Below are 121338 nucleotides of genomic sequence, written 5' to 3'. Positions count from 1 at the left end.
GGAAGAGGAGGGGGCAGAACCAGGGAGAAGATAGGTACCCACTCTGTGTGGGCAGGGCCGGGATCCCAGACCGGCAGCAGTCTGACTGGGGCCTGCGGCTGGGACCCCGGCTGGCAGGAGCCAGCGGACGGAACCTCAGACCGGCAGCGGGCTGAGTGACAGTGGGCTGAGCCGCTCAGGGGTCCCGGCCGCAGGCCCCACTCAGCCCGCTGCCAGTCTGGGGTTCTGGCTGCCAGCCCCTTGCCAGCCGGGGTCCCGGCCACAGGCCCCGCTCAGCCCGCTGCCGGTCTGGGGTTCTGGCTGCCGGCCCCTTGCCAGCCGGGGTCCCGGCCGCAGGCCCCGCTCAGCCCGCTGCCGGTCTGGGGTTCTGGCTGCCGGCCCCTTGCCAGCCGGGGTCCCGGCCGCAGGCCCCGCTCAGCCCGCTGCCGGTCTGGGGTTCTGGCTGCCGGCCCCTTGCCAGCCGGGGTCCCGGCCGCAGGCCCCGCTCAGCCCGCTGCTGGCCTAGGTGAACGGAACCCCAGGCTGGCAACACGCTGAGCGGGTCTGAGGCATAAGATCAGCATTTTAAATTTAATTTTAAATGAAGCTTCTTAAACATTTTGAAAACCTTGTTTACATACGACAATAGTTTAGGTATATAATATATAGGCTTATAGAGAGAGACCTTCTAAAAAACGTTAACACGTATGACTGGCACACGAAACCTTAAATTAAAGCGAAAAAAGGAAGGCTCGGCCCACCGACCCCTGCCACAACCGCTGAAATTAAGCCGCCTCTGGCGTGAGAGGAAGAGAAGTAACTCGCTGCCCAACAAGGGAAATGGTGACTGAGGGTGCTGTGGAGAACTCCAGTCTTTTAAGGACCTTTGGCACTTCTTGCAAGTCCACAAAGAGCCTCATTTCTGGCTTATCTGAAGGATCCACAGCCGAGAAAGTACAGAGCCTTCAGCCTATTTACCTTGGCGGCCGGGAGGACAAAAGAGAGCCTGTGCCTTGCCTGCCAGATGCGGCAGCACAGGCTCACAACGAGCCGGCTTCCAAGCCAGCAGGATCCAGCCCCAGTGACGGCGGAGCACAGCTCATGACCCCAAACAGCAGCCAGGGCAGACCTACGGCAGGCAGGGAGCAACTTCTTCCCATGCCTAAGAGGAGAAAGGGGGCTCCGTGCGGGAAGCCGCCCCGGCCCCGTGCGAGCGGACGCGGGCTCAAGTCGCCTCCTGACACCATTCAGCCCCCTCTGTGCACGGCTGGGTCCCCCCCCGACCATGGCTGCTGCCTGGGTGTGGTCGCTGGCCAGCCCTGGCTGGAGGGGTTCTCCAGAGGTCAAGGCCGGCCTCCTGCGCTGAGGCGGGACCAAGCCAAGCGGGCCCAGCCCTGGCCGGCGTTTGCCCAAGCGGGTCTTCAAAACCGCCGGGGATGGGGGATGCCACCGCCGAGGGCGGAGCTTCGCGGCTTGGCTTCCCCGCCCGGCGGCGCGCCTCGCTGCGGGCCAGCCCGAGGGGCCGCGGGTTCGGGGCCGGGGCCGGGCCCGGGTCAGGCGCGGCCGAGCCCGCACAGTTCGGCCCGGTCGCCGCGCGAGCCGCGGGGTGGCGGTTCGGAGCCGAGTCCCCGCCATGGAGCACCCCAGCGGGCCGGTCGGCCTGGAGGCGGCGGAGCCCCGAGCCGAGCGGCGGCCCTCGGGGACCCGCAGAGTGGGCGGTGGGTGCGTGGGGGAGGGGGCGGCGGGGCCCAGGGCAAGGAGCCACCGGGCCCAGCATCCCGCGGAGCTCAGGTCCCCCCGAACAGCCCAGGCCCCCCCGTGCACCCTAAGCTAGCCCAACCCCCCACCAATCCAGCCCCCCCCGAACAGCCCAACCCCCCCACCAACCCAGCCCACCCCCCGTCCACCCCACGCTAGCCCAACCCCCCATGCACCCCAAGGTAGCCCAATCCCCCCCAGTCCTCCTCCATACACCTCAAGGTAGCCCAGCTCCCCTCCCACCCTGGCATTGAGCTAGCCCAGCCCTGGCCCCCAAACTAGCCCAATCCCTCCCAGCCCCCCTCCATACACCCCAAGCTAGCCCAGCCCTGGCCCCAGGCACCCCAAACTAGCCCAGCCCAGCTCCTGTTCACCCATCTAAACCAGCCCATCCTTGATGGCTACCATGTCCCTTCACAACCTGTGGGGTCTGTCCCTGCACCTCCCATCATTGCGAGCCCAGCTCAGCCCAACCCTGCCCGGCTCAGTCTAGAAAGAGCAACCTACCCATCCCCTGCTCAGCTCATCCAGCACCCTTCAGACCCAGCCTCACCCATGGCTCCCTCTCCCCCGTGCTCCTGGCCATTCCAGGCCTTGCACAGTCCAGCCTAGTCCACCTGTTATTGATTATTGTGTTTGTACAGCAACAACAACATGGTAGGCATTCTCCAGCTAGGTCCCTGACTAAGTTTAGAGGGACAGGGATGACTTAAAAACAAAGAAGAGGGGATGGGATGCAGCCAAAGCAGTGTCCACCCCCTTCCCATTCCTGCAAGTGCTTCACCTGCCATCCCATTCTTTGAACAGTCCCTGCACTCAAAGGGAGGGAAACTCCCCAAGCATGCACATTCCTCTGAATTGAAAGCCCCTTCTTTCACTGCATATAAGAATTTCAAAACATATTTAGGAAACCTCAGGGTTAAAAGGGGTTTCACTTTACAAATGCTAAAAGGCCTGAGGATTTTCTCTGCATAGTTGGAATCTGGTTTTAATTTTATTTTTTCTTTGAATATGTATGCCCCTCCTCTACTTCCCTGCATTTTTATTTCACATGGTTAGGTATTGTGAAACCTCGTCTGACCTATAGCAGAGAGCTAGAAATGAAAACTACCCTTCAGGAACTGCTAATCTACATCATTTTCCTTACAGATCTATGTATATGTAAGTCCAACAATGAGCTAAATGAATTGTAATGCATGGTTTTCAAATATTTTTTGGCTTACAAAGCAAGAGCTACACCTCTTTCAATGTATAACATTGGGCTAGGAAGGCTGAGAGTTACCATCACTCAAGGCTGGTCTACACTATCGCTTAAGTTGATGTAACTTACATTGCTCAAGGGTGTGAAAACGACATCCCCCTGAGCGAGGCAGGTTAGGTCGACTTAAAGCGCCGTCCACACTGCACTGTGTTGGCAGGAGACGCTTTCCCACTGACATAGCTTCCGCCTATCACCGAGGTGAAGTAATTATGTCTATGAGATAGCGTTCTCCTGTTGGCAAAGTACGTCTTCACCAGACGCACTACAGTGGCCCAGCTGCGCCGATGTAGCATGGTAGTGTAGACATGCCCTCAATCTCCTACCCCTTTGACTTTCAGCCAGTGGTGTGGTTTCATTTGCAAGTGCCCCGACAAAACTTTTCTTCCAGAACAACAGTTAATGAAGATGGTACCCCATTGTAAAACTGAAGTAACGCTTAACTGAAGTACCACCAGAATCTGGACTATAACAGTAAAATGAATTGAGATGAAAGGCACTATGAAATTGGAAAATATTATACACCCCTCTGGTGCTTAACAAACTTATTTCCTTTGACTTAAATACATTCTAAACAATGAGCTTTGGCACCTTGTAATGCATGCAGGGCCCCAGTATAGTTACTGTGACAAGGTAAACAGGTACCCCAGGTGGCTTATCTGCTTAAAGTATATTAAATGAAAGTGTATAATTTTCATTTGCTTTAAACAGACCAAAAGTACCTCCATTTGTAGGTTGTTTCCAGGCTACTACTTTTCCAGTTTGATGTAAGCAGCACTCTCGGGCTATCACTGTGCTGCTGGCAGTTGTCTTCATCCTCAGGCCTCATTTTACAATCAAGCCCTTTCTTTCTTTCTTGCTAGTGACATTTGGTATGGTGAACACAGACATGTATTACCTGAACAAAGTTATGTCAAATCTCTTTCTGGAAACCTCTGGGTCTGAGACAGATAGAAGTTCCTTCAAGACCATAGGCAGCATGGTTGATTTCTGGAAGGTAAGGTTCTAATTTTAATTTTTTTGTTGGGAGCTGACTAGGAGGGCAAGCTTTTAGTGTTATTGTGCAGTTTCCAAGGTGTTAGCAACAGTGGAACATTTTGTATACAAGGCTTATCCAGACCAGAAGAGGCCTCGTGGTACAGAAACCAATGGAGTGTCTCACCAGCTGGAGAAGGGTTGAACAACTCTAAGTTTGTAAAAGTTCTGAGTACAAATATAAGCATTTCTGATAGACTAACCTAACTAACTATAGGAGGGGATGTTCATAATTGTTCTTTACTACTCTCGGTTTTAGGACTGGGATAATCAGAGGAAAATAGAAAAGGGATTACTTTGATTTTACAGTTGTCTCGATTTTCAATTGCAAAGAAAGTGGCAAAGAGTCCTGTGGCACCCGACGAAGTGGGTATTCACCCACGAAAGCTTATGCTCCAATACGTCTGTTAGTCTGTAAGGTGCCACAGGACTCTTTGCTGCTTTTACAGATCCAGACTAACACGGCTACCCCTCTGATAATTGCAAAGAAGTGACTTTCCTAGGGTGGGTTAGCACAGGACAGGTCCTACCAGCTCAGCCAAGAGGAACATTCCCCTTGATTATCTGGTTTGCCACTGGGATTCCACTTAGGGTAATAAAAAATAAATAAATTCCTGAAGCAGCGAGTCTTAGAACTCGAGTCAACTGTCTTGGGCTTTCACCATGGGGCTAAAATTAGCAGTGTAGATGTTCCCTCTCAGGCTGGAGCGCAGACTCTGAAACCTGGTGAGGAGGCAGAGTCTGAGAGCCAAAGCTCTCCGGTCTGAGTGGGAACTTCTACACGGCTACTTTTAGCCCCATAGCACAAGTCCACGTCAGTTGACCCAGGCTCAACTGCTATGGATTTTTCTTCAGTGTAGACATATGCTATGGCTATGGATACGTCTACACTGCAGTAGCACACCTGTGGCTGGCCCATATCAGCTGACTTAGGCTCACAGGGCTTGGGCTGCAAAATTGCAGTGTAGATGTTCGGGCTGGGGCTGGAGTCCAGGCTCTGTGCCCCAACGTCTACACTGCAATTACATAACCCACTGCCTGAGCCCTGCAAGCCCGAGTCAGCTGACACGAGCGAGCCATGGGTGTTTTATTGCAGTGTAGACATAACCTTTCAGTCTAAGCTTTCATATAAAGCTGGGTGCAAGATGCTCACACAGATTTTTACCACTAGATGGGGGACTCAGCTCAGTTTGCTATAGCGTCCAGGCAACATTAGAAGACACAAAGATTGTAATTCTAGGACTATTTTTTTTCCTAGTTAAGATTTAAAAGCAGTGGAATCTGATAACATCAGTATGGGGGACCCATGCCCCCCCTTTGATCACTAGTTGGATCCGTACAATTCTGAGCTCCCCCAACACATGTATTAATGCAAAGTCTCCGTCTTTCAAAAGACAGAGCAAATTGTCATATGCATTCTGGTGCCAAGCTGCATCAATCATATTTTATTGGTTCTAATTAGCACTCACCTAAGCTGTAACATTCTTTATCAGCAGCTAAGTAGCACTTAGAAAGGGGGGGGGAATTCTTTCCTGCTTTCAAAAACAAAGTCTGATCCATTTGATCAAAGCTCAATTGATTAATATAGGCCAGGAGCAAACTCTTAAGTACATATCAAAACTGGTCTTTGGAAAGTCAGATTTGATCCCAAATAACCAAATGGTCATTACAGCACTACATGTAAATGTCACAGTTCAGGGCAACTACACCCATATTCTCTCCATGGTCCAGCAAGGGCACCCACTCTAGGCTCCCAGCCATCATCTCTCTTGGGCGGAAACCTGCATCTTTCTCCCTCCTGACTGAGTTTTTTTTTTTTTTTTTCCAGGCAGCACAGTTCCCTGCCTATACTGTGATATTCCCAGCAAGACAGTGTGCCCAATCATGCCAGTATCTGCACTTTGCTTTCTCTTCGAAGGCCATGAACAACATGATTGCCAGAAGCTGGGAATGGGCGACAGGGGATGGATCACTTGATTACCTGTTCTGTTCATTCCCTCTGGGGCATTGGCCACTGTTGGAACACAGGATACTGGGCTAGATGGGCCCTTGGTCTGACCCAGTATGGCTGTTATGTTCTTACAACCTATCACACTCCACTGTTCTTAGCTTTTGGAGAACAACTAGGTTTTCTGCCTTAACTTGTAATTTCTAGCCTTTTATCTGAGAGCTCTATAAGGAAGATTGGTATCTTAAAAAACTTACACTGAAAGTGGCCTTTCCAGCTTCTCTTAATTATCTAATCTCATTGTGTTCTGTAGTTTGCAGAAGGACCCCTGCTTGATGGTCTGTACTGGGACACATGGTACAACAACAACACATTGACTAGCCACAGAAACAGCAGTCATGTTTACTATGAGAACTTACTTTTAGGAGTAGCCCAGATTCGTCAGCTAAAAGTCCGCAACAACACGTGCGCCATCTATCCCTATTTCCGAACATTTCTGAAAGAGTGTTATCATGAATACCGCTATGTAGCTGAAGATAAATCTGATTTTGGTCTAAAGAATGGGTCTGTGTAAGTACTGTAGTCTTCCACTTTGGATTTTCTTACTATTTACTTTGGATATAGGTTTAGAAGACATGTAGGGTTTTTAAAATCCCATGACTTTCAATGAGAGTTGGACACTTAATTCCCTTAGATGTTTTTCAGAATTCTATCCATAAAACCTAAAAAATGCTCAGTGCAATTTCTGTTGTCGTTGCTTTACTGCACAGATTATCTCAGTGATCTAACCTTGTTATTTCTAAATTGATACAATTACACACACACACAAAATGGGACAAATTCTTCACTGATTTACGTTGGTGCAGCCCCACTGATTTGGCACCATAGATGCACAGTTAAAAAAAAAAAGATTAGGGACTATGGACCAAATTCAGCACTTGCATAAGATGTATGCAACTCCATTAATTTGATTGGAAAAGCATCAAATTATGGGAGGCCACTTCTGGTCTGATACTAATGCCATGCAGACAGAGGTAAAGCCGGCTTTTCAGACCTCCAGAAGAATTCTTCAGCCATTACTACACATTTTATTTTGGACCATTTAAATCCATTTAAAGAGAATGTAAACTGGATTACTATAATAGCAATAATCTGTGTGTGAACATGAGATGTTCCATTTGGATATAGAAGGTGTAAGCTATTATTTCATCTGCTTTATCATGGGAGAAATTCAAGCTCTAAGTGCATCTGTCTTTGAAGAATGTGTTGACAACCCAAATTAGATATATGTAAATCTTCCAAGGCCAAGTCTCTATTCCATTTTTCCTAGTGAGGAAAGGATCATTTAGGAGCCTGGATTACAGTCCAAAATACAGTAGTGGTTGAGTGAAGCATAGGAACTGGAAAATAATTGGATACATTAGAAACTTCTTCCAATCCAATTTCCCATGAGCTGAGCTCCTTTATTTCCTTGTCTCCAACAGATGGACGTATTCCTCTGCCTCCTCATTAGCCCCCTGGCACTGGGGAGCTATTGGCCTTTACAGCGGCGGAGGATTTATGTTCACCTTACCTAAATCAAAGAGTGAGAGCATAAGGAAGCTTGCGTTTCTCAGACGTAATGGCTGGCTCACTAGAGGAACAAGAGTCGTATTTATTGACTTCTCAGTGTATAATGCTAACATAAACCTCTTCTGTGTAGTCAGGTCAGTGCTTACATTTACTCCATATGAAATCCCATTTACTAAGGCATTATACTTCTTTAAGAGTGAAATAAAAGGCGGTTTACCTCCAGCACACCCTGTTCTGTGTTTCTCACCCAGCAGTTGGGACGACAGCTAATTCTTAAAACAAGAGCAAACGCTTGTACCCAGTCCTGCAGAGGGTGATGCCTAGCTGCATAGCCGATTATTCCCATGGGGCAGGACTTGACTGAGTAACCTTTTGCACCATCAGAACACTGGGTATTAGTCTTGTCATCAGCTACTGAAGGAAAAAACACAGAATCCTGAACTTAGGAGTTGGCAGAGTGTCTGATCTGCTCAGACACCATTTAATTAAGATCAGTGCAAACAGATGGAATATTTTAACTGACAGCACCTATTTGGATTGCGTGCCACATGCTTTTCTTGTTTTGTCTTCAGCCTATTCCATTATACTCCCTTTCTGGATGACTGAGAATTATCTTTTGAGGAAGAGTTAATGGAAATGGGAGTTGTTAAGCTTGCTATTTTTACACAAGCATTTTCCCTCATTGGATCATGTTTTAATTTTAAGGACAAAGACTTAAAGTGATGCTGTCTGATCACTGAAACCAGCAACAAATACAATCCTGTCTAAATCACTTCACAGGTTGGTAGTGGAATTCCCAGCCACTGGTGGTGCTCTTCCTTCTTCGCAGTTTTACTCAGTAAAGCTTCTCAGATACGTCACTTACTACGATTATTTCCTTGCCTCTTGTGAAGTCATCTTTTGCCTCTTCATCTTTGCTTTCATCATCCAAGAAATTTTAAAAGTTAAAAAACTGAAAACAGAATATTTTAAAAGTGCCTGGAACTGGCTGGACATGCTGCTGGTGTCGGTGAGTACTACCCAGTCCTGGCTTCTACCTGCAGGTTTGAGATCTCCATCGGAAGCTACGAGTTTGGAACAAATGGCCATTGTGAGATGTGACAGAGATGGCCAAGAGAGAAAACAGCCCCGATTCAGTTCTTGGTTACAATGGGTCTATCCAGTTTAATATAGTGACAAGGCCATGTTATCCAATGGGTAGGGCACTTGAACGAGGGTTCAGGAGAGCTGGGTTCTCTACCCAGCTCTGCCATGGATGTGCCATGTAACTCCGGGCAAGTCACTTCCCTTCCTTGTGCCTCTCTTCCCTCTCAAGCTGTGTTGTCTTGTCTATTTCAACTGCAAGCTCTTCAGGACAGGGAGTGTCCCCAATTGTTTGTACAGCACCTGGGGCCTCTTGACGCTACCACAATGTAAATCAGTGATGCTCAGTCTGAGGCTCGCGAGCCGCAAGTGGCTCTTTTCAGCACATGATATTAAAACACTGTGATTTAATTATTAACCAATCAGGATGCTTTTACTATATTATTAACCAATTGTAGTTGATAAAACAACAATACTTGGTCAGTCATTTTGCTGTGAGAATTTATATTTTATATATATTCATTCATTATATTATAATAAAAATAGTAAACGAAACAATGAATTCACACTACTGTGACTCTTCTGGGTAATGTTGATTGCTAATTTGGCTCCTGAACCACTGAGATCTGAGTATCACTGATGTAAATAATTAAAAATAAATCTGACAATACAGTTTCATAATTAATTTATGACCAAACTAAACTAGATGTGGTCCGTGGGCTTCTGAAGCCTGATCCAGACGTCAGTGGGAGTTTTTCCATTAAGTTCAGTGGACTTTGAATAAAGCCCCTGGCAAGCTGCCAATGCAGCCCTCAGGCAGGAAAATTTGGACATCCTTAACATACAACCAGAATGTTAGTTTGTTGTGGGGCTAAATCCTGAATCTGTGCTCAGGGCCGTACTGGCCCACGGTGTGGGTTTTCCCCACCCATACAACAGGAAACACAAGTCTCCATTGACAGAGTTTCCCTTAAAGAGTTTTGTTGAAGAGGTGGTTATGGGGTGTCACACCCCCACCTGACTGGTAGGGAATTCTGATCTCCCTCAATCCTCCACACTGCTTCCTGGTCCAACCCCAGCCCGCATAGGAGCCTGGTTCTGATAGGAATCTGTCTCATATGGCTCCCTCGCTCCAGATCCCCTATCAGAAGATGGTCCCTAGCAGATAATTCAAGGGGGAAGTAATTTAGTACTGCCTACTTACTCATGCCTTATACGGTTGGTGGGGGACAGTGCTCGGAATCATGCCTGTCTGACTGTCCAGAGCCTGGTCCTGTTGGGACATCCAGGGAGGGGTTTTACAAGGTCAAGAAGGGCAGTGGTTAGGAGGAGATGGCACAGAGGTGACACTTCCCCCCTTCAGTGGACTCCTTCCCTGAACATGCCAGCTTGACATCACACTTCCAACACATTCCTGTACTCATGTTTCCACTCAGTGTTCCTGATTAGTCTTGCCAAGCTATAGAGAGTTTTAGGCTAATGATCATGCAGCTGGGCACGATTAGAGCATTGAAGATGAGAGGGGATATCTGGACCATAGTCTGACTAGCCTCTGCTTTTATTCAGCTGTCTATCTTTGCCATTGCCTTCAATATGTATCGTACTGTAGAGGTGTCCTTGCTGATGGAAAGCCTGCTCTCTAATGCCTATGTGTATCCAGACTTTTATTTCCTTGCATACTGGCAAACCCGTTACAACAACATGATTGCTATCAATGTCTTCTTTGCATGGATAAAGGTACCAGTTCTCCATTTTCCTACGTTGTACACCAGAATCATAGTACAGTACTGCTAAGTGTATTGTAAATCTTTGCTCTTACATCTTCAAGGCTGAACTGCAAAGGTAGAGCTAAAAGTGACAATTCTGTTTATAAGATTCCAGAAGAAAAACAGGGTATCTGGCTGTTTAAGGAACCATCCCCAAGAGCCAGTCACATGCCCAATCCTTACACAACCGTCGTCCTTCTAAAGACAAGTTTCACATTTTGGATCCCATGGCTAAAAGCCCTGTCTCCTGTACAGAATCATTGGCCTGCTAGACTAAGTGGGGAATAATTGTGCGCAAACAGTGTTTTAAAACTCATTTATTCCCTAGACCTAGTTTTAACAAGCTCTGACCTGGCCTATACTGATGGCACAGCCGTGATAGCTGAAACTGTATTTAAAAGCTATTTAAAAATAAAGTTCATTTTGTAGTGCACATAAGGTCTACTACTAGGCACAGTGCTTTAAAAGAAAGATATGGACAAACTGGAGAAAGTCCAGAGGAAAGCAAGAAAAATGATAAAAAGGTTTAGAAAACCTGACCTATGAGGAAAGGTTTAAAAAATTGGGCATGTTTATCTTGAGGAAAAAAAGACTGAGGGGGGACCTGTTAACACTCTTCAGATTAAGGGCTGTTACAAAGAGGATGGTGATCAATTGTTCTCCACCTCCACTGAAGGTAGGACAAGAATTAATCAGCTTAATCTGCCGCAGGGGAGATTGAGGTTAGATATTAGGAAAAACTTTTGAACTATAAGGATAGTTAAGCTCCGAAATAGGTTCCTGTCAAGGTTCCTTCCTCACTCTGAATTCTAGGGTACAGATGTGGGGACCTGCATGAAAGACCCCCTAAGCTTATTCTTACCAGCTTAGGTTAAAAAACTTCCCCAAGGTACAAACTTTGCCTTGTCCTTGAACAGTATGCTGCCACCACCAAGCATTTTAAACAAAGAACAGGGAAAGAGCCCACTTGGAGATGTCTTCCCCCAAAATATCCCCCCAAGCTCTACACCCCCTTTCCTGGGGAAGGCTTGATAATAATCCTCACCAATTGGTACAGGTGAACACAGACCCAAACCCTTGGATCTTAACAATGAAAAATCAATCAGGTTCTTAAAAGAAGAATTTTAATTAAAGAAAAGGTAAAAGAATCACCTCTGTAAAATCAGGATGCTAAATACCTTACAGGGTAATCAGATTCAAAACACAGAGAATCCCTCTAGGTAAAACCTTAAATTACAAAAAGACACAAAAACAGGAATATACATTCCCTCCAGCACAGCTTATTTTACCAGCCATTAACAAAAGAAAATCTAACGCATTTTCTAGCTAGATTACTTACTAACTTAACAGGAGTTGGAAGGCTTGCATTTCTGATCTGTTCCCAGTAAAAGCATCACCCAGACAGACAGAACCCTTTGTTTCCCCACCTCCAGATTTGAAAGTAGCTTGTCCCCTCATTGGTCATTTTGGGTCAGGTGCCAGTGAAGTTATCTTAGCTTCTTAACCTTTGCCTCTGGCTGGGAGGGATTTTATAGCACTGTATACAGGAAGGTGGTTACCCTTCCCTTGAGATTTATGACAGTTCCCAAGGGAGCATGGCAGGGACATAGCATGGGAATACCCATCACTGGAAGGTTTTAAGAAGAACAGGTTGGACAGATACCTGGCAGGGATCGTCTAGGTTTACTTGGTCCTGCCTCGGTGCGAGGTGGCGGGAGGGGGGAAAGAGGGAGGAAAGGGGAGAATGGACTAGATGACCCCCTGAAGTCCTTTCCAGCCCTGCATTTCTAGGATTCTATTATTCTAAAAGTGTCTGGGCCAGATTCTGTGAAGGCCCTGAGTTTGGCTTCCATTTGTACATTCAAAAATTACTCCTGTACTTTTCACTGATCTGTATCTCTGGCTCAGACATTTGTAAAGTGCCCAGCACTGTAGTAAATAGGTGGCTACGAATCAGAAGAGTGCAAGCATAAGGGGAAGCATCGGGAGAATAGAAACTGCTTTCTTTAAAGTCAGGCCCCAAGCATTTAAATAAGCTACAGCAGACTCTCTAATTCATGTGCCATTAATGTAAAGAGGGGAAGTTTGTGGCTCTTGGTGCCATTCAGTCTGCCTGGCTGCTGACCATCACACAAGAATACAAATCTGCTTTTGAATACATGACTTGTCATCTTAGACTCTCAAACATTTGGGGGAGAAACCTCCTTATCAGCACCCGCACACACACACTCATACATGGATCGACCCTATTCTGGAGGCCTAGAATCATGGCTGTTAGCTGCTGCAAGCCAGGCTGTCTTGCCAGGAGTCACCATGTGCCACAGACTTGATTACAAGCCTCAGCATCCAGTAGGAGCGCAGTCCCCCTCAGTGAGCTTTACTGAGCAAATGTATTTGGCCACCAGCCCACAGAGCAATCCTTTCCCCACAAACACTTCAGCTCTAACTGAAGATTCATGCTATCAATATTGATTGGACACCAGACTTAGCCCGTAAGTAACTGTAAACAGGCAACACTCCAGTATCGTATTAAAGAATGTACAATATGTTTTGGTCACCTCCCAGTAATAACTTGATCTGTTCTCTTCCAGATATTTAAGTACATAAGCTTTAACAAGACGATGACTCAGCTGTCCTCCACTTTATCCCGCTGTGCCAAAGACATCATTGGATTTGCCATCATGTTTTTCATCATATTCTTTGCATATGCACAGTTAGGCTACCTGGTCTTCGGGTCACAAGTTGATGAGTTTTCCACTTTTCAGAACTGCATGTATGCAGCTTTCAAACCTTTGCAGTGCAGATACCCCATTTACTGGGCATGCAAACAGCCTCCCCTCAGCAGAACTTAATACAGGCCCCCTGCCACTTATGCTACTGCAGTAATTGTACTCTCTTCAGGTAATACGAGCGCTGCAAAGCTCAGAGCCCGGCAGCCCATCCACAACCCCTTCTGGATTTTCTCTAGAAAGGCATTCTCAACCATCTTGCTGCTGCTGCAGCAGACCAGATCAGATTCCAGTTGGCACCTGGGATCGGGTTTACTGCCTCCAGTACCCAATATGCTTCCAAATCAATGGTATATGCAGAGTCTTGGCTGAAAACAGCCCTCATTCCTGACAGCAAGAATAATTTGTGCATGGGCATGTGGATAGGACTGTTGCCTGATCTGCAGCCCCAAACGTACTCAGAATCTCGCAGAACACATTCCCTGACCTCTAAGCCATGCTCCATTCTGCCCTGTGGGTAAAAATCAGAGAGAACCTGCTGAGTAATCACTCTGATTTTACAGGTGCCAGAATCTTGGCAATGAGTTTCCATCCTGCACTGCCTGTATCGGCCATAATTTTTATTGCATGGGCATACGCACAGAGCTAGCCAGTGTTTGGCTTGTCCCTTTCTAAACATTTATCTTCCAGAAGTTCTTTAAATCAGTAATCATAAACTTCCTACCTTACAAAATAACCCCTTTAAGACTTTAAAAGAAGGTCACACAGTCACAATATTTCTGTTATTTTTTCTCCAAGTTTTACGCAGTTTCGCATAGTGCTGGGTGATTTTAACTTTGCAAGCATAGAGCAAGCCAACCGAATTCTCGGCCCCATTTACTTCATCACATTCGTGTTCTTTGTGTTCTTTGTATTGCTGGTAAGTGGTGTTTTAGTTATGAATAATAATAATACATTTACATTAAACACAAGTCACACTCAACCCACAAACTTCACTATGTGAAAGGAGAGCACACCAGACTTGGCCATGTCACTCTTATGGAGGGTTGTCATGTGACAGTGACTGCTAGGGCCTGCTGTGTCTATGCAAGCCTCTATGTTTGCTTCAGAGTTAGCCCAGGTTCTTACCGTCATGTTGCCTTTAACCCTCCTCCCATCTCACCTGAGTTTAATGGTGGTTTCAACCCAGGCTAGCTAGCCCAACTGGAGACATGGGTTAAAACTCTGGATCCCGGCTTTCATTCGGGCTGCTAATCCACCCACTTTGCAGTGAGTGGACACAGATTAAAACACTTGAGTGCTGATAGTCTTCCAGTGCCTTCGCACAATTGCCCGTGTTCCCAGAAGGAAAGACAAGATCTCCCACAATTCACGGGGAAAGAATCAGAGTGGCTCAGTTTACTGCAGCACAAAGAACGGTAGAACATGCCATCAAAAGTCTATCAACACACAGAGGAGTGCAGCACCAGTGAGGACACAGTAACTCTGGTGTAGCTTTGCAGCACAGCTGCTCACACCATGGGCTAGGTTAGCCCAGGGCTCAGTGAAGACAGACCCTTGCTGAGCTAGAGCTGTCCTCCATCAAAGAACATCACAGCACTGAATACAGGGATAGAGGTAGGAAGAGGCAGTCTGTAGTTCCATCTAGGGTGTCACACCCTTGGTATGATTCTCCTTTCCTTGATCCTCTAGATGCACCTTTGATTGTGTCTGTTACTTACACCAGTGTAAACGTCAGCAGAATTTGGCCCTTTTTTCTAACCAGTAATCCTTAATACAAGGACACCGGTGCCCAAATGGGCATAGTTGCTACCCCTAGTTTTCTAGAACTCTGCTGCAGCAGCATCTGAGGCTGACTTTAGTGTATGTCCCTGCCATGCTCAGCACAGAAACGCTCCTGAGCACGTCAGGGAAAAAGAGAAGCGGAGTCAGAATAGGGAAAGAAGGGTGCTAGATAAGAACCTGAATAGATCTGAGTAGACTCAGAGAAGCAGAAATAGAATTTACAAGAGAAAATCTCCAAATGCTTCCTTTCTATGCAGAACATGTTCTTGGCTATTATTAATGACACATATTCAGAAGTGAAAGCTGACTTTGCAGTGATACCAAGTAAAGAATTTGAGATCAGTGACCTCATTAGACAGGTAAGTACATACCTCTAAAATGCTCTCGTTTAAAGGGTCACACTCGCAATAGAAATATTTTTTCCAAGAAAAAAAAAAATATCCACAGAACTGGTTAAATGCCTGTTCTGAAATCAGTTAGTCTGTAACTATTTAAGTATACTTTGAATTTGTTTCTGCAGTTTTAACAAATAGATGAAAGCTTACAGGGTATATCTCTGAGACCTCTAATGAGGGCCCTCCTGGAAAACTTGGGAAGACCAAACAAGCAGAAATTAAAATCTTTAACCCCCACCCTCCAGCTTTCAGGCTATTTTTATACAGCATAGAGGAGCAAAAAAGGGGCATAAACTGCTTTCAGCTTAAACTTTTCAGGTCACCTTTAGGCCTGAAATTAAGACCTCTTCTTCCCCTCCCAAAAAGGATGCATGTCAAGGAGAATATGCTGAACATTAAACAGTTGTATAGGGATGATCCAGTCGAACAGACGACCCCAGGAATGGAATACAGCCATCCTGAGATCACTCCTTTATCAGAAAAATCACTATCCATTGGGATAAGGTTTGGGGTCTGCGACTGAGAATTTGGTCAATTGGATGTGCATGAAGGCCCCTATTCTTCAGGGATCCATTTTCATGGAGCTCACTGCAGGACCAGGGCTTCCAGCCGTGTTTGCTTGAGGTATCTGCATATATGTGCAGAATTAATTACTAGGCTCTTGCAACCATTCCATTTTCCTCTGGGGTTTTGTTGGCTTGAATCACTAATTTCCCTAGAGCCGGATTCCAAAAGGGAGCTGGGTGCTCAGCTTTGCTGAGGAATTGGCCCACAACATGTAAGAACATTTTATACTAGGTTGTTCAGGCCCCACCAAGATGGCTTTATAAATCAAAGTGGTCTAGGTTCATAATTAGAGGGAAAAAAAGAGAAAACTTCTTAAGATTAAATTGAACATAGCAGAAGAAACAAGAGGCTAACTGGATTCACTTGTATATTGTCTTAGTGGATCCCACGAGGCCTTTGACTATAAAAGGGTAAATTTTCAGAGCTGAATGCAACACTCATAGGATTCATTTCTAAATTGCCGATGCCTCACGCTGAATTCAAGCATTACAAGCTTTTTGTGTCATGGCTTGTGGGGAAGCATTTCTCTCTGTAGAAGACCCGATTAGACTTTAACTCACTTGGTGCATTTTCCCCTTTCTTTAAATTGTGCTCAGAGTTACAATAAAGCCCTTGTGAAACTCCGGCTGAAGAAATCAAAGATGGAGGATTTGTATCCAGCAGGTGGAAGCTTGCAAAGCATGAAAACGTAGGAATCCAGCCCTGGCATTTTTTTCTTTAACTTTCAGTAAATTACTTTTAATCCATCTACTTAATTTTCAAATACACTCTAATATCTGGAGAATGGTGCAGGAGGTAGAGTGGGTGAACTCTGTGACCCAGATCCTCAAAGGTATTTAGGAGTCTAATTCCCATTGATTTCAGGGGCACCATGTGCTCATTTTCACTCTTCGTTTCCTGGGTACGACTCGCAATGATAGCAGCAGGAGGGCAGAATGAAGCTCTAAAGGTGTTTCGCACTGTAATTTGGTGATCATAGAAGTCAGAGATGGGAAGATCCTGCCTGTGCTAAGGGGGATGGACAAGATAAGATTGCTTACTGGAGTATATTTTCATATGATCTCAGCCCTTATCCCTAAATCAGCCTTAATAGTCTTATTTAAAATAAAAAAAAAAATGCCTAGCTCTGTTATAGTGCTTTTCATTCAGTTCTCTCAAAGAACTTCAGAAAAATGATACCATTTTACCAGTGGGGAAACGTAGATTAAACATTAGATTGAATGAGTTAATAAATGAGACTATTAAAAGCTTTGGTTAAATGGCAGTGGTTGCCATTTAAGTAGTAAATATTTTCATCTGTGAAGAACAGAAAAATATTGTGACTTATTTGCACCGTGATATGGGGAGAAGAATGTTCCCTTTTTAATAGCAACCTCTGCATAAATACTTACTGCAGCAACTATTGCTAACTCACTGTGCCGCCCACACCTTTCAGAAGAGCCCACTGTAGTCTTTGGCTGCTAGGACACGCAGGGCCAGCTTTAGAATGGTTTCTTTGCACGCACAAAGGGGAATGCATCTCAGACATGCATTCATGTTGCGTCTGTGATGATATGCGGGCCCTTGGTATGAACGGGACTCTGCATGGTCCTTCAGTCATTACAAAATAAACTACTGATTTTCATCCTGAAGGATCTTAATGCTCTAACATCCTCATTGCCAGGAGTGAAGGTAAGAGGTCCCAGACTGGTTCTGGGGCATTTTCTTTTTTCTTGCACAATAAAAATGGTGAAAGGAGCATCTACTCTCTCTCCTGAATGAAAGCTCATTTCTGGCCTGAGAATGGACAGCTAATATCCATCTCCTTGGGGAGCGGTTAAATATTGTCCCTTTCTTGGGAGTTTCTCATTAAAAGGCCTTCTTAGCACACTAGATGGATTGGAGCCATATTATTTATGTGGACCCATAGCCAACCAAGTACTGAACACTCCCCACCCACCCATGCCTTGATCCCCAAGTCTTGCAGGAAGCCTGAGGGCTTCAGCCCTGAGCAACAGGGCTAAGGTTACAGGCCCCGCAACCTGGGGCTGAAACCCTTGGACTTTGGCCCCGCAGCCTGGGGCAGTGGGGCTTGAGAGGGCTCGGGTGTCAGTCCTTCCTCCTGGGATTGTGTACTAATTTTTGTTGTCAGAAGGGCGGGGGGTCACAGTGCAATGAAGTTTGAGAACCCCTAAGCTAGGTGGTTTTAGCTCTTGCATCTTCTCTGTCAGTAAAGTCCTCCTATTGGTACTATGACTGCCAAATTTCCTCCATTCAATGGCCCGTTCACTGTTATGAGGACTTACAAAGGTCCATCAGTGTGTCTTGTTCATTACTCTCACAAGACAAATAGTCCAAGCCATCAATCCATCTCACAGACCCATCCTTTTTATTGCTAGAGAGATTTCCCCCCATACCCTTCTGAGCCTCAAAGACGTACTCTGACATGATTTTCCTTTTTTAGTATGATGGATAGCAAGGGGCATTCTGCCTCCAAAACAGACAATGCTCTGAAGCTTTCCAGAAGATCTAGTGTGGACGAGAAGGTAGACTTTGTTTCTCTTTTTTTCTTACCAAAAGGCATTGACGTTATTTTAGATTTTACTCGCAATGGTCACTAAGTGGAGAACATGAGGAGGGTTTCAGTTTTATGTTGATGTAACACGCTAACATTTTACATAATGGAAGTAGCATTCAAACTTGAACGCGGTGAAATGAGTTTTCTAGTTGTATTCTCTAGCCCTCAGTGAAAGGTCATCCACAGTGCCACTCTGTTCAGGGGAGGCCAGGCATCAGAAGAGCAGAGCTGCTGCCAGCTTGAATTAAGTGCCTTTGCAGAGACCGTAGGCTGTGGGAACAGGTTCTCAGCTAATGAGTGGATCATTTAACCAAATGTTGAAGCAATACAAGAAATAGAAAGCAAAATGCTATATAAGGGGCCTGACTGGATCAGAGCCCCCATCTGCTTCCAAGCATCAGAGAGAGCAAGTACTTCCACAGGTTTTATTTTGTGCTACAGAAGGAAGCGAAGAATTCCCAGGGGGCTTGTAAAGTCCCTACTGAGGCAATAGAGGGTCACTGCTTCATTGCAACCTTGTTGCCTCCCCTTGAACTATTTAAGAGTCCATAAAAATGGAGCTTTGACAGCTGCATAGTGGAAACTGCCTTGCCCCTGAAAATTCTTTTATTTTCTCTACTCATTTTGTAACATTCCCTCTCCAGGTAAAGCCATTTTGGGGCCTCTCCTAACTCTGAATGAATATTTATATTTATACCCTCCCCTCCCGCAGTTTTGGAAGGATCTGATGCAGAATTCCCTTTAAAATGAAGAGACGAGACCGCCAAAAAGCCAGAGAGCAATTTTCCCCCTACAGCTGCATGCTTCCTAAAGTACATTTTGTGAGCATGTGTTACCTACAGTGTGTGCGTGGGAGACAGCTAGCTCTTTATACAATGGGGCTTTTCTTCTGGAAAACATACCCTTTCCTCTGTTGAGCAGGGTTATCTAAAGTCACCACAGCTACAGCAGTGGAAGGAGAAGCTTAACCAGAAGTATCGCTCTGCTGAGAATAAGGAATTGGCCGTGGCTCCTCAGGACCAAGTCTCTCCTCAGGAATTTCAGCAGTATGTCTTTGTCATAGTTGGACAGAGTAGCACGGGCTACTGTGTCTGTTCTAAGTGGGAGGAGGAGGTAGAAGTGCTGGCCCCTTGCAGAGGAGACTGGCAGGCTGCGGGGAGAAATCAGCTTGGCTCATCTCCCACCTCACTACACTTTCCTTTTTAATATTCATTCAGCTGAGGTGCAGCAGCCTATTCTCAATGGTCACCTGTGCCACTTTTTAACTGGGGTTTTGTACCAAGTCACCTGAGGGACAAGCAATCAGGTCAGCACCCGTTAGAAAGAGAGATTGTGCAAATGCACACAGGCCTCCTGAGAGAGAGAGAGCAGAAGGGGCAAGTGGGAAGATGAGCAACTTCTAAATCCTGCCCTTCTTAAAATCTGTGAGGATCAACTGACGTGTATTGTAACCAACATGACCAGGATGGGGATAGAACCCACCACCTTCACTTACACAAGCAGAGGTTTCTAATCACCGAAGTTCCAGTACTATTCCATGAGCAATAGTACGTGGCTGTGCCAGCGGCTAGACACCCAGCTTTGCACAGGGGTTTGTCTACACGGGAAAGTTAATCTAGGAGAAGGTAAGGGGTAAATTTAAAAACGCTATAACTATTCCAGTATAGCTCCCGGGGAAGGAATGATTCCAGAATAGCTTATTCTGAAGTAGTTACTCCAGTCAGTTTCCTCAAGTCTCTTCCACCAACAGAAGTTGGTGCAAAAAAAAGTCATTAACTCACCCACCTGGTCTCTCTACAGCCCTAAGTTTGACATTCCATCCAGCAAAGGGCAGGGCAGTAGTCTCACTCACCGTCGATTACACCCACACGGCTTAGCTACACGAGAAGGTTTTGCTTCTTTAAGCATACCGGCATTGTTAAAGCAGGAAACTGTAAGCAGTTATGCTGGTGCGTTTAAAGGTGCTTATACTGGGCATGGCTTATTCAGGCTCAGGAATCGAAATCAGCTATACCCGATATAAGACACCTTTATACTGCTAGGACTGCATCCAGAGGCTGGGTTGTACCAGTAAATCAGTTAAAACACACACACCCTATGCTGGAATCTGAAAATCATGCTCCAATAAATAAGGACAGTAGTGCGATGGCTGAAGAATTCCCCTCACCATGGACCAGGTCCAAGGCCAGCTGACGTTAACAAAAAGAATCCCACTGGTATCAGTGGGTGGGGATCTGGCTCACCATTCCTCATTGCCCATGTTTTACGTTTAGTTGTGGAAAACAGCAAGTGAGAGAGAGAGGAACAATTTGGGGAACACTAAATTATTGGGAGTAAATAGATGTTTTATATCTACTGTACCGAGAATACGGGGCATAGGGGGTGAGGTATACCTCAGCGCAGAGACTGGGCAACACCCTCCCCTCGTTGGCCCCAACACACCAGGCTCAGCAGGGAAGCGGCACAGAAGCTTGCTGTCCTGCCAGGCCCCATCAAGTGTTGTGGGAAGCGGCCACAGGGACCAATATGCAGAGGTAAAGAAAGGGGTCGTGGTGGCATCCTCCCTCCCCCCATTCGCTTGGAAGTGTCACAGTCGCTGCCTGGAGAGGTAAGCTGAGATTGTAAGCTCTTTGGGGCAGGGAATGTCTTTCCAGTCTGCATTTATACAGCACCTGGGACAGGTCACTTACTAGGATCATCTGAGTATCTTTCACTTAATCAGTTCCCTGCCACTGCAGCGCTGTAAGACTGTGGTCTAATTATTGTCTATGGCGGGCTTGGTGTGGAGGTGGCTGCATGGCCTGTGATATACAGGAAGTCCCGTCTGGCCTTGAACGCTCCTGGCCCATGGCTGGGATTACCACAATACAAATAACGAGGATGACTTTTACAAACAGAGTTCTGAAGACCAGACAGTGCCCCCTGGGTACAATTTATCGGTGCATTTTTATTCTGTGCTAGACTTTTCAGATATGCGACGGAACTGGAGAAGCGACTAAACGAGGTTAACACGAAGCTGAGCAGAGTTCTGAAAAGCATGCCTGACCTGAAAGGCTCTCCAGACAAGAAACCGAGATAGTGAGGTATTAGGGATGGGCCTATTTGTAACCCCAGATGGGCTTATTTCTTTGCTGACTGAATTTCTGAGTCATCCACAGGAGTCTCTCTCTCTTAAGCTCCTGCGTTTCTAGACAGGAGGAACAGGGACCATTTCTCTTAACATTTTTCTTAAGCTGAAACAGAGAAATTCAGTATTAACCCCCCTACTTCCCTGGAATTGTGAACCAATGTATTCACCAGGACTGAGTGAAATTCACGCTCCCCTAACCCCCAGTCCCACTCCCACACAAACACACCAAAAGCCAGAGTTAGTCAGGCTCTGTGCAGGAATCTCTGATCCCCAAGCTGTAGGCAGGGCATGGAGCTGTAGGAGAACCCAGCTATGGCTGTTCTAGCCAACAGGCTGGATCAGGGTGGCTGCCTTTTCATATCCCCTAAAAGACATTTTGAGTCAAAGGATCCATGTAGTTGCAGATCCTACAGTCCCACTCTGGTCTGCATTCTACCACCTCCCCCCTTATATGGGGGCTGGAGACAGCCTTCATGGGGCCGTGGCTGCAGAGACTTCCCCGGTAGAGCTCCACCACTCATAGAGCACTGGTCCGGGACTCAGGGAACCTAGATTCTATTCCTGGCTCTTCCATAAGCCTGCTGGGTAAACTTGGGCAAGTTGCTGCAGTTCTGTGCCTCAGTTTCCCCCATCTTTGAAATAGAGATAATGATACTGACCTCCTTTGTAAAGCACTTTGACATTTACCGCTGATAAGAACTAGATAAAAGCATTACAGACTTTTCTGTGTTACGGCAGATCCTGCCCACTGAAAAGGATGGAAACACTTGTTTCTTAACAGGCCTTCCTTTGGCTCCCACCTCTCACAAATTAGCTTTGTCTCACCTTGTCCAACAAAATCTGATTCACCTATAAAACATCCAGTCCTTCTTCAGTTGAGCCAGTAGGGGGAGCTTTCCTCTTTGCTTGCCAAATCAAAGCAGCCAGCATCGATTTTAAACAGAGCAGCCTGTCTTGGAAGGTGGATTAGGGATTTTTTTTTTTTTTGTGGGTCCCCCCCCATGTATTTGATGCTCATGGGACGTGCTGGATTGATAGTCCTGGGGACCAGAGGTCTCTGTCCGTCCATTAAACACACACCACACAGGTAGAAGCAGCACAAGCTTCCCCACTCCACTCTAGCCCAAACCTAATCTGGAGGGACCAACGCCAGGGCTCAGAAGATGCTTCCCTGCCTGCCTTGTCTCCCCCCACCCGCAACAGCTCATTCAGCTCTTTGCCATCAATGGTACCCATCAGGGTAGACGGACACCACCAATGCATTCCCCCATTGGATGGCTCACGTGCAAGCTTTTAAAAAGAAGCCAGAGGTGGTTCACTTAAAACTAGCTGGTAATTGTGATGTTTGTTTGTTCCTGGTTACAGCTGCAGAGAGACAAATTGCACAAAACAAATCATAGATTCCAAAGCTTTCCAAGCATGCTGGCAACTGGCTCTTCCCAGCTAGCTCTGAAAGGACACAGACGCTAGGGAAGATGGAAGGCCATTCAACTACAGTGCCAAGTTCCCAAATGTCATGAAAAATAAATAAATAAATAAAATCACCTGATTTTTATCTGTATGCCTGCTAAATGACTGGCTTATTCGGCACACAGGATTCTGGCTGGCAGTAAAGCTTTCTATTGTTATCTAGTATCTAAATTTAACATGTTCTGACCGCCGCAGTTTATAATTCAGAGAAAGGCTAAAACGCTATACAGGGTGGAAAGGATTCGATTCCAAGGGCGATGGCACTGGATAATCAAGGCAAGGTACACCTTACAGATTGTTCAGCTATCATGTCCTCTCTGACACACAGTCGCTGCACCAAGAGAGTTTATAGACAATCTCCATTGTCGTTGGTCTGTGCGGCACCTAGCGCAATGGGGCCCGGATCCTTTCCTGGGGCTCCTAAGGCCTCACTCACCCCAATATTACAATCCCTGTCGCTTAGACATGCTCAGTGGTTCAGGGAAGTGAGGCAGTTAGAGGCAAAGCACATTTTAGAAACATTTCTCAATTTTATCTAGTGTGGAAATCCTCTTTACAACAAGGCTGCTGCTTCCGTTCAGCCTGGCATTTAACGAAGGTTTCAGGCACAGCCACAGCTGGTGAAATAGGGACTAAAGGGAATGGACCATCCATCTTTGTTCAGATTAACCGAGTTTTTAAATGAGCTCCAAGACCCACATTTCAGATGGGAGCCTAGGAAAGAAACCAACAAGGAAACTTAAGTGAATGTCGGTTCACATTTCTCCTTTGCTGCCATGGTGGTTAATGGAAAAGGGAGCCCATCAACAATGGGGCCAGCCAGGAAGAACAGAGGCTAGTTCCCAGCAAGGGAGGGGTGAGGATAGGCAGGACCCATAGGAAGCAGGATTGCCACTCCCTTACTTGCTTCCAGTCCTGCATGCAGAAAATCAACCAGGCACAGGTGTAACCTTCTCCATCCCTGGCACAGCCTGCACAACAGCTAGTCTCGAAGGCTGCGTGCAGTGTTGTTAGGGCCCTGACCATCCCAGAATATTAGAGAGACAAGGTAGGGGAGGTAATATCCTCCCACCTCACAGGGTCCTACAGCCTGGGCTCCAGCCCGAGCCTGAATCTCTGCACCACAACTAACCAGCTCGAGTCAGCTGGCACTGGACAGCTGTGTGCTTTTAACTCCAGTGTACACATCCTCCTGTTTCCTAAGGGTTCCCATGTATTTGTCTCCTGAATGCAGGAAATCCTCATGGCCAATGTTCCCTTTACAGCCTGAAGAGAGACTGACAGAGCCTAGTTTCCAAGCAGGAATTTGGTGACTGACTCTGGCCAGACAGCAAACACCCCAGCACCGAGCCAGGCTCAATGAGAGCATGATCCATTCCCACTCCACTCCCCAGTGTATTCCAGCTCTAGGCTCCTAGCCAGCTGAGGGTGCCAGTCGCCCCAAGGCCTGGTGCATGAGTGAGAGAGACAAGCATCCGCAGTTAGTAGAGAGAGAACACACCAGCTTCAACTTCAGTTCGTACCTAAGCTAGATTTGAGCTCAGGCCTCCAGAAGTGAAAAAATTAAGAACACAAAATTCAGTAAGTCCTGGGAGTGCCAGCAGACAACTGCGACTCAGTACTGGATATTATCTAATCAGAAAGCCTGGTGAATATAGATTCAGGAAAACTAAAGACCTACTAGCTAATTTAATTTGTTCCCCAACATTGCAGACTTGTTGCCTCGCGGTGTTTAGTAGCGCTTTGTCCAGTATAATAATATCTGACCCAAGCAACATCGTTATGAGGCTTAATGAAGCCCTGCCCCTAACACTTTACCACCATGCCATGGGATTCCATGCCCATTATGTAACCTTTAGAGTTTTAGATCTTTTTTCACTGTCTCTGCAAACTTTCAGGGGTGCAGTGTCACCCACTCAAGTTAAAAAAAAAATATGAGTTAGACCCCACTTCCCTCCCTGCCCAAAGTCATAAGATTCAAAATAAAATAAAAACCAAAACCTAAACTTATTATTTACCTTCTGGTTTTTGAGCCTTTAGGAAGCACGAGGATCATATTTCAAGGTTTCCCCTGGCAACCCGGGGGGGGAGCTAGAAACTGCCTTCTCTTTTTAAGTAGAGGAGTTTCTCATGTATTCCTGTCTCCTCCAAAAAAGTCAAAAGTTAATTTGCACCCAGATGCTACAGTGATTGATAAGCACCTGAATTAGGAAACTAATTCTCTTTCAGCTCTGGCTGATGGATGGCCTGGTAATGGCTAAATAGCGAAGTGCTATATAGCAGTATGTAATTATTAGAATTATTAGAGAAGAATGAACTTTGCTCTCCTGTAGAGATGCGTCCTGTATCCAGGAGAGAGGCTTACCAGGTGGCCTTATGAACAGATACTGTAAGTGCACATAAATCTGCCTTTTACTTCAGTTTTCTGCTGTAAAATGCAGCACTAACCATTTAGAGGAGTTTTAGGTCTAAGCAAGAAGAGGCTGCTCATTAATCACATCTACCAAAATGCACCACTGGTTTGCTGGTTCCTACCTGAATATTTATAACCCAAGTGGTGTTCTTGCTAAAGACAGCATGGTACCAGCTATGGAGACTGCTCACACATTGAAGCACCAGTCACATTTCCCTGCCCCACCCCTCCCAGGGCAGGAAAGTTTGTGAAAACGACAATCACTCACTAGCTAGAGCGGATTTTAACCATTATTTCTTTATAGTTTTGCTGACCTAATCTTCCTAATGCCCCACTGTGTATACAAATACTGATGAAAATAAGGAATGGCCTTTCTCTGAGGCCACGCATCCCCTTCCATCCCTATCTCAACCAAGCAAAGTCTTCAGCAGCGCTCCAGCCCAGTCAGCTGCCTGGCATTAGTGAGAATCCCACCATGAGTGACCAGAAGGAGTAAATTCCAGTCACGCTCATCAGGCATTTCTGTTCACTCTCCCAATGCGTCCTGTTAATGACCCAATTCCCGTTACGAAGAGTCAACTCGACAAGGAATGCTATTCCTCCTAACGGGATCACTCACTCTCTCTCACACACACACACCCCGAACAAACATTTACTGCCTGTCTGGCCATCCCACAATTTTCTAATCTGCAAGTGAGGGAGGACCATATATACCCCTTGGCAGCAAGATTTTCCTTTTGAGAAGCAAGCAAGGCTAAGAACCACCATTAGCAATTTGCGGTGCTCAGCTGGAACGGAAGGCCAGTAGCTGTTTGCCTCATATAAATCACTGCAGCATGGCAGCTCAAAGCTATCAATAGCGAGGACACCTTCCTGGTCATTGGGAAGGACACCTTCCTGGGTCATCAGGCTGAGCTGAGACTTCTCCTCCTTCTGGGGCAGAGGTAACAATCCTCCATAACAGTCCTTCCCCTTTGCCGATTGCCCGGGCTACTTCCTGGTCATTGGGAAGTGTCATTAGGGTTAACAAGCTTTGGCACAGTGCACCTGCCCAGTGCACTTGCCCCAGAAAGATCTGCAGTGGTGGGGGCGTGTAGGAGCTGAAACCAGCACTGGGATTAGTAGCTAAATACCTGAAGTACCAAACAGCTGAATGCCAGGAAGCATCATCTGAACCTTTGGTTTGGTTCTTGCCCCACTCCCCAAACAGCAAAAACACTGGAAATGGCCCAGACTCCTCTCCCCAGATTTGTCTTTATTACTAACTTAAACACTGCCAAAAACCTGAGGCCAGCTATTGTCCCAAGCTGGACTGATCAGGATGAGAGGGGTTGTTATCCTTCACTGGCAAGGGCCAGAAGAAGATCAGCTCATATCAGTAACACCATCACCAGCCCAGTTTAAGAGGAAACCTAACACTCCAAACCCTTTCTGTTACTACCATCCACTGAGGTTTGCCCCTTAATAGGCTTCTAGGGACAGGGCCTGGCTGTTCTTTGCATCTTGCCCTGGGCTTAAATAATAAACAACAGGGCTTGTACTATTTCAGCACCGAGATACTGGTGTAGAACTCCCTCAGCTGTGTCTGGAAAAGGGCATAGGAGAAGCAGCTATGCATTTTAGTACCATATTACAGAATTAGGAAGGCATCTGCAATAGGGCCACTTACTTCATCCTAGTGTCAGGGTCGAGCCATGCCTCAGTTTCCTCTCGGTTTGGGTATTCCAGTGAGTTGATGATTCGGCCTCAGGCTGAGCTGAGACTTCTCCTCCTTCTGGGGCAGAGGTAACAATCTTTCATAACAGTCCTTCCCCTTTGCTGATTCCCCGGGCTACTTCCTATAACAGCCATCTCCTAAGTTGTAGGCCTTCTCTCCCACAGTCCTCTGGTCTACAGATCTCTCCAAGCCTTTGGCCACAGCTGCTTTCACAGGGCTCTCCCTTGGGCCCCATGCTGAGAGACTTCCAGGCATTCCCTCCACTGTGATTCTCCAAGTGGTCTGAGTAACATACGGATCTTTTTATAACTGGGCCCCCTTCTCCCAGCAGCCCCTGCTGCTAGTCTTCAGTCACCTGACCTTTATAAGGCTAGAACTTGCAACAGGCTATTTATTGTATTGGCCCAGGTCTGCCTTACTGTGACAGTCTCCTAGCACTTCCCCACCACCACCAAAGCATGAAGTGGTAGATTTATAGCTGGGGATTTCCCTAGTCCTGGATACTTGCCACTATCCTTGGCTATTTTTGTTTTTTCCCTTCTTGACTTATTTTGCTTTAATAGAACATTGTTACTCTCCACCTCAGGTGGTCTCTCCTCGCTACATCCCCCAGATAGTCTCTCACTGCAAGCTGCTTGGTTAGGGTGACCAGATGGCCCGATTTTATAGGGACAGTCCTGATTTTTGGGTCTTTTTCTTATATAGGCTCCTATTACCCCTCCCCTCCCCATTTTTCACATTTGCTGTTTGGTCACTCTGTGTTTGCTGCCAGTGGCCATATCTAAGAGAACCTGGCAGTATTGGGCCCTTTGAACCAGTCAAGCCGCTCCAAGTTTATGAGCCACTGAGTGAATTTTGCAAAGCCCTTCTTTAGGCATCAGACCTACATTACTGCCTCATATTCAAACTACTGCCCCAAACACCAGGTGTTCAATCATGAGGCAAACATCCTAGGTTTTTTTTAAAGCTCATGATTTTTAAGCCAACCACATTTTTTAGATTTTTCCCTCCACTTTTAGGGGAAGTTGCACAGCATGTGTGTGATCATCACAGGGTCAGTCTGCATGCAAAATACGCAGCCTCCCTGTTCATTGATCAGCTGAGAGACTGTTACCCTCTCTTACCCCCTGGGCTGGGGGAACTACCATTTACTTGCTCTCTCACTTTCCATTGGCAGGCAGAATAGGCACCTGCTTCGCTCATTCTTCCTGCATGTTTTTTCAGTCTTTTGACCCACATTTGGCCTGTTTCCTCCCTTTCCTTCCCACTCTCCCTCTCCGCCCCATTCCTCTCCATGCCCCTTCCAGCTCTCCCCACCCATTCCCCCAATACACTCAATCCCCAGCATTCCCCTTCAGTCTCCCTCCCACCTGGTCCCGATCATGTTTCCCCTCCCTATTGCCCCCCACAGCTCCATCCCTACCACCTCCACGTTCCCCTGGTCCTTGCCTGGCTCTCACATGGAAATTAAGGAGTCATCATCTGTCCTGAATTGAGCCCTATTGGAAACAATAGGAGATGGTATCAGTCTTGGCTGGACAAAGTATCATTTTCATTGACTGAAGCCAGAGGCCTGCCCTACCATGGACAGGAATAGGAGATAGCAAGTATTTTTGCAAAGGGTAGCCCCTTAGGGTACATCTATACTGCAACAGGAGACCTGTGACAGTCACAACTGGCCCAGGTTCTCATGGCTGGGGCTACAGGGCTAAAAATTGCCATGTACACATATGGGCTCATCCCAGAGCTTCAGCTCTGACACCCAGTGGGAGGGGTGGGTCTCAGCCCAGACTCCAGCCTGAGCATCTACCTGGCAATTTTTAGTTCTGGAGCCCGAGCCCTGCAAGCCCAAGTCAATTGACCCAGGCTCAGGGTCTTGGTGCTGCTGGTTTTTTATTGCAGTGTAGTTATACCCTCAGTTACACTGTTGCCTTTGATGGGTTTTACACCTGTGAATGTAGGCAGAACATGGCCATCATCACTGTTGTAACTAATAGCTGCCCTTCAGATCTACTCCATCTTTCCTGCTGTCATTTTCAGAATATCACAAGTATCCAAGAATCATTTCAAATACATGAAAACAGTCAATGTAAAACTGTTTTGTTTAATATATTGCGCATAATCAAGATCTTTCTAAATACTATGCATTTTGTACTTCAAAGGAAATCTGCTATAGATTATGGATACTATTAAAGCTTTGGATTTTCTTAATATAAAAGTATTTCAGTTTTGACAGAACACTTTCAGAAAGGTGTCCACATTAATCTGCAAATATTTTATGAAGTTAAATTAATTCAGCATGTTACTAAAACATTTTCAAAACAAAATTAAAAACACAACTAAGTCTTCTGGAAGTCAAGACTATCTCAAATATTAATTTGGCAGCATGGTGCTAGTTTTTTTTTATGCTGTTTACCAAAAATGGCAAAACAATGTTTTTATCCTTCAGACCGTTTAATTGGTTTCTCATGTATTAAAGTATTGTACTTTAAGTGTAATCAAGGAAGGTTTACTGTGTGAACAGTCTAGTAGATTTTAAGTTGTTTGACCGTGTATTTCAGAAGTTTCATAGTTGTTTTAATTAGTGTCAACAGGACTCCAGAAGCTAAAGGTGGGAACCAAGATAGTAGGTGACCTATTTCCTTAAACCTCAAGATACACGAACAGATTTGTATCATTACAGAAAGAGGAGCAAGTGTGATTCTGGAAGACCATGATCAAATGGTACAAGTCCTCAGAGACAAAATCCAGGTTTGATTAATAACCCCATGCAACAAGTATAACAGAATGGCTTGTTCACAAGACCAGAATACAGTCAAAGATCATCTTAGGTGTGATCGTACACAAACAGATGCTATTAGAAACCATCTCTGTAGAAAAAAATCCCTATGGTGCTTACACAAATGTACGCAATGGCTGTATTTGATGGCCAGGATGAACGCAGGAGTGAGTAAAGTTGGGAGTGCACGTTTTATAAGTGAATACTAGTTCTGACCTCACTGGCAGGTGGTGAATTGTTTGACAGAACTATTTTTTTTATCAAAAGTCTAGTCTAAGATTAAGGATCAAGCTAAGGATTGAATGAGAATACAGGGTGAACCAAAAGGAATGTTAAAGGATCCCGCATTCTTTGTAGGACCTTGTATTGAAGAAAATATCATGAAAAGAAACTACTGCAATGGAATATGACAATACAGGTTAAGGTACTTTTATTATAAAAGTTTATACAATGAATGCCAGACATAGCAATGCAATTATATCTGGTTTATTTATATATATTTATACATATATCTATATATTGATATATAGATATATTAGTTTTTACTTGTACCAAAGTAAAACTATGTTATATCACAAAATGCCTAATTCTACCATTTATTTATTGCTCAACAAGGATGGCACAAAACACACTTGTAGCATAACTGTTGCCATGCTTATCTACTATACTGAATAAACAGCCAAACACTGCATAACACACACAAAGCAGCTGTTAATTCTGAATTGGAACCAGTCTGATCATTCACTCACTTATAAAAATATTGGAATCATATAGATTTAAGCATTATAAAGGAGGAATATATTATTTAAAACATTTAAATAGTGCATATTGACATTTTGCATGTGGTATATATAAAACACAAACATTCTTGTACAACACCATACAGTACACATTAGTTTCGATGTTTGGATACACCCGCGTCTGCAGACTGAAGAAAAATAACTGAAGTGCACATTGCACAATGGAGATGAATAAAATTGATAAATGGTCTCAAGATTAGTTTAACCTCACAATTCTCTAGGGTCCACTAAAAATCAGCTTGCTGTATAAAAAGGCAAACCCACCACTGCGCAACTACTTTAGTTCTTTCTTCCAAATTCCAAAGTTACGTGCCAATAATCACGGTTTAAAAAAAAAAAAAAAAAGGTATTTTATACCACGCAGATGACCTGCTGCACTAGAAATCCCATTCTGAACATACTCCATATGTTTACATGACAGAACTACTAATCTAGGAGGTTACATGCTAGTCAGTTCTTAGTAACTTTGTGAAAAAAAATTCATTTTTGGTCTTTTTTTTTAAGCAGTGTGAATAATATCTGTGTTGGCATTAGCCAGTCATAAAAACATGCAGTGAGAGGAGGTGCATGCAAAACATAGCCACAAACAGCTGATGCACACTGAAAAATCCATAAAGCACCAGTTAAAATTAACAGTTTTTGCCGAATCAAAAACCATTGTTGATGGCTGTTGTATTGTGTAGCATAAGCAAGCTAAATAATCATTCAACACAGTGGATGTGATAATCAAAACATTGTTTTAGTATCAGTTCTGAAGCTGAATCATGCAAGGCCCATGTACTATTTGCTTACATCACAAGGGTTAAACCACTTATTTTTGTTCCCCAGCTGCATAACACATTGTGATATACAGCAGTAATTTTTCCCCACTAAGACGGACACTGTCCATTCTCAGGTGCATTTTAACTACAGTGATTTTAGCCCTTCATAAATTTGTTTCAGATACAGCAAAATTATGTAATTGACCTAAGCCAGCTCTTATCTGCTGGAGCTGTAAATGTCTGAGCACCACCAGATTTCCCATAAACTGAAATGTTTATTTTGTTTCTCAAATTTTCTGCAGGGTGAGATGCAGTATCCAATTCAGACAAAACACTATGTGACCACTATTTGATAAACAATAACTGATAAAATGAACAACAGTAACATAAGTCCTGTAGGCAGCATGTGATATAACTGTTCAGTTTTTCCAAGTTTTAAAAGTACACTAAGCAAGGTCACTTTCTGGTTTGTCCATTGTCATCCTTATCGATGAGGAAATGTGACCTCTAAGTAGCAAAATCCATTGATCATAATACATATTACCATGTGACAGATGTAATTTAGAATACCAGAAATCAAACAAAGTGTTCCACAGCAGTTCTTTGAAAGGAATTTCTGTTCACTTTTGGTATTCCAGGAAAAGAGTTGTGTGTGGAATTTTTTGTCATGTTTTCCATAATAAAAGGCAACAGGAGTAGTTGAGTGTAGCATTAAGATATAGATATATACCTTAATTTCTTCAGTAATGCAAACAGCTGGTAATAACAAAAAGTTGATAACAAAAAACTGACTCTCCAAAGTTCTTGAATGCTTAAAGGACAAAATTCTATAGTCTTTCTGAAACAAGATGCATCTGTAATATAAAACGTTGAAGGAAACTATGTGTTTGCTAAAGTTGGACAGGGCAGTCTCTTAATTTAGAACATTTTATTTGCTCTCTAGACAGGACCTACTTACCCTTCAAACATTTTATAGTGGCACCATAATAAAGTGCACAATCTGGGTTCTTTCAACAGTGCATGACAAAATGAACACAAGCACCTGATAAGTACTATGGTAGTATGAGGAAACATGATGTTATTCAGTGTTTTTAAGGAACAATCTATATTGATTTCGAAAAATCTTGTTTGCTGATAAGGACTTCTAAAAGCCTGAGCTTGGCCTTAATTTTCTTGTACTCCCTGTACTCATCAAGCATTGGAGCCCGATCTTCTTTCTGTACGTTCCTATAAAGAGAAGAAAATATTTAAATTCCAAGAAAATCCTGTACATCTCAGAAAGTCAAACATCACACACAGAAGTAGTATGAGTTAGCTATATGATTCTGGGTGACCTTTTTGGCATGCAGCCTGTTGACAACAGATATACTGCAACTGCCCCAGGGCTAAGGAGTTAAAGTTAGCAGAATAACTGACTAAAAATACCTGGGAGAGAGAAAAATCTGAAGAGATTAATTCAGCACAATCACCGGCAGTATATTTACAAAATGTCTCCAGCTTTTCTGGAAAATTTTTCCATAGGTGAATTTTTTTTTAATCATATGGGAATAAATAACTTCATGGATTGCTACAAATTATAATCCAATTCTGAGGTAAGAAAAAATAATAAATAGATCTAAAACTATAATTAAATATTTAGAGTTATTTGCCATTCACTATAGACCTGATCATTCACTCACTGAAGTCAATGTCAGTTTTGCCACTGACGTCAATGAGCACACAATGAAGCCCTATTAATGGAAATTTGTATCTACAGCTGCCAGTGAGTTTATAACTGGCCAAATGGTAAATATAAATCTTAGTTAAGCAAGATAAATTATGTTCTATTTATATGTGGGTGTCGATTAACTATTACCTTGAAAAAACAGCTACTGCATTTAATATATGCACAGTAGCAGGTTATGCCAAATTTGCAACAATAGACACCTAAGCAGGAGGACTGAAGGACTAAGGAATATATATCAAAAAAAGGTACAAAAATATGCCCCCCTTCTTGTTTATGAAGCAATTACTCTCTGTTTAGAATGGTCTACTGGAACACTAGAAAAGTAGATGTTTCTTAGTAGAAAAGTTTCACTGGATGAAAACAGAGGGATTACCCTGTTTTTATAAAATGAGATAAATTGTTCTTTTGATTTCCAGTCACACTTTACGGGGGGAGGGGGAGGGAAGACTGAAGAGTGCATCACCTTCACTATTAAAATGCACAGAAGAATCTGGATTATTTTATTACCTAGTCCTACATTAAAATGAGTGTCCCTCATGAGACTATGCATAATGAAAGAGCACATACACATGGATTGTTGATGCAAAACAGATTAGACTCCATTTGCTAGGTTTCTTGGTTTAATATGGAACGAGCGGTAAAACATTTTGATGATGAATACTGTACTGAAATGCACGAAGGTTGGTCATATTTAAGTGGACATTAAGATGACACTCGGCTACAAAAATTAGTGCCTCAGTTTCCCAAAGAGAGTTAACTTTTAATATGTCTGATAAATAAAAAGCAATAGTCAATGAAAAATGAAGCACCAGCCTGATATTCATTCTTCTGTTAAACTAACCTCCCATTCTGTTGATAAAACCCCTCTTCAAATTCTCGTAAAGTTTTGCGTAACTTCTTTTTTTCAGCTCTGGCTTTCCAAAGTTGCTCTAATAATTCAGGCCTAAAAATTAAGAAAGAAAGAAAAAGATGTTGGCCAAGTAATAAGAAGGAAACCCTCATCTGCCCTCTTAAAAACAAAATGAGGAATCTAGGTGTATTGATATTACATTGATTTTGCTCAGAAGTAGTTTGGTATCCAGGATATGTTTGATGGGGGCGGGGGGGGGGGGACGGGACATCAACATAGACATAGGCTAATCATTCATAAAAGAGGTACAATTCTTCAGTCATCAACCCAAAATCATTTGACACAACTTACTAAGAGAATTAAACACTTAGCTGAACAGTAGAAGGTCCGAACTGGACGTTCAGATGACTTCCTTTTCATTTGAATCACTTAAAACACACATTTGTTGAGAGATACAGAAAGACAACTGCTTATATTAAGAAACTCCACATTTGGTGTTATAGTCTTAAGTACATTCAGTGTAACTCTCACAATAGTACAGTACTAATTACTTCCTATTCATACGCACATAGAAGCTGCTCGGATACTTGATAGTCGGAGGTCCCGAGTCAGCTTTTCTTGACCTTCTTCAAGATCAGACTCCGAATTTTCAGCTGGGCTTGAAATAGACTGTGTTTGGACAGCAGTTTTTAAGATATCATTAAATTCTGATGACAAACCATCACCATCCTCCTCTTCTTCCTGCATGGTGAAAAAGTAGAAGTTTACAACACTTTCTCTTGAATATGCAAGGAGGAACTGAAATATTTGATAAGTGTTTTACTTACCTTAATTTCTTCAAAGAAGTGGGCAGTTTCCCCTTCTATAATGGGCTGTAGCATCTGACTCCGCCTCTTAGTTGATGGTGACCCCTGCAATATTCCACATTTGCTTTTTGTTATATACAAATGGATGTTGCGTATTCTAAGCTCTTACATAAAGAAATGTCAGTAATACAATCTGCATAAAGTTCAAACATTTGCCTTCTGAATTTCCATTCACACTTTTACTCTTGATACACATACAAAATCCAAAGTCCATTAGGAAAACACTCTCTATATTGGGCTGGATCCTCAGCCTTTGGAAAGATTACTTTGTACCATCTAAGTGGCACAAAGGAACCTTACGCCAGCCCTAAAAAGGAGGCCGATGAAGATTCACCCAGTATGGACGACCCCTGAGCTTGCTCAAAAGTTAGCACAGCCAGCCTTTCACCAGCCGTGTCTGGCACCCTGGTGCAGACAGCACACTGAGGCCAGGTACAGTACTGCAGGAAGAGGCAGGAGTGCAATATGGCTGTCCCCAAGGGTGGGGCATGTGTAAAGGTGGCTTAGAGCTACCTTTGCCATCCCACACACTCAACAGCCTTGATCACAAGGACTGTGCCCTATAGTTTTTAAAAGGGAAACTCCAGCATGGCACACTTTTATTCATGATAAGTTTTGCAAATTAACTATTTGAAAACATTTGTCAGGTGATAGTCTGGTTAACACATGAAGAAATATTTGCTTTACTTACAAGGATGGGAGTAATGCTTGCTCTAGTCAACATTTGTTTCACAAGTCTGTATCTATCATAGAGAGGTTTAACAATATGCCTTTCTTCTCTAGTAACCTAAAGAAAGAGAAAGAAACATGTAAGAGAGTAGCATACTTCACACAAACAGCCATCAGCTCAGACATCCTGCTCAGTTAGGCTTTGTAATATAGTGTGGTTTATTTTTAACCTAACAGCATAACACTTAAGAGAAACACACACCAAAAAGAAACACAGCTTTCAGGAATGATTTAAAGAAAAACTGATGGGAAGAATTCCCAATAGACAAGGCAGCTCAAGTAGAAAAGTAGCTTCTAACTGCAAAGAGCCATGGGAAAGAGAAAAAGGGACCAAGATTGGAGCAGTGGCAGGCTGAGGATGAATTCTGACAATTCTCTAAAAATGGTAAGCAAAGTAAGAGAAAGATGCTATTGTGTTAGACCATTTGGTTTTACTACAGATTCTCAGTCACTACTCTGACAGCATAAAGCAGCCAGAAAACTGGTATAAATGACTAGCTAAGGATTCCCTCCATAGGGGGAAATCCCTGAGTGATGTAGGGCCAGCATAGCTAAACTTCTACACCATCCGCTTCCTGGCCTATAGCATAAGGGATCTGACCAGAGTACCACAGCACACTGGTAATCCACAGCTGGGATACAGGCCCCTTGAGGTGGAAGATAATAGCAATTTGAAATGGGCTTGGGAACATCCAGTGGTTGGACAACTAGTGATATCAATCAGGGACACATATAGGGAGGCAGGTTAAAGGCAACTGGATTGGCAGAAAATCCATCAAGGACACATTTAGAATAATTAACTATGAATAAGTGGAGAGAAAAATACTGCTGCTGAAATCATCTAGCAAGAAAATGCAATAAATATAGAATTTTAGATCTAAGTCTTTCCAAGGTTATAAATAGAGTATACAAGCCCTCTTGTATCATATCCTCAAGTACAGACATACAAAACTAGTACATTTTACAGTTTTCTTGTTGCATTTCATTTTGGACATTTACTGTATCTTAAAGAACTTGCGAGTGGTTTAGAGGATCTTTGTATCACTGTTTCATCAGCTCCAACTACACCTCTTCCAAAATGCCAACACCAAAACAAACAGAGAATGATGCAAGAATATTGCTTCCAACTTGTATCAGTTTGGTTTTCAGCACATCACAATTTTGATACTTTATCATGAACAATGATGGAACTGCTAACTTCATATATAACTGGACATCTGAAGTAACAACTACGAGCAACAGAACTGTTTCCAGTATAGTAGTTCCATTTCACAGCTGAACAGTAGGTCATGAGTTTTGTTGTCCTTAAAGTCTTCCAAATCTTCATATTATATTTACGCAAAGCACTGTGCCACATGTTAAAAGCAGTATGCAGGCTGAGAGTTATATTGCAAAGACAAGTCACAGCTTGTGTTCTAGCTTCTATATTGGGAATTAGATAAAAAAATATTCTATATACTTATAGTCAGCAAGACAACAATACATTAAATGCGTGTGCCTTTAGAATTTTCTATTTTTGTGAAAAAATTAAAAATATTTGGCCATGCAAATTTAAGCGAGAAATTCAGTGATCTGAATCACAATGAACTGATTTGAATCCTGGCAAAAAGGCTTGAATCCCCAAAACACTGGAATGTGTTTGCAGAAGATTTCTCTCTTCTTTGTAAGTCAATGGGCAGAATTCTGCAGCTTCAGAACTATACATACATTCCATTCCATAGCCTGCCTTCAACATTAACATTTTGCTTTAGAAAAAAAGCCCTACGTAATGAGTGAATGTGATCATGTTAGTTTTAAAACTATGTATAACTCCACGAGAAGCAATGGTAACAAGGAAATTGAGGAGCACAATTGATAGATTACATTATTTCTTGTTACAATAACTGTGTTAACAGTCGGGGTCCTCACTGCATACCAGTTATTGCTGCCTAAGTGTATTTTAGAGTAGTTTTGAGGAAGTTAAGAAAAGATTACCGGCCGTCCATGTTGACTTTCATAGTACAGAAGACTTTTTTGGAGAGATGTTTTCTCTTCTGCCAAATGGTCTTTTGTCATTTTCTGTTAGACAAGAATAATTCACATCTATGTCAAACAAACAAGTACCTCTTTTCAATAGCTTCTCTACATTAGGCAACTTGGCAAATGATAGGCATCTTAGCAAATCAGAAAATCTAGTTATATTCCATATATTCTGTCCTTATCTAAAGAAACAGAAATAACATACACTTGAATATTTTGGCAAAACAAACTAATGTGCTGCAATGATGCATTTTTGGAAGCCTAATATATTAGTGGCTTAAAAGAGGACATTCCTGAGAAGAATTACAACCATCTCCTTTCCCCCGCTAGTACAAACAAGAATATAGTTAGAAGAGAGAAGTTCTGAATAAAAACATGGCTTTACTCAGAGACATCCTCAAAATTAAATGATATCTGAAATAAATCTAATGGTCTTGCCAGACAGATAAGCTCACCTACTGATAAAATTACATCTCAGATGACTGATGTTTTATTGCTCTTTTAGACAGTATTTTAAGCTGTTGTTTCTAAGCAATGTGAATTTAGACTTACTTTTATGTCTTCTGGCAAGCATCTTTCAACTCGTTTCTCCTTCAGTCTTTTCAAAATGAGTTCAAGCGTAGCCTCCTTCGTAGGCTTCTTCTCTTTCTGCATAACCCGGGGTTCATCTTCATTTTCTTCATCTTCATGGTCAAGAGAAGAGCCAAAGCTTTTTGGAAGAGTGTTACTTCGTGGACGTGTTTGAGGTATGAATTCTCCATCTGAGCATTTGTGCTTTTCATCTGGGATTAAGAAAATTGCCCCATCCCAAAGAAGAAAGATTTCAAAAACTATTTAGAACTAAACAGACAGATGACAAAAGAAATGATAGGATGACATAATAAATGTTATTTATACAAACTACTTTCAATTAACCCTTCCTGATGTCTCAGAGACAAGTGTAAACTACTCCTGATTTTGGAGAACAAATCAGGAGGATCCAGAAGTTAAATGATTTCTACTACCCCCAGGGTTGTTCTTGAATGTGTAAATTATTTCAGTTTTAGTGTGAGACAATTTATCTTGGTCTGAAAACAAAACTTGTGCAACATTACATACCTTTTATTTGTTTTCTCAGTTTGGTAAGCTCTGTCATCCACTTTAAAACCTTTGGATTGGCTGCAATATCACTATAGGAGGGCTGGAAAAAAAATACACAAGCTACATTTGCACAGGGGCAAAGAGAACCACAACACGTTTGTTCTCTAAAGCTTGTTGAGTGAAATCTTTACAAACATTTTACATTTTTACACTAGCTAGAGCATTCTAATTAAGCTGTTCTTGTTCCTCTCCTTCTCCACACCCACATTGTCTCATCTGACAGCTCCAACTAACCTGCATGCAGGTCAGTGCCGGTCCTCCTTCAGTCTCAGCACTGGCAGCATGCTGCCTACTACAGATGTTTTCCAGTCTGAGACAGGAAAAGAGTGGCACGGCTACAGGTAACATCAGGAGAATAGAGTGGAGAAGATGGGTGAGTTCCAGTAGGAGAAAGCCCCTGCAGGGACTCACTGAAGGATACGGTCCCAAATTAACTTCTTTCCATCTGCCAGAAGCCCACCCTCCCATCATAGCACGCCCTATTCATAGCCCCTACATAAAAGCTGGGCATATATTGCCAGAATGTCACCTTTATTCACGTTGGAGTTGTACCTTACTCCACAAGCAGACGTTAATTTTAATGGAACTGCTTGTGGAATAAGGTAACTTTCAACATAAGTAAGGGTGACAGACTTTGGCCTTGAAAAATTAAAAAAAAGAGGGAGGGGGGTTTGATATATTTTTTTAAACATTGTTAGGATGCTAATTTGCAGACTAACAACTTACTTTACTATTTTTGTCCTTTTCAAATTGTTCCTCAAATTGTCTTATCTTTTTCTGCAACTTCTTGACCAGCTGATATGGTGTCCTGTCTTCCCTTCTGTCATCTTTTGAACTAAAGGATGCTCTTCGTGTTCTGAATTAATAGTGAAAAAAACAGTCAAAAGTTTTGTACCTTTTAAAGACTGTAGCACAGCAGTTCCCAAACTGTGGGTTGCGACCCCAAGTGGGGTCACTCCAACACCAGATGGGGGTCACAGTAATCTTGAGCATGCAGAGGACGCCATTTTACAAAATGGTGTCCTCCACACAGCATGACTTCACATGCACCATACATGTGCAGTCATATCGCATGGAAGATGCTATTTTGCAAAACAAAATGGTGCCCTCCATGTAGCATTACCTCACACACCATATCTGATGTCACTCTGTGTAGAGAATGCCATTTTATAAACCAAAATGGTGTCCTCTATGCGGTGTGACCTTGTACATACAGTGCATGCAAGGTCACGCTGCATGGAGACACCATTTTTAACTAGTGTCTTCAATGCTGTCTGGAGTCACACACTCAACACAGTGGAGTTTCACAGTCACACGTGAAAATGGGGTCATACAGGGAAAATGTTTCGAAACTGCTGCTGTAACCAGTGCAAGCAACTGTATATTTACATGCATTTCACAGGTCACATGGAATTCTGCAAAAGGTACGGATCTGTTTTTATGACTAAGCAGAATGAAGAGGAAAACGTTCCTACCTATAAACTTCTTTTCTCTGACATTACATTGCCACTAATTGTCACTGTAAGGTTGTACTCTGCTCAGATGAAAACATGAGCAGTTGGAAAAGTTACCGGTCAAGTGTGGAGTCACATCTCTTGCCACAAGATGATTTCATCCAAAAAGCTGTGAACTATGACATCTAAAAACTATTATGCTATTACAAAACCCACTTCTACAAGGAAAACCATAATCCTTCCTTTAAACACAAATGTAAGGATCAGGCTGGTGCAAATGGTACCTCCAAATAAACAGGCAAGACATTTCATTTATTCACAGAGAACATGTCCATCAATCCTCACTACAGAAATAAATTAATAGTAAAACCACAAACAGGGAAATAAAAGAATATAAAAAAATATTCTTATTCTTAGTGAGTTCTTCAAGAGATTTTCCCTTGACCAACGAGTTGCTTCAATGCACACTTACTACTCGCAGGTTGGTGTCTGCTACAAGTGTTATTATTTTAGATTGCCGGAGTGCCCAAAATGTACTGAATTCTTTATAAATACAGAGGAAGATATCCCTGCATCAAAGAGCATTTGTTCTAAAAACAGTTCCTTTGATGGATTTTGTAGCAGAGGCCCCTGCCATACTGTTCCTGGCTCGTCCATAACATCAGTGATTCAGAGACTGACTGAAACTCAGATTAGAAAATACAGGTTAATTTTTTGTATGACCAACTGTACAGGAGAAACAGCATTAATCAGAACAATTCAGGTATGTGCACGTGTTTAAAAGAACAACCCTCGTCTTACAATACCCGGAGATAGGGATTCTCTTATCTTGATGCCCTGGATAGTGATAAGACATTGAGATAAGAAAATCCCTAGCCCCCAAGTACTGTAACACTAGGGTTGTTCTTTTAAACATGCACACCTCTGAACTGTTCTTAATTAATGCAAAAATAACGATTCTGTAGTACGGTGACCCACTCTTCCAAAGCACAGATGATCACTCTTCTAATGCCTAACTGAACTCCGAGGTGAGAGATGATCTGACTGGGTTAAAAAGCTGTTCTTTCTTCAGATTATCAACAAACCCATTCATCTCAAAACCTAGATTATTCTTTGGAGTTATTTATTCTCTGAAGTTTTCCTTGACCAAGATGCTAGTTAAGAAGGGAAAACAAAGATTCCCCTGTTAGACTCAGTGATAGCACGAATACAAATATCCTTTTGGTGAAAAACACAGAGCTGCTGAAAATAAGCTATTAATTAAAATACTAGTAATGATTTTACCAATTAAAACATCTTTTAAGTTTCACATGGCTATCAAGATACGCATCCACCAAATATATAAACCCTACAATCCCTAGGGTTTATTAATGATATATTTGAAGATGGAGTCCTCATGCTGCATTTGGATTTCCTTGTGCATTTGTTCAGCTTCTTGGGATCCAATACGGCTGAAACTCTTCCACACTTCAAGACCAAGAATCAGTAGTTACAGAATTTCCATGAATGCACCTGTCTGTAGTATACAGAACAGGGTATCATTTCATAGCTAGCAATATTTGGGATACCTGGTGCCTCAAAGATTTCACATGCTTGATTAGTGTTACGAAGGGTATATATTCTTATTCTGTATAGATCTGATATGCACTTTTCTGAGACCGTACTCATCAATTTGCACCATAGTATAGGTCTTTCCCAAACTTTTAATTTTCTCTTGACTTTGGTGAGGAAATGGGAAGAGACAAAACTTTTCATGTCAAAACATTTAAAGCTGAACGAAGAGTTAGAGTCCCATCTGGTCTTTTCTGTTCTCAGTTTCTCAAGTCCTGGGACAACTATTTTCAACACACATTCAATCACTTTTTAAAAACTACTTTTCAGAGTAATAATATTGGACAGAAAAGGACACTGAATGATTGGCTCTCTTTGAGGGTCATGCTCCCCTAAGCAGATTACCACCATATAGAGAATTCGCAACTCCTTGAGTTGAAACTCAATCATTCTTCACAGCAGAAAATACTAGAGGTTCAGACCCCTACAGCTGAAGATCTTAGGGATCCAGTGGAAGTAAGGACACCCATACAGAACCCAGGTGCCTTCACATTGCTGGCAGCCTCCCATCTCCCCAGTATCTGCTTGACAGCATGATTCCTTCAGAAACTGTAGTGTTAAGTGCTCCCCCTAACCACTGCTACCTTCCAACAGTTCTTGGGAGCAAGGGCTTTTCCACAGCGCAGATGCAGAACCTAAGCTGTTATTGCAGGCTTGGGCTGAACAAGCTTGTACCATTTTGCTCTTCATTGGGTGTGAGGGGTATGCCACATAAAGCAGCTGTCATACAGCTCTGTCTGCTTCCAGACTGTGAACCTAGACTTCAGAGAATGCCTCTGCTTCCATAGGGTTTTGGTCAAGTAAGGTTCCATGCACTAAAGCTGGCCCTCCTACCTTCCACACTTCCTTGCCCAGGTCATGTGCAGGTTTTGATTCTCCTGGGCTCCAAAAAGCATAGGAGAGCAAGAGGTCCTTTGGCTTTCAATGGACAAAACAAAATTCTAACTCAAGCACCTTTGCCTGCAATTTCTTCAACAATTTTATTTAATAAATTCCCTCTTGAAAGTTTTGCTAATGCAAAAAAAATTCTTCGCACACATAATGCAGGGTTCAAAAGAGTACCTAGGGAGTACCTTACACAAAAGAAGCTGCCAAGACTAACATCTCTCTTCAGAAAGGTCTTTTCAGATTGTTCCACCAAGCTACCATACCAAGGCCCTTGAAAAATAAAGGAGGGTATAAAAGTCTGTATTGCTGATGCTTCAGTACTTCAAGGACTCTTCAGTCTTCATGCACATCTCATCTTCAAGGCTGAAGGTCTTTGCTGATTGCATCCTTCTCCAAGGTTACAATAGTAGCATTCATTTTAGAAAACTGTAGACCATGCAACTTCAAACATTAATTATCTATTCAGATGCTAGCCCTCTGAAGCTCTCCAGTCTCAAAGATGAGGCTAATAGAAAGTAGTATTTTTTCTAGACCCTGAAAAAAAACACTCTGGTGATTTCTTTAGTGAACTCAGGACATTTCTTTGCCTGCTTCCAGAGACAGGTAAAATACATCTCTGTTCCCTTGAACACAGAGTTAAAAGATGCACTGCAACCTAGAAGATTTGGAAAAAAGTGTTATTCTTCACCCAAGATCCCAAACTAAGGAAATAGCATCTTCTTGTCAGATTCTAATAAGACTTTTCACTGTAGTCAGAAATCTTAAACTAAAATAAGCTTCACAAATATAGCAATTTTAAACTGCCTTTGCTGTCCATCATGGAGAGAGCTTGTGACAAGAACAGGAAGGTGCAGGTCCAAGAGTCTTGACTGAAAACTTTTTTCTAAACTGCTCTTCCATTTCAGCAGAGCTGGAAGCAACTTTATAGTGATGATTGGTCAGCCAAACTATTAGGGGCCTCTTTCCACTTACAACAGCATCTCTCACAACTACAAATTACATCTTTCAAAACCTCTTGTACTACAAGGCACATTAGAGCTAAACTATGCAGCAACAGCCAGCACAGAGGAAACCCTCACTCACTACAATGCCACAAACCTCTCTACCCTCCAGAGAGTAGCCTAGGGCTGCTCTCCCCACAACTAGCCTCCTATAAGTCTCATCCAAACTGAACTCCCGTTCTTCCCCAAGTGACACAAAGTAGCAGCTGGGAAGGAGGTGGAAAATCTCGAAGTCAGATCGGTCTGTGGGGAAGTCCAAAGGAGATACAGTTGGGGAGCTGTTAACATTAAAACCAAGCTGAGGAACGACACAAGGCAGGCACATCCCCTGCTGTGGGGATCTTACAGTGCACAGAAGCATCAGCCTGCCCTGCCCCTACTCTAGAGGAGCTCCAAAGCGTGCAAGAGGAAGCCACTCTTTAGCAAGCTCACCAGTTGGAGGACAAGCCTGTTCTACAGAGCTCCATACTCTCAGTCTTTGCAAGAACTCTGCAGGACAAGCACTTCTTCAAAAAGCAGTACCCCAGCACCTGCTGCCTTCTTCAGTTTGATCCCTTTAAAACAAAGCTCCCTGACCAACTAGTTTTGGCATAAGGAGACACTTATATAGCAGTTTTACAAAAGGGAAAATTATGTGATCATTTGAATGGCCACATAACCACATAGTACACTTGGACCTTCAACTAGTCAACTAAGTCTTGAAAAACTTGAGGATCTACAACAGAAAGCTGAGATACAACAACAATTATTTTCATGCTAACCGTTTTTTTCCAAATTGCACTAATATACACACCTAACAAAAGAAAGTGCTTTTGATGAGGAGTCTAATGTTTCTGGATCATGCAAGAAACGCTGGCTTTGTCCAAAATCCAAACTACGATGCGACAACACTGGGTGACAGTCCTCCTCCAAAGGATGACTATTCATTCTTCCAGCTTGTGGGGAAAGCTGAGCTTCTCCAGATTCACTGTCCTCCTGCCAAGATTTAAAGGCAGGAAATGGCTCTACAAAATACAAACAAGAACACAAAAATGGCACTAGTCTATTAAAAGAGTAATAAAACAACAGTGTCAAAAGGAAAAATAAATGAGTATCCAATGCTTAATCTTGTATACTATAAACAATGTGTCACACACAAAGTGAATAAATATAGTGAAATACATTAGAAAGCTACAAATTCTGTCAGGTATTTCAAAATATATCTAATGGGTATGCATTTGTTTTGCAAAATCAACAGCACATTCGTGCATTATTTCTAGACTTAAGCAACTTGGAGACTATGGGAAGTATGCATTTTCGGTAAGAGTTGCAGAAAAATTACAGAGCAGATGGATTTCCAGAGTACTTGACCAATTTATTTATATAGTTATCCTCTTGACATTTGAATAGTGCTAGGTAAAATGGACACTATCAATTAGTTTAGGAGCAATATTTACTTACTTAAATCCATCTCTACAACGATGAGGGTGGGGGGGGGGTAAATTAATATTTATGTAGGCGCTACACAACTCCAGTCTTCTCCATGTGTTGATCTGCAGTCACAGTTCAACACTACTCCTGAACCTATGCTGTGCTGGCAAAATTGTTTTTGTTGTGAACAAACAAGGAGGTAAACAAAAAGGAGTTACAAATGCCAAGCTCCATCAGAAACAAGGAAACTATTTGTTGGAAGAGACTGCTTTTAAGCAGGGGATTACAAAACAATAGAGAATCTTTAAAAGGTTTAAAAAGTTAAAACCTTAACAAGTCAGTTGATAGTGTCCTTTAAAATTCTGAAATATGTTTTATTGCCCAGCAGTTTGCTTATATTTCTAAAAAATATTTCATTTCTCTTTTCAAAAGGTAACAGAATCTGTATTTTCCAGTGAAAGTCTGGAATTTGAAAACTGAGTTCAAAGTGTGCAGAATGACAATAAACCCACAATGTAACATTTAAAAATAACCCTTGTACCTGCTTCCCATTGAAAAAGAAATTCATAATTGTTTGAACAATTGACTTGTAAACATGAGTGTAAGATACAAAAAGGGAAGCTTTTTCACTTGAAGATCAGAATTGTCCCAAAATATGGGGAGAGCAGGTGAAGGGCTAGTTAGAAAGCAAACCATAAACCATCAAAAAGGCAGATAACTGAACATATGGTGAACCATACTTACCCTCCCCTTCTCTCTGCAGATGCATTGTTTTGAAATCAATGAGGGGGAAAGTGATAGGGCATGACGCTAATAAAATGAAAAAGAATGGCAAAAATACTAAAGTGAACACACAGCACAGTCAGAACAAACCATACATAACATGTAAAGCAGGAAGATACAGTACCACAGGAAAGCATTCCCACTGCTCAATTACTCATTTTGGGCTAGGTCCTGAGAGCACTTAACTCCCAGTAACTTCAATGGCAGTTAAGGGTTCTCAGCACTTGCCAGATGAGGCTGTTAATCGAAAGTCTTTACGAAGTTTTAACAAAAGAAAATCATTTTTGACTGCAATTCAAATAAAAACCCACATTGCATCTCCACATTTTAACAAACACACATGTTCAAAATACAGCTTTTGTTCACAAGTAAGTAATGAAGATCAGTAATCCTTATACATGCAGGACAAATGTGGAAAGCTTCTTCTTCCACCTATCACCCTCCAGTGATAAGATTAAATGATTTATGTCCCCGAGTTTGCTTTTTTCACTATTAGAAGAGCAAGCTTTTAATGCCATTTAAACGAGGCAAGAATCTGACTGGTCACAAACCTTTTAAGATTCTGCCAACAAGATATTATAATGAAAATGAATCCCAATCTTGCAAACAGTTGCACTAATGAAGACTTCTGCATTCACAGGGCCTGCACTCATTGGCTTAAAACAGGATGCCAAAAAGGTCTGCACCAGCATGAGCGCTTGGAAGATTGGGGTCCTAACAATAATTCTAAACAGGACCAGAGAACTAGACATTCCTACCATCTTAAAATAATTTACACAAAACGGATCATAAAATTAGCTTAAAAACTGGATATATGAAATTAAGGTATACTCTGTATGTAGAGAATTCATGAAAACAAAGAAAAATGAAAGCCACATAGGTTTTATAAGAATATATAATGAGAACAGATTAACACTGACGTAGTGTACAACATAATATAAATAAGCTATTGCGAATGAAAATGTGAATTACTTTCTTTAACTATGCACAGGCCAAAATGTTCAAACTTGGATGCCTAACTTTGAGCAAAGATTGAAAACTTGGCCTCAGGGTCCTCAGCATCCTGCGCATAGTTACTCCTGTATCAAATGGTATGCCCTCCAAACTTAAAATTTTACTAGCACCCAAGAGCATAAACTGGCAACTAATCTAAACACATAAATAGAAGAAACAGTTTCTTTTGGCTCAAAGCTAACTATTTTGCAAGGTATGGGAGGGAATGTGTGGATTCATGCAGGAAATTATTGTGGAGACCAATTACACGCAAATAATATGCATAGGTAAAATGAGCATTATCAAATAGATGACAAACTATAGTAGCAATTTTCTCAAATGATTATCACTGTTTGATATTCTGAGTATAACTTTATACACTAACTGAGATGTGCTATATCTGCTTGATGAGTCACTAATTTATGTACACTTTAGGAATATTTCATTAAGGTTTAAGTCTGGTCACAGGGCAACAAGGGAAGGAACTGTTTCCCTCTTGCAAGTTTGCAATCTATCAAAGATTGCTTGTGATTTATAAACCATTCAAACTTTGTTCTCAAAAACATGTCATCAGAACAGCTTGATGAAAATACAGCTTTACTCCCAACTGTTTGTATTAGACCTTGTACTAATCTGTAAAAAGTGCTGTCTACTCTTTGGTTTTTAAAATAAAAAGTAGAAGTACATGGACTCTGATTATACTATTATTGATGGCAGTGAACAATATTTTCCCGGTGTCTCAATTCCATTTAGCCTAGGTGTAGGTGGTTTGATGAAAATTCAGATGTATCAACATCAGAGGAGGAAAACAGATCAAATCCCAAGTTAAGAAATATTTCAAGAAGTGATGCATGAAAAAGTTACGGTTTGGGGTTTTTGCATCGAATCGAGAGAAGAAATTATATTTATTCATACATTTTAAAACACTTTTGTTAACCCCTACAAAACCCGAACTTCTGAAAACTTGGAAGAAAAGTTTTTAAAAAAATGTTTAATACCTTTCTTCAACTGAAAGCTGAAAAGCTCTCAATACACAATTTTAGGTCTTCCAATGGAACAGGGAAGACAAGACCTGACATTCCTGATATTTCTAAGATAAAAAAAACAAGTAGATTTTTAAAAAACTTTCAGGTCTAATCAAACGTAAATTGTGTGGCTAGTGTTTAATACCTTAGTTTTGCAATTCAATAAAATGTAGAAAGATTTATTCTTGCCTTAAATCACTATTAAGGGCAGATGCGCTTTAAGTTAAAAAAAAATGTCATTCACAAGAAACTACTTTGCTTATATCATTTATAACAGAAGATTAAAGCAAACATTTTCAAAGGAGCCCCAGGGACTTATGTGCCAGGGTTTTGGCACGTAAAATCCCTTAGGATTCTTAGAATATCTCTAGTCTAAACTCGGTGGTTTGCTGCTTGGTTTTTTTTGTTTGTTTGTTTCTTTAAACTCCTGCGCAATTATTTTTTTCTTTTCGATTTCTAAAGGTCCTTTTCTTAACTGGGCTGCAGACTGGCAATGACCCCTGGGTTCAGCAGTTTAAAGTCCTGTGCATGGTGGTAGTCATACCCAAGTGTAAATAGGCATTCTTCAGATAAAACTGAAGAACACACAAGCATGAGCGGTCAGATAGCTAGCCTCTGAATAATGAAAACGTCTTACTTATAGGGCTGTCAATTAAATCGCAGTTAACTCAAGCGATTAATGCAAAACAAACTAACTAGATTTGTTAGCTTTCCTCTGGAATGGCGGTTGAAGCATTAAGGGGCATACGAATGTTTAGCATATCTGGCATGTAAATACCTTGCAAAGACATTTACAGCAATGCCATGTGAATGCCTGTTCTCATTTTCAGGTGACATTGTAAATAAGAAGTGGGCAACATTATTTCCCATAAATGTAAACAAACATATTTGTCTCAGGGATTGGCTGAACAAGAAGTAGGACTGAGTGGACTTGTAGGCTTTAAAGTTTTACATGGTTTTATTTTTGAGTGCAGTTTTATATAAAAAATTCCACATTTGTAAGTTGAACTTTCATGATAGAGTAATTGCTCTACAGAACTTGTATGAGGTGAATTGAAAAATACTACTTTTGTTTATATTTTTCCAGTGCAAATATTTCTAATAAAAAATATAAAGTGAGCTCTATACACTGTTGCTGTGTTGCTGTATGCTGTGTTGTAATTGAAATCAACATATCTGAAAATGTAGAAAAACATCCAAAAACATTTATAATAAATGTAAATTGGTATATTATTGTTTAACATTAATTGCCATTACCGTATATACTCGATCATAAGCCGGTTCGTTTACAAGCCGACGCCCCCCCCCCCCAAGATGGATAAGTAAAAATGGTAAAAACTGTATGACCCTTTCATATTTCAGGGGTTGGCAGACTTCGGCTCCCGGCCCGTCAGGGTAAGCCGCTGGTGGGTCGGGACATTTTGTTTACCTGGAGTGTTCGCAGGCACAGAGTCCCTCAGCTCCCAGTGGCCGTGGCTTGCCATTTCCAGCCAATGGGAGCCGCGGGAAGTGGTGCCACTTCCTGCAGCTCCCATTGGCTGGGAACGGCAAACCACGGCCACAGGGAAATGCAGGGCTCCATGCCTGAAGACGCTCCAGGTAAACAAAACGACAATGTATTAGATATTCAATTCAATGATTTCTCTAGAGTTTAAAATCATCAAATTTTGGTGTAGACCCGTTTATAAGCCGACTCCTGCACTTTGATGAGTCACTTTTTTACCAAAAATATTTGGTTTATGAATGAGTACATACGGTAATTTTTTTTAATCTTGTGATTAATCATGATTAATTTTTTCAATCATTTGGCAGCCCTACTTATTTATTTTCATGATTTTGAATACACTGCAAGATCAGAGTAAAAATTACCTTCCCATTTGTCACCATCAGATACATTCTTCAGATCTAGATGTGGTACTTGGATACATATTGCTTCCTCAAGAACATTAACACTTCCATCTCCTGATATTTCTGATTCAGTGTTTGCATTCAGGTCACAAATCTTGCTACTAGAATCCTGTATTTAAATAAATAGTACATTTTATTTTCATCATCTGGTAACTGGGCACCAGGAACTAGCAATTGCCAATTCTAGCGCTGCCATTAATTTTTTTCTGTGGCTTAATGTCTCTCTGCTTCCCTACCTGAAAAATTAGCATATTGTCATAAACCTTCGAACTTCGTAGAAGAGTAACTAAAATTTGTACAGCACTCTGTATAGTTCTTTATATTTTCAAACATTTTTTAAAAAAAAAAAGTTAGCCAACCAATGATTTCATTTTTCATGAAAGAATATTTTACTGCTAGAAGACTATGCATAGCCATCCGATACGGTTTTCCGCTACCACACACACGAAATTATCAAAATCCTAACCCAAGTTTGTCGACACAGTGGAAAAGCTGTTGAAAACTTTAGTTTACAAAAATAAGGAAAAAGCGAACGAAAGAAGCAATTTCTTACCAGAACCAATTGTGAAGACATTTTATCATTATCATCAACTGATTCACAATCTTGCCTAAAAATAAGAGAGAGACTGGTTATTGTTTTAAATAAAGATTATTAGCTGATAGTAACAGTTGGTGATATTCTGCTCTTCACAAATAATGACAACACTACCCTAGAGAGAGAGAGAAGGGGACATCTAGGAAACTGGCAAATCGTTAGACATCTTTGTGTGCGGGACTTTACACCCATCATATAAAGACCGTCTGTTACTCTCTTGTTTGCAATAATTGCTAGAACTGTAATTGGATTTCTGAAGAGAATATTTTGCTGCACTGGTGAAAACAATTGGGTAGCAAATATTACTGAACTTAGTATTTTAATTCTTCATTCTGCTCTTCCCCAGCCCAGCACTTAAGATTTGAGCAGTAACAATCAAGACAAGTTCATTTTGAAAAACTTAAAAATATATGTCAGTTGCATTCCCGGCTGCACCAAGGCTGCTTCTGACACCTTCCCCATCTCTCCTTCCCAGAACACGTAGCTGTGCGAATACCCAGTCAACCAATCACGTTTTGCCTTGAATCTCTCTTTTTGAATGAAAAAACAAGTTCTCTGAACTTTGGATGCCAACACTACAGAAAGTTTGTGTGCCTCACCTTTCATATTTTTAAGTGACAAGTTCATAAATGCTTCTTTTTGCCTCTGTGTGTTATTGCATTGTGACCAATTACCATAAACAAATAATTCACATTTTAAAAAACAATCCACAACTTCCAACTGATATTAGTGAAACTGAAATGCATACCTTTCACTGTTGTTTTCTTCATCAACTTCTGCATCTTCATTACATGGCTTCAACAATATGCCAACAGTCTGTGGGTAAAAGATTAAGTTTAGACATTTTTTGGACAGATATTTTGTAAAGTGAAAAATCTTCCTGTAGTTACTCCCGGCAAAAAACAAGCCAGAGCTTTTTATGGATCATATAAGTCAGGTCCAATTGAATGATTTCTTCATATTCAAATGAAACCAGTAAACCTTTTACACAAATAAAGAGAGAACACGCAGTGCACAGTACTAGAAGTACAGCAGTAGCTTTCCATTTTCAGCACATCCATAAGGTTTTTTCGTTCATCTATGTTTGTTTAGGATGTGGGCAGCATTATTCACTGGAATGTGCCAATCGTAGGCCAAATTTTGGGTCTGAACATTGTTACGACAGCAACATTACCTAAGTCTAAGATGATTATGTTGGATGAAGGCTTCTGTTCAGTATGTGTAAAATGAAACACGTCTGATGGACTTTCTAAAAAGGGACTATTAATCCCAGTTACTAAATAAAGCTACAACAGGGCTGTAAAGTGGTGAAGAAATCCTGGCAGTTACTGTGACACTAACTCAGAAAAGAATGTTAGATGGATACACGTCACCATTTTGTTTGTTAAATCCTAATGCAGGTAAGACTGATTGTTCCAGCTTGGAGTTCTCTGATTTTTAAAGAGTAGATGCTACTGTAACCAGGTAAAACAAAAACAAATGTCCACAGAAGGTACCCTTTTAAAAAGCAAGTGGCTCATTTGGGATGGTTATTCAAAACAGTATGAAATATAAGAAAGACCCTAAATTACCTTAGTGTCTGAAGCGCAAAGTTAATAAGCAGCTCTCAAATCAAATGAAAACTGTTTAAACAGAATGTTACTCAATACAGCTAAGTAAATACAAATTCATGTACAGCAACCAATTTTGCAAAATAGACAGCCTTCTATCAGATAGGGCCACTGAACAGGCCCTTGTGCAGGAAGGGAGGTTCGAGATGCTTGTCCCTGTGGGTGCTCCACTTCAGGTGTCCGTGCGCCCCTGCGCTCATAATCAGAGATTTATGATAGCAGTGCCCAGTTGGGTCGCACATGCACAGTTCCAGTCTCAGGCCGCTTCAGGCGGTTAACTGGCGCTGCGTGACCAACCCCTGCTCTATTCCTTCTCTACCGCAGAGCCTAGTAATGAACTCCGAAGCAGAGGGGAGGCGGGAGGGTAGTGGAGCACCCAGAGGGACACACATCTGATCTCTAAGAACCTCCGTTACTGCACAAGGTGAGTAATTTTCTCTTCTTCAAGTGATGTCCCTGTGGGTGCTCCACTTTAAGTGACTTCAGAGCAGGGCCCTCCGGTGGAAGGAGGGGGCTTCGGCATTGAAGTTGTAGCAGATGAGAGTCAATGTGACAGAACAGGGTATTGTAAGATGCATGTTGTTGCAAAGCATAATGATGAGTAAATGTCCGTAGTGCGGCCCAGGTTGCGACACTACAGATTTCCATGATGGGAACATTGTGAAGAAACACTATGGCGGCTGATAGGGCTCAGGCAGAATGCATGCATGCAGATCCCCGTAGGGGGCTGTCGGTCATGCTGGAGGTAACAGAATTTTATGCAGTCCGATATTCATTTGGATAGCTGTTGTTTGGATATGGCATTGCCTTTTGATCGTTTGGTGATTGAAAAACAGTTTTGGAGACTTGTGAAAAGATTTTGTTCTGTCAATGCAGAAGGCTATAGCCCTGCAGACATCCAAGGAGTGTAATCTGGACTATCGTCTGTCCGTATGTGGTTTGGGGAAAAAACGTTGGTAAGTGGATTGGTTGATTGTGGTGAAAGGATGAGACAACTTTAGGTAGAAAGTTGGAATGTGGTCTGAGGGATACTTTATCTTTGAAAAAGATTGTGTAAGGTGGGTCTGCCATGAGAGCTCCTTGAAGTTTTCTGTTTCCGCCCCCGATGTTCATAGTATCTATGGTGTTGTGCATACAGAGGGGATTGGAATCTTTGAGAGGTTTGATAACTTCCCTGTCTTCTTTTGATCTCAGGTGTGTGAATGCCCCGAGATCACAAGTCACCCTCGAGTCCTTGAGCATGTGTAACAATTCATCTTTGTTTTGTCTGCAAAGAGTTTGGATCCCTCAAATGGTAAGTCTTCTACAGTCAACTGTCCCGGCTATAGGAATCCAGATAGATGGAGCCAGGAAGCCCTCCTCATAACCATCGCGGTTGCTATAGATCTCACTGCTGAATCTACCGAGTCAAGAGCGGCCTGTAATGCTGTTCTGGTTATGAGTTGACCTTATGACAGATTTGTACTGTTCTTTTTTGTTGTCTGGAATAAACTCAGTAAATTCAGAAAGACTTGAGTAGTTATTGTGGTCATACTTTGCCAGTAAGGCTTCGTAGTTTGCTATTCTTAATTGTAAGGTCGCAGCAGAGTATGCTTTGCAGCTGAAAAGGTGGAGCTGTTTCTAGTCTTTGTCATACGGAGTATTTCTGGAGTATTGTTGTCTACCCTGTTCATTGACTGTGTCAATCACCAATGAGTTTGGCGTTGGATGTGAAAAGAGGAATTCAGTGCCCTTCGCAGGCATGTAATTCTTTTTAAATCAGATCTCTTACAGGTAGGTGGAATCATTGCAGGGGTTTGCCAGAGCCACTACATAGGGTCCATAACCGCATCATTCATTGGAAGGGAAATTTTAGATGAGGTCCATGTGTGCAGTATATCTACTAATTTATGTCGAGACTCCTGGACTTCTTCCAAAGAAATGTCCAGTGAGGTGGCAACTCTCTTGTAGAGGTCTTGGAATTATTTGAAATTATCACCTGTGTTGGGAGGTGGGAGCATAATTGTGTCATCAGGTGAGGATGAAGAGAAGTGGACTTCAGGTGCATCGTCCTGGTCAGAGAATTCCTCCTCCTCTTCAGCCCCATTCTGAGGTGTCAGACAGTCCCCGTGGTGTTAATAAAGGTGATTGATGTGTGCCAGCTCTGGGAAGACTGACAAGTACATGTCGTTGTTGTTGTGGATATGCTGCCCACGGGCTCCAAAATGGCCATTGTGGTGGGAAAGGCATAATTTTTTTTAAAAAATCAAAAGGATGGGGATAAAGTATTAATGCTAACTATTCTAACAAAGCGAGAACTAAGCTACTCAGAAGCTGCGAGGCACTGCTAGTTGCTCCAACTCGAGCCAAAGGCAGTAGAGAAGGAACTTGGGGGTTGGTCACACAGTGCCAGTTAACCGCCTGAAGCGGCGCAAGATGGGGACCGTGCATGTGTGACCCAACCGGGCACTGCTACCATAAATCTCCGATTATGAGCACAGGGGTGCACGGACACCTAAAGTGGAGCACCCACAGGGACATCACTCGAAGAAGACTGCATTACTCTGTTTACATGCATACAGTTTCAGCCCCAACATTCTGGCCCCATTCCAGTTCAGGGAGATGATTTCTGCCAACTAAGTTTCACTTTCAGTTTCAGCTGGATGGCTAAAGCCCCAAGAAACACTTATACAGGAATATAGAGTTTTTGGCATACGAGGACAGATATGTTTTCACAATGGAGATGAGTTGTCACACCACCTCTGCTGTATAGTCTTATAAAGCTGCTTTGAGATGAAAAATGCCATGTAGATTTTCAAACGATATTTCCTATAATAGTACATTATATTATTATAATCTGAGCCATCATGCTAATGAGGGGCTATAAAACCCTAATGTCTATATTTAAAAAAACGTTGCTCTTGGATACACACAACACTTCCAATTAAATAAACGGGCACAGTGCACACTTATCAAAAGGCAAAAATGGCCAGAAGATCTCCACTGTGCTGAACATCAGGCACAAAAACAAGAGTGCATCTATGTAAAAGGATGTGATTTCAACATATTTAAAAAGAAAAAAAAAAATCAAGATTCCCCTCCAGGTTCTTAGTATCTGTACTTCAGATACTGGAAGGGAATGTTTACTGTAAAAAGAGTACAAATTAATTAGTTACCCTTCAGTAACTCTTGTCCTTCAAGATGTTGTCAATGCAGATCCCACTGTAAGTACACATGCACCCCATATGAGCGAGACCAGATTATTTTTGCTAGCAGTATCCATCAGGGCCATGAACAAACCCTGAGCCTCCTCGTACTCCTATAAAGACATAAAAGGGGGGTGGGCTCTGAAACCCCCTCAGTTCTCTCACAATTCCTGTGAAGCGGAGGACTCTGAAAAGCAGAAATGGATGGCAGATCTTGGAATCCACACTGACTACAAAATCTTAAAGACCACAGTTACTGTAGGGAAGTGACCATACTTTCTTCGTCAAGTAGGTGTCACTGTGGATCTCACTGTACGATATAGGCAAGCAGTAACCTTATGGGGATAGTGGGTATGAGGAGTATCGATTGTGTTAATCAAATAAAGATTGATGCACTCCCCTTCCAAACTTGGTGGCTCCCTGGCTGACATGTCAATTGCATAACATTTAACAAAATTCAGCGCGTTACTCCACGTAGCTTCCTTACAAATCTCTGGAACTGGCACATTTCTAAAGCAGGCCGATGGGGCTGCTTGTGCCCTGATGGAGTTCAGCTTCACATTCAAAGAGAGAAGTTCACAACACAATTAGGAACAGGTGGAAGTGCACTTTGTGATGTACTGGAAAGTTTGAGAAGACTGCTGAGCCTTTTGATACAGCTGATATGGCCACAAAGAGATGGGTAGAAAGCTGGAAGGCCTTGGTTCTGTCTAGATAGTAGAGCTGAGCTCTGGAGAAGAAGTCCAGGGTGTGAAGTTCTTTTCTTCTTGGGAAGACAACTAGTAAGGTGATTGAGTCGAGTGAAATTCTGAGACTACTTTGGGAATGAACTTGGGGTGTGGTCTCATCACACTTTGTCCCTGTGAAATGGAGTGTCAGGCAGTTTAGCCATAACAGCTTAGATCCTGCTGATTCTTCATGCTGACGTATGACAACCAAGGAAACCATCTTGATGGTAAGGTAGTACATCGAACATTCCAATAGAGGTTCGAAGTGAGGTTCCATGAGCCACAAGTGGACCACACTAAGGTCTCAGGTGAGAGTTGGGTCTCTAACCAAGGAATAGGCATGGAGAAGGTCATTGATGAGCCATAAGAAAATGGAATGCAACTGAACTGGTGCATGGTGCACTCATTACTGCTAGATAGACAGAGTGTCTTGACTGTTTCAGAAGCAGCACATAGTCCAGGATCCTGGGGTTCAGAGCTTTGCCTGGATTCACCTTGGTTTGAGTCACCCATATGGAAAACCTTTTCTATTTCACAGAGTAGGTTCTTCTTTCCTGCTCTGCATCAGAATTTCCTGTACTTGTGTGGAGTACCTGTCAGTGATACTATTTCAAGCAGTATCCAGGCCATCAGGCGCAGGGACTGTGAGTCTAGGTGCATTATCTGACCCTAGTTCTGAGACACTATGTCCAGGCAAATGGGAAGTTGGTTGAATAGATCTGATAGCCAAAATTGTCTCAGCCAGCATGATGCTATCATGATAACAGTAGCCCTGCCTCATCTGATCTGGGTATTATCCTGGGGAAACAGAGGAATCTGTGGGAATGCAATGGAGCCAGTATTCTTGAGGCAGATTGTCCTATGGTACCTATGAAGCAATGAGGCCACTTCTGTTTGTAAAAGGCTCTCATGAGAATAGTCCCTGAAGAGGCATGGGGAAAACCGTGGGAAGAGTAGGGAGAGGAACTGGATGGTACAGAGGTCAGTGATGATATCCAGCACCCATTTGTTGGTGACAATATCTGACAATGCCTGGTGAAATGAGGCAAGATAGCTTCCGAAAAAAGTGCTGCTCATTTGACTGGTCATGGTACAGCTCTTGAACAAATCATTAAATTTGCTGCCATATGGATGACTGATGTGCATGTGGCCTGAGTTGAGGAGAGTTGACAGGCTCTACCATATCTCAGCTGCTTCTTAGACTGCTAATCTGTTTATGTTATGACTTCATCCACTGTCTCTGCTAATGTTCTTGTTGGTATGATTTGTGGTATACCGGAAATTTATAGATTCCTAAGGACCATTTATGGGGAGAGCAACGTTGGTTGGTCCGTGGATGGTTTGTCAATTTATGAGACTTCTTGGAGATGACTGAGGTCTGTGATCTAAACCAGGAGCTCTTGGAATACTTTAAAATCACCCCATGGATATTTGGGCTGGGCTGACTGTCAGCTGATGAGGAGGATAAATCATTAAAGGGTACAGACAGGAGCTGCTGTGCTTGTACCCCTGGACACTGTTCTTCCTGGCAGTCAAGCAACAGTGGCCAAGCCAGTGATGCCATTGGGGAGACCTCTCTCTGAGTGGCTCTTTGATGCTTGGGACAGTAGGTGCTGGTTGTGGTCACACCTCTGGTGCAAGGGTTGGCAGGGTGCTTTTGATACGAATCACAGTGCCAGTGTAGTCTGCTCCATCTCACTTGCTGTTGAATGAAGCCTCGGGGGTATGTCTGGGTCTCTCTGTATGAGATGATGTAGAACTCTTCCTTGAGCTCCTGCCCCTGCTCTAAGAGTTCCCTTTCACAGCCTTGCTTTGAGGTCTGGGGCATTGCCTTTGATGTTAAGCTTCTGGATGCATCCAACACCATGAATGACATCAATGTGTATGTCAGAGCCAACTCTTTGTTCAGTGCCAATTTCTCTGCCAAAGTCTTAAGCATCAACTGCCTACGTCAGGGGTGGGGAACTTTTCTTCTAGCCATTGATCCACAGGAAAAAAAAAAAAATCAGTTGCGGGCCACACACAGCCCTGGGGAGGGGCGGTTCCTGGCCAATGGGAGCTGTAGAACTGGCGCTGAAGGCAGTGTACGGAGCTTCCCTGATCACTCCTGTTCCTAGGGGCCGCAGGGACATGCTGGTCGCTTCTGGGAGCTGTGCAGAGCTGACCAGACTTTTAATGGCCTGGCAACCCTAGCTTCCTCCTGCAGCAGGGCAAGCCAGCTCTTGCAGTTCCAGCCTCACGGGGTGGGGAGGGCATCAAGGCTTGGGGCTTCCAGCTGCAGCACGGAGACTTGCCTCGCACCAGATGAAACGAAGCAGTGGGCTGCATCCGGCCTGTGGGCCACAGGTTCCCCACCCCAGCCTACTTGATGGTCCATTGGACTGTGCTGGCTTAACCAGTACAGGGACCTGGAACCTGGGTCTTCAAGGTCCAAAATGACTCTTTTACGGGTTTAAGAATTGGAGCTTCAGCCTTGTCTCTCTAGACTTCTTTTCAGGTCTGGGTGGAGAATGAAAAAAAGACTAAGTACCTGCTGGGTAGGTACCTGCTATGTCAAGTCTTCGTGCGGAATTCAGTTCATCGCAGGATGTGCAAGGCTTAAAGCCCATGGATTTTGAGTCCACCATCTTGAATCCTTGTACCAGAGAAGTGGGGGTGTCAGGTGAGCAGAATTCAATCCAAGTGGAGTTTATTCAGTCCAAGATTTTAAAATGAAGAAACCAAAGCCTGTTCTGAAGATTCTTCAGATGAGCTGAACATTTTTGACAAGACAGCGGATGCTAGAGCACCAGCAGGTAAGACATTTCCAAGTTCCATCTCACTAGCACAGGTAGCAAGAGGTAACTGGAGGAGCAACACAGATATCCCACCTTTTATGCCCTCATGCAAGAGCACAAGGAGGCTCAAAGTGCACGTGTGGTCCCAGTGGATGCTGCGAGTGAAAAGAATCTGGTTTCATGCACATGAAGCACATATGCACCTACAGCAGAACCCACGCTGACATACTTGAAGAACAAAGCTTGCACTGAAATTCAATTTTTAAAATTGTGGACACATCTCTATTGATCTTCAGTTAAACAAAAATCCTAATTTTACAACATATAGCTTTTGAACTTAATTTAAGACCTTCATCTTGCAAAGAATATACACCCATGCATTATGTTTATGAATAAATTATGCATGTGCGCAAGACTTTCCAGGTCTGGGGTCCTAACTGGCAATATTCCATTAAGATATTGCAAATATTCTGGTCTCTAGAAAGTCCTATTTCATGGTATGGACCTCACCAGCATGAAAGAGAGCCTTCTGATGGTATCAGTAAAAAATTACTTTTTAGCAGTCTAGCTAAGATTTCTGGTATTAAAAGTGATTTTTTGATATTTTATTAATTTAAATAACTAGATTTACAAAACTCAGCCTGCATTTTACCAACAAAATCAAAATGTTAAAACAGTCAATATCAGAAAAAACACTCCCTGGCTACTTTAAACCATAAATTATTTTGAATAAAAAAGGCTACCAGTGGGAAGGGGAATTAATCTGTTTATAAAAGACAGAAGACAAGAAGTTCACGTTTTCCTTCTGGCTAATTTTAAAATCTAATTTCACATGTTTTAGTTTTTACTTCAGTGGACAGCACTTCACTAAACTCTTTAAAGAGATTTAGTATTAAAACTTAACGAAAGAATCTGGAGAATTGGTATGTTCAAAAATTTTAGTTATCCAAAAATAACATAAAAAAAAGGAAAATATGATATTGCTACAATGGCATAAAGAGAGAAAATTAAGGGACATCATTTCATAAGACATCAAAAATAAATTCAGTTCCTTAGGTGGTTTAAGAGAAAAGTAATTGAACAACAGCAGTTTTGTGCGAGAGCAGGACATTTAGATGAAGAATACATTTAGATATTTGATTACATTAGTAGCAGTAGTTATTTACACTACAGTAGTGCTGAGGAATTCCAATCAATGGCCAGAGTCCCATTATGCTAAGAGCTATGGGAACATGTAGGAAAAAGAGTCTTTGTCCAGACATTTTATAATCTAGATTTATATGGGAACAGGTGGAGGAATCCCACAGTGAAGAGGGATGTACAAACTAAAGTTAGCATATTTTTGCATAATAAACAGTACTGTTTACCACCTATCCAACCATTTTCAGATGGTAGTACTATTGCTTCAGAAGTGTTTATCATTTGTACAGCCTGGACAAGTTATGTTCTGCATAGTACAGTCTGCTGTTTTGGTTTTTATCAGTACATCTCTTTTAACAACATTGTTTGATCTCATAAGAATACAAAGGACAGGGGGAACCTATGTTCCACTGGAAACAAAACAGCTGGTAAGGTTTAGGATTATGAGTTTGGAAATTTCAGGCCATACACCAGACCATCCTTGATCCATGGCTTTGCATGTGTGTAACTAGAGATTTAATATGCAGCTCATAAACCAACACAGGGTGAAGCAACAAATTCTTTAAAACCTTTTCCGTAGTGTTATGCTTCTGGTCAAATTTACACAGTGTTGGTTTTGTGTGATTAATTCAAGTGTAACATACAAAAACCAAATTTTTAGTCTATTGCCAGCTGATGTCTGCAATTTATTTTATTTTTGAAAATTCATTTTTATAGTTACTTTCGAAACTTCCAAAGCCTGCAGATACTTTAAGTGCTATAATGTTTTTGAGCACAATAGTACTAAGAATAAAACAATACTTAGGAACTTTTTTATATTATATATATGCTATCAGAGCATCCCAAAGCACTGTCCAAACACCTATTAAAGTGTGGCCTTTTCCCCTCCACGATGAGAAAACTGCCAATCTCAGTTTGCTTAAAGGAAGGTATTAATTTTATTTTATGTTAAGCTCTGGACCCTTTAGGGACCCCATCTGACTTTCCTTTTTCTTCCTCTTCACAGGTAGAATTCTCTCCCTCTGCACAGATAAGTTCATACATCAGCAAAGATAGAACCAGCTGCCACCACAGCAGCAGCACCTGGGGCAAGAGACTGACTGAAAAGAAACAGAGCTGCTTCAAAGAGACTGGGGAGGAGTGTTGGGGAGAAAAGGAAGGAACACATATCCCCACCACAAAAGTCTGTGGGAAGCGTGGAGGAGGGCTGGGGTGAAAATTAGGAGTGTGGGGATGATGCTGGGGTACAAGAACTCAACAGGCCAGTTACAAACCCCCACTTTCCCCACAAAACCATACCAAAGGCCTGCCAGACACAGCTGCAGTGTTTCAACCTCTGCACAACTCCTACTGCTATCTAACACTTAGGACTGATGTTACTGTAACTGACCTAGTGGGCTCCCTTGCAGGACCCTCCCCAAACAAACAAAAAACAAACTAACACCACTCTCTCCACAGCCTTCCCCCTAAGCCTCCTAGTGCTGTTTTTTGAGAAGGTGCATCTTCTTCAGGAAGCCTTTGCTAACCCAGGTGCTACTCCAGCTCGCCCTATCCCTGTTGATGCACAAACCCATACGAGCAAGAGATAGGGCTGCTATCTGTGAAAATGAAAAAAAAAGAAACGGTGTGTCAAGGGCCCCTTAAGATGCAAACAAATTAAATGTGATCAGACCTACACACATATACTTTAAAAAGAGATTGAGTTTGGCAGAAGAGGCAAATGATTTTACCCAAGGTAATACAGCAAAGCGAAGCAGGGTCACATCAATAAGTAGAACCCAGGTCTGCAGTCCAACTCTTGTGCTCTAATCACAAGATCACACTGCTCTAATATATAGAAAGCATACCCTCTGCTCCTCTTACCTGATCATTTTCTTCTTCCTCAGATACAGAATCAGGCTGTATAACTGCACTGTCTAAATCAGTGCAAGCCAACGTTTCAAAGCAGTCTCTAGTATTCTCACTGCTATTAATACCATTATCTTTAGTAACATCATCCCTAAAAGAGACAGAAACAAGCAGCTCAGAAGAGCTTACAATAGCCTATGTCATGGCTTCACATGTTCAAAAGAGTTATTGAAAGTTATTTTTATTTAAAAATCCTGACATCTTAAATAATTTTGAACATTGCAGATTATTTGCAACAAAACTATCCTGAAACACAAAACTACTGGCACTACCCGGAGAGTTATGTAACTTGTCAAAGGGTAATACATTTGGAGCTATTTTAATAAAACTATTTAGAACAAGGAAAAACAACATTTGTTGGAATAGTATTTATTTCATGGGTATATATGTATTTTATAATCAGTTGACATTCTAATGAGCATTTAGTAGTACACACGCTGGCATAGATGTTTCTTCTATAAGAAGAATCTTACACAAGAATTTTGACCATACAGCCAACCAGTTATCCATTGATTGATTTAAGTTTAAACCAATCATTTTAGGTAGGATAACAAAAGTAGTATCCTTCCAGTTATTAATGGTGAGATCTGTAGTACTAATCAAGGTACTGGCAAGCATTTTTTACTTTAAGCACTGAGGCCAGACATACATTCACTACCCGCTACAATGTGTCCTAATGAATAATGGCAAAACTGAAGGCCAATAAGACAAAGGGTTTGTATACACAGTGGATTAATTCACACCAGAGCGGTGTAAATTCTGGTGCGCACTAGCATGTTGTGCACTAACTGGCCTGCGTAGACCCTGCTGGTGTGCACTGAAATATTCTTAGTGCATATTAATATAGTACTGCTTGAAATGGAAACATTAACACGCACTAGGGAAACTGTCTCATGGACCAGTGGGTGTACTAGTCTGCACCAGGGAGTGTAAATACCAGTGTGCACTAGCATGTTGCGCTTTGTGTATACAAGCCCTAAATTGCTGACATTCACTTCCTAGATATCAGTTTTTGGTTTAAGATATAAGAATTGGATTAAACTAAGTAAACCATAGATTAAAAAAATATCACTAGGTGAAACCTTTTACTCAGTTGGTATTTGAGACTTTCATGTTTCACCATTTAGAAGATTAGCTGTTTCTTCCATTTCTAGCAAATTTGTCAAGCCTTGTAAAAACCAGGCATGGGGTTTTGAGGTTTTAAAAAAAAGTCTCTCAAACAGAACAAGGATCAAGATTGATCTGAGAGAATTGGGATGATTAACTGTCCACTCAACAGCATTATTAAAGCAACTGTTAATTACCTTAGGACTACACCCATTAAGTTTGCCATTCACAAAAATGGAGGGGTTGGTTGTAGACCCAATCTGGTAGATGCAAGTCCTCTAAAAAAAGCTCAAAAAAATTCTTCTCACCTTCCTTCCATTTACTAGAACTGTGTGCAAAGTATGTTACATATTCAGATATACGCTTCTAATAAATTGTGGAGAATTAATAAAGAATTGTGAAACACTCCAGAATTTTTGAACAGAGACAATTATTTACCCCACATATACTGCATATCTAGAGGCAGAGTTCATGTGAAAAACTGCAGAACTATGTGATAAAAATATACCATGAACCTTTGGCTCCTTCACCTTCTCTCTTTCTACCCCTCTGCCTCCAGGGGCTTATTCCAACACAGCAACCTGCTGAGCAGCTTCCAACAGCCTTTAACAAGCGCTCTCCCTATATCAGATGTCCAACAAGATGGGTTGAAAGTTTAACAAGTAACTATTCTCTTAGTTTTTAAATTAAGCTTTGTGCCAGTATTCTAAGTTTTCAATAATATGTTCTCTGAATGATACACTTTTACTTTGCATGTTTTCTCTGTGTTTTGGCCTTGTACGTAGTATAAATAATCCATTGGCTGCAGTGTTTAAAGGGCTCATGATGCCTCTAGAAGGAATGTTATCATATGGTGTCTATTAATCCTCAGTGACTAGGATGAATACAAGGGTTGAAATGCAGCACCAGTGCCAAAAACATCTATCGGTTTCAAGTTTAAGATAAACAAGGGAGCCTGCGCCCCTGTGATGCAAGCCTGGCCATCCACTAAAGCGCTCACGATGTATCAAAGGGGAGGACGCTTGTTGGACAGAAGGACTTTCAGACAATTACACAGTTTTACTTATAAACTAATCTATGGAACTTTTAGCTTATAAAACTAAAATTCTGTTATAATCATTTGTCTTTGGAAAATATAAATTACTTATAATTGTCCTCTGAAGGTTTTATAACAGAGTACTGAGACAGATATTGCAACCACATGCAGTATCTTTGTTTTAAGATCCATTGTTTTAAATTAATGGTTTATGTATGGCTGTGTTCCACCCCACAGAGGAGAGCTACCATAGCTCCTCCAGGAATCAGAAACAGTGGGTGGTGAAGGCCCAATGTATGCATAAGAGTTGGAAGGACTTGACTTACTCAGCCCCGTAAGACTGATGGGTGACATCTGGTAAGCTTTTTAGCACGTGTGTAGGTTATTTTGTTGTTTTAAAGTAAAAAGCATTACAGAGAAAAACATATTAAGAATAAATGTGCTTACTTAGAAGGAACTGTGTGGTAACTTACAACTGCAGGCAACAGACATGTCATAGACTTCAGAGAGAAAGGAAAGTGGAGGCCCTGGCCCGTTTAAGCAGTCTGTCTTGGTGGGGATATTGCAGTGAAATTCAGGGTGCTGTGCAGTCTGAAAACCCAGGCCAGGCGGGAGCGAAACATGGTGACAGCTAGGAGCCAGGAGCCTAAAGTGGGTGCCCTTGGTGTACCGCACAGTGGGAATACTGGCACAGTTACCCTGAAACTATGAAAATTATTATCTCCAGTCCCATGTATCTCTGTGGGTTGTGATTTTTTAAAATGGGAATTTTTTTTTTTAATAGTAATTTGGGCAAAAAATAATTTTAGCTTGTGTGCGCGCGTGTGAGAGTTTAAAGCAATTTACTGCTCATGTGAGGTTCTAGATTAAAAGTGTGGGCAGAAGTGCAAGCTTCCACACACTGCCTTGCTCATCACCTCACCTGGAATCAGAAGAGACTTCTGCCAAGAATGACCAAAGCTAGGGGTGACAGAGCAATTTAGGCTTTATGCCCATTCAATCATTAGAACAAAAAAAATCTACAGCTGAGGATCATAATGTCAATTATGTTTGTCATAGCTACATGTAGCACCTAAAAAAAAAAAAAAATCTAGAAATACATAACTGCCTCCCCATTGACTTGTGCGCATCATACCCTTGAATGCCTCTCACTTAAGTACAAAACTTGCAAGGAAAAATCTATTAAAATACTTACATTTAGAGCAAAGAACAGCAACGAATGGAATTTGAGTTCGTTTAAGGCAAATTCAAGTTTATAAACATACAAAACTTCTATTGTGACTTTTTAGCAAGTCTGAATTCAAATATATGTGCCTATGCAACGCATTATAGAGATAAAAATTCTTACTGGTTGTTAGATCCTTCCTCATCTCTATTAATATTTTTTGCTTCATTGTTACAGACCAGTCGGTGTTGCTGTAAATTCTTAAGATCATCATCTATGCTGCTCTGCAGATCGAAAAGGTGCTGCTCCACAGCTGCTCTAATTGTTCTTTCTAAAATGCTAACAAATAAAAGTCAGAGAATTAATGTTAAAGACGTATTTTTACTTTTCTTGGCATCAGTGGATTTGTGTGGGCAGAAAAGTAGAAAAATCAGACAGTTAGGAGACATATAAATCTAGGCTCCCCAATAGATCAAGACAAGACTAGACAAAAGACTAGCTAATCTCTCAGATACGACCACAGCAGTAACTGGAGTTAATTGCTTACTTAATAGGATTTTAGTTATGTACAAAATGATAGGCAAGAAATGTATATAATTTATTATATTTACAGCATGGTAAGATTCATAGATATTAAGGTCAGAAGGGACCATTATGATCATCTAGTCTGACCTCCTGCATAATTCATGCCACCGAATCTCACCCACCCACTTCTGCAATAAACCTCTCACCTATGTCTGAGCTATTGAAGTCTCAAATCATGGTTTAAAGACTTCAAGGTGCAGAGAATCCTCCAGCAAGTGACTTGTGCCCCATACTGCAGAGGAAGGCGAAAAACCCCCAGGGCCTCTTCCAATCTGCCCTGGAGGAAAATTCCTTCCCGACCCCAAATATGGCGATCAGCTGAACCCTGAGCATGTGGGCAAGATTCACCAGCCAGACACCCAGGAAAGAATTCTCTGTAGTAACTCAGATCCCATCCCATCTAACATTCCAAGAGGCCTCAAACAGACAAGGACCTCACAGGGCCAGACACTGTATAAACATAGGTTATGAAAATCCCAGCCAGAAGGGCTTATGTTAAAAAAAAAAGGACAAGACAAAACAGGTGAATGGGACAAATAAGGTGGAGAGGTGGGAGAGTAACAAAACAGGGTACTTTAATACAGACTAGCTGTGGCAGTAAGTCTTTGCCAACTAGCAGAAAAGATGCAAACTTCTAAAGAAGGGCCCCTAGCGGGAGTCACAACAGTTTTTTCTAGACTCCTTCACACCCGTCTCTTCTGGAACACACTGTGTTTACTTTTCACCTGCAATTATATTTGCAACCCAGTTGAACTTGGGCTCACACTACCAATTAGAAGAAAATGTAAAACTGCTGGCGTGAATGCAAGTACCTAATGACAATTTTGGAGTTACACCAGAGTTTATCAAGTACCTATCCAAAGAAAGTGGGGGAAAAATGCAAACAGGATATTTAGGAACATAGGTATTACCATACCATGAAAACCTATGGTTCCGTGTCCAGTTGAGAACAGCATGCATAAATACAATGTGCTTTTTTTTTTTTTTTTTTACTTGTGAATGCTGAATTACATTTCATAAAGCATATATTCAGCACTAAAAGTTTGGAGTGTAAACTATTGTGGTCCCGTGTATTTGACTTATCTGTTTTGAAAGCAGGCATGCTAACTATGACACGGACTGGTAAAAGCAAAATACGGGGATACACAGATTTTATATATTAGTTATACTTACTCTGCAGAGGCTGGTAAGATGCTTATGGGAGAGAGATGAGCACTGTAATAAAGAAGAAGAAGAAATTGGTTATCTTCACAAAGACTTTCAACACTACACAAATATTCTGGAAGACAAAAGGGAGCTTTGAAGATACTAAAAAATTGCATCAGCTCAATGAAATACACATATGCATGCAGTAAACACATTGGCCAGCAACAGTATTGCTAGGTGCCATGGTCCCAACCTCAAGGGAAACAGGGAAAAGCTGGATCAATATTTGGATCGAAGAGGTCTTAAACAACTATATATTGCAGAAAGTTGTGGCAGCAGCAATTCTGTAGTTATAAGTAATTGAAGAACCCCATACCCCAAACACTTCAGGGAGCAGTGAGCTGCCGTACGGGCAGTCTTTCACATGAGAGGTACTAATCACTTACTCTTGAAATATTGTGTGATGCTTTACATAATATAGATGTTAACCCCACAGCAAATTCCAAAACATTCTGCCTACCTTGCTTCCCTCTAGAGTTCCAGTTCACTAAGGTTTTTCGAGGCTTATTATTAAGCACTTTGCATTTTGGTGCTTTTCATTCATAGAGTTCAAAGTATTACTGAGAGCATTGTTGAATTCAGTAGTACACTAAATTTCTGAGCAAGGTATACCCCACTCAACCAAACACAAACATTTTTTCCTTTGCAAATTCTAATTACAAGCTTCAATTTTGCATACTATCACAAATAAAATGATTGTTCCAAAACAATTTTTCAGACTTGCATAAATATGCTTGTAGTGAATTGAAACAAAACTAAGTTCTACTTTAAATGACAATGACAGTCACCGCCTTATTATGCCTCTCTCATGGTCAGTGATAAGGATGTTATCACATACACAAACAAGACTAGAGAGAGATGCCAATTTTATTTAAACTAAAAAGAGGATGGGGAAAAGGAGAGGGCACTTATCCCACGCTTTAGGCACTCCACACACCATACATAAAAACAAATTCCAGTAGCTACTTCACCATATAAGAAAAATTAACCAACAATCAGAAAAGATTTGGTGATCTGATTCCAGATACAACCAAGATGTACAGTGCAAACCCTAATGTATTAGTGGAAACATTAGTACACTACCGCTCCTTGCAATTAATATAAGGAGATTCAACTGAAATCCCAGCAGCACTGGTCAGCATTATGTGGCACCAGTGTCCACTCTTAGCTCAGACTATCTCCCTATTGACTTTACCATAGGTTGAATACATCTGGGAGTGCCCAGCTCAGACTTGTTGATACTGGCTAATCATAAGGTAAGTATTATACTAGCTCGCTGCTTAATACCTACTGTCACACAGGTTAGTAAGTAGCTTGGATTAACTATCCAAACAAGTAAAGATTTCCTGTACTTCCTTCCCCCAACAAGATGTGGTGGAAAACAGGATTACATGCAGGAAAGGACTCTCTACCTAAAACTGTCAGACAGAAAGGGTGGGGGAGGGGGGGAGGACAGATTTTTTTTTTAAAACAAGGATGGTTTTGACCTTATTGCTAGCTAAGATTGATATGACTTGTATATTGTCTGTGTGTAAATACAACACTTCAATAATTTAGCTAGCACTGTACAAGGATGGGAATTTAAACAAGGCTGGTGCATGGGTTGGCTTTTAAATTTTTATTAAAGGGTAGTCAATTTTGCAGCCAGTTTAGTGTGTGATAATTTTAGTGAAAGGAAAAAAAAAATCCATTCCCAGTGTGCTTAGACAACTCTGGTGGTTCTGAGGTACCATTTTAGACAGATACTCCCATTAAGCTCAAGAAAATTAAAACACATCTGCTTTACAGGCTTGATGCCGCATCCACTGATTTCAAAGATGTAGGAACAAGCAATATATACCCAAGCCTTCCAACATTAAATTTCTTCCCAATGCTTTTGGGTGAAAGAGGCTAGTTTTGAATTTATTTTTTAGGTGCACAGTTAAATTTCATTGACATGCAGGGAAACAATAATTCAACTCAACCCTAACACCCATTCGAAGTGTTTTGAGTTTTTCGATCAGTAAATTTTATTTTGACAATATTTAAGTAGAAACATTTGGAAAACAAAGCAAAATTGATATACAGTTGGGGAAGGAACAGGAGAACAAAACTGGGAGAAATTAAGACCCATGACAAAAATTAGGTAGGAGAGGAAGATAAGCAACGATTTCAGGGGTGAGAATGATAATAAATAAAAACACAAATATATTTTACTTGACAATCACTACAGAGTTTTTGTAAAAGCTATTTTACACGAACAAATTAGTAAACAGCTCTTTTAACAGATATTGATACATTTTATATTATATACCATCCTTCATCTTGAAATGTTTTACAAATAATAAACAAATCAGTTCTCCATTAAAATATAGTCACCTCTAGGATGGTGGGTAGAAGCTAAGGAGACAATGGGAGTATAGCACACTGCAAAAGACTAGTGGGAGGAGGGAAGCAAGGAAAATTTTAGTCAGGGGCTCTAGCGCAAGTACCATCTTATGGAACTGTGATGACTAGGGATCTTTAATGTGCACACAGAGCTTCTTATAGATTTTTGTCTGTCCATCTTCAAATTACAGAAGGCTGTGTCAATATTTTTGGGATTCAAACTAGTAGTTCCAAAGAGTCCAAATTATTTCAGACATGATGCTGAGACCACCAAACCCTTCAGCTCTAAAAAGGGCAACCTTCACGACCTCCAGGACAGGCCACTTTATATCATTTAGTAGTGCTCTTAATACACATCTAGGATGCACTGGTGTTACTCAGCAAAAGATGTGCATAAATCAGCACTATTCCAAAGCCTGAAGAATCCTCTTATTCGTAAAGGAATCTCTTATGGCTCCAATTCTAATCAGCTTAGCAAGTTAGCACTTTTTGAAAAGTGTATCAATATTAGTTCAAAATATATCACACTTCAGAACCTGCTACCACAGTCAAAGAATTATTTCGTGTTGTAAACTACATGATGGCTTGTACACAAAGTCTTAGTGCAGAATGACACAGCAAGAAACCAAAAGTAAACATATCTTTAGTTTCGAGAGTGCTACCATATTTTGGCAACTAACGAACACCTAATAATTGATACCGTTCCTCTGTTCCTGTCCACAAACAGCCGTGTTAAAAAGAGAAATGACATACAAAAATGCAATTACACAACTAGAAAAAAAAATTCAGATTTTTTCTTAATGCTTTTTACTGATTGCATTTTTATAGTTCATTATATTCTTACACAACATTGTTTCATACTGTTTTACAAACCTCCCCAGGAGTAAATATTTAGTCTTTATATAGCATTTCTAACTGAAAGGAGTCTGTTATTTCGCATCATTCTAAACTAGCATTTTTAATTCATTTACCTGTGCAGCAGAACTTTGCAGGCCATTCTGATTATTTTTGCTATTCCAAACGAGCACTTCATGTAAAAATACTTCATTTGAAAAAAAATAAAGTATGATGTTGGCTGTTGACTATGCATACTGCTTGTTCGATTTCTGTGGCTGCTTGTCAGACGGTACTTCTGGAGTGCTGCACTAAACCCTGCAGTCTAAATAGAAATAGACTGCAACATGAGGTCACTACTGACAATAAGCTGCCCAATCACACTTTAAAGCTTTCCTAGTGTATACTCCACACTACTTATTCTGGGCGTGAAACATGGGCTCTTGTTGTATGTTACTTAAGTAACAAATCTTGACCTAAATATTATAATCCATTTTCTAGATTTTTTTTAATTTGGTCAGAAACAGTGTAAGTAGCAAAGCAAGACAGTGTATTTATTCAATATGCCCTATTCCTCATCAGCCAAGGGCAATATTAAATTGCTTTATTAAAAGTGTCTAATGTAATAAATACCACACAGTTTATAGGTAAAGAAGAGTAACTTCTTTTTGAATTTTATGCAAAGAGGAGAGATGTTCTAGAATTTACTACCTTTCATGCATCTCTCTTTGACAACCCCACGGAATTTTACAGCAGTAAAAACAGAATGAACCTAGAACTTTTAGGAATGAACTGCAAATTTACTAGATAAGGAGTTTCATGATTATCTCAGTACGGTCTCTCTAAAATTAGTTTGTAAAAGTGAGTTAGCAAACAACATATGAAAGGCAGCACTAGCAGAGTAGATGAATTGAAGTGCCAGGGTGATAGGCTTCTGATGATGCATTAGAAAGAGTACAGAATGAGGCTTCTAAATATATAGTGTCACCTAATGTACAAGTGTTCCTCTGATTGACTAATAACCCATATTACCCAAAGATTATTTGAATGTTTAATCTAGGTACCATTTTCAAACAAACAGTCACTAAATCAGGCTGTATTAGTGATGGCTGTCCATGTTTTCAAATAACAAACACACAGAACGACCAGAAATAGCATTAAAGCCTCACATTCAAAAGAAAATAATCAAAAAGGAGTAAGAGGAGGAAAACAGTGCACAGCATCAATTTAATTATAGCACGTTATATTCAAGATTATTAAAATGAGTTTCCAATTAATGGAGTCTAACGTAGGTGTCACATTACTCTACATCAAGATAGCTAAACCTTAATCTGATGAACACACCACCTCAGCCTCCCTTTCCCTCTCAAGGAGTTTTTGCAGATAGGCTATAAGGCATAATGTTCAGCTGTGATTGTCAGTCTTTGATATTTGGTTCCCAAAAAGCTAACAAAAACTCTCATTCAGAAGTTTATCATGTTTTAAGGTAAGTTTTTTTTCCTCTTAAAAAACCTGATACAACAGTGACGAAAAAAAACTCAAAATAACGAAGACAAATACGGTTTAAAAACCACACACTTTATACATGTTTTAGATCCGTAAAAGAGGAAGACGTCTAGGTATATCAATGTTTACGTAGCTACAACACAAAAGAGTACTAAGCACCAAGGAGGAAGAAAGGTACTGGAGAGTGATACATTAATTACTTGCACTTTTGATGATGAAGTAGCCACTAGCTGTTTAAGTGTATTTATTATAAGCAGAGCTGGTAGCACTGCCTATTAAGTGTTATCTGACATTTGCCATTACAAGACTCAATTTTCAGTTGCTTATAAAACTTTGCCAAACTTTAATCATTTAAGCTAAAATTTTCCATTCCAGGTGTCTGATACAGGCTGAATTATTTGGGAAATTTTCAGCCAAAATAGTTCACCTCTTTCCAAGAATGAGGCTAGGAAAAAATATGTTTTTGCCCATGTTAAAGAATTCTGGCGACCTTTTCTTTGGTAAGACAAATCAAAACCAATCTCTTGTGCCCCCTGATCTGGAGCAGGGACAGGAAATTTGGTAGGGGGTGGCCTATGTATCAGGGATGTGCCTTTTGCTATTTCCATGAAAGTCTGCCCTAATTTGGGCACCTCAGAAGTATTTGAAAAATCACAGTTCATACATGCACAGTAGAGATTTGCTAGAGCTTAACAGCTAAAATCGCCCAAGATTCTGTTTACACAGGACATAGTTCAGCCTGGGGCTGAGAATTTCCCTGCAATTGCAACTCTGGGCTGCTGCGGACTATTAGGTTCTTGGTCCTGGCATCTGAACTGACAGCAGTAGTTCATCTCTCCTTTGTTCTTAGTGACACCATCCAGTATGGAAGAGGAAACTGCCTGACTCAAATCCAGAAGGGACAGGAACTGGACCTGCAAAGGAGGATGGATGGGACTAGAAGTTGGGGTGGCTGGGAGCTGGATGAGAGGGAGAACACTAGGCACCGATAGGTGGAATGGGGGGGAACAGGACTGGCTGGAGAAGGAAACTGGGAGAGAGAGCCAGTAGAGCAGGGGGGAACAGGGGAGAGAAGACAGAGCTGACAAGGAGCTGAGTGCAAGGGGAGAACTGGGACTGAACAGCAAAGAGACAAACAAGGAGCTTGGAAAGGGGGTAGGAGACACTGAGATTGAATGAAGATCCGAGGGTAAGAAAGAGCAACAGATTGGGACTGGGAGCCAATGGGGACAGAGAATGTATGTGAGGGGCATGACTGGAGGCCAGGGTTGTAAAGAAAGACTCGTTGTAGAATCAGGAGGGGGATGAGACTAGGACTGGCTGGGCAAAAAGACTAGACTGAAAAGCCTGAAAAGTAAAGACCGTGACTTACTAGGTGAGGAGACTGGGACTATGCTGAGGGGCCAAGGGGGACAGTCACGCTGTTGTCAGCAAATATCTGTGAAACCCGTTGCCAATCTGTTGCATCCACCTCTAGGGCTAGTCCACAAAGAGAAAGACAACGTACTACTGCTATGAGTTACCTACGGAAGAGCTCCACGTAAACTCAAAAGCTTAGCTCTCTCACCAACAGAAGTTGGTCCAATAAAAGATATCTCACCCGCCTTGTCTCTCTAATATCCTGGGACCAACACAGCTACAACAACACTGCCTATATCAGTTACTCTGTTCACTCAAGTGGTAGAGGTCTGTGGGGTGGATCTGAAAAGTTCCAGCCCTGCTGATGACCTATGCGGGGGTCAACATGATAGAATGTCTGTTTCCAATTTGTATGGGTAATTTCCTAGGGGTTTTTTTTTTATTTTTAATTTTTTAAAGAAATGTTAAACATCAAAACTTGCTAAGTCAAGTTCTCAGAAGTTAGGAAATGGCAGAAGTAAGGTTACCAATGCAGCCTGGGTTTGGCCTCTTGTGTGTATGCAGTCTTACATGACCGCACACTATTTCCCCACAAGGAATAGTGGGATAAAACGGCTGCAAAATTGTATACCCAACACTGCATGAAAAGAAATATGGTGACTCACAGGGCAGTCTCTTAAAAACCCTCTTCAGTTCAACACTCAATGAAAGAATTGGAGCAAGTATTTTTTTTTTAATCCCTGTACAATCTTTTTGATACAACATGAATGAGCTAGTATCTTGCGCAACACAAGACACCTAGAATTCCTGTTTGTCTTTTAGTAACCACTTCAGAATGCATTTGCTTGAAATGACAGAAAGGTCTGTATTCAGGAATGGTATTATCAGAGCTATGTCCTCCTTACTAAAATGTTCAAATTGTCTCTTCACACTGACAATCCATTTCTTCGGTCCAGTTAGACTGACAGTTTAATAACCTCTCCAGTTTTACTAGAAACTGTACATTTTTAAATGTAAACTATGAAACATTAGTTTTAAGAGTCTGGTTATTTAATTGCTATAAAAAATAAGTGTTTAGAGGATGCTTCAAAAAGGAAAATTTATATAAACAATCCACGTTTTATCCAATATTAAGGATTTTATTTTTAGCACACAAAAAAAGACTAATTAGCACTACTAATTAATTTTTAAAACAATCCTAAAACTTAAGAGTCAGATGGAATTTGGGAGCTAACACAGAATAGCCTAAAGACAAATATCTTATTACACTACCTTCATATTTATAAATTCCAAAGACATGTGAATATCTTATGAATAATACTACAATCACTTTAAACCTCTATTGGAACAAAGGATATTTTTGAAGAAATTAAAAGTTGCTTACAGTACTTGTCTAGTCAATGGTTTGGGGATTTTTGGGGGTGGGGGTGCTTGAGTTTTTTTTTTTTTTAAGCAAGTTAAGCAACTACAATGTGATGGATAAGAAATATTAACAGCACAACAAATGTTATTTAAATTACAAAACTACACAAATGAGTTTCTTTTTAATTTGGCTGTTTTACCATCTTTATTAAAACCATTGACTTTAGCACAAGCATTCTTTCTATGAATTACTACAGCAAGTATGTCAATGTAGTTAAAGTGACACATCAACCTGAAGCCTTGCCAGTTTCAAAAGATCAGTTAAAAGGTCAGTTTCTGGCACGAACCCTGTACCTAAATCTCCCCCTTCACCGTTCTTTTGGTTCTTCCTTTTTCAGCATGCTCTTCTCTCCCCTGCTACCATGTGAAATACCCCAATGGAAAACTGAGCATACAGAGAAAGTTGTAAAGCCAACTACACACACAGTGTTATCAAATGCATAAAGTAAAACTGAAAAAGCACAGAAAAATCCTAGACGTTACCTGTGACAACTGTAAGTAAATTTTCCGATAGAAGGGTGATTTTCTTTTTTCCTTCCAGCAATAATTTTTTTAAAGGTAGACTTAAAAAAAATTAATTTGAATTTTACAAAATAAACCTGTAATTGCTGGCAATCATTACACATGTAACTCCTAGAGGTGGGAGCAGTATCCACCTCCGAAGTCTGTAACAGGGGCTAAGTACCTATTATTTTTTGTAATGTTATCATGCATTTTTTAGAGAAACTTTAAGTGCTGTACAAATACTAATGAATAAAGCCTCAACGTATTTCCCTACTTCACAAGGGTGTTTTCCCCTTTTACACTTGAGCAAACTGTGCTATCGATTAAGTGACTTGCCCAAAGGAGATACAGCTATTTTCTATAATGGACAGGGCCCAGGTATATTAACACAACCCCACACTTTAACTATTAAGACCACCACCTCTTTCTCTCCTAATAATAAAATGAGTATATAGAAGTTCAAAGGAGTTCCCCTTCAACAAACACTACTCAATTTTCTTTTTGTACATATACTAAAAATATGGAACCATAACATAACACTACATATCATGCAGTATATGCATACATAACATACCATCTGGGCATAAGAATGTATTTTAATTACACACAAAAAACCTACATTAAAAGAGATTGTTAAGGTTGCAAAGTCAAGCACTCAAGTTTAGAAAAGCCAGAATTAAGGTTGCCTGTGAAACCTTAGTTTGGAACCCTTGATCGTATGCATTATGGCACAGTCTTTAATTACATGATAATATACTATTTTTTTGACAGGACTCCCACCTCATTCAGTGTGCAGGAGGGACTTTTTCTCAGGAGGAATAGGTGATGTGTAATAAAGGAGGATCCTACCAACAACATGGCTCTGTTGTTGAAGTTGGAAGGTATGTAGTGAATGAAGCAGGGAACTGCAGGAAGAGAAAGAATAGTTTCATGGTAAGGCAGCTGAATGCTGCCCTGGAGAATGAGATTCTCTCTCTGCCACACAGTTCCTATGTGAGGAAAATCACTTAAATCAAATTTTCCACAGGTGGCCACCAATTGCGTGTTGCTCATATTCTGGGTGTCTAAACTGAGACCAGGGGTCCAATTTCAAGAAGTGCTAAGCATTCATAGCTGCAAGTAAAGTCAATGGGAGCTATGATTTGAACACAAAGTGCTACATGCTGCTAAGTATTCTGAAAAAATCCAGTCCTAGGTATCTCAGATTGGGTATCCAAAATCTGTGGGTTTTTAAACACGAAAGCTTATGCTTAAATAAATCTGTTAGTCTTTAAGGTGCCACCGGACTCCTTGTTGTTTTTGTGGATACAGACTAACACGGCTACCTCCTGATATCTGTATAGTGTATACATACAAGGCAACCTCAATTCTGACTCTTCCTAGCATTTGAGTGCTTGATTTTGCAACCTTAACATTCTTTTAACAATTCGTGGGCAATTTCCTAGGTTTGTAAAAAGCAAACTGAAAAAACAAAACCTAATTCCATCATGTAGCATCATACTGACACTGACAAGGTTCACCAGCAGGGTTAAAACCTTTCGATCCACCACACAGCCCTTTGCTACTTGAACTACTGGAACTGATAGCAATAGTAGTTTGTTATCTTCTGCATAGACCAGCACAAGAGGGGGATGAACCACTTGCAAATACCTGTGAAACACTTTAACTATATATAACAAACCCTTGGAAATAATTTTCCTTATCGGATCCCTTCTCCCCACAATCATATGGACAAAAAAATTAACATGGCATTTCTGACACACTAGGCAGTCAGCTTTGGTTTTCAAATAATTTAACAGATACAAACACGTACTTGTATACAGACTTTGTAAATAAACAAGAAAAAACAGGGCAGAATGAATTTGAAGCTATCAATCTTCAGATTTTTAATTTACAAACCATTTCAAATAAACATTCACTCTCAAAAAACTAGTTTACAATTTCCCTCCATTTTCCCCCAGATTTATGGAATTTAGCTTAACTTTAGTTCCATAAAATCATTATTGTAGAAAATGTCAGAAGAGTTCTCATTCCGCCCAGGTTTTATCACTACCATCGCTAGAAACTGGTAGAATCTCAAGTCTCCTTTCATAAATACTGCGAACAAAATGAAGTGTAAAGAATATCAAATTTCTGAAGTTTCAACAAGAAAAAACTTCACCAAATGTAACTACTAAAATAGCCATCATAAAAATGTTAATCTTAGATGATGGGGTGGGAAACATATGTCTACCTCGTTGATGCTGTAACACTGCTGGAGTCCAAGATGCTCTCTGTCATATCATGTACCATATCTGGCTTTTCCTCAGGTTTCTCTGTGCTATCTTCTGGAAGTTCTTCAGTTTGCTCAAGCTTTATATCCTCTTCCTCCTCCTCCAAGAGATCATTTATCTACAGAAAGATCAATAGGGTTTTGATAATTTTAAAAAATCAAATATTAATTTTACAGAGCTGAAATATGTGGTATTATGGGATATAAAACAGTTTAAGAGAAAAGCATCTTTTCAAATTTTTAAAAAGTTACAAAACACAAACTAGAAAGGAAGCAGCCCAAACCACGCCTTCAAAAGGACAAATGCAGAACAGCCTCCACTGCTAAATAAGTCACTAAAAATTTCATTAGAATACAAATTGAAAGGAAGCACTGTAAAGCAGTAAATCAAAGGATGAGGAGTCAGGAGATCTGGTCTCTATTCCCTTATCTCCACTAATGTGATGTGACACTGCGTCCAAGTTTCCCATCCTCGAAAATGGGGATGGGAAAATGCTTACCTACTTCACAGGGTTTTTCAAGATCTATTCATTAGATGTCTGAAAAGAACCTGAAAATCCCAGAAATGCTTGGACTTCTATAGCAACTTCAATCTAAGGATTTCAAAATAGCGAGCACCGTTTGTAATACCAATTTCAAGTGCAACAGTATAAAGGCATAGTCTGTTTTGTGATTTAGCAGGATATCAAGGAACCCTAACAATTTTTTTTTTCTTTCCAGGTGCATACAATGAGCATATTAAAATCTGGCAATTAAGTGTGAATATAAATATTCAGCAGGTGCAACTTGCTGTATTTTAAAGACTGGAACATCTTAACATATCGGATTTTCTAATACTTGCATATGTAAACCTTGCTCTTAAAGAATTTGATTTTTTCCCACTTGACTGATACAGCAATTTCATATTTAAAAAACAGCTCTGTCAACCCCATCCAAAGACACAGTTACTTCTTTTGAATTGAATATACATGGTTAGATTTTCAGTTAGTTGAACAAAACATTTGCCCAAACAAATCACAAATTAATCCCAATATTTATTAGTATGCATTAATTTTCTATTTCCTAAGTTCACAATATCTTGTCTCTCTACCCCAAAAAAATGTTCATGATTCTCTCAAAAACAGATTTTTTTCAATATCCACATATACATATGATAAATAAAGATGTTTCATTAAGAAACAAATATCAATCAAATTTCTAAATTCATTTTGAACAGCTACTTTGTGGAAAGTAAGGAGGAGAGTAGTTATGAGGTTATAAAATTTTGTATGGGACTATACTGACTATAATTTTTTTTTTTTACCATCCCAATCTTCTGTACTTTAACAGAACTTATCAAATCAGTGGCAAACTGTGAGTGTGTCCACAACGACAGCCAGTTTTTCTTTTACACAATAGGTAAAATGAATGGATCAAATACATAGGAATATTTGGGACTGCAGCTCAAGTGGATCTGCATTTGTTCAATAAGTTGCCCAACAGACTGGGCAAATATGCAAGTATGTTGCTTGCTGGAACTTGGAGCCAAGTGACATTATCATTGGAATTTGACTAAAAATCCTTTTTCATTTGTATAACACCACACCTAGATGCAATGATGTTTTCTATTTGCAAGAAACCTTTTACTGATTGGCTGGTGATCACAGTCTTGCGTGTGTGCAGCCAGTAGCTTCTAGGACTAACAGAAAGTTCACTAAGCAGTACACTAATGTTACCATTTAACATGTTGTTAGAAAAACTATACAGGATTTCTTCTCTCAAGAGCATCACTGATACATTATGGTAGTATGCTTTCGGTTCTATATAAAAGAAAAATAGTTAAGACTTGCTTCTTGCTGGAATGCCTCCAGGAGTTCTTAGGAAAGATTCTAAACTAAAAAGCTAATAATTTTGCTACTTCGGGGGGGAGGGAGGATGTAAGCAGACTAGTAAATTAGTGATGGGTAAAATTAAAAAAAAAGGTTTGCTTCAGTTTAGATTCAAATACTCCATGCTGTCCTGCAAGGATCAATTTTCAGCACTGTTTCCTTTCTAGGTACTTTCCCCCCCCACACTCCATTTTATAGATAACTCAAACTTTAATTATAATTTTTGCATTATATTGGTCTGTATATCTGACACCTTTAATAACTTTACACACCATCTTCTTGATTAGGTAAATTTATGATTCAGTCTTTCATCTTGACCGATTCTAATTGCCTCCACTACGCCTAAGTTTGGTATTCCCCAGGCATTCCCGACATTGAATTCTCCTCCTCCATCTAGATCTACAGAGAGTTGCCTATCACCACTCCACCTCTTCAAAAATCCAAGCCAACGTATCTTATACCCTTATTAAATTCTCTTTTCAGTGGCCATCCGTTTCAGCTAGCCAAATTCTAACGTGTAAAATGCTGCCTTCTCCTACATATCAAGGCTGCATCATCCCCACTGCTAAACAAGTGCTTTAGCCTCCACATTCATTTCAGAATATGCTTTAAAATTGCTCTCCTTATATCATCTCTAAGCTACATCGAGGATTTAGTCTCTTTTCCCACCAGCCTTCTCTTTATTGCCACAATCTCTCCTACTAAAACAACAGAGTTCCTGTCATCTGTAACTGTCTTGTGTCTGTGTCTCGCTGACTCTTCATCTATTTTCAAGTCTCTTTTTCCTGTAGTCTGTCTCCCTACATTTAACTCCAATAAGTATTTAAAGTTACAAATTATATGGAGTTGTCGGTACAAAATAAAGCTATGTTGTCTCACAACCTCAAGGCTAATTAAAGGGTTCACTCCCTCCCCAATTCGCCTAAATCTGCTCATCTTTTTCCAGGACCCGCTAAAACACTTTTCCTAATGTGACAAGGTGGGTGGCCTTCTAAATCCTAAATTAAATACAATGAAATCAACCTAAAAATGAGCACATATTTTTGTAATTGCCCTTATGTGTTCTCAAAGAGAAGTCCAAGTATGTAGCTGGATCTCTGCCCACCCCACTCGTTTCTCCAGATTTGCTGAAGGATTCAAAGATTTATGCATGGGTAGTGGTGCACCTAATTTTGTAAGAGACCTATATGCCAAGTTACATGAGTACCAATTGTCTGTGCATTTCCCTTTTTTGGGTGCAGAGTTTTGAAAGTTTAGTCCATGTAGTAAAGCGAAACCACAAAGTCAAATATGTATTTAAATGCAGATGTTCTAATATCAAAAGATATACAGTACTAATGACTCAAGAACCCCTTAATGCCAACTGGCAAGGGAATTACAGGAATGTCCCAATTCTTGTATGTACATTCTAATTCACCAATGTCATGTGAGGCCTTAAATGAAAGGTGACGGTCACACTGGTCATCGATATCATTGTGAAATGTATATACAGATACTATATAAGGAATTCTGTATATATACACTGAAAATATGTTTTTAGATTGTGAATCGCAGCACAGGTGGAAAACATAGGTTTTTTGTCAGACGAGATATTTATTCACCTGAGTCTCTGTCGAAATGTTAATTAAGCATTGAAAGCCAACACAATGGATATCCATTACACCTGGGGGAAATTCTACACCACTGCGCATGAATTTATGTCCCCTGCATTTCTTGGTTTCCCCACAGAAAAATGACTTTCTGATGGGTAAGCAAAGGGAAGCTACAAGAGTGGTCAGGAGACCCTCCCCAGCATTATGTTTCCGGTGCCCAGAGAGGTAAGTAACTATGGGGCAGGGGGCAGGACTGGAGAAGACCCAGCTGGTGACTCCTACCCTGCACCAGGCTCAGCTGCTAGTCCCAGCTGGGCTGGGCAGGACGGGACTTCCTCTTCCCCTGCACTGCATCCGGGGCCGGGTCAGACCCACCCCCAGATTTCACCCCAAGCTGGAGGAAGCTCTGCAAACTCTCCCCCTGCCCGCTGCTTCCTGCGCTCATTGCTCCTCAGTGGCAGGGGGAAGGATCCCTGTAACGGAGCGGCTCCCCCATCTGCCTAATCCCCATGCATCCAGACCCCCCTCATATCCAGACCCTCCCGCTGAGCCCCACTTCCCCTGAACCTGGACCACCCTGATGAGACACCTGCACCCAGACCTCCACCCCACCAAGCCCCAGTCCCCAGCATCTGGACCCCCCACACCCAGACCCCCCTGCCAAGTTCTATCCATCCGCCTCCCCCCCCACTCCTGCTGAGCCCCAACCACCTTTACCTGGACCCCCCTGCAGAGTCCCATTACTGTTACACCCAGAACCCCCCCCAACAAGTCCCTGTGTATCCACTCCCCTCTGCACCTGGATCCCCACCTGAGCCGCCTGCTCAGAACCCTCTCAACCCACACCTGGATTCCCCCACACACTAAACCCCTCCACACTTGGATCCTGCCTTGCTGAGCCTGCCTGCCCACACCGGGTGTACCTGGCACGGAGGTGTACCTGTGCCCACACCGGGCGTACCTGTGCACCGTATTTTTATTTTTTGGCGCAGAATGCCCTAAGGAGTAACTCATTACATACAAAGTCAACAGGGAAGCAGCACAGAGGAAAATTAAGCCACAAGTGGCTATCCTGCCTCTGAGTACAGACAATGAACTTTGGAGAGTATAAGCAGAAGACATAGAACACACCCCTTTATCTTGCATCTAGGAAGTAAACAGGCAGTGAATTTTCATTCATGAACACAGGATCTTCACCAACCTTGGCTGAAATGCTGCAGAGGACTTTGGGGATGAAAAACTTCTTTAGACAGGGGACGTTAACCTATTAGTTAAGTTTAGTCTCTACAAAGTGTGTTATGATTGTTTTATATGTAAACATTTGTTTCCAATATTCTTACTCACTATCACTTGAATATTTGAAAGTAAACTTATATTTATAGTGAAGACCAGACTATCTAAGAGCTGTGATATTAAGCAAGATGCTGATCCTGAGTTGAATCATATAAGCTAGTGTGTCTCCTGTTCCTCCGGGGACAGCAGACCTGTATTTCTCTGACTCTTCAATTCTGAAGGGGCTGTACACTACAGGAGGAATGCTTCAAAGGGATTTGGGGTAGTGAAGTGCATCTACTCTTAACCTGCAAGGCAAAGTAAGGGCTGGCATAGCCCAGAAAAGAGTGCTTGGGCGGCTGATTAGCTGGGTGGAAGCAGGAAGCTGACAACCAGTTAAACACAAGCCGCACTCCCTCACGCTGGAGGCAGAGGGTTAACAAGGTGACTTGCAGTCCTGGGTACCCCAAGAACCACCACAGTAATAAACAGGTTTAGATTGTGTTAAAATCTTGATCAGTGCCTGGCGTATTTTTCAATTCTAGAACATTACATTACATTATAGAGCTGCAGAATCCAACAAGAGCTGAAAAATTCTGTAATGGACTTTAATTTTTTTTCTTTAAAATTAAAGTTTTAGCCCCCAGTTTTCAAAGACAGTCTAACTGTGAACGAAGTATAGACAAAGTGCAGGGATATCTTCCTGAGTCTGACTGACAGCCTAGACTAATAGCTGTGGGAATATGTTAATTCAAACTGCACAAAAACAATTTAAATGCGAACTGTGGAGGTGGAGGAGAAATTGCACAAGTTGTTGCTTCTGCAGGACAAGCTCATGTATCCCTCCATCTCCCCCGCACCGCCCACACACCCCAAGCTCCCATACCTCTCTGTTTCAGGGAATCACTGCACTCCCACCCTCAAGCCAGTGTCTCTGCGCAACCTCCTTTTCCCCCTACCCTCCGTTCTCCACTTCTCCCTTCCATCCTATACCAGTGTCCTCCATTGTCTTCCACCTACTATTCCAGAGGCTCTGTGTTCCTCCCTTCCCCCCCACAATTACCAAGGTCTCCCATTATCAATCCCCTTGCTAGGGGCTCTGCGTGCACCCTTATGCTCCTCTTATTCTTCTGACTTCTCTCTCTTTCAAGGTGTCAACTGTATTGGGAGGATGGCAGAGTTAAGATGAGGAGTACTGTTATGTTGAAATATGTTAATAGCTGCCCTCGATCAAGAATTACAAACGTGGTTGAAACTGGTAGCTCTGCTAACCAGATAGCGGGGCTCCATACATCCCACATTTCCCTCTTTCATTTTTCCAATGTTCTCCAAAATCAATAGGGTTCTGCCCAGTGATGACTATAACATTCCCTGAGATTTTGGAATTGATCAGATACAAAATTCAAAATTTATGTCACATCCAAAACAGAGTAGTGCCATCAAGCAGAGCATAAGGCCCTGCAAGTTTGGGCAATAAAAAAAAATAATGCCACCACCTCACTCTTACACAGCACTTTTCATCCTTCAATCTCAAAGCACTTTACAAAGGAGGTATCATTATCCCCATTTTACAGAGAGGGAAACTGAGACACAAAGAAGGGAAATCATTTGCCAGTGGCAGAGCCAGGAACAGAACCCAGATCTGAGTTCCACTGAGGCCACACACTTAGCAGCATAACCACTAACTTTGTGGTTCTGAACCCATTTGCTAATTAGCTCTCCAGCTCTTTCGCATTATTGCTCCACAGCTAGTTATGCTTTATATTTTTCATTCAACATGACACGACCCACCTCTTTGTAAGGGTAAGGTATTATTTTAGTTCTAATTCTATGGTGTACCCGTCTCCTATAAATACAAACTGTGAAACGGATCATTTCACAAACACAGCTACCTTAACTAAAAAATAAAGAATTGAGATCAAGTTTTAACAGTATTCACTCTAAAAAAACTATAATCAACAGTACATTAAAAGTTAGTTTTATTCCAACACATCTTGAGAAAAATAATCTGCTGTAACAGAAGTTTAAAGTGACAGAATACTTCCACTTAAATATACTCACCTGCTCAGTTATTGAACTTAAATCATTAGTAGATGAAAAATCTTCCTCTTCATTTTCAAAGAATTCATAGTAGTTCTCCAGAAGTCCCGCCATTATTCTGCTAACTATTTCTTGCTCTTTCAGATCCTCCACATCTGTGTAAATGCTAATAAAGATTCCAAACTATCTTAGTTTAAAGACTAAATCCACCTAATTCTCAAAAATTTCCTGTGAATGGCTTTTATGATCGACTAGACAGCCATTCTTTATTCTTTACATTGAGTCTTGTTTCATATTCTGAACACACAGAATTACAATTTAAGTCCCAACTTCAATGATGTTCCATATGAGCTCTGCCTGCAAGGGATGCATTGTAAGAAGGGGCATTACAGTTTTGTTTTGGATAGTTTACACTTGAAGGTTGATTAAAACAAGCTTATGTAACTAATGTAATTAAAAATCGATCTTTATACAGTAAAGAATGGCACTTTCCTGATTCAGAGGAACTATTATGCAATCAAAGTTAATTTAAACAACTTCCCTCCCTATATGTTTTACACTATTTTTAATATTTGTATAAATACACTATAAGAGACAATATTCTTATGAATAATGATACAACTAGAATAATACAGCAATTATGCAGAGTCACATAAAGGATGGAATGAATTTGTAGAATTAACTTACTGGAAAACATCTGGACCAAAGACTGCAGCCAAAGAACTCGCAGACCAAATTTCTTCATGATGCGATGCTACATTGGCTAAAAATCTACACAGAAACTTTAACAAACTGTAATTAACAGGCGGAAGCTGCTGCAAGAGGAACCTCAACTTTCTTCCAAATTCATCTTCGTTATTATAATCTGTAAAATGTAATAAAAGGATTTTAATCTAAATTAATATAGTTCAGATATTTTTCACATTTGATATTACTATGTATCTTAAATTTTGACTAAAACTAAGCCATTTCACCTCTGAAATTCAAACATATATACCAATCTGCAACCTGACACCCCAAGATTTGAATTTCATTTGCTGCACCAGGACTTCTGACTCCATGCTCCTCCAAATACAAGAGGAAAAAAAAATCCATCACACAAATTGGGGTGAAGAATGGGGTGGGGTCACTGTGGTGGGGTGGTCGTTCCAGCCCTTTTGAGGCTGCACAGACAGGCAGCCAATCAATAAAGGCCTGTGCAGGGCCAATCAGGGGAAGGAAGAGGCAGCCAATCAGGGCTGGGCGAGGCTCTATATAAAGGCTGTCTAGCAGAGAAGAAGGCAGTCTCTCTCTGACTAGAGAGGGAGAAGGATGGGCTCCTGAGGTAAGGAGCCAGCACCTTGGACAGAGCAGTGTTGGGCAGCATTGAGGGAGCAGGAGAGAGCTCAAGCCCCGTAACCTCTCAGGCTGCGGCCCCTGCTACAAAGGGCCAAGAAGGCGCATGGGGCCAAAGGGGAAGCGGCCCAGGGAAGAAAGGCGGACAAGAGGGGAACGAAGGAGGGCAGAAAGAGGCTGCCGCTAGAGGGTCCCTGGGTCGGGACCCAGAGTAGCGGACGGGCCTTGGTCCCCCCCCCCTTCCTCCCTTATACTGCACCTGGCCACAGAGGACTGTGGCCAATACGGACTACAACTTGCCCCTGAGTAAGGGGCTAGACTTTGGGTTGTGGTTGGCCACTGAGGCAGGTGCAAGTCCCAAAGACTGCAGTTAATCCAGCCCCGGAAGGGGGTGAGGCTGGAGTAGTGGGCACTGCGGGAAGGCAGTGTCCTGAAGAGGACGCCGCCGAGTGGGGAGCAACGCGGGTCCCAAGGCAGCAGAGCAGACGAGGGGCAAGACACCACGCCCAGAGAGTGCTCCATGACTGGACAGAGCTAATTTCTGGAGCAACCAGCGGGAGGCACCAGCAGTGGTGAGTCTTGACCCTGTCAGAGGCACTTTTACATCTACCATCCTTATGACTAATACAACATTTCTCTATGGTTCCCCCCCCCTCCCCCCTCAATTCAGTCTCTGTAGTTGTCCTCTCTCCTTACTATATCAGCCTCTCTCAGCAAGAACTTTCACATATTCCTGCAGAGTTCCTCTTCATATCGTGGTGCCACCAGAACACTGAAACATACTAGTCTACATTTATGTGATGCTGTCAGGTGACACTTTTTTACTGTAAACTGGCTTTCTGCAACAAAGCATTTGATGATCTGGACCAAGGGGTTCCCCTCTGCTGCTTAGTTATTCTACCTAGCAAGTCCAATCACCACCTTCCAAGGTATTTGCCCCAGAACACACACCCAGTTGAACTCCCCTCTACAGGCTAGCTCCTACCCTTTCTTCAGATGTATTCTTCTTTAAATATTAAACACTTGTGAACAAGTTCAATTAAAAGCAAGAGACTGTAATATTTTTAAAATCACCATGAAGTCTAACAACTAATTATCAGCATCAAGATATAAAACCCTACAGCGTTCCATATTGTTGAACGATTAGTCAGGGAAACTCCTTTTACAGATAGGAAAAGTCATAGGAGGAGGAGCAGCAGCAGCAGCAGAATTGGTCACAACTTGGACCAAAACAGGGTACTCTTTCTTCTCGGACAGAAACCCACTATACCTTTTCTATTCTGGGTAGGGAAATCGAGGAGTTGTCTGAAAGTTAATGAATGGACACTCGGTCAGCAAGACAAAAAAAATAAAAATGACGGAAACATGTTGGTTTGAAACATCAAAAAGTAAAGCAGAAAGCACTATTGTGTAAAAGCATAAGTGCAGTGGTGCCATTTGGTAATTCTGTAGGATTCTTCCATTTGGGGAAAATGACCATGGGTAAGGGAGTGGTAAACCTGTATTATCTGAACCCCTGTGCAACTGGCTACAGAAGAACAATTAATCTCATCAGTGCAGTAAAACAAAGCTGAATAAAGTGGTAATACTTTCTTTTAACATATAACAGACAGTCAACTTCACTTTAGACTAAGTTTAGGAAACAGAGCAATGCAAAGAAGAAAACACTTTCCCACAAAAATCACAACCGGTTTTGCCCTTTAAAAAAAATCTGTTAGTCTGTCTAAAATTTAAGTTCTGAATGACACAGTCAAAGACCTGAAGTGAGAAAGTACTTATCTGTAAGTGAAGTCCTCTGAATGTAGTCCATGGATACATACTTCTGAGACACATGGCCTATGGCATCAGGGTCAAATTCACACTTCAATTAGTAAAGACACTTGCCTTCGAGGAACCACCATTAGGCCTGCACAGAACGAGCCTTAAAGGGTATATATGCCACACCTTGTAAACATAACTTGCAGTTATATAACAACCTACAGAGCAGAGTGAACCAGTTCAAGATAGAGGATGCTACAGAAAACCATGTACCAAAAACCACTAACATCTTCTGATAACTCTACTTATTTCAGTCATTCCTTTCCTAAATTGTAATTGATTTATAATCCTGGAAATTAAGTAGAGATATGGGTCTATTAGACATTTAAAATGTAAATAAAGCATGATAAAATGCTGTTAAAAACCTTCAACCTGAAAAAGGGGAAATCAATCTTTCTAGTTAAATGTTTCTCCTAGTGGTGTAAGTATTTAGTTACATCCAGGAAACAAAACAAAAGACACTTTCAAGAGCTTCATGAAATCACTTGGGGTTTTTTTTTAATTTATAAAGAGGGCAAAATTATGCACTTTTTTCATCTTAAACATATAATTCTCATGCATGTGTACTAATATAAAAATAAACTAAGTACCAAATATCCTGTAATACAACAGATCCTTAAAAGTTTACACAAGATATGGGGAATAGGGAAGGTCAAGACATACAAGAATCCCAAACATATATATGCATGGGAATTATGACAACTGAAAATAGCCCATATACTATATAACGTGAGGTGGAATCCCTCCAAAATCTGGTCCATGATGAAATAAAAATTAGTTACAAATCTGATGAGTAACAAAGAGAAACTGGGATGGACAGCTGTATTAGAGAACAGAACTACAGCCATTAATCTTTCCCCTGTGACTTAAATGCTGTGTTATGGAATCTTCTTTTGCAAAAATATAAATAAAATAAGAATCCACAAGGTATATCGCAAGTCTTCCCAAATAATGTGATTCACCATTAGCTAATCTGGTGAAGTGAGAAATTAGCTAAACACATTGAGACAAAATAGCAATCATCGTAAAAATAAAATTTAATCTACTGCTGTCCACCTCAGTTTCTCATTATTACTATGGGACTGCTGTTCAGACGAATGGTATATGGGTGCCTCATCTTTAGGACATCCATTCAGATCTGACCCAGATTGTTAGTAGCCAAAAGTTATCATCTCAGGGATACTGGCGTACTATATGAAATGAGTTGGTGTGCAGTTTCTATTAACCAGCTATCCAGATACCCTCACTAAAACGTTGAACATGAATTGGTTATCAGCTAAATAGGCATGGAAACTGAACTACCGTCTCACCTTTCAGCATTGATACACAGGGGCAAAACAATGCTGGGAAACTTGACCTAAAACCTTGCCCCATGCTGTATCCCACTATAAACCAGTAGGGCTGCTGCCATGAAAGCTGTCAAGCCTACGCTTGTCATAGCACTAAACTCAAAACATGGAAACTTAAATTACTTTACCCTAACAGAATACATAAACAAAAGAGAAAAAAAAATCATACCAGAAAAGAACAAGGATAAACAACAGTGAGTAATGTTGTCAAAAGCCTATAGATGACACTGGGAACTATAGAAAGCACCCATTAATTTACAAGGTGTGGTACAACTATGCCTATATACCCTTTGAGGAACGCACAATGTGTTACTAATAGCAGTGCTGCAAGACAAAAGCTTTTACTAGTCAAGTTATGAATTAACTCCTCCACGCTACACAACACAGCAAAAGGCCAAGACCCAGGAGAGTGGATACATATAGACAAAATTTGGGAATTAAAAAAGGTAGCAAATATAGGTGGCAATTGGAACAAAAAGGGTTCTATGGCAGAGAGAAAACAAAATTAGCTGTTACATGCTGACCACCACGCCTTCTACAGGAATGGAATGTAACTGAAGAATACACTAAAAGGGTAAAATTCACACTAAAGGAGGTCTGCTCAAGACTCCGCCTCCTTGTCACTAAAGCCCTGAATCAAGAGCATGGTCAAACCACATGCAATAAGTAGGAAGGAAGCGGGGATGGGGAGAAGAGAAAAGGGTTCCATCCTGATTCTCAGTTGATCATGATGGAGTGGGCTGTTTGGATCCAGTAGCCCTGCCCAAACTTGCATATCCAACATCCCACAAATCCATGCACAGGATGATAGGGGGCTTGGAAAAAGGTTGATATGGAGGTTATCCAGCTGCTTAACTGTCTGCCTGCAAGCAACTGGTGAATTCCATCTCTCAGCCCATAAATAGTTATTTGAACAGAGCCTATTTACTTGGAAGGGAGAATTGTATTCAAAATAAAAGTGTATCTATATACATATAGAACACTAAAGGAAAGTCTTGGAATCACTTAAACTTTTTGATTTACTGAATGATGCCTTAAAGCCACTTGTTACCTCCCAATTCCTATTCAAAATAATTCTCATTACCTTGAGAAAGTTGCATCAAATGAATATGCAAGCTGCCTGGGATCACCGGCTCTGGAAGTTCTTGAAGAAAAAATCTAAGAAGGCTAATAGCTGAGGGTACATCTGCTTCTTTAACCAAGTCCACGTCTTCTCCATTATCATATCTTTTCCGAAGCCACTCCACTGTCTCAGCATTCCCATTGACTTGAAAAAGTCCTTCTTGTTCCAGACCTCCTAAATCAGTAGAAAGTTGCAAAAATAAATTCAGTCCCAACTCTTGGTTTATCTGATGTTTACTATAAATCCATCATTTTTATGAATTACAATTGATAATTGTAGATTCAAGATTAAACACATGCATTTTACAAGATCATGGCAAAGCAAGTTATTTCGTAGAATTTCTCTGAAACCCAACCCCCAAACATGCCTGTACCTTATTTGAAAGTATAATAGCCAGATAAAATATTCTCCAGCCCAAAAAGATAATTTCCTACAAAGTACTGTACTTGGTTGGTTATCATTTCTTCTAAATACTGTGATTGAATCAAAGGTAACTGCAGAAGTAAAGGAGTGAAACACACAACACGGAAATTAGAAACTAAAAAAAAGTTTGACCCATGAAAACGTAGTTTCTCAAGGCAAGAATAAAATATAAAAACAGTAATGCTAATTAAAATCAATTAAGACATGTTCCTGATTTAAAATACAGTAGATAAATACATACCATGTTCCTCAATATAGTCCACAACATGGCGGACTATGAATGGAACCTCATTGTCTGGTTGCCCTTCTTGCTGCAGCTCATCAAGTGGAATTCCAAATATTTTGTTAGCTAGAACAGAGTTGCAGTTACTCAAGGAAGGGGAGGAGCTCTTCCTCATATCTTTTTGCAGCCAAAAATCAAAGCTGTCTTTTCTGTCAAATGAAAGGAATTAAAACTAAGACAATGTTTATGATGGGGCTAGAAGACTAAGAAAATGACACTGATATTTTACATGTATGTATGTATGTTCATTAGCATTTAAATACTTTCCAACCTCTGTTGGATCACAAGTATGAAACATTTTCATTAGGCTCATTAATCCAAGCACAGTAGAACATATGGGGATTGTTCCTCTTGATCCCTTCTGTAGATATGTTTTGATCAAATCAGATAAATCAGCAGCAAAGCTGGTTGACATTCAGCAAAATTCCAGTTACTGGACAATTATTCAAGTAATGGTCAACTTGCTTTAGAGAGTCTGATTTTCCCCACCCTATTTCTAACTGAGCTTCTTAGTAAGCTTTGGACAATCCACCGGAGATAATTTTCTGAGTATATTAAATTGAACTTCCATGCACCAAACTTGATGAAGAGGAACACAGATGAACGAGACTACCAAAAACTGCTGGTATAAAATAGTCTTGTCGAGTTCTGTTCTGTCAACATAACTATGCAAGATGGAGCTATGTGAAAAGCTAAAATCTGGTGTTCTACAGCTGCAATACCACCAGAATTTCTACGGAATCTGAAAACACCGCAGCCTATGCAACTCAGCGTCCATGAAATGTATTTGCAAAAGACTTTAATGTTTAAACCAATTTCTAAATAAACTTTTAATGCCTGTCTCGCTCTTAAAATATTTTTATTGAAAATTCCCATGAAAAATCTCTCAGGTTGACCAGTGACCTAGTAGTAGCATTCTTCCTACCACGCAGAAAACTGCTTGCTGATCTTTGCTCCACCAGTGATCTAAGAGGGATTGAAAATGTTGTGGAGGCAGTGTAATTCAACCCTAGGAAGCAGCTACTGATCCAGCTTCTTAAGTTGAGTCATTGATCAATACAGGCACAGAAGGATGGTGTCTTAAAAGTACACTACGAAGTACTAGTAAAGATGTATATAAAATAGGTGCATACTATTTCAGAGCTGTCTCAAAATAAGCTACTTTTGTTATAACAGAGGAAGTTGCCCTCTTCTGGAGAAAGAACAGCAAAAGAAAAAATATGCTTGGTTAGACTCAGGTGGCCACTCAAGTGCCCATTGGAAAATACTATATATACACAGACTATTACTAAAAGTATGTTTTACATGCAAGTGGATTATCCTTAATTTATGAGTGGATTGTCAAACTGCAATGCACCAGGCAGATCAGAATCCACAAACTTTCCTACTTCAATTTTAAAAAAGCAAGACTTAACAGCAGTGTAAGGAAACTTACCTCAGAGTACTTAAACACCCAAGTTTAAAAAATATTTTCTACGCCAGCTGCCCTCACTGACCAAGCATTCTTTTGTCATTTACGGTTGTTTGAGATTATGGCAGAAGATCAGCCGGTAGTTCCTCATTGAAGAAGAGCAGAATTCGATCAGTACTTCAGCAGTTAATCTAAAAATATGAAAAATATTGTAAGGTCCTTCATGTTTTATTTTTTTTAAAAATACTTGCAAGTCTAAATATTAGTTTTGAAAGATTCTCGGGGTCAATAAAAAACAAATGTGACTTAAGAACCAACTTAATGCTTCCTCCAACCTGGCTCACATGCAGCAACACTCAGACATGCATAATCCATTTTGTTTACACAGTAGTTAATCAAAGCTTAATCATGAAGTTTTAATTAGCTTTAATAATCATGAAATTGAAGTTTAAAAATCCCATTATCTAAAACATTCATTTTTTCTTATGCACTAATCACCGAGGTGTAAACATTTGAGAGTCATGTGTTATAAAGCACACATCAGAATTGACCCCCGTTTTAAAAACCAATAACTGAGATTTTGAGTTAGGTCTTGCCTACTCAGATATAGGTATTCCAGGATAGCTCTTCATGTGGACACACTGTTCAGGATTAAAACTGATTTATTCCAAATAATTACTCCATTCACAAAGCGGAATAATTATTCCAGAATAAGGGTCACTTTTCTTCCTGAACAGTGTCCACACAGGGAGCTATTCCAAAATAGCTACATTATTAAATTGCTAGATCGCTTATTCTGCAATAGCTATGCCGGTCAATTTCCCTGTGTAGAGGAGGTCTTCACCTTCAGTTAAACCCACTGAAGTCAGAAGCACTTTGACTGTAAATTTGAGGGAAGGGAATTTTTTTTTATTATATGCTAGTACAGTGCACAGCACAAGTAACCAGAGACAATATGGATGCAGTGAGCATTACAGACAGTGCTACATATGTGCCAGACACCTCCTAGCTGAAGGACTAAACCTACCAGCCGAAGTAAATATGAAAAACAGGATTAGTGAGCACAGACCACGTAGGTACAAGGACAATGCATTGGAAGACATCCAGCCCAGTCTGTGCACGGCTTGGAAAAGTGAGGCTTTACACCCATGCTTAGAAAGTCCATCTTTCATATCTGCTTCTGGCTTTTAAATACATGCATTTAAATCTCCACTTCCCTCCACCTTCTAAAAGGGGAAGGCATTCAACCCTTCTTCCCATCCCCCACCTCTGTTTCTTAGCTGCTGGAGAAAGATCAGGGTCCTCCACTATTCTCCTCCTATAGCCTTCATTTTATGGATCTTTTTTCTTTTAAAGTCTGTCTCTGCTGCTGTTCAGCTTTCCCAAGCAGCAGCTTGACTGTCATGATTCTTGACAGTGAATCACTAGGTCTTGATAATTTTACTCTATTGGTATTTAGCAAAGCAATGAGCAGCAGCAGAGATGCTGGAGCTGTCTAACCTCAGAAACATAAGTTTCAATTTGCAATAAAGTAGATTCTCTCAAGTAGATAGGCTAGGGGAATATTTTTAAATGGAAGCTTAGCTCTGCAGAAACTGATGGCTTCAGCACCTTCATTCACCAGGGAAAGTTTCCCACACACCACTAACTAGCAGTTTTTCCAAGCTCTGCACACATCTCCTTATAGCACCATATGAAAGTGAATGTGTGTTTCTGAAAGCCAGCTCAAAAAGTTCCTTTCCACTTTAACCCAAATAATATGAAAAGGTTTGAAAAGCAGTCCACTCAACAATAATCCTTTACCAAGTAAGTATTTTATGGACATTTTTAAATGCCATGTTACACAGGTTAAGAACTTTTTTTCCCCTTAAGGAGTGTTATCCATATAAAGGTATTATCACTATGTAAGTAAGTTCATATTAAAGGACTTCTTTAAAGGCATATTTTTCTCCCAAAGTCATAATGGAATAAACAACAATACATTAGGTGACCATTTGAACCCAATTTTTCACCTTTTAAAGTTATAGGAGTTGCCATGCATTTGCTAAATGAAGGATGTTTACCTTCAGCACAATGTGGTTATTCCTGTTCATGGTAAACTGTTCACAGCTTAGTTTATATGTAATGTGCACAAAAGGAATATTTTGTAAAATTTGGCAAAGTTACTGTCATTTTCCCCAAACAAAAAAAAGCCACTAGCTAAAAACACAATGAAAACCCAGTGAAAAATGTCACTGAATGTGAAATGAAACAAAAACCACTATGCAATGCACATTATAAGCATTCCTCAAATATAAAGTACACATTGTCTAAAATGAAAAGCTTGCAATTCTATAAGAACACAATAATTAAATCCCCAGCCTACTAAATACAGGCTTACAGGTTTGTTGTTTCTATCTTCAAACCCAGACACTGTTTCACCAATTTATTCACTTTTCCAGCCCCAATCCATTATGAAATTTCAACTAGAACAATCCAAATATGTTAAACTATGCTTGATTAATACTGAATTGACTGTTCTTCCCCCATGATTTTTCTTCTAGAACTTTTCCTTTTGTAAAGCTAGATTTGCGGTAGAAGACTGGATCTTTAATTCTGAATACTAGTAAAGAAGAAAGGAAACTTCAGATTATGTTCCCTCAGCCATGCTTCAGTCTTTTCTTTACTGTTCTGGGATCAACCTCTGAAACGGTTAGGGGATCAGTCATATTACTACATAATGGAAAGGCTCCATAATTTTATGAATCATTTTCAATTCTGTCCTTATGCAGTTCTTAGTGATTAATTAGCTCAAACCAGATTTCCACCAAGACAGTTACAGTAGTGTCATCTACCTGTAATATATCAAATCCTTACAAAAACTCTTGATTACTTTTGTAAATTTGGCTGTTTGTAAAATCCCTTTGTTGTGTAAAATGTATGTTTTGATCAGTGTTCCTTCTCCATGTAAATTTCAACAGACATGGTAGATGGATGCAAACATACAGATATAAAGACACTATCACCTGAGTTCTACCAAGTGTAATTGGGAATATGGACTATCATTCCTTTTTCAATCAACCAACCAAGAGGGTGAGGATAGTTATGGAAGCAGTTTTGAAATTTCAGCATACTTTAAAGCTGAGTTAGGTGGCATTTCTTTCTCAAAAAAATAAGAAATGAAATGAAGAATCAGGAGTTTCAGATGACTGCATCTGAGAATCTGTCAACTTTTGCATTCCATTTTTTGCTGTCTGAGCAAACGACAGTCCTCCTGGTCATAGTTCCCTCTGAATTCTTAGACAACCTCAGCAGCTTAGACAAAGTATTCTGCAGTATTCCTTTTCAGGTGTAAAATCAGTAATGTTAAAGTGAGAATGCATTTTCTCCTGTATGGATGAATACCTTTAGGAATGATCTAGCCAGTTCTCCTGTTCAGCCAGCCATCTTTGAACTATCAATGCTGATTCTTATAGGTTCTTCCTTTTCCTCTATTTTATCACTTGCAGCATCTAATGGTAATCATGCAAGTTTAAGCCTGCCTGGAAAAATATATCCAGGACAAAGCTTCAATCATCTCTTTATATTGCCAATTTTGTGCAACACTGAAAGTGATGTAAGTATAAACCAAGGCTACATTTTTCTCGTGTTCAAACCTTTACTTTTATGTTCTAATCACAATTTTATTTGTCATTTTTTAGGTGGCCAAGACAAAGAGAGGTTGCTCCTGAATGAAGCTGATAAAGAGTTGCTGAAGGCCTAGGAGAGGAACATCCATTACCAGGGTTATGTTCCAATGACGATTACAAAACTGGCAAAGACAACTTATCTCACTTTCCTACCAAGCATGTTGTATTGGATAAATCCATAAAAATTCAGACTGCAACACCAACGTTGGTTAATTAAATGCTAGTTACCTGTTTGCAATATTGATCAATAGCCTCCAAATTTACTTAAGGTACAATCGTGAACCATCATCTAGTGCTTTTGACAAAGAAGTGTAAAAATTATTATGAGATATCTAGCTTTATAGAGAACCATACTATCATTTTCTCTGCCCACATTCCAGGAGATTCTAGCAAATCAAGTCCATCAACTTACAACCGCAGCCACTGCCTTCTCTTTTTCAATCACCAATGACTGCACTCATTCCTCTTCGCTTGCAGGCTTCAAGATTCTTATTATGAATAAGATTAAGTAATTAGAAATTATCTTGATGTTCTCCTCATTTTCCTGTCAAAGTTTTTTTTAGAATAGAGTGTTTCAGTGTTAAATTTTCAAGTATGTTAACTTCATGAATCATGTATGTCTACTTTCATAGCACCTGGGAGCCTCACACCAGAACCTCAATATACTAGGTGATGTACAAACACAGAAAACAGACATCCTGCCCCAAAGAGCTTAAAATGTAAGACGAGAGACAACAGATGGACAGACAGTGGAGTACAATGAGACAATATGCCCATATCTCAAACCTCATCTGGCCCAACTGATAAATTTGTTAGTCTCTAAGGTGCCACAAGTCCTCCTTTTCTTTTTCCAGATACAGACTAACACGGCTGCTACTCTGAAACCTGATATATTTATGTAGTCCACATGATATTCAGGCTCTTCAGAAACTAAGCTTTCATAAAAAAATAAATAAAAATCTAGCCTTCATGATTGTGAAGAAAAAACTTTCCAAAGCGAACAGAGAATAAACCAAGGTTCCCAAAACGGACTACATGTACCACCAGTGATGTGAGCTTGTTGCAAGTGCTATGCTAAAAGCTCTTAACAAAACAAAACAAAAAAAAACACCCTTTCCATTTCAAACAAACAGATGTCGCATGCACTGCAACATGCCAGAAAATGCCTACGAAGCAAAATGCACTCTCTCCTGGCCACTTTAGGCCATAATGAACAACACTTGCAGCGTGTTGTCCACTGTGGCAGCGCAGATGGGTGCTGTACTCTCAAGAGGCACACAGATGGCAGGCTTTCTGCTAGGCCTAGCCTTCACTTTCCATCAAGCTGCATAGTTCAAGATATTGAGGTGAATTCCCAAAGTTCCATACCACACCATCGGAAACAACCAACGGATGCAAGCCCAGTTCAGAGTGGCTGAAAAAGTCTGGTTGCAGGCAGCCCCGAGATCTAAGGGCTCCCACACACAGGAAGCTGCTGCAGAGCAGGAGCTCCCTCTGCACTCCCTGCCCTACAGAGGCTGCAGCCTGCCTCTGCAGGGCTAGGAGATGGGTGGGGGGGGTATGCATGGGGAATTCCCTCTTATCTCCACAGTGAAGTTGGGTCGGGGAGTCACAGTGAATAAAAACTTCGCTATAGAACTAAGGAGACACACCTGGTTCTTCAAGCAGGAGAGGAGCTGGCTGGCTGCAATTTGAGTCTCTTCCCAGGAGGAGGAGCCCCTGTGTAGTTTGCCTAGCAGTTCAGACATCCAGGACAGGAGCTGATGGGCAGCAAGAGGCCTCCTGGAGTGGAAGCTGCCTGATGCCTAAGTAAAGTCCCCCACTTTCAGCAGAGTCCCCACTCCCCCAAAGGCCCACTGGCCCTTTTACACACACACCCCCACCCTACCATTAATGGCACTTCCCCAGCCCCCCCCCCCCCCCCCCCACTCAAAATGTTTTGTATTTTTCTTTATTTCAATTTTCTAAAACAGGAAGCAAAGTGAACTTTGGTTCATGTTCAACAATAATCTAGATAAGAAGGAGGAGGAACTTCAAATTTAAAAATTAACCAAGTTAAAAAGTCAAGCTACAAATGCAGTTCCGCTATATACCAAGATATATCAAGATGTTATCTATGACATTTGTTTCTTGTAATTTGAATACTACAAAAGACAAATAATGTCTGCTTCCTTGTGTCTCTTTTTGATGCACTGTCTAAAAACCTGAGATGTTTAAAAAAAGGACTTTATAATCAAACATTTTATAGTAAAATAAATACCTAAATAAGCCTGAAGTCTGGAAATACATAGAAGAAGCCTATGAAGACCCAAAGTAAATGTGCACTAAAAGAAGAAGTTTGCTCGTCATACCTTCAAACATTTTTTTAAGAAGATGGTACATGAAGCAATAACTTTTGGGAACCACCAGAATAAGATGATGCAATATTGTCTTCTTGACTATGTGGACAACCTGAAACAACCACCCATAAGTGTTAACTCCCTTGCTCCTCCATTGATCATACCAGGGTGTTGACCCCAAAGCCTACAAATGATGCTTTAAATGCCTGTATTATTTAATTCCCAAGCATTTTCACAGTCCAGATGGGGAAGGGAGAAATTAGGAGTTGAATCGAGGGGGGAAGATAAAGATGAAGGGGAAAAAATAGCTGTGATCTTAAAGATGAAACACATTTCCCGCTAAGGGATGCCAAACATGACAAGATACTGAACAAATCAGTAAACTAAACCAAACAAATTCCACCCTTGATTTTTGTGCAAACGTCGCACTGTCACTAGCAAGAGTGCCACTGCGGATTAGGAACCGACAGTACCCTGAAATTTTCACCTCATCCCACATATCAGAATTTAAATGGAATTACGTCCTCTTCAAAAAGGGTAAATGCAAATACTTCAGCATGACACACTAAAAACACGTTAGGGTGTGTTTTAGTGGGAAAAAAAAGTGGGGTTTTCTCCAAATCTGGAATACTTTCTATATTGTGAGGATACATTTTATATAAATCACCCAAAAATGCTAAAGTTTCAGTTAATCATATAAAATAGAAAGACTCATCCTGACATGACCGAGTATTATAGAATATTACAATATTAGAGAGATGAAAAACAGTAAGTCACATTAAATATATCAGCTACAATATCATATCAGCTACACATTAGGATGAAATAGCATGTATCATTCTGCACTTTGATCTTTATGACTTTTATCTATTTGTATGTTATATTCCTTTTATGGTGAGTGAATACTTCACAACGTCTGCTAGGGAAACAGCATTACAGGCCTTGCTTTTTGTAATCTTAATGGCATTTGCTTATCTTGGCAACAGAATTACAAGTATTCCACACCCACTAATGAAATAATACTTTTTAAATGAACTTTAGTGTGCATGAAAAGGTAAGAACATTTTAGAGTTGATTTTGTGTTTGAGAACTGAATAATAAGTTATGTTACTTACTGATCTTTTTAAAGCATTTTGAGACCTAAAGATGAAAAGCGCTATATAAGAGTGCATAGTATATTATAACTATTTCCTATTTGCAGCTTATGACATATCACCAGTAGATACCAGTGTAAAATTGAGTTAACAGGTCTCCAATTAAAGGCTTGTGTTCAATTATAGTTGTAGATCTAACAGTTTGGTCTACGTAAAACCTGATTTATTAAATTTGTGATGATCTGAGACAAGCAGTGGTACAAAGTCTAATGTGAGGGTTCGTAAGACGATTTTTACAGCTTCCTCAGAAATGACTGCCTTATCAAATAGATACTAACATTTCATTTCTCGCTCTGTCCCTAACCTGATGATTATTAAACTCACATGTTCCTTATTTAACTAGTTAACAGGAATACACTGGCTGTAAGGAAACAAGCCTCAGCAATTTTGCACAGCATCAAAAGAACTAGAAATAGCCACACTGATTATTCTTTCATTATAAACTTAGTATCAATATATACACAAGACTAGATCTCTACTGAATGACCCCAAACACCAGATTACCCTGCCATGAGTTTTTCCTGCATAACCACACAGCCTCAGAAAGTACTTAAGCCTTCTAGTATTATAACAAAACAAATATAAGCACAGAATATTTTGTGTTAGAATGATGTACTTGTCAGAAATAAAAATAGCATTCCCATAGTGACTCTTAAAACTTGCAATTAGAAGACAATTTGGCACTTATGTCAGTATAGGGAAGAAATTGTATCGCAACCACAAACAACCGATCATAGTTTTTTAAACCACATATTAATAAAAGTATTATGTAATACTTGTTTGGAAATAATTTGTAACAAAAACAGACTATTTAATGATGGTGAGTGTTTCTGTATGTATTTTCTCCTCTTTACAATTTAGTCTACAGTCATTTGATTTTAAGAGGATGAATCCGTATTACATTTTCTTCACAAATCAAACAAAAACAGGTCTTAATCAACACTGCCACAATCTCTAGTGGCTATCAACAAAGGTACATTACTGCTTACAATAATTACACTAAAAATTTAGAAAAATGTACAAGTCTTATCTCAAATACTTATTGTACGGTTGTATATTCTATTTGTAAACTTAGTAAAAAACAAAACCAATACCAACAAATTTGATTTAAATGTAAGCACTAGATTGCAATTTTACAATCATTTTAGAAAGAATACACTGATGAAACACTGCAATCTGTTCGTCTGTTAAAGACTAGTCCAAGCACCGCTAAAAATATATATATATATATATATCAATCACTCTGTGAAAATATGCTCACTAATATATTAAAGACATAATTTTATTCACTTACTAGCTCAAATCCAGAGGAATTTTAACAGCATATCTCAGCAACTTAAAAACAAGATTATGTAATTTTATTTTATCAATAAAAATGAATTAAACCACCACATATACCAGAAAACAAAAGTAGAGGTTTCTTGCTTGCTGCTTTACACACACCACTAAACACTGCCAGATTCTCTCCCTCAGCTGCTGCCAGTGCTCATGTGCAGAAATATAAAGAAACTTCCTGCTAGCAAAGATCACATCTCATTCCTAACAGCCACTAGTTAATAAATAAAAAGCCTTTTGTATCTTGTGTAGGAGCTAATTATGTTGGTCTTACTTGCCCTACAATAATGAAAAACAGCACTCCTTAAAACAAGCACCTGTACTTACCACCACCCATCAGATAATACAGAGCTAATAAATGTAATGGCATTATAAAAATAAGCAAAATTGAGTAACTAATATATTAACAGGAAGAAAATATCAGTAGAGCTATGCAATTCAAGAGGTTCACATTCTGTAAACAAGACTATTTAACAATTATTGTTACTGCTACAGACTGATTCCTGTTCAGAAGTCAAGCTATTTCACATGGCTTTCCCCCCGCCCAAAAAAGGCAAATAATTTAAGTACATAATGCACCTATAATTATAAATATTATCCCATTTTAGAGATTTGTCTCTATTTCTCCCCCTCTCAGACAGCTGAACAAAAACACATGTGAACTCAATGCTTCACAAAATGTGGTGCTTGGTCCACTTATGATAGGCAGACTGCCTCTATTATGGTGATGACCATATGAAACAAAAAGGTGGTCCTTCAGTCCCAGAAAGTTTTGAACACGCATGCATGCACTGTTCATACAGAATTCCATTCCACAGCTATGTCTATTTGAGCTGCTGCAAAGTAACGAACAACTGCCAATGAGCCTTGTGGTTCAGTGTTTCTTAATGCAACTTCAACCACAAACAAATTTACAAACACCACTAAAACTGAAAGGGTAAAAAATACACAGGATGACACAATCAAACTAAAAGTGACCTGGAAAGATTAGACCAGTGATGGTCTCAGGCAATGACAGACTGGATACTCATGAAATGTAAAGTCCTACACCCAAGCAAGAAAAAAAAGCAGATACAGTATAGACGGTGGGGCAGAAGGAGAAACAAACCAGCTGCCACTCTAATCACAATACGTTTAGCTTTATTTTGTCTCCTTAATATTGTCCAAGTATTATATTATGTAATCAAACACATATGCAGCAAAGTTTTAATTAAAACACTTGCAGGGAAAGGTGGAATGGAAAGGGAGTCTGTATGAGCAGAGAAGCTTGCAGGATAGAATGATCACTGTTAAAATCTTTACAATTGCTGTTTGCAAGTAATTAACCTGACCAACACAGTCTTATATTTAATAGAATTAAATGGGGCTCTGACTAGGCCACCTGCCCATGTATAGTTTTCAGGAGCAGGGCCATAAACTTTACTGTAGTGACAAGAATTTAAATGTGATGCAATAATTATAGTTTAAATTCAATTTTTCTCCCTTCTAAAACATATACTGTACTTAAGACAAATACCCAGAATACCTAAATAAGATATTAGAACACTTTATGCATACACAGGTGAGGGATCATAAATTAAAAAGAGAATAGCTATTAACTGCCATATCACAATAACACTCCTTATTTGGCTACAGCCAGAAAGCAGACCTAGATACAGCTACAACATATTGTACATTTCTAACATTACACTGCTCCACCCACATACTGAAAATAAAAGATGTACTCATTGTACCGTTTCTAATGCATTTATCTCTTTATGAAACTGACATACAGTATTGTAGAAACTATATTCTAACTACAGTCCGAAGAAAATATATAATAGAAGTTGCACTGAAAAATAAATCTGTGATTTGATCTGTATGTATTCTCAGAGCATTGTGAAAGTCTGGTCAACTCAGATTCAATTACCAACAACAGACCAAGAATATATTCCAGAAATCAAAACTAATCCCTAATTCTACCAAGGAATATACTATACCATTCTTTTTAAAGAAAATGTTTTGAAATGTGCAGAAAGACATGTTCAGTGAGAAATAGGCACAAAGAGGGGTTGCAAAAAGTTAGCTAGCTTCTCACAAAGTGAAATAATACTTAGATTCTAGGTTGGAATCCAACTTCAGCATGAAAAATTACAAAAACAGATTATTCAGCAGATCACTATTGGAACGGCATACAAAAAAAAACCAACCCCCACCATATCCCTTCACATTCCTCAAAAAAAAAAAAAAAAAAGAAAAAAAAAAGGCATGTGAGTAGAGGGGAATATCAACTGTTCAGAAGGCTTGCATAAGCATTAAATAAAAAAAGTTTCTAAAGAACAGCATCCATCCCTAGAGTAGCCAGCAAAAACATAACTGGCTCTAAAACGGTACACCCATTCTTTCAAAGTTAACATCACTTTCCTTCCTCACAATCTAAACATTTAGCAGCCTTGCAAAAAATAATTTCTCTCACCCTCCAATAGTGAGTTACTAATTATTTCTTTTAGCCAGGTGTTTGGCCAGCAGCAAAGGTTATTTGGTGTTATGTGTAGAATTTAAGCAGTTTGTCATTCCATACAGATCTCTCTTCTTCACATCCACAACTTCTTTTTCAGAAAAAGGATTACCAGACTCACGCTCCTTTAACACCTCCAATTTTGAAATATTCTATCCACCCACAGCATGGGAGTTTGCGCTGCCCTTTCAATGAGCCTCAGGAGGAGGCTTGTGACCCAAAGGTAGCACATCTTCAAAAGGTTGTGTATTCAAAGAGGATGAACACCCAAAGGAACTAAAAAGAAAAGAAGTACTTGTGGCACCTCAGAGACTAACAAATTTATTTGAGCATAAGCTTTCGTGAGCTACAGCTCACTTCAAGAAAGCTTATGCTCAAATAAATTTGTTAGTCTCTAAGGTGCCACAAGCACTCCTTTTCTTTTTGCGAATACAGACTAACACAGCTGCTACTCTGAAACCTGTCAAAGGAACTAAGGATCATCAAGCTTTCCCACCTTCTGTTCCAAGTACAAGGCATACTTCTTCCACTTTGTTTTCTATAAGAAACACAAACTCCACTCATTCACTTGTCCAGGATATGTAAAACTTTATTTCATGAGACTATAGTATGTGTTACTTCTATTCTTGCAATCGTGTCAAGAGTGGAGGAACAGATTTTCTGTCTGTTCTAATGAATTTTCATTATTTTTTCCTAGATTGCCTTAAAAGAGGGGTGTGAAGCTTAGATTTTCAGGGAAGTCATTTACTTAAAACAGATATTATGAAAGAATACAAATCACTTTTTGCCTGACTAGTACAGCTTGCACTCATGTTAAAGACATGAAGAATCCCCACTTAAATGTCAAATTTCTGTTTTTGGCAGGATGGATAGCTTCTTATCTTTTCAGTACTTCCACTGTGAAATGTAGGGTTTTTTTACATTTCTGTTTCTATCATTGTTGCACAGCCCAGAGTATTGAGGGGACAAAAATACTTATGTAAATGACATTTTTAAGTCAGGATGAATCCTAGATTTTTTTCATTTAACAATGACTATTACAGTGTAAAACTAGAGAGTGGTTTACACTGTATATTCTCTGCTGAAATGGTTGTCACAGAATTCACTAAAATCTGCTGCAGAATTCTCCAATAACTTAAGGTTCTTTAATAAGCCATATTTCAAATATCTGTCTTCTCCTATTTCTGATGTACAGTGAATAGTGTAAGATCCTGGAAAACACCACATATCAGTTGCACCATTAGTGCTTATAAGCAGGCAAGCCAGCACAAGTTATCTCAGTGCTCCTGGGCATCATGCCACTGACCTTCCTCTCAGAACTATGCATTTCCAAAAGGTACACATCACAATTTTCAGCATTATTCTAAATAAAACTTGTTTAAGCAGATTAGGGATTCAATATCACCAAAACATCTTAACGGAAGTCTTCAGATGTCTTTAAAAAATCCAAGACGTTGGCTAATGCCTTTTGTTTTGGAAAGACTTGACAAGATTGGTAGGTACAAAATCCAGAGGGCTTCAGACCCTGCGTTTTAGTTTATTTTAAAATTATCTCCCCTGCCAGACACCAGAAAACTATTCAGGCCATGCTCCATTTATTGCTATTCCTATAAAGACTAAGCAAACTTTCCAGAGATGGTTAGGGAAGATACTTTCATACGCCAGAGCTTTGCTACTTCTCTTTTTCAAAATATTAATGAATGGAGAAGTAAATCTTCCTGCTTGATATCAGAAAGGGACTTGGCCTAACAAGAAACAATGCATCCTTAAATTAGGGTGTCTGAGGATTTGTTAAATATACTTATTGAAATCCACCAAAATCTTAGTAAAGATACAAGCAGGGGGACCAGAATGTCTCATCTGTCATTCACAGTCAGCATGAGAATCTTGGTATTATCAAAAATATTGATGTGCAACCAAAAGTAAGAACAGTAATTACTGGGTATCTAAAGACAACCAGACTAAAAAATATTAAGTAGCTAAATAGACAAGAATTCCCCATATTCCAAATGACAAAAAGCTATTTGCTTTCTTTCTGAGTATTGGCACATATGCCTACCTTTCATGGAAAATTTGCTGTAGGGGTCTGCTATACTTGCTGGAGGATTCTCTGCTCCTTGAAGTCTTTAAACTACGATTTGAGGACTTCAATAGCACAGATATAGGTGTGAGGGTTTTTTTGTAGGAGTGGTGGGTGAAATTCTGTGGCCTGTGTTGTGCCAGGAGGTCAGACTAGATGATCATAATGGTCCCTTCTGACCTAAATATCTATGAATCCTCACCTTCCTACCTTTCCTACAGAGGTGCTACTGCACCTTAATTGCTCTAAAAATCATCCTGTTTAAAGTTTACCAGTGTCTGGATGCCCTTCATTTTTTTGTCATATGTTCCATCCTTGAGTACTTCTCAGAAATATAAAGTAAAACTTAACAGCTAGCTTTAATAAGTTCAGTTTCACTTTCCATACACAGAAGGGGCTGAAACGTAGTCAAGGAACAGTAGTACTAAACAAACCTCGATCATTTATTGTAGTATATTTAATTTCCAGCCACTTCACTCTCTTTCCCTTGTGCTTACCAGCAGCATCAAAATATTTTCAAAACAACATGCTTTTCCCCCAGAGGCTGAGGAAACTGCAATAAAGATGACCTTGCACCAACAGCTTTATGTTGCAGCGCTGACTTCCCTATCATAGAGGAACATGCTAGCATTGAGGGGCCACGAATATCAACTCATTTCAAAAGGAACACAGCACTTTGGTGCCACGATGCGCCTACTTGGGGCACATCTACACCACAGATACTACAGTGAATCAGCTACAGTGCTGCAGCTGTGATGCTATCATAGCGTAGATGCTTCCTACATTGACAGGAGGGGTTTTTCCATCAGTGTAGTTAATCTCTCCAAGAGGCAGTAGCTAGGTCTATAGATGAATTCTTCCATTGACTTAGCCGCACCTGCACCGAGAGTTAAATCAACCTAACTACAGCGGTCAGGGTGAGAAACTTCTTTACAGGCCTAAGCAACACAGATAGGTTAATCTAATTTTTAACCAGGCCTTAGTAATAAGTTTAACTCCCTAGGGAGCTCTCAGTACCAATAAAGGACCCACACTGACATGTTCCTTCGAAGCTGAATTTAGCATCAGACTAAAAGACAAATCTCCAAAACAATATTCTCAGTGCTGATGAGGCCTCAGAGCCCATAGAAGACTCAGGCACTACAGCCATAGAGCCCAAATCTATCCAGTACCAACTTCATCAGTGTAAGTCCCTAATTTGCCTAGTTTTGAACTCAAATGCAACCTAAGTTCCTTCACAGGGGCATAAGGCTGATCTGTTGTGGGATGGAGGCATCAAGCTCAGAAGGCTGTCATGGCGAAGAAGGCAAGAAGCCTCCGCTGGCTCGAAGTATGAAGGCCGTACCCTGTGACTAGGGAAAGAGAAGTCCCAAAGCAGAACAAACAGCAGGTTCACACATCCAACTCCAGGAACACAACTTAAATCCTCTTTCTTCTCCCAGAGGCCAAGCCTCAAACAGTCCTAGGCGCCACCCCGCACTTCTGTAACCTTGGCTGAGAATAAAGAGCAGTGAGAAAGACGGAAGTTACATGTCCCCAACGGGCTGCTTCCAGAACGGGCCTGAAGCCCAGCAGAACTTCCCACCACAAGGGCCAATGGGTAAAGAAGCTGCTTTTCAAACCCCCCCCCCGCAAATGTGGTCGATGTTATAACAGGCCGTGGCCCCGAGCAGCTCCTCGGGCAGGTTCCAAACAGAACTCGATTCTACCCCTCCCCCCACTTCTCTCCCCCACCCCAATCTGACTCCCCCACAGCCCCCCCCCTCAGACCCTGTCCGTGGCGCATGCGCGGTGCCAGTCCCCTCACCGTTGCCAGGTGATGACTTTCCCTCCCCGCCGTTTTCAGCAGCAGCAGCAGCAGGTTCCTCCGCCTCTTTCTACCCCGGGGGCCGGTGTGGGCCCCGCCGCTTTCCTCGGCTTTTCCTCCTTCCACAGCTGCAGCTGCTGCCGAGCACGAAGCAGCAGCCCGGCCCCGACACAATCTGACCCGCGGGCCCCTCCGTAGCTGGAGCTCCTGGGCTAGTAGGGTCCCCAACGGATTAGCAGCGGCGGCGGCAGCAGCGACTGGCGGAAGTGACGCGCTGACTGACAGGTGCAGCAGCGCGCGCGCGCGCCCCCGCCCCCGGGGTCACGTGCAGCGGGAGGGGGGCTGAGAAGGGAACCAAGAGGCGGGAGGTGGAAGGCAGGGGAGTGGGAACAGAGCAGAGAGTGGGCGGGGCGCCGTGGGGGAGCAGGGGGCGGAGAGGGAGAGCTGAGGGAAAGGCGGGGAAACGGGGAGTAGAGAGGAAGGGGGATGAGCGGGGGAAATCAGGAGGGAGCCGGGGCTAAGAGGGAGCTGAGAGTAGAGAGGTGGGGGAAAGTGGGGGTGGACGATGGGGGGAGCTGGGGCTAGGACGGAGGGGAAGAGGAAGGGGAGGGTAGAGAGGAGGGGGAGCTGCGGGAAAGTGGGGGTGGACGATGGAGGGAGCTGGGGCTAGGACTGAGGGGAAGAGGGAGGGGAGGGTAAAGAGGAGGGGGAGGTGGGGGAAAGCGGGTGGACGATGGGGGGAGCTGAGGCTAGGTGGAAGGGAAGAGGGAGGGGAGGGTAGAGAGGAGGAGGAACTGGGGGAAAGTGGGGGTGGACGATGGGGGGAGCTGGGGCTAGGACGGAGGGGAAGAGGGAGCTGAGGGTAGAGAGGAGGGGGAGGTGGGGAAAAGCGGGTGGACGATGGGGGGAGCTGAGGCTGGGGGGAGGGGAAGAGGGAGGGGAGGGTAGAGAGCAGGGGGAGCTGGGGGAAAGTGGGGGTGGACGATGGAGGGAGCTGGGGCTAGGACTGAGGGGAAGAGGGAGGTGAGGGTAGAGAGGAGGGGGAGCTGGGGGAAAGTGGGGGTGGACGATGGAGGGAGCTGGGACTAGGACTGAGGGGAAGAGGGAGGGGAGGGTAAAGAGGAGGGGGAGGTGGGGAAAAGCAGGTGGACGATGGGGGGAGCTGAGGCTAGGTGGAGGGGAAGAGGGAGGGGAGGGTAGAGAGGAGGAGGAACTGGGGGAAAGTGGGGGTGGACGATGGAGGGAGCTGAGGCTAGGATGGCGGGGAAGAGGGAGCTGAGGGTAGAGAGGAGGGGGAGGTGAGGGAAAGTGGATGGACGATGGGGGGAGCTGGGGCTAGGACTAGGACTGAGGGGAAGGGAGACTCGGAGTGAGATGGGGAGAAAAGGAATAGATAATAGACACAGGGGGAGCAAGGAGAACGGTAGAAAATGTGCTGTGGTGCTTCAGCAGTGATTATCAAGCCGTTCTCTGTCTGCCTCTGACACCCCAGTAAAGTCCCCAGGCAGACAGCTCTGTTTCTTTCTAAATACTTCCCAGGCACAGAGTGACTTCCAAATATTTTTGAAATGTAAGGAATGCCCCAGGGAAGGAATTTACCTGATGTGCATGGCATGGAAAGTCAGAGAGAAACATGTTTGTGGCTCTCATCGTGTGTAATACAGGGCCAAACACGTTGCTAATAGGGATCTGAGCACCTGTTCAGATTGAGCAGACTCAACTGTAATCTTTTAAGAAATGATTTGAAAGAACCTCACTCTTTAGGTAAACTACCAAAACTCTGCAATGCCTTGAAATCAAAGTAGGATTCCTGAACACACATGTTAAGGCTGTGTCTATACAAGGAAAATTAACAAATCCATTCTCACTAAGTCAGTAGAATCAGGGGGATTGGGTTTTTTTGTTTTTATTTTTTGGTAAATTTTCCCAGTCTAGACAGAGCACAAGAAAAGCATGGCACTGCACAGTTAGGATTACTCAAATAACTATAACATGGCCCCACGTCACTACTTTCAGAATGAAGTGTAGAGGTAGTGTTATCCCTTGAGATTGAAACTTGGGATAATTTAAGCAATGACCCCATGAAGTAAGAATGCATCTTTCTAGAACACCTTTTTGTTAACCATACAGTGATTGTGACATCCAATAACCTCAGTTGGGCTCCATGCAGGTTCAAAGCTCCACCCACAGAATTGAGGCCCAAGCCTTCATTAAATATATAAATTATTTATATTTACTGTCATAGGATTTCTGCCCTTTTTGATCTGTAGTGTACAGAAAAACTGCATATTTTACTATTTTCTGAATCAATTATTGAGAACAGTTATTCTTGAAAAGTATGCATGTCACCAGATTACAAGAATGTTATTTGAACCAAAAGCTAGCATATCTAGGAATTAAAATTTCCTAAACCCAAATCTCAAAGGTCCTTTAAAGTGAGGGCTTGTAGAGATTAGTGTGCTGACAGAGGACCACACTGGAGACATGAAAAACAAAACTCACACCCCCATCCTTTGAAATAAATAGTTACTCTCAACACAGAAACTGTAAAAGTACAGCGGCTTTTCCAAATGTAAATTGGCTGTAACCATGTGCTGTAGATTTATTAAAGTTAAGGAAGTTAAAATTTACTCAAAAATCCATTCAGAAAAGTCCTTGTTCGAAAAGGACAACATCTTACAAAGATGATATGAAAGGATAGCAAGTTAGCAGTACAGAGCAGAATTAAGGTTGTTCGGGTGAGATTAACTGCATATTCCATTGAGGAGTCCGGTGGCACCTTAAAGACTAACAGTTTTATTTGGGCATAAGCTTTTGTGGGTAAAACTCTCCTCTTCATCAGATGCAAAGTTGTCCTCGTTGTTTTTGTGGATACAGACTAACACAGCTACCCCTCTGATACTTTGCATATTCCATACTTTCCACTGTTTGGGGATCTTTTAAGAGGAATATTAATTTTAAACATACTGTATGTATTTTTGTAAACCTGGTCAATGTTTTGAATTCAGAATTTGACAGAAAAAGTCAAATTTTCTTATGAAATTTTCCCATTTTTAATGGTCTGTCTCTCTCCAAAAGTAGTATAATGATATTATTAGTTCTGTTTTTAACATGGTTATGGTCAGGGGAAAATGACCTCTTAGTGGGGGTGTATGTTTATTCACTGTCAATTGGCTTCCACAGCAGATTTTCCCACTTTAACAGTTACTAAGATTTCTCACTGTATAGCACTGAGCTCACCCTGGTGTATGAAATTCAAGCTGTACTCTTTCTGATTTGTACAACCTCATAAGCAGCAATAAAGATATTGGAATCAGAACTTAGCTGGCTGTTTTGTTGATGATGCACAGGAGAGAATGGACTCCAACTGACTCTTCTGCAGCTAGATTGGCCAACTGACAGCAGTAAAACCAAAGGAAATCTGACACCGAACAGGTGGTGAGGGAGATAGTGGAGGCTCCTCCCGTCAGACAGGTAGGAACAGCACTGGCTTCACTGTTTTGGAACTGAAACAGTATATTCCTACTCTAAACTGGTTCTGAGTGCACCTTTTTGTGCCAGTTTCTCCTACCTCCTTTCAGATATCTTCAGCATTCTCTGTAGGGGAAAAATATATGCAGTCCTAGGCTGCTGCTCTTAGTCTCATTTGTTCACCAGTATGCTCTTTTTCTGTCCTAACTCCCTATTTTCAAAAGTTTTGAAGGGAAAGAGGGACTTCTGGTGCTTCGTAATCTTGTTGAAAATCAGTGAGAACATACAGGGGAGAAGAATGAGATTGTTCAAAGAGGCAAAATGACAACTAAACTGTGTCTGCAGTCTCAACCATACAGGTATTGAAAATATCACACAGCAGTGCCAATAGTAAAGCAGTAGGTGTCACAGTCGCAGGGCTAGCTGCAGCTCAGTATCCTTTCTGGCCTCTCTGAGTGCACCTCCTCAGATGTTAGACCTGAAATTCTCCCACTAGGCCTTGGGCTACAGTACTCTCTGTGTCTACAGTTCTTGCCCTGCAGGTCCAACTGAGTTGGAGTACCTGTGGTTCTTCCCTTTGGGCGTCTGTGACCAGTGGGCTACAGTGATCAGACAGTCCTCATTAAACAAAAAGTATTGTTTATTTCACAGTAGGAACAAAGAATTTGAGAAAAAAAGGATTTTATGACCAACTGCCTACATGCATGTCTGTCTTACCTAAAAGGCTCCCCATCCCTGATGGTAACCTAGGAAGGCCTAATTTCTTAAAACACTCTCAGCATGTGCCCGTGCCTCAGTCTGGTTCCCCCAAGCTACCAACCCCCTCCAGAGAAGAGATTGTATCCCTTTAAACACCAGAGTTCATTCATTCTTCTCCATTCCTGAGCTTTGGCCGGAGAGGCGATAAAATCTTCAGAACTAGTAGTTCAGGCATTGTCCCTTACCACCCCAGAAATGTAAACAGAAGGGTGGCTATCTTGAATCATTCTTAACCTTCCTGCATGTTTCTTCTGACAGTCCCCTCTTATACTAAATCAATATTTTCATACAGTAACCATCCCAATAATAGGTCAAATTGCAGTATTAATAAATTACAGAGCTGCTCCACATCCATATTTATGAAGGGGAAAAAATACAAAAATGAACAAAAATTGAATTACTAATGAATACACCCTTATTTCTTCTGAGTATTTGTAAACAGATGATCAGCTACATAGTCATGGGGTTCCATGTCAACTTCTCAGGTCAGGAGACAAAAGATCATGAAAAGTGTGTAGTTTATTCCATATTTAAACCTATGTCCTGTCTCATTATGTCTACACTAGCATTTTTCTTAAACTATTCCACTGCTACTGCTACTGGTTCAGCTCTACCAGTGGTAGCAATGGAGAGAGAATTGGTGTAGAGAAGGTGCCACCAGCATTATAACCATTATGTAGAATAGGTCTTTTCTGAGCAGAGTTAAATAGCATGGAGGATCTAAGAAGACTTGCCAGTATTTAGGGCTAAGACCAGTTTTCATGTTTGGAGACTTATGGCATCCTCTACAACTGCTCAGCCCAAGAAGCCTGCAGCGCTTCCAGAGCTAGGCATCCACAAAGTGTCTCAGTAGGTCGGATTCTAATCTTACCCTGGAGCAATTCCATTGATTTCAGGAGGAGTTACTCATGTTTTACACAGAGTAAACAGCAGAATTGGGGGCCATTTTGCCTCCACTGATTTCAGTGCTCCAACCTAATATGGCTTTCACCATAAACTCGCTCTGATGCACTCTCTGAAAACTTTAGCTTTCCAGACTCAGATAAGTATAGTCTCCCAGAAATATCCCCATCCAGTTCCTCACTAGGGATTTGGAATAACTGAAAGAGATTATTTGGGGATATGCCCAGTATAATACAAAACCTTGTGGAAACTAAGATAGGATACTTTGGCATTTTAATCAGTTCTACATTAATATCCAATCATGTACAGTTTATTCAATAGCACTGCTCATTCTTTGTCTTCATACCAAGTCATTAGTGTACTGAAGGACCGCAGAAATCGGAGACATAGTAACAAACAAGATATGTTATAATATCCATAGCATATCTGCCAGCTGTTCAGATTTGGGAAGGACAATCTCTATTAGTAAAATATTTGCCATTTTTGAACTTTGTCCATCTACAGATGTTTCTGTCGGAGGTACTTCATTAGAGTTAGGAGTGCCCGGTTTCTCTTTTTTGGGTGCCCAGCTTGGGATGCCTTGGGCCTAATTTTCAGAAGTGCTGCAGCTCCTATAGTCTTCATTTAGAGGTGTGGGTGCTCAGCATTTCCAAAAATCTTGCCTAAGGCATCACAGTTTGAGCACCCAAAATCAATGTCCACTTTTGGAAAGTTTGGCCTTTACTAACAAACTAAGCCCCACAACATCCCAGTGCATAGGTTAAGTACATATTATCCATGCTAATCACAGTTCATTGCACTGCAGTATAGCAACAGTGGGAGTCCAGGTATAGACAGCCCTGGGTTCAGAAGATATTTGCAGACCGTTTACACTAGTAAAGAAGCTCAGAGCATGTCTAACTGTCATGGAGCTAAAAGCAACAGCTAGAGCAGTAGGGCTGTCTACACTAGGGCCCAGTTTATTAGCACCAGTGGAGATGATAGACAAGGCTTAACAGTTTAGTCAAGGAAACAATAAGAGCATATACTTGCCTTCCAGTGTCAGTGTCAGGTGATCTAGACATAGCAGTACTGCATCGTGACCAGCCTCCTACCAGAGAGGGGGATTGTTGCCTCAGCTGCACACCCAGAATTCTTTGTCTCAGCCTGGGAACCTGTCTCTGTTCCCAAACATGGATATTTTTACTGGCAGCAAGACGGAACAAAAGGCACAACGTGATCTAAGAAAATCCTTTCAGTGAAGCTCTGTTCTATTTTCTTTTTCAATCATGCCAGGGACAGAGCAACCCTGGCAGGTGCTGATCACCCTCACTTGCATTGAAGCCAATGAGAACTGGAGTACTGAGCACTCCATAGGATCAGGCCCAGCGTTTCTGGTCTTGAAAATAAAAGGGTATGTTTCTTCTATAATCTCAAAATTAATCTACTTTGAGCACCAAAAATAGCATAACATTTATGAAAATAAAATCACTTTCCTAGTTGAGTGGGTGTGTTATTTTGAGACAGCACTAACATCATAAAATCAGTTGTCAGTTTATTGGCTCAGTTACAGACTTTGATCTGCCACTACATCTATTCCTCTAAAGTGCTGCATTCATTAGGGTACCTTGTCCCCTTTTGTCTCCACACAGAAAGGCTAGCAATCCAATTTCCATAATCATATCAACCTCCTCTGCATCCATTATCCAAAGAGAAACTGTCCATCTCTGTTATACTGAAACTTGGGTCCTCCAGACCTCACGTCTGATGCGATGAAGAGGGCTGAACATAGCATCTTCCAGGACCTCTGAATGCAACAACCCAACTGGCCAAAGGAGTCAGTAGAGGGTGTCTCTGACAGTGACTGAGTTCACCCATTCCAAATCACTGCAGCCCAGGAAACAAGCCCAGGAGCAAAGAGACTGCCTGCCTCATCAATCCCCCCTTAAACTTTCCTATTCACTTGATCCCTCTTTAAACCTTTCCTTTTCCCTATTACTGCATCCTGATAGTCCTTCTAAGTAGCCTTGTGCAGGAAGTGATGGCTTAGTGCTGTGAGTATCATGAGAGCTATGAAGCACTGGAACCTAGGAAGGGCTGACTCAGACTTTCATCCTTCTGTGGTAAATTAAGTAAAATGCAGTTTTTGCTGTATAGGAGGTGGTTCCCCCCACCCCCACTCAAAACCTTATAAATAAGGCCATAAGCAAGTTTTTGTGGCCAGTAAAGTTCCCATGGTTTGGTGCATGTGTTTGTTTTAAATAAGAGGAAGGATTTGCTCTGTTGGACTTGGCAAAATTTCTCCTGTCCCTGGTTGTTGCGGCGTTCTGTGCGTTGGTCAGTTTACATTCCACACCCCAGAGATTGCTACATTTCACTTGTATAACAATAGCTTTGAGAGCTGGTAATTCTCTGCCTCTGTTTCATTTAAAATATTGCCTCTGAAACCTATTGATGATTTCTCATAGCAGTATCATTAACTATTTAACTGTTGATCATATTAGCAAATACGACCAACTCCACTGGAATTGCAAGTTTCACCATTCACCTTCCCTAATATAACCCCTGACTGTACCCAACTCTATGAAGTGCACTCTGGTCTGCCCTTCCCTCAGATGTTTTCTGACAGACTGTACACAAAGATTTCTGTGTGAAAATAAGTGGCATTGTACTGTGTACAGCATCCAGAAACATGAAAGTGATGTTTGAGTCCAGTACATTTGTTTCACCATAGCGAGTAATGTCCTAACAAACTGTGGAAACTTAGCAGAGGCAATATGCAGTAGCAAAGGTGTTACCCCTGCAGGTGGCTGATGATTTGAATTCACAGGAGGCATGTTTCTTCTCATAATTACATAATACTTCTAGCTAGTCCTGCTACAACCAAAGGGACACCATCAATTTGAAATCCAGTCAGCTCCCCCTCAAAAAAGTGTACCTGAACCTATTTTTAATACTAGACCTACCCCAAAATTCTCATACCAATTTGTGATTTTACAGTGACACAAACAAAACAACTCTCTCCTTTTTGCTCTGTGAAAGATCTATACAAATAGCATGGGTGGGACTGGGGGTTGACTGACTATGCAGGAGAAACAGTGAAACTGACTGTACGCAGGAGGCCAGATTCTCCAAAGTGCTCAGTCAGATTTTCAGAAGACCTCAGTGCCTACAACAGGGGGCCAGATTGTCAAAAAGCTCCCATTTTCACACCTAACCCATTGCTCTGCATGTGAGCTTCTGGGAGTTCAGCAGTTTCGAAAAATGCGTCACCCCTCTTTGGAAAGTCTGGCATCTCTCCAGGGTGCTGAGCCTGTCTGAAAACTCTGGGACCAAAGTCATGTCAGATGCAGAACCCCAACAATCTGAAAAACCAAAGTGTTTCCCCCTCATTTCTTTGAATTGTAACAATTGTAACTGCTACTTGAAACAATAGAAGGTAACATATTTAAGTGTGATTCATAGATTTTAATGTCAGAAAGGACCATTATGATTATCTAGTCTGACTCCCTGCATAATAAGACAAAGTTGATGTGTCCCTTTAAAGGGACAGTCAGGTTGTTCAAATGCCAACTCTTAGTTACCATTAATAGTGAAGATTCCAGCAGCCATCTGCCTGTTCATTCCCACCTGATAAAAAGATACATTGTCAACCCCAATGATGAATACCTGTATTTTTGGAGGGAAGGTGGGGGTGGAAATGACAACTGTTGCTCTTAGGTTTGGTTCAACATGTAAAAGCCAGATGATGCAAATACAAAGCCCCCATCTCAGTCTGCTAATTGCCAGGTCAGACCTCAAGGCTTAGCTGGTTCCTGAGGAGTGGGGAGATGAGGATGCATTAAAGAGGGTGGAAGTAGGTTGGAGAGCTGTAATACTGATCCCAATAGATAAAAGAGGGGCACTCATGAGTTTATTTGGTATATTATGTTCATGATTTTAATGTCGGTGCATCTTGGCCAAAAGGTTCGGGCACATTCTTTATAAATACACATTAATTAATTTTCCTCAGTGCACAAAGGGAATTTGCATTAACGTCAGTCTCCAGACTCATCCAGGGCCCGAGCCAAAGGCTATTGAAACCAATGGAAAGACTCCACGTTGACTTAAATGGGCTTTGCATCAGGCTCCAAACAGCTTTCTTTTTTTCAATCAATAACTTTAAAATAACGGGATTGAGTAGCAGCCAGATTGAACAGCAAAATGGATTATGCAGATAATATTGTACAGTATGTCCAGGGGTGCAGCTAAACCGCCTTGACAGGAGGATTTATTGTCACAGAGATGCTGATGAATCGAGTGCAATGGCATTAGCAAACACTGCTGTAATGCTTGGGCCGAGCTACGTTCCACATGCTGCGTGTTCCCATTCAGCTACCCTATGCTCAGCCCTGAAATGCATTTTATTGTAAAGTACCCTAAGGAGTTACCAACCACTCTTAAAGGTTCTGGGGTGGGGGGGAAATTCCAGTAGTTCAGAGACATGATAGTCTACACAATATTAGTTTATCTCTGAAGCTAGGGAGTTCCTCTGGCAGCAGAACCAGTGGGATTCAGTTGCATGAGAGGGGAAGCAGAGGGAAGGCTATGCAAGCTTCTTGCACCAGCTGAGTTAGGGTCCACTCATAGGCAAGTCTCCTGTTCTCCTTCAAGGGATTGTGGGGCGTCTCTTTAGAGATTAGGTTGAAGTAGCCTCCATGTAGCTTTGTAGCCCCTCCATGACTGGGAGAGAGATTCTTTGTCCCTCCTCTCCAACACATATTCCTAGCAGCCCTAGTCAGGCCATTGCTGGTCTCTGGATTTGGACCTAAATTGTTTCCCATATCCCCAATTCAGCAAAGCATTTAAGCATGTGTTTAAGTTCCATTGACTTAAATGGGGTTTAAGAATATGCTCAGGTGTTCTGCTGAATTGGGACTTAAATACTATACTATGGTACATACCCTTATAACGGTGAATGCTAAATTATAGGATAACTCATGACCCGGGCCTCATAAAACAAGTGAAAGATGGGGAGAAAACTTTAGCTTTATGTATCTGTGCTCGGGTAGCTTAAAAATCAGAATTTAATCTCATTTTTGTGCAGGTTGATTTTTTCCTTAATGTTCCTCATCTCTGTTTTGCAGCAACTGTCAGTGGTTTGCACAAGGGCTGAGCTGGCCTAGCAGCAAACTAATCAATATTAATAGAGATGGGAGGGAGAGGAGGGATTAGCATGACCTTCTTAAACCCATACTGGCTCAGTCATGAAGCAGCTGAGGAGAGAGTAGCAAAACCATAACAGCATGTGGCTTTAGTAGCTTTTCATTTGTTGTGCCTGTGAATATTTACTTTTGTTGCTTCAATGCAGATTGCATTAAAAGCAGACAGTTTTAAGGAAGGGATAAGACAATTTTATCTGCAATCTCTGAGACAAATCCATCCACGATGGAAGCTCTATTGAAGTCAGTGAAATTACATACAGGATGACTTTTATCCTAAATTTCTATTCGAAAAAACAGCAGTTAGCACAGGAGAGTGTTGACAGTGAAAGTGTTTAATACAGGTATATTTGCTGGATGTTTTTTTAAAGGAAAATCTAATCAAAAACATTGAGCATGCAACTTGAATATTGAGTGCAGGAGCTATCAAAGGATTCTGTGAACCAGTCCTCCTATTGTTAAGCACAACTGTTCACACCAGCTAAGCCAGAAGTGCATGTATATATTTAAAATAGGCTTCAGGGAAGTAGAATTCTTTTTTGTTTTTTTTAATTCCAGTCAGTAAGAAATCTTATTTCAAATTATTTGCTCCTATTGGATTTGTGGCTTCACTGTTGGTTTACTGGTAGCAGATATTCTAGAAAATATTGGTTTGTGCTAAGTGAGAAGGGTGATTATTGTAAATTAATGCATGGTCTTTCATTAAATATAAAGATATTCTTAAATTTTCATTTTTTTAATACTTTCTTTACACACTGATTCAGAGACAGCTATAACTTTCTTCAGCTGCTTGTTTTGAAAAATTGAACTCTTGGGAGACTTATCCCAGAACGACTCACATTAGATTGATTTTAAAAGTCAGCTTTAAATTATTTACATTTTTAAAGCAGAAAATGTTTTACAGTGGCTGATATTGCACCAGCTAACAAAGCTGTGGACATGTTTTTCCTTCCTTTGTCAGAACCCATCATGTCTGACAAACCAGATTTTGCAGAAAGTGAAATGCAAAGAGAGTGAGTACATCTGAGGTTGATTGGACACAAGGCAACCAGCAGACGGTGTATTCCACTTAATATACCAAATGAATACTAATTAGGGGATTAATGGCCCAAATCCCTTTCTGGTATAACTCGAGGGGAGTTACACCAGGGATTAAGTTGGCCCTCTGACTACACAAGTCATTAACTGATTTTATGTTTTGTCTGCACTTACATGTCGGTCTCCTCACTGTGAGACTGTTCCTGCCCTTATTGAAGAGAAGGGAAGGGAAACATTCTTTGCCCTCTCCTGGTTACTATGTGTCAGACTTGCTCAAGTGTAATTCTCTCTCTTGCTGTAGATGGGAGAAGCCTAGATTGCAGGGGAGACCTACCTCCACCCTCAGCTAAGCAGGACTCTTCTTTAGCTCAGCAGCAGTGCCCTGTGTGGCTTTTTTGCCCACCCCACAGAGCAGAATTCAGCGAGCCCTCTCCCTGCATGTACGTAGTTGCTTGTAAACGTGGTTTGTATATATCTTTGAACTGTTACAGTGACAGCCATGGTGTGCTCCAGGAGCACCTTGGTGAGTGGTTCTCTTTAGAGGAGGATGGCTGGGCAGAAAAGTAACCCAGGTCTCGTCTTTTGCAGGAAGTGTCCTGGCCTCCACCTAACAGCATCCAGAGACGCTATGGTGGAGCCAGACTTCCTTTTAACAGATCATCTGAATGGCAGCACTTCCCCTACCACCAAAAGCCTTCTGCCTGGATATACAGCCAAGTCCTGGCTTGAGACAGGGACCTCCTGACGTGCTGGCGCCAGGGCCGGCTCTAGGCACCAGCAAAACAAGCAGGTGTTTGGGGCAGCACATTTCTAGGGGCGGCATTCCGGTGCCGGCCATGCCGCCCCTAGAAATGTGCCCCCGCCACCCCAGCTCGCCTCCGCTCCGCCTGCTCCCCTGAGCGCGCTGCCGCCGCGACACTTCTCCCCTCTCCCTCCCAGGCTTGCCACGCGCCAAACAGCTGTTTGGCGCAGCAACCCTGGGAGGGAGGGAGGGAGAAGCCTAGTGGCAGCGCACTCGGGGAAGGCAGCGGTGGTGGAGCAGAGGTGAGCTGGGACGGGGAGCAGTTCCTCTAACCCCCCCCCGTTACTTCCTGTGCTCCCCCCCCACCCTCGCTCACCTCCGCTCCGCCGGCTCCCTGAATGTGCTGCCTCTCCCTTGCCTGAGAGGCAAGGGCGAGAAGCGGAGGTGCGGCGTGGTCAGGGGAGCAGGCGGGACAGAGGTGAGCTAGGGCCGGGGGGAGCCGCAGGAAGCAATTGGGGGGGAATGGGGCACGCCCGGGGAGGAGGCGGGGCTGAGGATTTGGGGAAGGGGCGGGAGGGCACACACACACACAAAAAGCATGGGCAGCCAAAAATTTTTTTGCTTGGGGTGGAAAAAACCCTAGAGCCGGCCCTGGCAGGCGCAGTAGTGCTAGCCACCACATCAGGGTTAATCCCACCAGCCAAGCACTGTCTGGAATCCTGGCCTCATCTCTCCACTGCACTTGTGGTTCAGTTGCAAGAGGAAGGATGGTTTGTATACCGCACCCTCCATTCTCAGAGGCACTGCTTTGTGGCAGTATGGGGGATCTGGGGAGGAGGTTTAGGGGTAGGGAGGAATGCCCAGTGGGTCTGTGACTGCAGAACTGCATGGCAGAGGTTGGCAGCGCCTGGCCTCCTATAACAGTGGTTGCCCCTGCCTAATGAGAGGATTCATTCCCCTCCAAGCCGACACAGCGATCCCCTGTTCAAAGCAACAGGCATACTGGTCCACAAGCCTGTATAAAGAAATAACATGAGCTCTATGGGAATGGAAAGGACTCAACTTCATCATATCAGAAGAAAAGGCACAGATATCCCCTCTCGACGAGTGTCTGTACAAATCTGCATTTTGCAATCTGATCAAAACAGTACCTTATTGACACTTGGTTTTGTTCTCAAATCTGGCAGCTATTGAACAGAAAAGCAAAGTAAGCACATCCTGAATGTAAAACTGAAAAGATGACAGGCTTCTCATTCAGGGAGGGGTTGCTCCCGTTCTGTTTTTTCAGTTCACTGTTAGGCGCCTGTTTAATTGTTTAAACAAATGTTTGGTTTTTGGTCTGCGGGGGGGAAGGAGGAGTTTTAATTAAATATTCTGAAACCGATGAACTCTTGCTTTTACAGAGTCCTAGAAGAACTGTGACTCAAAGTCCCGTATGAGCCTTCTTACTTGCAAAAAGTGTCCATTTCCGTGTCGAAGAGAAAATACCGGTCTTTGAAACTTACCAACACAATAGGTTTACAACTCTGAAATCCTTCCGAGTATTATTCATCATTTGCTTTAAACTAGCATCTGCAGGCCTCAGCCAGGTTGGAGCCACACGGTGGTAGATGCCGTGTAGACCTACGACACTCTGTGCTCTGAAGAGCTTACTGAAGAGCTACAGCTGCAGGCTGTAGTCACAGCATACTGAAGTCTGACACAAAACCAAGCCCCAACCCCAACCTCCCCAGCATTTCCGCCATCGTGGTGCCTGCTTGCACAGCTCTTCCCCTGCCTGTGCAGAAGGGAAGGAATGCCAACCATGTGGCAGTTTAATCCCCATCAAAACCCCTTAGGCGCTGCAGGGTTTGAGGCAGGACTGAAGAGAACCACTCCATGGTACCATCCCTTGTACTGCAGCATGGAATTCAGGGAGGGAGTCAACGTGGCTTAACTCCTTCTGGGATTGCATTCCTCCCCTGGTTGAGGAGGGAGCAGTGCCTAGGAGCTTCCCATGCAGACAACTCTGCAGATGTGGTGTTGCCTTTACACAGAGATCCCCTGGAGGAAGAGCTGGGAGGCCTTGTTCTTTTCCCACTCAAGCGCTCCCACCTCTCCTCCTCCCCATGGAAGCCACTGGGCAGTAACTACAGAAGTTAAATCTTGCTGCCTCAATGGAAGGTTAGTCTGACCTAAGATATTTTGGGAGGAATTGTTCTTCTCTAATTCTGCATTGTTGCTATACCACTCGCTGCATCACTGAGAACAAGCATACCCATTGGCCCATAGATGGGTTACTGAAGTGGATACTGGGCCAAGTTCTGGTCTCATTTACACTGGTGCTGTGACTTCTTTGCAGTTACTTGAAATATATACCCATTCAACAACAGCATACAATCTGCCCAATATTTGGAAAGCCTGGATAAAGTTACTGAGTGGGGGGTGTTTGGCCCATTATATTTAACTACAACGCTACTATTTCATTTCAGTGCCTCTAAAATAAGTCAGCTCCATGAATTATATTCTTTGCCAATAAGTATCCATTAGAGCCATGTCACAGATTATTTCCAGTGACAGCAGAAAACCAACCAATGCACTGAAAACCAACCAATGCACTGTCTAAGGGGAGTATGATGCTCTCTGTCTTACAATACAGAG

At 41.4% G+C, this 121338-nt stretch overlaps 2 protein-coding genes and 1 long non-coding RNA gene across 7 annotated transcripts; 2 read left to right on the top strand and 1 right to left on the bottom strand.

Moving 5' to 3' along the window:
- The first annotated feature begins 1140 nt into the window (after positions 1–1140).
- On the top strand, positions 1141–23191 carry PKD2L2 (polycystin 2 like 2, transient receptor potential cation channel). The gene is made up of 15 exons (XM_037907042.2): positions 1141–1697; positions 2797–2898; positions 3859–3992; positions 6292–6548; positions 7463–7684; positions 8331–8559; positions 10200–10370; positions 12991–13172; positions 13927–14047; positions 15171–15272; positions 16472–16563; positions 18319–18400; positions 19354–19478; positions 21394–21515; positions 22928–23191. Exons 1-14 carry the CDS (start codon positions 1613–1615, stop codon positions 21509–21511), a joined length of 2022 nt encoding a protein of 673 aa, XP_037762970.1. The 5' UTR covers positions 1141–1612; the 3' UTR covers positions 21512–21515; positions 22928–23191.
- A 7163-nt stretch (positions 23192–30354) lies between these two features.
- Positions 30355–106968, bottom strand: FAM13B (family with sequence similarity 13 member B). Of its 5 annotated transcripts, XM_037906145.2 has the most exons (25): positions 106606–106881; positions 91750–91916; positions 90273–90463; positions 89570–89782; positions 87098–87154; positions 84671–84857; positions 84005–84149; positions 77173–77330; positions 66915–66956; positions 65340–65495; positions 61804–61939; positions 51249–51316; positions 50459–50513; positions 49867–50014; positions 45941–46006; positions 44580–44790; positions 39559–39688; positions 38791–38872; positions 38245–38474; positions 37648–37731; positions 35636–35731; positions 34906–34989; positions 34647–34819; positions 34070–34171; positions 30355–32729 (listed from the first exon to the last, which is right to left on the bottom strand). In XM_037906145.2, the coding sequence occupies exons 3-25, from the start codon at positions 90427–90429 to the stop codon at positions 32606–32608; spliced, it is 2904 nt and encodes a 967-aa protein (XP_037762073.1). In that variant the 5' UTR covers positions 90430–90463; positions 91750–91916; positions 106606–106881; the 3' UTR covers positions 30355–32605. The 5 variants fall into 5 exon arrangements, with proteins under 5 accessions (XP_037762073.1, XP_037762075.1, XP_037762074.1 ...); XM_037906147.2 differs by lacking the exon at positions 87098–87154 and having other exon boundaries at positions 84671–84848; positions 106606–106968; XM_037906146.2 differs by lacking the exon at positions 45941–46006 and having other exon boundaries at positions 106606–106880.
- On the top strand, positions 106817–120830 carry LOC122466816. Its single transcript, XR_006292668.1, has 4 exons — positions 106817–106890; positions 109956–110079; positions 118258–118396; positions 120102–120830. It is a non-coding gene; the product is annotated as an uncharacterized LOC122466816 (long non-coding RNA).
- The last annotated feature ends 508 nt before the right edge of the window (positions 120831–121338 follow it).

The sequence above is a fragment of the Chelonia mydas genome, chromosome 8 (assembly GCF_015237465.2).
Source record: "Chelonia mydas isolate rCheMyd1 chromosome 8, rCheMyd1.pri.v2, whole genome shotgun sequence".
NCBI lineage: Eukaryota > Metazoa > Chordata > Testudines > Cheloniidae > Chelonia > Chelonia mydas.
The sequence above is the reverse complement of the archived record's forward strand: the minus strand, read 5'-3'. Positions and strand labels throughout refer to the sequence as shown.

Coding starts and splice junctions, on each gene's coding strand:
- PKD2L2 (XM_037907042.2), top strand. CDS start 1,613: ATGGAGCACCCCAGCGGGCCGGTCGGCCTGGAGGCGGCGGAGCCCCGA. Junction 6,549..7,462: donor GGTCTAAAGAATGGGTCTGT/GTAAGTACTGTA, acceptor TGTCTCCAACAG/ATGGACGTATTCCTCTGCCT. Junction 7,685..8,330: donor AACCTCTTCTGTGTAGTCAG/GTCAGTGCTTAC, acceptor ATCACTTCACAG/GTTGGTAGTGGAATTCCCAG.
- FAM13B (XM_037906145.2), bottom strand. CDS start 90,429: ATGAGGAAGAGCTCCTCCCCTTCCTTGAGTAACTGCAACTCTGTTCTA. Junction 66,957..77,172: donor AGTGTTACAGCATCAACGAG/GTAGACATATGT, acceptor TCTTTATTACAG/TGCTCATCTCTCTCCCATAA. Junction 50,015..50,458: donor TGTCTTCACAATTGGTTCTG/GTAAGAAATTGC, acceptor ATTTAAATACAG/GATTCTAGTAGCAAGATTTG.